The following is a 144,179-nucleotide window of genomic DNA, read 5'->3' on the forward strand; positions in this document are numbered from 1 at the left end:
ACTAGAAATCCATTTAAATGCAAAACAAATGTGGTTCTTAGATAAGAACATTATGGAAAACATTAAGAACTGGTGGCAAGAAGGATAGGTCCAAGGATAGAAAAATGTTGTGTTTTGTTTCCAAACTAAAAATCCTTAAATAAAACATTCTAAAATGGAACAAAACCCAATTCAATAACATATTCAAAGAAAAAATAAAAATTGAAGAAGACATGAATAAGTTAAACCTAGAAGTTATTAAAAAAGAAATGAACAATGAGAAATACATTAAAGAAAAAATAGCTTACAAAACAAGAAGATATCTTAGCTAAGGAGGAAATATTCTAGAAACAAAAATCAAGGGAGAGATGACTAGAAAAAGTAGATCAAAATAAAAATAAAAAAATTGACAGTAGTACTTTACATAATAAATAATTAAACAAAATCACAAAAGTTAAAAATAAAGAAGGTAATATGGAAGAAAACCCGACCAAAATAACTGAGATATTTGTAGATTATTTTGAGAAAATCCTTAATTACTTTGAATCCTCAAACTAATTAGCTCAAGATAAGATGCTAAAAGAAATCCCTAGAATTACCACAAAAGAGGATAATAAATCTCAATAAACTCTTCACATTAGTAGAAATTAAAACAACACTTTTTAACATCAATCTAGATAAATCACCAGGATCGGATGGATTCCAAGCTTTCTTTCTCAAAAATATTGGGAAATTTTAGGGGAACACTTATGAAAGGCAATAAAAGCATCTAGAAATGGAGGTTCACTATTAAAAAAAATTAATCATACCTTCTTTACTCTAATTCAAAAAAATTGTGTCACTAAGGAACTTGAAGACTTTAGACTGATAGCACTTTGTAATAGAATTTATAAAATATTATCAAAAGCTATAGCAATCCAACTTAAAGTTTTTCTTCCCAAATTGATTTTGGAAGAACAAACAAGGTTTGTGCCAAGTAGATCCATTCTAGATGGCATATTGATCATCCAAGAAATTAAAGTATTTCTTTCAGCTATACCCACATACCAAATGTCATGCCTCCCACTAACAAAAAATATCAACAAAAAAGTAGAAACAAAACTCAAGAGCTTCTTTTGGAAAGAAATAGAAGACAAGAAGAAATTAGCCTTAATCAGATGGGAAAAGATTTGCAAGCCAGAAGAAGTAGATAAATTAGGAATCAAAAACCTCAATTCGCAAAATGAAGCCTTGGGAGCTAAACAAGTCGGGTGAATGTATCAAGAAAGAGATAGAAAGTGGGCCAAAATTCCATTTAGTAAATACTTGAATGCAGCTAACCCCACGTCACTCCTAAGAATAAAGAAACCACTTAAAAGGATTAGAGGCTTGGAACTCCATGCAAACAATTTACCCAATGATTCTTAATTACGTCACTTGGGACCTAGCAAAAGTAGACAAAGCATTATTCTAGGAAGATTCATAGAATAGATACTACCCACTTCCAAAATAGACTGAACTTGTAAGCAAATACCAAAAATATAAGAACCTATGAATGGGGGATAAAGGTAGCAGATTACATCCAAAGCACAAAAATCAATGGATGAGAAATTTGGAATTGGTAATCCCTAGACAATACAGGACTTGGGAAAAAAGAATTGATTTGGGTAGCTTCAAAAGATGGAATATACAATATAAAGAAAGGATACAATCTAATAATCAATTCCAAAATATGGGAAAATATAAACATGCCTTTAAATCTCTGCTAGGATCCAGCTTGTTTACCAAAGGCAAGTATCTTTGTATGGAAAGCAATACAGAATAGAATCCTAATAGCTAATAGATTTAGGAAAATGGGGTTCAAAGGCCCTTCAAGATGTAACCTATGCAAAGAAAATTCTAAAATAGTAGAGCACTTATTTTACCAATGCACCTATGCTAAGAAATGTTAGGAATGCCTTCAAAAAAAACTAAATTGGATCGCCCCCTTCCTAGGGATCTGAATGGTCGCCTATCTAGATGGCCTAATGGTAGTAAAAATAAAACTTATGACAAGCTTTGGAACATATTTCCAACCATACTGATGTGGGAAATTTGGAAAGAAAGGAAAATATGAATATTTAATGGCATAGAACTAAATCTATCTGCTATCCTCAATAAAATAGAAGCTAGCATCATATAAGTAATGAATAATGAGAACCAAAGAAGAAGGGACCTTCACAGAATGGGATGCATATATGAAAAAGAATTGGCAACACTTAATTAACCTGCCATTAGTCTATATTAAAAAAATCCAAAATGCAAGAAACAAATGTAAATAGGAATGATGGAAGAAACTAAATTTTGATGGAGCCTCCAGAGGAAATCTAGGAAAGGTGGATATTGATTGTATAATTAGATCTAACTCTGGAGATTGGATCATTAAAAAGAGCTAAGCCCTTGGGAATAGAAACAAACAACATAGTAGAACTAGAAGCTCTTCATGAAGGGCTATTACAGAGCCTAAGATTGAGGATCAAGAGAATCATCGTCGAAGGGGATTCTCAAATATTTTTAAATGCACTAAGAAAATAAAAAAATCCTAACTAGATCATAAATTCAAAACTAGATAGTATTCTTATCCTTATGGATAAGTTTGAAGAAGTAAGGATAAAACATATTTACCGAGAAGGAAACTCAGAAGTAGACTAGTTAACTAATAGAGGAGTGGATGGAGAGGATATATTCCAACTAGCACTTGAACCTCTAGTTCATATCGAAATATCATAGATTAAAGAGGAAACTTGTAACCCCACACCTAACCTAAAACCACACCTAGAATTTTATTTTTTAAATTTAAACACAATGTTAGAGTCATTTTAACTATATCAAATTGCTAAACTTAGAAACATTAAAGAAATGAATAAATTAGGCCAACTCTTGTAATCATGTTTCATACACCTATTAATGCTCATGTTTCATAATGATTAGAAGATGATGTATTGTCCCCTTCCTTTCTAGATCTTTCCAGGGCCCCGAGATGAGTATTTAATACTTGACTCTAGGTCTTTCTTTGACACTTTCGACAGACGGTTCCTAGGTGTTTAGTTTCTTAGGATTAGCATGGATTTGTCCATCTATCTATATCATTCTCTTGAGGTGTGCACGATATCTTTTAGGGGTAATGTCAAGCATAAGAGATGGAATAGGGTACTGAATCCTGTAGATGACATGTCTAGGGTTGCCATGAGTCAGGTGCTAGGTAAAAGGGTCTTCAATTATGATTACACTTGGAGAACCAATACTAATGTCTTAGGTTTTTTTTTTAAAAATCTAGCAAGGACCAAGATAGGGGAATGGGATGTTATTTTTCTTTTTCTAAATATTTTTAATCTGGTATGGCTAGAGGGTTTAGAACATGCAGTCCTCAATCTTGATGAAAAATTAATGGTTCCCCTTCCTGAAATCTATATGTATCATCCACCCAAGAGTCTGGTATTAGCTATTTTCCTTAAAAATCCCTCCCTGGTCATTCAGTAAAACATCCATTTCTTCTAGGAATGGCCTAAGATCGGAGCCTCCATTAACTTTTTGCTTCAATGGAGAGGAATTATGAAAGACCCAAAAAAGAATTGTCTCCTACATTATCTATGAATATTTGATGCCTACATCCTTCCTGGGGTATTATTTGATGATACAGACAAATTAGACTTTTGCTTGCCAAATTTGTACAAATCCAGCAAGGAGAAGGCAACCTTCATATTTTCACCAGGCTCTAGGAAAAAAGATTTGGATGAAGCTACCAAAATAATCATGGTTTCTTGGAAATCTGAGGGGGAAATCTTATAACTATGGCTCTCTTCTGGGGAGATTTTTTTGGGGTATCTAGCCCTAGTCTCTATTTTTTTTCCTCCCCACATTTATTCCCCTTGATAGTCCTATTTCTGGTAGGCGGGCTCTGCTTCTTTGGTCTCTTCATCCACGTAGTGTTTTGGTTTTCTTTATTGGCACCCTATCTTGGTTGAGCCCCTATCAAGTATTGTATATATAATGAATATTAATAGAATATATTTTCATAGATCAAGATACCAATGTCTCTTTGTGATATCTCAAAATTTGATCTCTATCAAATATTAGTGCAGTAATGTATTCCATGTTAGTTTTAGATCCTAGCTTTCTGAATTTTAGGTTGTTTTGATAGTAGTAAAGTTTAATATTCATTAAACATTTAATTAGATTATGAATTTTTTTCTAAATCAGTAAACCTTTAGGATCTTGGTTGTGTACATCAGTCCTAGATAAGATTGGGTTAGACTATTAAAACTTTCATTGTCATTCACGCTTTTTTCCTATTTTGTTCATTCTGAATAGTTTGTCACCTTAGATCTTTTAATTTGTCTCATCTTTCTTGTCTCTATCTAGTTCTTCATAACCCACCCTTGCCAGCTCAGATCTTCCTCTTAAGATGATGGAATTATGTTTGTTGCCTTTCCTTTCCTGCTTAAACCTTAGTTCTTATCTATACTCAAATGAATATGGAGCATTTGAACTGTGGCAATCTCCTTTTATTTCCTTATAGCTTAGAACTAATCACATGGGTACTATTTAAAAGTCAAGCATCTATTTCATTATGGTCACTCCAATATCTAAGAATTCAAAAATAAGATTTTAATATATAGTGGATTTTGAGAACTAACCTTCAAAGATGAGTTTGATGTGGTTTTGGACTGCAAAAAATTATAAAGGTATATCACTCCAAGATTGTCAAATAAGTGCAAGAAGCTTTCAAATGAACACTTTCTTATAGATCCCAATTGCATTGGAGCTCCAAGCATTTAATCGCACACAAAAAGAGGAAAGCATAGAAAAAATGATGTATAGAATTAGAATGAAAAAACTAATAAGTTGAAACTGGCATATTCCCCTTTTACATATGTATTGTGTATAGGACCTTGGTCTTGGGCAAGATTAGAGGTTTTCTTTCTCCATTCTTTCCTACCAGTGCCCATTTGAATGGAGATATTTGTAATTTTTAATTCCTTTTATCAATATAATACATAATGCTTTGGTATTTTATCAATCAAATAAAAATTAAAATAATATTATATATATAGAAACTAGTCTTAACTAAATATTTTATTTAATATACATGGATATTCTTTAATATTTTTCTCTTAATTATATATATATAGTTCAAAATATTTATTAAAATTGTACAATATGCATTGGTGGAACTATTGATAGGTTTTGTTTGTATTTTATAAAGTTTGAATAATTTATATTATTTAACAATTTGAATATTTAATCTACATACTTTTTTACATAGTAATAATGATTGACTAGTAAAGTTCGATAACTAGTAGTTATTTGGAAAGGATTAATAAACCATACATCTATATGTATAGATATATATGTATTTATGCACACATACATATATAAACATTTACATATATGTTTATTATTATTATTATATATATTCCTACTCTTAATAAATATATCCTTTAATAGACATAAATGTTTCTTTAATCTTCTTCTCTTGATTATATATAAATTGTTCAAAATACTTATTAAAGGTGTATAATGCGCATGACATGTAATGCCCCACTCGGGAACCCAAGAGAAATAAACCTTACATGTTACAATATTTATTGATTTTTTTTTAAGTTTAAACAAGATCAAAGTAACAATAATATGGAAGTAATATATACATACACATCAACTACACATAAGAAAATTACAAATACAATTTTCCATTCCTCGAGGGTTCCTTCACATTGAGTCACATTTAAGAAGTTCATAATAACTAGTTTAAGTCTCAAGCACAAAGTCTCTTGTTCATAAAGAAATAAGAGATACATTATCACATTAAAAAATGTATAAGTACAACTTATAATATGAAAGCACATCTCATGAATAACAGCCACTGCACATGTCACATGGTATGTGAAAATAGATACAGGTACATCAATATACAATACAATATCTCGTGGGATCTGAAAACACATGATACATAGATACATCAAACAAATAGAAGTCTCCAATACATCAAACAAATAGAAGTCTCCAAGATAGAATAAGAATGATAAAGGGTATATTGCAGCAATGAGCATCCAACATCTATCAATCTAGGGGGGGACCCAAATGGTAAGAAGATACTACCGCTTGACCACGTGGTCACCTAATTAGGCTCCCACTCCCACCGTATAGGAGAGATAATGTATGATCCACACCAAATAATCAAATCATAAAAGAATCCTAAGTAAGGAATCCTAATAGCAAAATCTACCTCGAGGGTAATGGTTCAAAAACTACATGAGAAGAAGAGATAATTAAAATCAAAAGAACACTCATTCCAATACCAACACCACATACCAAATCAACATACAAATACCAAGTACAAAAAAAATATCAAAACCAAAAGATACAACCACATCCAATTCAATGTTGGGTGTCACAACCACAATAACCAACAGATAACAATTTTTGTCAATAAAAGTAAACATCCAATCACTAGTTCTCCAACAATAAAAACACCACCAATGAATAAAAGATCATTCATTATAAAATTCAACTATCAACAATAAATGACATCCAATTAATGAGTGACAACTCACAATAAATACACCATCAAAATTAATATCCAACAAGTACATGACTAGAGGCAAATATTTAAAAACTATGAAGGAGACTCATGCTACATGATAAGAGCAATTTATGTGCTAGATTATGCCATATTTTACCTTTCATATAAGCCTTCATGTTCATTTCAATACCTATTTTAATATTCCATTTTATCCTTCTATATTGCATATGATCTAATATTTATGAATAATATTTAATATAGTTATTAGATAGAATATGTGAATAAATAGGTGAAATTCTCTTTATCTAACATGTTGATAATATGTTATGGTTCTTCCTGTCGCCTGCTATGCATCTTCCTGTAGCCCTTTCATCACTATAAAACTCCATAAACTTTGAAATAAGATGCATTTTTTGCACCCTACATAAATATGTGGAAAGGGCATTAAAAACTAGAGGACACATTTTCCAGCTGTAAAAGTATTAATGAATGTATTAACTATAATATTTGTTACAAACTTCATACGTATGACATGAATATGAAGGAGAGTTATGTGCCAAAGGATGGGAATAAAGCTAGGCCAAAGATTAACCATTGCTAAATATTCTTAGGAAATGGATGTATGAATCACGTGAACATCATACCCATCAGCCAGATTTGCTCCATATTTTTACTCTATTACAACTGAACCATTTTTAAAACCATATCTTAGAAAAAATGGATGGAAATAAGATTTGGAATAATATCAACCACTACGTGGGATGTGCATAGGATACATATGTGTTGTAGATGCTAGAATTCACATGCTATTATTTTATTATAATAGAATTGTTTTTATTTACAGGAAGTGATGTATAATATTTATCCTTCTATTTTATTGGTTATGGGCCACTACCAAACCATGCTATTTTAATGCAATATTAAATAGCATTTTTTATGATCTCGAAGCTATATATTAGCTCGAGTATAGAATATGTAATATATGAAAAATATTCTAAACAATAATATAGACCTGGCATGATCAAAATTTATTAAGGAAGAATTGTTTGAATCTCATCACTCAACAAACTAAGGAGGAAGGACCCACTCTGAAGAATGTTGGTGATTTCAGTAGCTTATGTTTAGTTTGTTTGAGTTCTTTAATAGAATAAAGGTGTTCCTTCATTTCAATAGTTAGTTTTCATAAATAGCTTTGCAAACAGATTAATATCATAGTTGGGTAGGAATTATTAGATTAGATTAGTTAGATGTCTAGTGTTGGTATTGTTTTCTATAGATTTAGTTGAATTTGTGAATTGTTACATTTGCTATCATCATAGTTTTTAATGTTTTTTTTTTCTAATGTTCTTACTGCTAGGAAGTGATAGTTCCTGTTGCTAGGATTTCTTTAGTGCCAGATTACTCTCTCTTGGGTTGCCGGATTTCTATGGTTATCCTAATGATTTTGTGCCCTTGTAGCATGAAGTTAATTTGGGGGGAATCCCTCTAATTTTTTGGTTCTTGGATGATTTCCAATCAAGATTCAATGATTGTTTTGTTGATATTTTTAACAAACCCCGACATACAACACCTCAACACTTCAAGATATGTATTCTTATGTTGATTGACATTCATATAATCATTGTAATCACATTATTTTGTTATTATCAAGTGTTTATTTATATTAATGACTCTGATTACCATTTTTATAAAAACATTACTCACTTAATGGTAGGGTTGTTAATTGGATAAAATTGCTTTACTACACTTGATATGCTCAGTTTTGAGAATATGGTTACAAGTCTCCTTTTGTGGTGTGTTGATCTTAGAACTGGAATACCAGTTAATGATGCTTCTATACATAAGAATTGCATAACACACCACGTTGGCTTTTTTCACATTGTGTGGGCTTGCTAGCTATCTAGTACATATCCATTTCACTTGTGCTTCACTATTCAAGATCACATGCAGATTTTGGCAGAGGGTGTTCAGCACCTTGAGATGAGATTTCTTTTCCATGGTGATTAATCACATGGAGGAAAATATGTAGTATGGTCTATGACATCCATGATTATTCAACAGCACATCTAATGAGACTTTGAATACAGTACCAGCTACTACACTCCTTCCTTGAGTTGTATCTCTCTAGAGTTCTATGAACACATTGGTGACTACTATTAGTTTTCACTCCATACTCATATATTTGGTAATGAAGGTGTGTTACTTGCAACATTAAATTTTCCTACAATGAATATTTGACAAGCTTCATGAGAATAGGGTTTCATATCTTCAAGAGATGTCTTCTTATTTAGTCAGCATAGATAAATATGAGAATCATCATCCTTGTGAGTAATACTCTTACCCAAGTGTCCCAGTATGTTCTAAAGCTCTACAATCAATTTTCAAATTCAGTGGTGAGAGATACATAGATCAAAAATATTTGTAGTATAGTCGTTTGTGGTTCCAACTCTAATGAGGGTATTCTTGGTGATCATTTCAAATTCCTTATGCAATCAAGCTTCAACGGTACCTTCTCTAAGGTCATGAAAAAATAGAGCTTTGGATGGTATCATTTTTCATCATCCATGTTAGGATTTCATTTCTTTGGTCATTCTATGCAATTCTTGAAAAATTGAAAAAAAAAAAAAAAAAAACAACAACTAGAAAAAAAAATTAAAAAGAAATAAAAGATCCAACAATGAAAACCTTCGAGCATTGTTGGCCAGATAATATCTGAAAACTGATTTCCAGTGGATGTTAACTACAAAATAAATTCTTAGTGTTGAAAACTATTTTTACAGTACCATTAAGCGATGAGTGATTGAAAATTGGCTTGCCAATGGTCACTTGTCATTATCAAAATGTGAAAAAAGTATTAAAAAAATGAAAAAAAAAATACTAATAATAAACAAAAAAGAAAAATTTGAAAAATGCAATAATTTGTGTTCTTGGTTTTTCTGCTAATCATTCTTTTCAAGAACACTCATTGGCTTCAGTGGTTCTTTCATTCAAGATTGGCACCTCCTGTTGCTCACTCTTGTAGCTTAGTGTGATCCTAAAATCGTTGATCACCCATAATTTGAGTTGCCTACTCAGTTGAGGCATTTTCAGTGGAATGTGCTACTTCCTATATGATCTATACTAGTTCAGTTGATGATGAAGTCCCTCCAATTACATTCACTCTCCTAGTTTTATGGTTCCTTCTAGTGGTCTTCTCCACGTTGCTTTTAGTCAAATGGTTGTATTTTTTAGTGTTACAATTTTGGATGCCTCTCTTAGTTCATTATTGATGATTCCTCCATTTTGGTGGTCCTGGTTACTGAGTTGCTCTATGTTCTAGCCTTGGTTTCCCTACACATGCATCTTGCTAAAACAATTGATTTTTGTTTTTCCTTATTTTATCTCTTAACTTTATTTGTATTGCTTATTATATTTGATCATTATGCAACACCTTTCCTAGCCTCTCCTTGTTTCTTGTGGATGGTCAACCTTTCAATTGGGAGGCGGAATGTCACCCTATTATCTTCCATCCATAGCCCTTACTAAACCCATCATATTATCATTATATCCATTATATAATAACCTTTGTTTAATCTCTCATCTCTCCTATTTCACCCATTTAAACTCTTCTTGTGCAAATTAAGATAAATTCCTCCCATATGTAACCCTGTGAACCATGATGCTATAAAAAATGAAAAGAAAATAAAAACAAAAAAAGAGAAAAGAGAAACAACTTATGAAAAGTTGAAAGTGATATCCCTATTGAAGAAAAAAAAACAAATAACAATGCTTGTCATATGAAGCAAAGAAATGAATGTGTTTTTATATGAGTCATCATGGTTCAGGGTGGAGACAAAGTCTAAATCCATAAATCCAAGTGCTTTTAATTCAAACCAAAGACCTTCTAATCATAATGATTGCACGAGGACGTAGAATAAGCTAAGTCAGGGGGAATGATGAGAGCAATTTATGTCCTAGATTATGCCACATTTTACTTTTCATATATATAAGCCTTCATGTTCATTTCAATACCTATTTTAATATTTCATTTTATCTTTCTATATTGCATATGATCTAATATTTATGAGTAATAATTAATATAGTTATTAGATAGAATATGTGAATAAATAGGTAAAATTCTCTTTATCTAACATGTTGATAATATGTTATGGTTCTTCCTGTCACCTACTATGCATCTTCCTGTAGCCCTTTCATCAATATAAAACTCCATCAACTTTCAAATAAGATGCATTTGTTGCACCCTACATAAATATGTGGAAAGGGCATTGAAGACTAGAGGAGGACACATTTTCCAACTGTATAAGTTTTAATGAACATATTAACTATATTATTTGTTGCAGACTTCATACATATGACATGAATATGAACGAGAGTTACGTGCCAAAGGATGGGAATAAAGTTGGGCCAAATATTAACCATTGCTAAATATTCTCAAGAAATGGGTGTATGAATCACATGAACATCATACCCATCAGCCAGATTTGGTCCATATTTGTACTCTGTTACAACTGAACCATTTTCAAAACCATAGCTTAGAAACAATGGATGGAAATAATATTTGGATTAATATCAACCACTACGTGGGATATGCATAGGATACATATGTGATGTGGATGTTGGAATTCACATGCTATTATTTTATTATAACAAAATTATTTGTATTTATAGGAGGTGGTGTATAATATTTATCCTTCTATTTTATTGGTTACGGGCCACAACCAAACCATGCTATTTTAATGCAATATTAAATAGCATTTGTAATGATCTCGAAGCTATATATATTAGCTGGAGCAAAGAATACATAATATATGGAAAACATTCTGAACAATAATATAGACCTGGCATCATCAAAATTTATTAAGGAAGAATTGTTTGAATCTCATCACTCAGCAAACTGAGGAGGAAGGTCCCACTCTGAAGAATGATGGTGATTTCAGTAGCTTACATTTAGTTTGTTTGAGTTCTTTAATAGAATAAAGGTTTTTCTTCATTTCAATAATTAGTTTTCATAAATAGCTTTGTAGACATATTAATATCATAGTTGGGTAGGAATTATTATATTAGATTAGTTATATGCCTAGTGTTGGTATTGTTTTTTAGAGATTTAGTTGAATTTGTGAATTGTTACATTTGCTATCATCATAGTTTTTAATTTTATTTTGTTTCTAATGTTCCTACTACTAGAAAGTGATAGTTCCTTTCGTTGGGATTTCTTTAGTTTTTCATATATTCAATTTTGTATGCTGTAGCTGCATTCATAATCCCTCATTTCACAACTATCATCCCTTGATACCATATTGCTCGGACACCTTTCACAAGCTTATGCTCTCGGATTGACACGTATATACTAGCCAAAGTTCATCATAAAATTGTTAATTCTTCTCTTATTATTCACCCCAGTGCTGGCCTATCACTACATACTATGGAGTGTCATCACACGAGCCAACTCTAAGGTTACCCTAGCAGTCTCACAGGACCCTAGGCCCCTAGTGACTCTATGTGAAACTACAATACCCTCTCATGAAGATGAGGAGACTAGTCATACCTCTCAAGGCATCATCTCACTCTCATCCTTAGTCTATACAAGCACTCAAGGCATGGATGAGAAAAATTCTCTAACTTCTCTTTTTAATTTGTCTCAATGCATGGGGAAGGAAAATATATTAATTACTATGTTATCACTTGTTACACAACTTACAATGAGTTACTCTGGTAGCCACTTTGGGCCCCGGCCCCCATTGCAAGTCACTCTCATGGACATGCACCTAGACTACCTTCATAAAACTCACAAACTAGAATTGTGTCTTATATCACAAAAGTAATATTGGTTGACTTCGGTTCCTTAACAGGCAACCCAAAATAACTTTGGTTCTCAAAACCCAAGTTCTCATAAATGCTCAACAGCATAAAGCTCATAAAATATAAATTTTAATTAAAATCATAAAGTTCATCATGACATCTTGTCAAATAATCATAAAAGAATCTCAAAAATGCCCCTAGTTCACATTCATCATGAAAATAAACATCACAAGACTATAAATAGAACATTAGAAAACACATAATTTTCAGCCACATGATTCAATTCCATTAATTTTTCTTGTTTAGTTTAGGTCACAAGGATGTGTTTACAAATAAAGTAAGAATATACATGTCAATATAAATTGTTACACTAATATACTTATTTAAATCAATAAGTGTTTAAAAGTCAAAACTCTTTGTGCATTTAAAATATCATACAACATTATCATATTTTGAATTTAAATAATCTTAAATTGTAAATGATTTATTAATAACATAAGTGTATATTATTAGATTAAATATTAATATCGATTTCATTTCTAATTTAACATTAATTTGACTTATATTTAAGTCCAATATTAATATTTACTTTTCCTTTAGTTCATGATATAACTACAGATAAACTTAAATTTGTAATCTCAATTAAGTTATTTACAATTTCTCTTATAATATTAAATATTCATAACTAGAAGATTATATGGTGAACTTCACTATAACTTCTTTTAAAACATAACTAAATCACAATTATATATTTATTAATTTCCCATTTACATTAATAAATATAAAATCATTTATATGCAACTAATAGTTTAACTAGAATTAAAGATTCTTTAATACCATCCACTTTATCACTAAATAAGTAGTACTAATTTACTTTTCAAAATTAATAAATAATAATTTATATTTTTAATTAATCTTTTTTAAATTTTCTAAATTAATAAATAATTCCAAAAAAGGGTTTTTTTAAAATAGTAAATCTAAATTTTTTAAATTAATAAATAATTATTTTATTTATTTTATTTTTTATTTATTTTCATTTTTAAAATAAATCTAAAAATTGAATTTTCCTAAGAAGAATATAATTATGGAATTTTCTATTTTCACATGACTAAGATCTTCTCAAACATGCAATTATTATTTTCTCATTTCTTTAATATATAAAATCATTCAATCATAATATACTTAGTTTTCTATTTATAGTATATTTGTTTTCACATGCATGTATACGTTTAGTTATAACATGCTTTTCTCTCAATTAATCTTTTAGTTTTTCCAATAAATTTTGCAACCAAATCATTTTAGATATAAGAAGGACATTTATCTATATTTAGAAAATTCATGATAATCACATGGTTCTAATGACAAATTTAAAGTTGAAACCCTAATTGTTCAATTTATTGTTTTCTTTTAATTTTCTATGATCAAATTTTCCTTATATTAGAAAGGGTTTTAAAAAAATAGTACAGTCATACTAATTTTATAGATTTTTCTATAACTTTCCTCAATCAAGTTTTCTTGATCAATGCATTTCTTTTTCAAAATCTACAACATCCAAAAATTAAAACAATAAATTAATAAGCATTATGCAAGCACCCAGGAAGACACAAAGTAGATAGATATTTTAATAAAATTTTACAATAGATTTTCAAACCCTGCCTCAAAACCGTAGCCAAAATCTAAGACAATCTATAAGCAAATGCAAATTCAAACCCTTTAAAATTTTCAACAATTCTTTTGATTCAATTCCAAGTTTTCACTCCCAAAACCTATGTAGAAATGAGCTCGGATCTCTTAATAAAAGAGTTTAACTCTATCTAGGGTTTTAGATTTTCAAACATGTAAAGGCCTATCATTAAAATAAAATAAAATTATTTAATCCTTTTATACACACTTGAATAATTTTTTAATTAAAATATTATTTTATATTTTCTTTTCCTCCACTTTATTAATTAATACAAGCACTATTTTAAGAATAATTTATTATCTAAATTAATAATAAGTAAGGAACATTATTTAAATATAAATCTAATTTAATTATTATTAATTAAATAATTATAATAAAGTAATATTAAAATTTTAATCTTTTAACATATATTTTTATCCAACTTCTTTAATTAGATTTTTAAAATAAATCTTTTAAACTAAAGTACATATTTGATTAATTTCTAATTAATTAACTATCGCCATATTCTAATTTCTCTTTAACCAACTTTCTAAATTTGTACTTTTAAATTAAAGTAGTTTTAATTAATTAAGTATTCTCATATTTAAATATTTTCTTTTTAATCAAATAATATTTATTAATTCTCAATATTATATGATTAACCCAAATATTATAATTAAATCATTTACCAAATAAATCATATAGCCAAATCCACATAAAATCAACATTACCAAAACAAACCAAAAGTCAAAATGAAACAACACATGCAAAGATAAACTCATGTGTTTAAAAGGGATCAAACAACACATCAAACACGTCAGATAGAAAAGTAAAATAGACATGCACACCATACACATGCAAGTATGGGGTAAGTACTATAATAAGTCTTTAGTACAAATCATCACATCTTCAAACATGGAAAAGTCATCATTGTGAATATCTTATACTCATCATTTGATATCATCATGAGAGAAACCACATTTACTAAAGCACCATTAAAGCATCATTAATGTACTAGTAATCATAATCATCAATCATTACATGCAATATAACAACTAAGTGATTCTTTACTAATATATATGTAATCCAAGTCACGAAATAATATCATAATTATAAATCTTATGTCCTTGAAACTAATACATGCATGAAATAGGCATAAAAGAGTTTGGTAAATATAACAAAAAAGAAAACTATGGGTGGGCATTACATGATAGGTTTCGTTTGTAGTATATGATGTTTGTATAACTTATGATATTTAACACTTTCAATATTTTATCTATATTTCTTTTCTTACATATAGTAAGAACGTTTGGCTAGTAAATATGGATTATTAACACATTAGTTATTTAGAAAGGATTAATATCATTTCAAATTTAAAAACATTGTTTCAAAAGAATTAGTAAGTGTATTGTATTGAATATATGAGTGTATGTTATGTGTTTTATTAATAATTATTTTTATGTATATTTAGTCTATGAAGATTAAATTATATTTAAATTGTAAAATTAAAAAATATTAAAACATATCATTTACTAAGTATAATATCAAATATAAATAAAATGAATTGAAATATATAAGAAATTTATAATTGGCATAAATAACTAAAATGAAATTTAAAATGCAATTTATATTTTATTCATGGAATAAATTGAATTGTTAAATATTAAAAAATCAAAATAGCAAGAAGTGATGAAATAAACTTATATTTTTTATGTAAATAACATTGTTAAGATAAAATATGTAATGACCCAAACTATGGATGGTTTTGGATGAGGGGGTCTAGTTCCATTTATGGAAGCCATGACTACCTTTAACCAATGTCATTCTCTCCAATTTGTAATCTAAAATGAGAGGAGGGTCGTAGTTGGTGGTATTATCTTTAAAGTTGACAATGAAATACTTGCCCAAGCTATTGGACTTGCAAAGGAGAAAAATTAGCTAAGATCTATAGTAACGTTGATAGAGAGGAAACCTTAGGCCCCTTAGATAATGTATGTGTAGTTCTTATGAAATACATTACCTTGGAAGGGCTCTTTGGTATCTAATATTACTACAATTTTCCTCTTCTTACTTACTTTAGGTGCCATGATTTGGTTTCATTTGATTTTTATTTACTCAACTCCCTTGAGTATACTTTGAGGAGCGTTAGGAAATGTAGGGAATAAGGGAAGCATTATGTTATCCTAAACCAAGGTCTTATGTTTAGGCTTTACAATTGCCACTTAGCCTTGTGTCCCCTTAGAAATATTTTGGTCCAAGGTACCCCTTCTTCCCTAGCCCCCTTGCTAGTGAGATGTTTGCCTAACCTAGTAAGAAGAAGATTTTGAAGAGGCCTAAGTCCCTGACTCCCATGCCCCAAGATTTCCCTATCTCTGGGTCTAAGCTAAGAAAAAGACCAAAAAAGAAATTATTGGAAAGACTAACTCAAAAATTGTTAGAAATCCTAAAGAGGAGCCCAAATCCACTTAGTATCTATTTGGATGTACAAGCTGAGGAAACCCCCCATAGGTCCACAAAAATTGCTTCTAAACCAAGATGAAGGACAAGGCTACTAGGCCAAAAATTACTATTGAGAAGGATACCAGTGACTCAAATAATAGTATGAAGAATGAGTCTGACAACCCCATCTCTAACAAATATATCTCCAAGAACAATCTTAGATCCATCCTTGTCTTTGATAGTATTAAAATTGAAATTCTGGACCTCACAAAGATTAAGCATGAGGAGAAAAGAAAGCATGGTTCTCTAATGATTGTCACTTCCCTCACTCATACCTCTATGGACAAAGGGAAAAAAAGGTGGACATTGGTGACTACTCGAGTGACCAAGAGGGTTGTAGATTATGTGTAGTGAATGGGATTGAAATCCAAAAACTCAAAAAAAAGGTGAAGATGTTAGACAAGAGTTTCTCATAGGTTTCTCATTTGTGCTAAAGGTTATGCATTCTTCAACAACTACCCTCTGCCTTCTTTAGCAAGACATGTAGAACAACAGGGAGGAGATTGTAAATGATCATAAGGAGTCATTCTAGTTTCTCACTAGCTGGCTAGAAAAAGTTTATGTTGTCCAAGCTAGGGAGGAAAGGGAAGGATAAAGAAACTTGGTATTTTTTAGGAAATCTATGTGTTGTTTGATCTCATTGGCTTTTGGTTAAGTTCTATTTTTTTTCTTCTAGCTGATCCATGTGGATCCTTTTAGTGCTCCTATGTATGGCTTTTAAGACTCTTCTTTACATTTTTGTAAGTAGTCTCATTGCTCAGACTCTTTCAAGTACTAGTGGTATGCATATTAATAGTTGTTCTATTTTTAAAATATATTATAGGATGAGCATTGATAATGTATACATTTGGATGAAAGGTTCATTTTTTATATGCATTGTTTTTCTATCACCTCAGTACTATGTTTTTAATACTAATTTGAGTGGTTGACTATCTCCTACAGATGTGTTGTGAAGGGATTAATGTTGCTTTCTTGTTCTATTTTCAGTCATTTTTAGTGGTTTTATTGTAGTAGCTTGATCATATAAGGGTGTTTACATTGTTTGTTATGGTTGTATAAAGGATCAACTCCCTTGATTTAGGTTGCTTTAATGTCAAAAACATCATTTATATTTTCTCTTAAAATAAATAAAATTTAATTACTAAATTTATGAAATTAATCTATATAATATGGTTGTATGTTTAAAGTTTCTATTAAAAATAGATTTAAAACTATAATTTACATTTGTTTTGTTCTTTACAATATTTTCATCGTAGCAATTGACACATTCCTTACAATATTTGTCACCCTTAACAACATCGAACAATGTATTATTGAAACAAAAGATGTACATTATACATTTAAAAAAATTATATTTTAGAAAGAAGTCATTAAATAATAAACTCCATATTTTATTATTATAATTTCAACAAAATGTTGATGAAATCACACCATGGTGTGAGACCATGGCATGAGACCCACGTCAAATACAACATATAAAATAATTTTATTTAATGATCTCACTCAATTATACATCTTATTTAAATAGCACTATTTTTACTTTTACCTTCGACACACCATGCCTCCGTTGCCATTGTTGCTAGTGCACTCTGCATTGAATGTCTCCACATCATTGATAACAATTCCCTCAGAAGAGGAATATGATGTGGAAGAATACTTGCAATAGTTGCAATTCGTAGAAAGTAAGGAAGATGTAGCATATTTGTCTTCACCCCCCATGATGGGCATAGGGACACCCCTCTTAACTGGGTTTTCAAACCCAGGTCTATAAGTTTGGCCTAGAACGCCTTCCACTTCAGATGAGAGATTAAAGAACTTGAATTGCATTTCCAAGTGGGCAAACACATCATTAGCTGGCAATTGGTAGTTGTGAATAAGATTTTCTTTTTCCAAGATGGGAGCCACTCCCACAATTATATCAACAATCCCAGGAATGACAAGATTGATATTGTTGGTGTTGTCAATGCGTTCAATTGTCATTGTAGATGGGCCCAAATCTAGAGGGGTCCATTGAACTAAAGCTTCCTCTGAATAAAAGAATATAAATTAACATAAGATTAATTAGATTCATAAGACTGCAATATAGTTTATGGAACCAAATATGGTCATAAAGACATTACTTATTAAAACATATTTAGAAATGTTAAGAAAAATGGAAGCAAAAGTGAGAAGAAAGAAACCTGGAATTTTGAATGCCTTGCCATCAAAAGTAAAGATGAAGTGGTCTACATTTTCATCCCATTCAGAGGCTTTTCTTGCTGCAATTGTCAGGGTGTGGGAATCAAACATGAGAGCTAAGGCTTGAACCCAAGTGTAGGGACGATCACGACCTTCAGGCTTTGTGCCAATAAAGTGGGCATTAATATGAACGTGGTGGTCAGAGAGAAGAGCAAAGTCCTTATCTCTAGCACCATGAAAGTAGAACATCACACCATCACCTCCTACAAAGCGAGGGTCATAACATATGGCTCCATAACCTTTACAATTAGGTTTCCTATCTGCATTTGGAAAAAATAAAAGATATTTAATATATAAGCTGTTAGAAAATCTCTAGAACTTTATAACATATCTAAGATACCAGCACATTCTACGTTACAAAATATTCTTAGAAAAGAAAACCACATTGAAGAATTTGCGAGAATCCAAGCTCAAAGCCAATTGGATTTTTCAAGAGAACACTTACATTTGCAAGTGGTCTCACACTTGTTGCTGCAATCAATGAGACATCCCTTGGCCTTAACGTTCTTATAAGTGTAGGGTTTCCTCACCGGGCACTCACGAGGGCACTTCAAGATCTTCAAGAGGCACCTACTATTCCTCGCATAGCAAAGAGCCCTTTCTTGCCCACTTTGAGTGTTTGGCAACATTTGATAGTTTTGCGAAGGATCATTACTGTAACTAGGAGGAGGAGGACTGGGACTTTTGTAAGGAGGACTTGGACTTTTGTAAGGAGGAGGACTGGGAGTTGTGTAACTAGGAGTTTTGCCTGCTCCAGACACCATTATCACACTGCCCAAATAGAGGGCTGAAAAAACTATCCATATCGCTGGACCAAAAGCCATGATACTACTACTTATCAGTAGAAGTTATCAGAGCTTCAAAAGAAAGAAACAATGGTGATGATAAGAATGGGTCACCTCTATGCTTTATATAAGAATGGTATTCTTTTTAGGGCAGATGTGAAAATTTACAACATGTGTTGGAAATTGTGTTTGCCTTTTGAAGTATCTGCACGTCTGACGCACTGTACAAGTCGTTAGAATGATGTATCCTCCTAGGCCACAACCTGATAGACGTGAAGGATTTTTTTACAAGCTACGAAATGTTGCCCACCTATTAAGGCTTTGCCAACGTGGAAGTAGAAGAACCTTTGCAAATATTTCAGTGTATTGACTCGTTCATTGCTAGTTTAATTAACGTGCTGTTATTCGTCTCTCTTTTTAACCTCTCTTTTCATCGTGTAAGGATACCGTTAGCCTCCAGTGTTTGCTTTGCCATTACATAATGTGATGTCATTATGTGTTTGCTTTGTTATTACATAATAAGATATCATTATCGATTGCCTATGTATTTTGAAGAAATTACAGGACAGTTACAAAGAGAGGTAGGGGAAGGAAATCCTTCGTCTTTTTAGGAGCTTCTTTTAAGAGCTTCACTCTCTGTCTTTCTAATTGCTTAGAATTGAGGAACAATTCCTTCTCATGAGTATTGATTAGTATCATGCGGTTTTTACAGTTTATAATGGTAGATTTTTCTAACTAGCACTTGCACCTTTAAATGGTGCAAGGATTAAGCTGACAGTTATACATATATTAGTTGATGCTTTGAAGAACTTGGAAATCTCAATATATAGAAATGAAAAAGACTTAAGTTAGTTGATGCTTTGAAGAACTTGGAAATTTCAATACATAGAAATGAAAAAGACTTAGGTTAATTGAAATTTAGATATGTTACCTCTCAATCACATTGCATATCATTTGAAGTTATTAATCATAGAACTCATCAACATAATCAAATACTTTGAGTTAAAAGTAAGTGTCAACAATTCTAAAATATAAACATTTAGAGACAACAAGTTAACTCAACCATCTATACAATAAATGTTGAAAGAAGCCTACGTATAAAATATCACCCATGTTAAAATCATGCCAAACATTTTGCATTGTCTCCATATGGTTCTCTACTATCTCTAGAAAATGATATTAATGATCAATATCAAATCTAAACCATCCTAGACACTCAAAACAAGTTCCTTAATATAGTCTCCATAACCATACCACCTCAATTAAAGGCATGCATAGCAACCATATATATCATTGTTGTGTATTTAAGATGCATATAAGTTATTTGTTGTGATGGTTTGAATATCATGTGTAAAGAATAATATAGTATTATTTGAATGTAGGAATGGGTATAAGGTTTTCTAGCTATTTAAATATTTGTTATCAATTATATGACTATAATTACTATTCATTATGCAAGTTCTAGGCAATGAATCCATACATTTGAAGATAATCTATTACTTCTAATGATTCCCCAATGGATGTTAGTCAATATATCTTTAACCACTATTACTTCTAATGATTCCTCAATGGATGTCAGTCAATATATCTTTAACTATGGATGACATTTTTTCTACTATAAACTATAGAAAAAAGAGATGACATTTTCAAATGGATAGTAATCTCATAAGAAATGTTATAAAAAATCTAGAGGTCTTGAGAAGGATAAATTTTATCCAATACATATTGATATCCTATAGTCAACTCTATTCATAATAGAAATGGTGATTATCTTATTTAATTTAAATATGGTTTATTTGTATGATAATTCACTTGCAATGTTCATTTAGTTTAGCCCCTAAGACTTTTGCATCAACTTATCTGTGCAAGGCATCTTGAAACAAGATTTGGAAGGAATACATGAAAGGGAAATAAAACACAATCCCAAGGCACATGATCAGTGGAGGAAATCCTATAAAAGAAGATGGAGGGGGATATCCTCCTTATGAGAGATAAATGAACTAGAAGGCTTAAAAATTACCAAGAAAGTGTAGGCCTCCTTCAATCAACATTGAGTGCAATATTATATAGAGGTGCATAAACAATAGTCTATTCATGACCTACATTTATATTAATCCTATTCAAGCTAATTGTATAAGAGATTACTAAAAAATAACTCAAGGGATGACATTTAAAGTATATACAACCAAATATGATATTACAATAAAGAAAGAGTAAGCATTGAGAAGTTCTAATATATCAAATCAACAATCATTGGTGGAACACTTTAGTTTTCTATATACATCATTGTACAAGGATATGTGCAGGATCATAGTGTGTCAAAAAGTGGTGATGTGAAAAATATGTAGTTCTGAAACATCTAAAAGCATTTCAAAATGTGCTTTGACTTTTTCCCCACCCATCTTGATACCAAACCAAAAATGTAATACCCTGTCTTATCGGGTACCCAATTTGAGAACGGGTACTCGATCTATGTGCCCAAATCATGGTGCCAAATTTAAATTTGAAGGGAGTGGGGACCAATCTTTAAGATAAATATTGATTTTTATTTACCAAACTCAAAGGGGGGACCAATTTTTTTATTTATATTGTCTTAGTATAATATAGTTATAACATAATTAGTGTGGGTGGGGGGGGGGGGGGGTGTGGGTGTGAGGGGGGCAATTATTATATATAGTTACTAGAATTTATTATGTTGTATTAAATTATTATTATTATTTACTATATATAATTATTTTATATATACTTAGTACTTATTATATGTTATTATATAATTCTATATCATATATATTATATATATTAGTAACCTAATTAGGTAAAAACAGGTTTGAAGGGGAACCTAAACCCTAAACAAAAAAGAACCAAAGTTAGGAGTTGGTTTTATAGGGACCACTAACCCAAAATAGCACAATAGAATTCAAAGACTAGTTTTACAAAGACCAGCAACCAAGTCAAGCTAGTTTTAAAGAGACCAACAACCAACATAAATCAACAAAACAACTGAGACCAAAAGTCTAGAAAAGACTTGGATAAACTTAGATCAAATCTTTAATAGCACTGGTAATAGAAGTGCCTAAAACAACAACCTCTTTGAGAGAGTCTTGAACATTCATTGTAGGAAGCTGGAGGTCCACTTCCTTAGTGCTTTGTCTAGTTCTTCTACTTAGACCGCCAACCAATAGAGGTGCATGATCGGTCGAGATAGCTTCATCCGGAGAAACTTTTCCAATAGAAGTAGCAGTAGCCAAGATGGATAAGGTAACAACCTACATACCCATCTCACTATCCTTAATCAATTTTTAAAGGAAGCTTCATAATCCTGAAGTTTAGTTGGGATGTTCCCAACTACAGATTCTAGCTCCCTCCACTTCTTACTTTCCTCATCTAGCTTTACCTGTAAAAGAAGGGATTTCTCCTACAAGGAAGAAATAGATAAGTGAAGCTTTTGAATTTCATTATATATCCAGTTGTCGATCGCCAGCCTAATATTAGCTCTGTCTTTGGCTTTATTCAAAATTTCCAAAACATTATCATCACCCTCAAAATCATCATTTTGTAGAAAAGAATTATTTTTCAGCATTTCCTTAAAGTCCTGCTTATGGGAATTGGGCTCATTGTCTGTACCAAGATTAATATCTTCATGACTGCATTTGGCTGGAGAAGCATTATCTAACACAGGATCAAGGGAAAGGGTAGCAATAACAAGGGAGTTCCTAGCACACTCTGTATCTAGAGTATGGGTAATCAGTTCAATTAGTCTGTCTTTGTTGATATTACTATTCTCCTTCCTATCATTTTTATCATGAAAGACCTCCTCATTCACCATCTTTCCATATCCTCTTTAATGATAACACCCTTGATCTCAAGGCTAGTGTTAATCCAATGTTTTTTCTTTTACGCTTCGAGGAAGGGGCATTATCCTTATCTTTACCCTTATTAGAAGAGGACTTACCTCTCTTACTGACAATACTAGGGGAAGAATACAGAGAATCATGGGCCGAGATATCATCTAGGTTGAAAGCGATATGGTCTTAGAAGAACACTTGTCACTCGCAGTATGTGCCAAGTCATCATCTAGGGGTGTAACATCACCCTCCAAATCATCTAAGCTCTAATCAAATTTTGTTTCCATAGCCAAAGCCCACTTGTAGCTATTTTTGTTTTTCATCAAAGAACCACCAACAATCTCATTTTTGTTGGGTGTGCCTTCCCCTTCTCTTTTCTATTTACTACTACAAATAAAGTGAGCAAGGGTGATGTCTCAGCAAAACTCAGTGATAAGCAGGATGCGACCCTCATGGGTGATAGGTCTAAAATCCTTATTCTTATGGGATTTGAGCCCATTGAGGAGAGAATGTGCCAAATATTAAGGAAAGGAGATTCCTTTCTTATAATGGAAGTGATTCAGATTTAAACAAATTAGTATTGATGGACTCTCGAAACCCTACCATCTAGAATGAAATACTTCCCCACATAGGCGAGAACTTCCTGCCAAATGTCCTTAATTTGAGCAAGATCATAGAAGTTACTGGCCTTCACTAGTCTGGCATCCTCCTGGTCATTTTTGGGAAAGCGCTTGACTGCCTCTTTCGAAGCTTTTTTCTTCTTGAAAAATCTCATACCTTCATTTAGTAGCCCGATAACCTTAACAATGAAATCAGCACTAAGGATAAATTGTCTGCCATAGAGCTTAATCATGTCACCATCCCAAGCTTTGTAGAAAATTTCCATCACATGAGGTTTGTAACCATGATTTTTTTCAATATAGTTGGTTGCCTTCCCTTTCTCGAGCTGGTGCCAAACTTCCTTCTTATTTTCCTAGTAGTGGCACTTCTCAGGTTCCAACTTTTGTACTTCCCCTCCCATATTCACAGAAATAAACCCACTCTGTAGAATGTAACTAAGAGAGCTAAGAGAAATACCTAAAGAAATGTTCAGCATATTGCCTCTTGAAAGCCCAAAAGGCACCCACAATCTATGTGAAGTCCTAACAAGCATGTAAGCATGAAAACCATTCCATTTAAAGCAATAAATGAAAATAGTGACAATTTGATAAGTGGAGGTAGCGAGCATATCAAATGTAATTTTTCCCTTCTCGATATATGTTTCTTTCATAATTACACTTACCTTTTAGATCAACATCCATGCTTAGCTGATTAGTCCACATGACAATTTTATTACTTTGGATTGCCAAGTTGGCCATCCAATCAGCCAACATATTCATCTCATGATAGTTATGAGATATGAACACTTTTTTGAAAAAAATTGAGGTCTTCTTTTCTTTCCCAAAGAAGATATTGACAATATTTCTGAAATCCCCTTTTAGCCAAAGGTTCCTACAACTAGTATCCTTAGCTAGCTTGATCATATAATATGCTTCATCCATCTCAGCTTTGTGGCTAGAAGTAATTCCAAGAGGAATAGCCTAAGCCCTAATGATGTTGCAATTGCAGTCCCTAATGACTCCCCCATAGCCATCTTGCTTGGGTTCCCTTTGGAAGCACCATCAAAATTATCCTTTATCCAGTCAATGGGAGGGGATAACCAAGTGGCATTTTGCCTTAAATTATCCTTTTTAACTTTTCTATTTTGACCAAGGTGCTCCAAGTTGAGATTTGTTAAGGGGCCTAAATGTGATATAAAATTCTCCTTTATATTTTTGATAATTCTTTTACCAATGACCCATGAGGGGGTGTTGGTATCTCTAAAGATTTTTTCATTCATGTCTTTGCACAAGCCCTAGCAGATGTAGGGAAAAGAAAATTACTAGAGGATGCAAACATGATCTCCTTTGAAGGGGCTACTCCAACTTAAAAAATTATCAGAAAGATTCTCTTGAAAAGTCCATTGCATATTCCAAAAATTCAAAATTTCCTTCCAAACATCCCTAGCAAAACAGCAATATAGAAAAATATGGTTAACATATGGTTAACAGATTCCATATCATTTTTGCAAAGATAGCACCAATTGGTTGTGATCATCCCTTTTGTTCTAAGATTGTCTATAGTGAAAATTTTGTTTTGTAGAGCAATCCAAAATAAAATCTCAATCTTAGGGGTTAATCCTTTGGTCCAAGCTTTAACCCATGGGAGATCAATTCTCTTTTCTTCAAAAAGGGATGAAACTTTGAAATTACCACCTGGATGAAGAGCCTAGATGGCTATGTCATGGGAGTTGAGATTGATACAAAAGGAAAAAAGAGAGAGTTGAACAAGGCAAAGATTAACATCCAAAGAAGTAAGGTCCACCAATCTTTTGTTATACTAGTATTCATTGACTTTAACACTAAAGGTGGTTTTGCAGTACTCAATGATATGTTCATTACTGTAAAACAAGTTTAGGGGAGAATCCCATAACCAGTTATCCTCCCATAAAAAAATAGTTTTACCATCACCCAGCTTCCATTTGCAACCTTTGGTTAGAGAACTCTTCATATCTTGGACATCTTTCCAAATGGAAGACACATTATCTAAGTTGTCAACATAGAGAAAACCATTCAAAGAGGGAGAGTGTTGAAGATATTTAATCTTCCAAATTTTACTCCATTCCCTATCATCTTCGAAAACTCTCCAACCTTGTTTATCTAGGAGGGCTTTATTCATTTCTTTGATACGTCTAAAACCCAACCCTCCAAGATTCTTGAGCCAAGCAATAAGAGGAAGTCTTTTTTTATTCTTAGTCCTAGACCATAGAAAATTTCATTGAATTCTCGCTATAGCATCAACATACTTAATAGACATTTTGAAAAAAATAAGTGCATATATGGAGAGACTTTGAAGGCAAGATTTGAGAAGAATAATTTTAGCAGCTTGACTTAGCAAAGTGCCCTTCCAGCCCACAATTCTTTTGTTGTGTTTGTTGATGAGCATTTCCTAGAAGGAATTAGGTGGCGTGCAACCAATATGGAGGCCCAGGTGTATTTGGGTTTTGGTATTGCTTACCTGGAAGGAATTAGGTAGCTTGCAACCAAGAGGGAGGCCCAAGTATAAGCTAGGGAGGGAAGCAATACCACAGCCCAAACTCCTAGATATTTTATTCTATCTCTCCAAAGGAGTGTTCACAAAGAAGATTGAGCTCTTCTTCCAATTGATGATTTGATCTAAGGCTTTAATATAGAGATTTAAAGCATTCTTTTAACTCCTAGCTTCCTTCACCATGGAAATCCCCACCAAAACCATATTGTCCACAAACTGCTCATGGGAGCTAGCATTGGAGATAGAAGAGGGAAAGAGGCCATGGATAAAACCTTGAGCATTGAGATGTTTAATGTATCTTCCCAAACATTCTTCCATAATAATAAATAAGATAAGAGAAATGGGATCCCTCTAGAAGGAGAGAAGAATTAAAAGAGGAACAATTGACCAGGATAGTCATAGAATTTGTCAATACAAGCTAAGAAATTAATTGGATGCATCTTTTCCCAAAACCAAAAGACTCCAAGATTTTAGACAAGAAGCTCCAGTCCACTTAGTTATAAGCCTTGGACAAATCCAACTTCACAAGGAAACCTTGATTTTGAGAAGCCACCATATAATGGATGTTTCCATGAACAATAATAATCGAGTCTCAAATTTTATGAATAGGGACAAAGCCACTATGTTCAAGAGAGATGATGTATGGAAGGACAACAAGGATTCTCAAGGTAAGGACCTTGGAAATGATCTTGTAAATAGAGTTGCAAAGATTGATAGGATGGAAATAATCTGGAGTATTAGCCCCCACCTTATTTGGAATGAGAGTCAGAAAGGTAGCATTAAGCTCTTTCAAGAGGCATCTAGCTCCAAAGAACTCTTTGATAGTGGCACACACATCTTTACCAAAAATGTACCACTACATTTGAAAAAAAGTCCATCAAGAAACCATCAAAGTCTAGCACTTTGTCACCTTCAAAAGAGAAAACAACTTTATGGATTTCAAAAGTAGAGAGGATTGCAACTAAAACATGATTCTAATGGTTAGATATGATGGAAGGAATATTCTCCAGCAATTGTCTTTGGCTAGAATCATAGAGATTCTGGTCAAAAGAAAGCAGGGAGGAGAAAAAATTCCTTCATTTTGATAGTAATATCTTCCTCATTAGCTAACCCGTCATGACCAATCTTGAGATTAGAGATTCTATTAGTAGCTCTATGCTTCAAGGTAGTGATATAAAAGTATCTAGAATTACAATCCCCTTCCTTGAGCCAGATATCCCTAGACCTTTGTCTCCAGTAAGACTCTTCAAAGGAGATAGCATTATGGAGTTTAGATAGAGTCTCATTTTCTTCTTTGATAAGCTCCCCTGAATAACCAGCTACTTGATTTTTTTCCTGAGTCACCTGAAGTTCCTTTTGAAAAACATTTTTATTTAAAATATGTCACCAAAGGAAGACTTGTTCCAACCTTTAACTTTGTCTTTGACAATTTAGAGTTTTTTAGCAATTCTAAACATAGCAGTACCTTCAACTTTAGTTTTCCACTAAGTGTTATAGACATCTTTGAAATCCTTGTGTTGCATTCACATTTTCTCAAATATAAAGCAAAAATGTCTCTTCTTACCAATGGGATCAACGAAAAAGGCTAGAGGGAAATGGTTCGAGGCAATTTTGGAAATGGACAAGAGAGAGAAGTTCCAATCTTGAATCTAGTTATGAGAAGCCAACACTCTGTCAAGCCTTGCTTGAATGCAATTTTTCCCAATACTTTTATTTGACCAAGTAAACTCAACCCCTTTCAAATCAAAATAAATAAGACCTTCATGGTTGATAAAGTCCATAAGGTCCATTCTACCATCCAGATGAGAAATAGTACCTCCCATTTTCTCATGGTCATATAAAGGAACATTGAAATCACCCATAAAGAGCTAGTTGGGTTCATCAAAATAGTTCTTCAAATCCTTTAGATTAGACCATAAAGTCTTCCTAGCTCTAGCTAAGTTAGAAGCATAAATTTTGACTAAGATCTAGCCATGGTTAAGGTTAATATGATAAAATTTAACCTAGTAAGAAAATTATTCTCCATGAAAGTCATACCAGAAATAATCACTTCATTCCAAAGAATAAGAATGCCTCCAAATGTTCTTTTAGCACTACCAGCAGCTTAACCATAACTCTTGAAAACTTTAAATTTTTTTGCCTTATCTTTAGACATTTTGATTTCATGGATAACAAGGATGTCAGGTTTGTGATCTCTAGAAAGATTATTGAAAACTTCCATTTTATGAGGACTATTTAGTCCCATTACATTCCAAGTGATGAATACCATATTTTACCTGGGCTAAATTGAAGGATGGTAGTTTGTTTACCATCTGCAATATCATGCAAGCTCTCCTGAGCTTTGTCAAACTTATTGCCTTTCCTTCCTCTTTTCTTGGGAGAGTTGGTAGATACTTTGAAAGATGAAAACCCTACATCTACTATTTTACTTCTAGTACCTCTAGTAGAATTCAATATTGCCACACCAGATTTCTTAGGATTAGTCTTCCTATCAACCTTGATAGGCTTAGACACCTTCAGGATTTCATCAATAGAAATTGGGGATGAAAGAACTAGGATAGGTTGGGTAGAAAGATCCATGGACTTAGAGTCCTGCATAAGGCATTTTATTCTTTATGCATTGGGGAAGATCCTCCATTTTCCATAAATCACTAGGAATAGAGTTGTCAGTAGGCACAAGTGAGAGCTCCAACATGATACCCAACTCTAACTGGTCAAAACTTGCTAAAGGAGACACATCCAAAAATAAGCTTTCTCCACATGGTTCAAATGAGGTCTCATGGTCAGCTTCAAATTCTAACATTTGTATCAAAAAATCCCCACCATGGGGGCTTAGGCACACCCAGCAACATTATGCTCAATCACTTTCTAGGAGTTCAGCTTAAGGGCCATTGAGACCTCCTAATTTTCCATATCATGTGATTCTTCTCCTTCCAAAAAGTTTTTCTTAGGGCTCTTAGGATCCAAGACAGTATTCAACTACTAGTCCTCAATAGCATGTTTGGCTAAAGAGGTATTCTCTGATTTAGAAACCTTAACTGAAGCTTTTTAAGCTTGTTATCTTTTTATGCTTCTTCTGATGGCCTTGATTCTTCTTAAAAGTAATATTTTGAGCTGGCTTAGGGTGATTACTCTTAGATTTATATTTGGTACAAGCCTTTGCCCAATGACCCACTTTTCTACAGTAAAAGCAAGCACCAGGCATGTCTTCAAATTCTGAATCCTGTGACCATTTGCCAAGTTTGGAGACAATGTTTATCTTAGAAACAATATTCTACCAAGATAACTGGGGGGGCGGGGTGGTCATGAATCAGTAATCCAATAATTAAAACATTTATCAACCTTAAACACTCTTATCCATTCAACCAAAGAAAACAACAACCATAATAAAATGTACATAGACAATTACACTAGATATGTTAACTAGGGAATCCCTTGATTAGAGGGAAAACCCTAGTGGGAATGATAGCCACAAGATGATGTAATAATATAAATATTCCTTCTTAAAGGATGGACCCTATTAGGAGTCTATTATAACATTTAGTACATATGAGCCACTGTTAGGAGACTTTGAATCTTTGTTAGAAGATTCCAACCCTGTTAAGAGTAGTGTCAACCCTGTTAGGAGTTGTAGAAGATAGAAGGACCCACTATCCAATAGCTTCTAGGACAAGACCACTAAACTCACTGTCTAACTAATCTCTCAACTATTCCTTGTAGAATAATTGTGTTTATTGTACTTTAACTTCTTTTCTCTATCCTATCAACCAGATCAATCACTTTCAAGCCTTGTAAACTAGGTCATGAACCTCGGATCCAAGTATCAAACTTTTGATCACATAATAAAACTTCGACAATGAAATTTCCTTCACATCCTCTCTGCTCTACTTATCTTTGTGTTCCTCTCTTTGTGTTTTTTTTAATCATTTGCAGTCATCCATACATCATAAAGGAAAATTTTCTTCCTTTATACTGAATGCATAGAACAATTCCCTAAGTCGACTGTTACACCTTAATTAATTATTATAGGACCACATTAAGAACACATTACACTCAGCGATAACATTAATCTTTGATCTTGTAACTTGAATAACTTCCCATACATATAACATAATGATGAGCAAGCTTGTCTATGTCATAATCATCATGCCTTTTTCACATCTTTAACTTCAAGTTATCAAAATAACAAATCTGCTAAGAAATATAACAAGTTTACCAAAACATGCCTCTATAACTCTATTTCAGAACAGTCTTCACCAAAACTTGCATAACTTCTTCCAAACTTAATATCTTATGCTTCCAAGGTTAGTTGCATATACTAGACACATAGTATAATCTCCCTTTTAACCTCACTATTGAAAGTACTCAATGATCTATCCATACCAACTTGATCTTTACCATTGTTCTTATATCAGATACCACAAAAAATTGCTATGTTGACATCAATGACAAACATAGTCATGAATGTAACATATCATCATGATAATCATCTAATCATGTTTCTACAATACTCCCCCATAGGAATATCATCAGCATTCATGCTTCCAACAATGTGGGCATAAACTAACCAAGATTTGGAGGCTACTAGTTTATCAATTTCTAGGAGACTCCCAAAGGACTCTGCCAAACCCCTGAAAATATTCTCATTCTAGAATTCCAATGGGAAACCTAGAAGTCTAACCCACAAAGTGGAAAGGAAAATTTTATTTGAAAGATCCATATTGAGCTCCCACTTCTTTACATTAAGAGTTTTATTACCAAGTTGGCAGAGTCCCCCACATAGGACCAAATCTCTATCCTCATGGCATGTGAAAATAAAGGATAGGAAACCGCTTTGCATGACTGCAATATCCACGTGACCATGAAAGCACCATTTTTTCCTCACCAATAACCTAATGTTGTCAATAGTTGGTCTTGGGCCCATGAACTTCCCTACTAGGGTTAGATTCATCAAGGAAATGGAATGGTCAACAAGGGGGTCAGGGACAAAGATTTGAAAATCCCCTTTTTCCCAACAAGAAGATGTTGTAATATGGGGAAAAGAAGACTTACTAGATGAAATCTTACCAAAAAGTGAAGCCCAATATTTCCTTTGTTTAGGTATTTGATTCTCAACGGTGATATATTTTGCATCGGTAGGTTCCTTGGAGGAAAATTTTGGTGCCCCCCATGGAGAAGGGGGACCCGTAGATCTCTTAAGGAGCTCCTAGATTCCAAGCAAAGATAGTTCTCAAGAACACTGTCATTTCGCAATAACCCAAGCTACTATTTTTCCACCCCTTCCAATTGTTAAGTGATCAAAAAAAAAGCCTTCTCCACCAAAATTTCTATTATCTAACCATTTCTTTGGTCGCAGAGAAAATCCCGATGACCATTGTCTAGAAGCTACTGCTCGCCCAATTCACATAGTTTTCCCAAACCACCCAATCAAAAAATTACACACTAGAAATTCTCCTTATTAGTAACCTAAGTTAATAAAATATATGATGATGTATGTTCCTAGTGGTGCCCCTAGGGACATACATGTGTTCCAATGAGTCCAAAGGGGTCATGGGATATCCTATGACCCATTTTGACTGATTATACAACAACATATGTTCCTAGGGGTTATAGGATGCCAAGGGACATACATCTTGTGTTTCAATGGGTAGAAATGGGTTATAGAGTATCCTATGACCCCTTTCAACCTATTACATGATAACATATATTCTTAGGGGTCCTAGGACCCCTATAGAGATACATGTTTTGTTCCAATGGGTTGAAATGGGTAATAGAGTATCCTATGACCCTTTCAACCCATTACATGACAACATAAATTCTTCATATGTTGTCATGTAATGGGCCAAAAGGGGGCATAGGGTATCTGATGAACCTTTTGACCCATTGGAACACAACATGTATGGCCCTAATGGTCCTAAGATCCCTAGAAATATGTATTATAATGCAATGGGTTGAAAGGGATCATAGGATTTTAACCCATTAGAACACAACACACATGATGATAAGGGTCCTAGGACCCCTAGGAACATATGTTCTCATGTAATGGGTCAAAAGGGGTCATAGGATACCCTATGAACCCTTTCTACCCATTGGAATATAAAACGTATGTCCCTAGGGGTCCTAGGAACCCTAAGAACATATGTTTTCATGTAATGGGTCCAAAGGGGTCATAGGATACCTTATGATGCATTTCTACCCATTGGAACACAATAGGGATGTCCCTAGGGTCCCTAGAACCCATAGGAACATAAGTTGTCATGTAATGGACTGAAAGGGATCATAGAATATCCTTTAACCCCATTGGAACACAACATGCATGTCCCTAGGGGTCCTAGGAACCCTATGAACACATTTTTCATGTAATGGGTCAAAATGTGTCATGGCATGCCCTATGACCCCTTTCTACCAATTCAAACACAACATGTATGTCTCTAGGGGTCCTAAGATCCCTAAGAGAATATGTTGTCATGTAATAGGTTGAGAAGGGTCATAGAGTTTCTTATGATCCCTTTTGAGCCATTACAACACATCATGTATGTCCCTAGGGGTCCTAGGACCCCTAGGGACATAAATATTGTGTTTGAGTGGGTTGAAAGCGGTCATAGGGTTCTAGGACACCTAAGGACATACATCATGTGTTTGAATGGGTTGAAAAGGGTCATAGGGTTCCCTATGACCCCTTTGACCCGTTAAATGATGGCATATGTTCATAGGGGTCCTAGGACCCCTAAGAAAATATATCATGTGTTAAAATGATTTGAAAAGGGTCATTGAGTACCCTATGACCCCTTTCAACACATTATATGATAACATGTGTTCCTAGGGGACATAAATCATGTGTTTAAATAGGTTGAAAGGGGTCATAGGGTAACCTATGACCCCTTTTGACCCATTAAATGGTAGTGTCATCTCTAAAAGTTGCACCCTAACTGAATCAAGTAGAATTCAGTCACTTTGAGTAACATGAAAACACTCCTAGGTAGTGGGTGTACTAGGATTAGGAGTGAATCTTTGGGCTCTAGCCCAATTCTTTATGATGCTTCACCTATTTTCTCTTCAAAAACAAACTTTAAAGCTTAGGAGGGAAAGGGATAGCAGGATTACTTACACAAAATGTAAATGCTTAAAAGGTAAAATTGAATCAACTTAACATGATGCACCAGACATTAAGATGAGAATATTGTTGACCTGATATGATGAAGCTTTTCTAAATGGTTAGAGGAGGGCACAATCTTGACCTCAACAAAATCATATATAAATATTTCACAAGAAGGATAGACTTTAAACAAGATGCTAAGGGGAATAATGACATTCATGATTTACCAACTTGAAGAGGAGTAAAATCTCACGACTTGTAATCTTTATGAATATTCTAGATATTCCAGAACTCACTTGCAGATAAAACTAAGACAAGAACTCAGGGGTTAAAAATAAATAACAAGAGTTATATAAGATTAGTGGCTTACACGGCAATATGAACACAAGAAGGGCTTTTGAATTGTTCCTTCGTTCAAGATTCTAAGGTAGTTCAACAAAATTCCTCAAAGTGGTTACAAAGTAATTTGTAAAAAAGATATTATGAAGGATTCCTGAGAGATCATAGCAAAATGACTTTTTTGCAAAAAGATGGAACCTCCACTCCACATCTTGGAAATCCTTAAATATAGAAGGATTGCAACCAGCTTCACATGGGCAAACACATGTCAAAGTATAATTGAAAGAATGGATACAAAGATATCGATGATGTTGCATTTAAACATTCTCTATATTTAGATGAAGATGGGACAGTGACCACAAAATTAGCATGGTGACACTTGTTGTAGGATTCTTTCATTTAATTCTTCTTTTCCTCTATTTCCTTGTTTGTCATGATCTTCAACTTCTTCTGCCGTTAGGACCTTCATTTCTCTTATCAGTCTCCAAGAAATTTACTTTCCTCTTGATGGGCCATTCAACATATCTAATTTCATCTATATTTCCTATTGTCATACTCCATCTGAAGATCATATCTCCATCATGTTATGTAGCCCAAGCACCAATTCTAATCTTTCATGGTTTTTTAGTGCTAACTTGTCCCCTGTAGTTTGAATCCTAGATAGTATATCTGCCACATTAATAGAAATGTCAATAACTTATTCAACTTTTCATGCTTGATACCTTTCTTGAATATAATTGGTTGAGGGAATTATGTCGCTTCATATCCTTTTGTAACTTTTTGATGATAACCTATCGCAAGATTGGGGCACTAAATGTCATATCATCCTTATAGCTACGACACTGTGAGACGGGTCATTTTAGCTATTTTGTAGTTTTATGAAAAAAATTTATCATTGTTTGCTTGACCTTACAAAACTATGACATCTTCCTTTTATGCTCTATTGCTACTTCACAACCTAATGTCTCTTGAGTTTGCTAACTATCATGACCTTGCAATGACCATGAAACTGACTACTCTACACCCTTGCAACTACCAAGGCTTTACAATTTCTTAACCATGCAACGTTATGATACTTCTATCTTTAACCGAATTACCCCATTAGAACTGCCAGACATGAAGACTATCTAGAATGTGTGATGTTGCGCTAGTAGCTAATTTAAATGCTTCATGTTCATATTGTAGCTTCATGACTTAAACCTTTAACTCACCCTTTAACCTTGCGAGAGTATAATAAAGTAAATCGCCACTTTGTACCTTAAACCTTAGGTTAACATAGACTACATGTGATGGTGCGACAAAAGAAATTCATGAAATAGGGTCCATTGGGACACATGTCCATTGCTCATATTCCTACATTGGCTAAACTTCATGGAATTTAGAAAGCAGGAATACGTTAGTCATTGATAAATTGGGATCTGATAGTCGTGAAAACAACTTTTAATGCCTTTGACTCTCGTAGGATCCTGACCAAAACTCAAAACTGTGGAGGAAACCTTGCAAAGCTACACCTAACCATAAATTGCTTCAAAGCCTTGCAACCCTATCTCTTAGTTGACCCTATTGACCTACAATGCTGCGAACACATCTTAACTATTGGTCATTCCACCACAACCATAACTCTTAACCAAGAATTTAACCCTGGGAGGGCTTGATCAAAGCATTTCACATCATAGCTACATTAACCCAGGGTAAGTCTTAACCATGCAGAATAGTGTAAAAGCTAGAATTAAATGAGGGTGTTGACTATTGCATCATCGAGACTTGAAACATAGAAGCTTATCAATGGAGTGATATCGATTGAATCTATCTACTTTTATTCGATGAAAAACTCCTTAAATTTTTGAATTGAACTAACTATCAACTGACCCTTGCGACAATGCAATGAAGAGACTACATGTGACTAATCAAGAAGATTATGGATCCTTGAAACATTATTTAAGCCCAAAAAGGTCTATGACTGTTTTGCACCTTCACGACCCATCTCGTGGTTAAGGAATAAACTAGAGTGACAAAGCAATGGAAGGCAGTCGCATGATCGTGACTTGAAATATTCATAAGAACATAACATGCAATATGAGGAATTTTAAAACATAGGGATATAAAAGAAAGGAATAAGGTTTTCACGTATCCCTATCATGCTTGAATGGCAATTATGAACAATTCAAGAACGTAGGCATGGTTACCACCCATTTTTTCATAAGATTGGCAATATTTGGAAAACAAGGGGGGGCAAGAATGGCTAACATTTTAGGTGACTCAAAGGGGATGCTTGCCTATTAGGCATAGACCAATGGCCTTAAGTAATTAATTAGGCTATAGAGTCACAAAAAAATGCACCCCTACCCTGCAATCATCTAGAAAAATTGCAACCTCTGCAACTTAAAAAATTCAAAACTCTATTATCTCATAGAGAAATAGCTTGTGCCCATGCACTTCTTGAAAAATTGGAAAACACCTACCCTAATATGTACAGAAAATTACAAAAATGGAAGGTCAAAGAAACCCATTAACTGATTTGTTGAAGTAGTTACCCCTCTTCACCAGATAATTTCTTCTTTCATGCACATGGGCAGTTGAAAAGATTAGCAGACATGACAAGCACATTGTTGCATGAAACACATTTTCCCCAATGCTAAAAATAATGGAACTCTCTAGCACTGGGACATTGTCTTGTGGAGAAAAACATACCTGCTCCTCTTTGTATAATTCTCCCTCATGCTCTTGAATAAGCATGACTAGGGGAAACTTGCATTACAGAAAAGCTATATACCTAATGTGTCATCCTCTTGATGGCTTTAGGTTTGGGTAATCAACCTTGATTGTGTTGTGCTTTGCATTGGCAAGATCCCACTAGTTTGGAAGTGGCTCCTCTTCTCGCGGAGAAACAATCTCCATCTCTTCATGATACTCATGAGCCACCTCTTTGGGAGTTACTGGTATAGTGTGGCTCTCCACTCATTGTTGCTGAAGAACATGCTCTTCATGTATAAGAGGTGATAATTAAACATCTATGGAAAATAAAATAGCATCAAACTCATCCAAAAGATTATCCTCATCATTGATCTCCTCCGTTATAGTTGCAATAACATGTGTAGGTTGAGGGGAAACCTCATGCATGTCAGCATGTTCCCCCTCAAGGATAGAGGTATCCTTGTAATCCTCCTTTTCATCCTTCATATCATCTTCATATCACGAAGTGTTAACTGCAACATACGCTCCTCATATGGGGAAGATGACTTGTTAGATAGATATTAATGAGCGGTGCTCCCCTTAATACCATAAACCCATAACAAAAACAAAGAAACAATAGAAAATGTGAGAACAAAACATGGACCTCTTATTATCACCGCAAATGGAAAATTACAAAATTCACAAGTACAATATGCTAACCCACATAGGTACCTTCATTATAGTAATCTGCAAGACTAAGCTGCAAACTACCACCCAGAGTTGTTTTAGACAATGTTTGGGCCTTTCTTAAATAGGCAATTTTATGCTGCCCAAGAAGGTTATAGACATTTGAAACTTAATAGCTAGGGTCGATAGACTCTAACAATACATACAAAGTCGGCCAAATACATCTGTGACAATTATTTTAAAAAATTTAGGTAGCCCAACTTCGAAAGTCCATAACTCTCGAACCATTGCTGTGATTGGCTACTATAACCACTTTTCAAAAATGTCAACTAATAATTTATAGGCTTGAAACTACATAAGTGCCCTTTTGTCAAGTTTTTGGACCTCATCCGGGAACTCTAAGGCCTCCAATGATGAGCCTAAAAATTTTTGTCCAAATTTTTCCACCAAAAATTTGTAATGACTTCTCCAATACTTAAGCTACAGAAATGAGATATTTATGGTAGGCTTATAATTCTGAAATGGACATGTTAGAGTAAAGCATTAATTTAATTTCATTTATTAAATTCACTTTATTCCCTTCTTAAGATTTTTCTTTATGCATCCTTTTTGTATTTCTATTTAATAATTAATTAGTAATTATTAAATAGCTTTTCTTTTTAGGTTACCCTTTTGGGTTTTGATCTCCTTTTATAAGGATCAATCTCTTTTGTATTTGGTTATCTCTTCCATTTCTAAAAAATACATTAGCATATTTTTAGAGCAAAACCCTTGCCTCCTCTCATCTTTTTCTTTTGTGACAGGTTTTTGCATGCAGGTATTCGAAGGCTTTGTGGATTTGTTTTGATCAAATCCTTCATGGTATCAAAACTACATCTGCTGCAGCTTGTTCGTTATTTGGAGAAAAAGGAGAACGAGGGTTTGATAGAATAGATTTGGATTTTTTTTAGGTATTTTTTGTGAAAAGAGGGGTCATTGATTTTTGGAGCAGGTTGAGGCCAAACAGACATCACAGATGGATCCAAAAGGTGTCAAAACCCCTGTTTCCATATAAAGTTTGTCCAATTTGGACAACATTGATTTGGGAGGCAAAAAAAATTTTCCCAACAGGGTGGTATGGCCTCTGCACGCATTCTGAGGCGACATTTTTATCAAAAAACCAAAAAAAAAATTTAAAAAGTGCAAAAAAAAAAATTTGGCCTGCAGGCCCTTTCTGGTGCCAAAAAATCTTTATTCAGCACTGCTCTGGCAATAGCACCGGTGCAAGCATCAACATTCAGTTTTTCAAGTCGGCGCTTGCCTATGGCCACCATGTCACCTCTGCCTCACCTCCGCCTGGGCTGCACTCCATCACCACTCTGCCTCTACCTGAGTTGCATTCCACTCCATTGCCGCATCGAGCCACCCGTGCTCCGCTCTGCCGCCACTCATGGTGGTTATTTTTTTTTTTTTTTTTTATTAAAAAAATAATTTGTATTGCTTTTGGGGGACCTATCACTTTTTTATAATAACTCTCACATATGGGGGTCTTTTTCCAATTCAAAAGGAGTGTCAAAAAGTTGGTTCCAAGATGGAGATGATGGAAAAGGAATTTTTGGGATTTTTTTCCAGATTGATACCTGTTTTGGCACTTGAAGTCTATTGATGACTTATATCTTCCAGGGGGCATAACTTCTTCGTTATAGCTCCATTTTGTGTTTTGAAAAAAGCATCAGAAAGATCTTCTCGAGCACTTTTTGCATTATCTATTTTTTCATTAGTATTTGGTACCAAGTATTTTTGATTCGTATCTAAAGCTTTTTTTCTCTTATCTCATTTATGCAATCTATTTGTAAGTTGGGGTTCAATTTATTGCATTATAGGGGGCATTTTTTAATCTTATTTTCCTGTTATTATATTAGTATATTAGAAAGCAAAAAAACCCTTTCTAAAACAATGGCTGAGATCACTTGTTCTCTAGAACTTCTGAACCCTCACAATTATCACACTTGGAAGACCTCAATGACTTGGCTTCTCTAGTCAAAAGGGTTGTGGTCATGTTTAGATGCAGTTCAGCCTATTTTTCAAAGGTCTTTTGAGATCATGCAGCATCGAAACAAAATGGATGAGGCAATCAGATTGATTGCAATACAGGTATCAAATAGTTTACAGTTTCATCTAGATGGGTGTAATACTCCTCTGGATATGTGGACCAACCTTTAGGGCTTATTTGGCACTGTGAATGAGTTTAGGGCACTTCAAATAGAGATAGAGCTTACATCAGTTGCACCAGATTCCTTTTTGACTATTGATGACTTCTTGATGAAGTTTACTCAATAGAGATCCTTGTTGTAGAGTTGTGGAAAGATGAAGACTGATACTGAGTGCATCTATTTGCTTCTCTCAAAACTTTGAGGGAATTTTCAGATATTTGCTTTCACATTCTATTCCACCAAAGATGCTTTGGGGAATCGATTTTTTATGTCTTCTTTTGAGGTCTTTTATGATCGCTTGACTAGAGAGCAGTTAAAACTCACATAGTTCGATACTATGACTGATTTTAAGACAAAGGCATTGGTAGCTTAGACATCTACAGAAAACTCGAAGAAAAAATTGAAGCATAAGATAGATTCAATAGGTAGTGAGAGTTCCTCCAAGCCTCCTCCAAAATCAGATGCTCAGAAACCCTCTCAGAAAGGTAATACTTCTAAGTCTAGTGAGTCTTCCTCCAAGACTAAGAAGTATATAGGTGTACCTTGCAGTTTTTGTGGCAAGGAAGGACATCCAGTTTCCAAGTGTTGCAGACATCTTGAGGCATTAGAGTAGGCCATGCAACAGTCTAGTATTGCTTCTTTGAAGCCTCCACCTCCACCTACAAGGAAAGGACATGCTCTTTCTACACGCACATTGTCTTCTCCGGCTCCTTGGATTCTTGATTCTGGAGCTTCCCATCATATGACACACTCACCTGATTTGATTATCTCACTGGCTCAGAGTGTTACTACACATATTGTAGTTGGTGATTCTTCTCAGCTTTCAGTCATAGGTTCGGGAACTGTCTCTTTAGAGGGTGGTTCACTATAGGATGTTCTCTTGGTTCCAACTATTTCTACCAACCTCATGTTTGTCTTTCAGATTTGTCATCCAAGTTTTGGAAAGACAATTAAGTTCTCACCACATGATGTGGTTATTTGAAACCTCCATGATCCTAATTTAGTTATTGCTACAGGGAGTGTTGATATTCAGTCTCACTTATATCAGTTTGATGGTTTTGAGAGCTCCAATTCTATAGGTGTTTCTCTCATTACTCATACAGACATAGTGAGCAAACTTTAGCATGAGCATTTTGGCCATGTCAACTACAGATATTTATAGCAGATGAGTACATGGGAGGTAGTGATTTGATTACCTCTGATCTCTTGTAATGACAGTGTGTGTCAAGGTTGTGCACTTGGCAAACATCATAGAGATCCTTTTCTAATAGGTCGATCTGCACGTGCTAAGGCACCATTAGAGTTGATACACAATGATCTTATGTAATTTCACACTCCATCTTTTTCAGGTGCCCAATATGTGCTCACCTTCATTGATGACTTCTCCAGATGCATATAGGTGTACTTTTTGATGTACAAGTCTAATGTCTTTGATTCATTTCGAAGCTTTAAGACTTTCGTGGAGAAGCAGTCTAGTCTTTTAGTCAGGCGTATCTACATTGACAATGGGGGGGAATATGTGAATCAATATTTTAGAGATTTTTGCATTGAGCATGGTTTACAACATCAATTCTATATTCCCTATACACCTCAGCAAAATGGGTTATCCGAGAGAAAGAACAGGACATTATGGGAGATGGCCAATTGTATGATACAGTCTCGTGCTATGAGTTATTCATTTTGGATTGAGGCTGTCAATTGTGCCAACTATATTCAAAATTAGATGCCTCATAAGGCATTGTGACACATGACTCCTAAGGAGGCTTGGACTCATGACAAGCCTGATGTTTCTACTTTTTGCATTTTTTGTAGTGAGGCTTGGGCATTCATTCCAGATGCTCAGCAGAAAGCCATGGAGAAGAAGATCCATCCACTCATTTTTGTTGGCTACTGTGAGGATGTGAAGGCTTACAGGTTGTTTGATCCTAATTTCAGAGATGTCTTGTTTCAATGGGATGTTCAATTTGATGAGTGTTATCCTTCTATGGATCCTCCATCTTCACCTTCTTCTTCACTACACAGTACTTCATCTACTCCTCTACAGGATTATGCCTCCTCTGAGGAAGATCTTGAGATTGATCCCACTTTTCCTCCTCCACCAGATGTTCCACAAGTGCTCAAGTGGGCTTGTGATACTATTGATGCATTGATGCAGTTGGACCTCTAGCAAGTGATCCTACAAATGTTTTTCATACTAGTTCTTAGACTGCAAGTAGTGGCCTTTTGAGTCATGCCATTTTTTATGATCCTCAAAATTTTTCACAAGTGATAGGACACTCAGAGTGGGATAGGGCTATGTATGAGGAGTATTCTTCTTTGATGAAGAATCACACATGGGACCTATGTACTCTTTTGAAAGGAAGAAAGTTTGTTTAGTGTCATTGGGTGTACCGTACCGAGTATGCTACAGATGGTTCTTTTGATAGGTACAAGGCACGTCTTATTGCAAAAGGTTTCACATAGGTTGAAGGTATTTATTACTCTAAGACCTTTGCCCCTGTTGCCAAGATGAACTCTATTCGCCTTATACTCTCTCTAGCATCTTTATAGGTATGGACAGTTTTTCAAATGGATGTGAAGAGTGCCTTTTTGCATGGAGACCTTCATGAGGAATCTATATGGAGTAGCCTCATGGTTTTGTGCAAGACTCTCCATTGGTATGCCAGCTTCAGAGGTCTTTATATGGTCTCAAGCAGGCCCCTAGGGCTTGGTATGAGAAGATGGACCTTCTTGCTTGCTTCCCAGTTCACACAGCGTCATTTCGATCCTACAGTTTACATTTAGCATCATAGGGTTGACTTATTGATACTTGTGCTTTATGTTGATGACCTCATCATCACAAGAAGCTCAGTCTCCATGATACAGGGTGTTTAACAAGCATTGAGAGAGTAGTTTGAGATGACAAATCTTGGACTTCTGCACTATTTTTTTGGCCCACAGGTTGTTCAATCTTCAGATGGGATAGCCATACTCCAACAAAAGTATGCTCTTGATATGCTTCACATATTCAACATGCTTGATTGCAAGCCTGCCCCCACACTGTTCAGTTAGGTGTTGTTTTATCTACCACTTGCTCTACTCCTACAGTGGATACCACTCTATATAGATATCTTGTGGGTAGTTTGTTGTACTTGACACATACACGTCCTAATATTTCCTTTGCGGTTGGGCTTGTCTCTTGATTCTCCCATGATCCTCATGAGATTAATTGGCAAGCATCCAAATGTATCTTGAGGTATATTAGTTGTACAACATGTTATGGCATTCACTACACATTAGGAGATCCTCACATTGTTGGTTTCATAGATTCAAATTGGGCTAGTGATATTGATGATCGCAAATCCACTTCTGGTTTTGTATTTTGTCTTGGTTCTGGTCCTATCACATGGTCTTGCAAGAAGTAGCATGCTCATGCATTATCATCTATTGAGGCAGAATATAGGGCAGTTGTATTGGCTAGTTAGGAGGTTTTGTGGCTTCAACAGTTGATGATAGAGTTTGGATTTCTCCTGATAGTCCCACTTTTCTGTGGTGTGACAATGAGAGTTCTATACACATTTCACACAACCCAATTGAGCATCAGTAGACGAAGCACATTGAGCTTCACATACACTTCATTCAGCATCTCATTTAAGATGTTGCCTTGAGCTTGGAGTACATTCCTACTATTGAGTAGGTTGCAGACATCTTCACTAAACCTTTTGCATCCCCACGGTATCTTCAGTTGTGTTCTATGCTTGGGGTGAAGGAAGTTCTCCTTGGGGGGTCTCAGTGATGAGTCCTTCCTTCTTCTATGCTATCTCTTTTTCAAGTAGAGTTTTTTCCACTGGGTTTCTCTATTTCTTCGCTTCATAGAGATTTTGTTGTGATTGGGTACCTCATCAGGCCGTGTTGTTGGGACCCAAGTTTGCTTTCAGCATTGCATTTTAGTTTCCTTGCTCTTTCTACATTGTTGCTCATCTTAAGGGGGGGTGTTAGAGTAAAGCGGTAATTTAATTTCATTTATTAAATTTTATTTATTCCCTTCTTAAGATTTCTCTTTATGCATCTTTTTTGCATTTCTATTTAATAATTAATTAGTAATTATTAAATAGCTTTTCTTTTTAGGTTACCCTTTCGGGTTTTGATCTCCTTTTATAAGGATTGATCTCCTTTGTATTTGGTTATCTCTTCCATTTTTGAAAATACATTAGCATATTTTTCAGAGCAAAACCCTTGCCTCCTCTCATCTTGTTCTTTTGTGATAGGTTTTTGCATGCAAGTATTTGAAGGCTTTGTGGATTTGTTTTGATCAAATCCTTCAGAACCTTCATGTAGAAAATGAGAACTTTTTTTAGCTCATATGCAAAACTTACTAAAGATAGAAAGTTCCCATAAATAGTAACCACCCTGACTACTAGTCCTTATTAAAATAGAAGAGACTAAAAATAAAATATTTTTGGGTGATGCAAGATTGCTCTTACACCTAGGATGCTCTTGCATCATATACGAGGCCTCAATCTCATAGAAATCAATCTCCCCCATCCATTGTGATGTCCCCATGTCACAACAATCCCTATGATGGCTTGAAGAAGAAAGAAACTCTTCTTCCTAGATTGTCTTTTCTATTGTGACATTGCATGCAGGCTAAGGAGCAACCTCGTGCATGTTTATGTGTCCCTCCTTGAGGATAAGGATTTCCTTTTGATGTTCATCTTCCTCAACCTCCTGCAATAGCACATGTTATTCAATGAGTGGCTTCTCTTTTGTTGTTTCTGATGTGGGAAAATATATATCCACTTCTTCATTAACAACAAAGAAGAGACAATAATCATTTTGGGGCTCACCATCATTGATATGTGGAGGTGTCTAAACTATAGGTTGAGGTTTAGGGTAGCTTAAAATAGAAATTTGGGGAGGGTTTCTTTTTCTAAAGCTAGAAAACTTCCTCCTTGGAGGCTCTTACACTTCAGCTCTCTAAATTTGGGCAAGCTTGAGTCTTGCCTCCTCATTTTTTTTTGTTTGAGTTCTTCCTCCTAGTGCAAACTAAGGAGGGTTTGGTAAGCCTCGTTAAAAATATCAAGGGCCTTAGATACCATGCTACAAACATGAGGATCATTCTTCCACATCTCCTTCTCACCATGCAAATCATCAAGCCAAGAAGTCATAATGAGCATAACATAAGGAAAAACCCTATAGTTCATGCCCTCTTAAGGCTTATGGATGAATTCAAAAATCTTGTCTATGCCATCAAATCCAAGGCCCAAAAAAATTATACAATCCAAAAGAACCCCTACCTTTGACCTAGGGTCATAATAGTGTTCTAAGGAAGACTGGGCAAGCTAATCATTTGGTGTTGCAAGGGAGATTAGACCTAGGGAGGAATCAACATATGGGGCTTGATTTTTTCTTCCTCTCTTGTTGCTTCTAAAAATCTTGGACTAAAATGCACTTGGAAGGGGAAATTTAAACACATTCATTGCCAAAAATAATATGAAGATTCAAGGTAAAACTGGCCTCTTCATCATTTAGGGGAAAATAGGAGGAATCTCTATGAAGTGGGTCCATGATAAGGCATCTAAGAAAAACAACTTTATAGAAATCTTAAGGAAACATAAAACTAAAAATCATACTAGCACTTGGTCTATTGAAACCAAAAGATTCATAGAGTTTCCATGGTGTTAGATGAATGCCTCCAAAGGCTAATGCCACTAAGAAAAATACCCAATTTCTCAACAAATAAAGATCAACTGGCTAACCAGTGGACTTATGAATCTGAATCTATCCCACCAGGCATGCCAAATTTTTTATCTCTAAAAGTTGCACCTTGCCTAAATCCTAGAATTCAATCGCTTCATGGAAATACTCCTGTGTAGTGGGTGTACCAAGATTAGGAGTGAATCTCTAAGTTCTAGAATAGTTCCTTATGATGCTTCACCTATTTTCTCTTCAAACATGAACTTTAAAGCTTAGGAGGGAAAAGGATAGAAGGATTACTTGCCTGAAATGTAAATGCTTAAAAGGTGAAATTGACTAAACTTAAGGTGATGCACCAAACATTAAGATGGGAAGATTGTTGACCTAACATGATGAAACTTTTCTAAATGATTAGTGGTGGACACAATGTTGACCTCGAAAAATTCATATATAACTATTTCACAAGAAGGATAGACTTTAAACAAGATGTTAAGGGGAATAATGACATTCATAATTTAACAACTTGAAAAGAAGCACAATCTCATGACTTGTAACCTTATAAGAATATTCCAAAACTCACTTGCAGATAAAGTTGAAACAAGAACTCAAGGGTTAAAAATAAATCACAAGAGTTATATTAGATCAGTGGCTTACACAGCAAAATGAACACAAGAAGGGCTTTTGAATTGTTCCTTCATTCAATCTTCTAAGGTGGTTCAACAACATTCCTCAAAGTGGTTACAAAGTAATCTGCAGAAAAAATATCTATATTATGAAGGACTCCAGAGAGATCATGACAAAAGGAAGAGCATTCGAATGTGATGTAGAGGATGAGCTCAAATATTTAGTAATGGTGGAGAACCATAGCCAAGGTGTAAGTATGAGCATCAAATGGTCAAAGGGCTCGATGAATCATTTTGGACCATCGGATAGAGTCAAATCAACAACAGTGATTTAACATTCGTGTTTACATGGTCTCTAAAGTTGAATAATCAAAACACAATCATAAGCTTCCACGTGGTGAGGGTCCCACAATGCACTAAGAAATAACAAGTTAAAGGTTGAATGATCCTAACTGTCAGATGGAGATTAGATCAACGACTCTGTTTGAATTTTGGGTCTAAATGTTGAACGATAAATTTTTTTGGAGAAAATCTCTAGAATAATGACACTTGTCACACTCAAATCCATTTCGGGCCAAAATTAAATGGTGTACAAAATGTGCAGCCCACGTGATCTCAAGGCAACACTTCAAATGAATCTCCAGTAGTTTATGAAGTTTAATCTATGGTCCAGTTTAGGGTTTTAGAAAAGCATTTAAGATCTTTGTCAAGGTAAAAGATTTAATCGCAACCATCTGTTGCAAGATCAACGACTCATATTTAAAGTCAAGGGTTAGTTGAAGGAAAAAGAAGTTTTCAAAGGTAGAGCCAATGTTTCATCAACGAGTTCAAATCTTTTCGATTGCAGAGTGAACTAAAGCATTGATTGGAGCGTTAATAAAGAATGGACACATGTGTAGAAGAATCCATCAATGCTAGAAGGAAGAATCTTAGGGTTTTTTGGATGTTTCTCGATGATAATGTAATGATTGACCTTCTCTATTCTTAACCTCTCTATTGTATCTCTTCTTCTCCTCAGATATGTAACTGATAACTATTGATATTCTAGTGCTATGGTAATGCAATAATTGAATGTAACTGAAGAATGTTAGTCTTCCATGTAACAACGTTTTTAAATGGCCAAGAACCCAAGGAAAGGGGCCTATATATGTAATTTCATTTCAATCAATAAAGGATCAGCAAGTTTCATGCAACTTCTCCCCATGTGTTTCCATATACTGAGTGAGAATCGAGAGCGTGTATGAAATGGAGGATATGTATGATGCCTAAAACTAGGATCTTGTTGGTCTTGATTACATTCAGGATCAACACTTTTGACATTAAGGGCATTGTCTCCTCTAGTCAAGATAGTTATGCATGTAGGTTAGTTTCTTATGGAGTTGAAGGACATTTGTGTATGAAGCTAATAACTTCTCTCTAGATTCCACTTCAGAAGATGGTTAGCTATATAGGTAGATTCCACTTTACCTTTCACATGCAAATCTACTTCCTTTCCATTGCCCAAGTTTCATTATGATAGCTTAGTTGCATTTTGCATTTAGGAGTAGTATTGTTAGTAGCTAGCCCTAAACCTTGCGTAGGTTGCTTATGTCTATGAGCAATCTAGTTAGCCTCTTCTGCTCTTAGGTTAAGAGCATACCTCATAGTCACTCTTTGATCAAGTAAAAACATCATTCATTGAATATCATATTCACATAGGGGAGTTGTACCCTTCAATTCAGGGATTAGTGACATAGGAGTGCACTAATCCAATATGTTATAGATAGCTTGTTTCTCACAATCTTGGGCATAAGGAGTCAAGGTAAAGCCAATTCAAGGTGAGGGAAAAATTGTTTACCAACAAAGAGGTAAGGTCAAAAAAGAGCATCCTTTCCTTTTCTGTCAAGAGTAGACATTATTGGGAGGCTAAATGATAAACCCAAGAACCAAGCACAAACATGCATAGACTAATTTTGCTTGACTTATGGTTTATGTCACCTGAGATTAGGACTAAGAATAATTAGCTGAAGGCCCTGGTGTGAAAAATTGGCTCTGATACCACACATAAAGGTTGTCCCTACAAAATAGGTGTCGCATCAATATTGTCCTTAAATGGAGGACAAGACTACAAGATTTGAAGTCAATATGCACATTGACTGGTCAACAATAATATTAAACCCATCAAATAAAAGAATGTATGCAATTCCAACATGACCAAAGTATATAAACCAGCATTTTCTAAATTTATAATTAACAATTTTAACAAGATCAATCAAATAACTAACTAGTATATCCAAGAGATAGTATATTGGTACCAGGTTTCCAAAGCGTCCTACACATGATGATCTTTTGGTAGGAGCTCTTGAACCTGTTCAAGGTACACAAAGGGTGAGAATATTGTAGGAGTGCTTTACCACTCTACCACAAAGTTGTTAAGCCCAAAATCTTTCCTGACGTAAAAGACACCCATCCCAGCAACGAGGAAGTCTAACCAAGGAAAACTAAGGAAGTAATGAATAGTGTAGCAAACAATAATTCTACTCTCAATAAATATAACAATATCATTTATTAAACTTAACTTTCTCGAAAGTATTCCAAAGAAAAGCATATCATGATCTGTCCTAGAAGATACACAATATCCATTTAATGATAATAGAGGGATCCTTCTTGCACAATTCAAGGAGAACGAATCAAGAATCTAATTCTATTCTAACATATGAGTAAAAAATATTTTAATACAAACCACGTGTATCATAAAATAACTTTATCTATGTTTACGAATATTCCTTAATAAATTCACCTCACACTTAATATCTAGTACATCACAATTTCACAACAATTCATGAATCCTCAAAGAACAAAATATCGCTAAAGCATTCACTTCTATTAAAATATAGAAGTCCTCATTTCAACCTACATCAAATAAATAAATAATAAGGCATACAAATAAAAATTAGTTGTTACTTCATTCCAAGGCAAAGGAGACATCATTAAGAATAACATACAGCATTGAAGCTAATATAAGTCCACAATATCTAAATGTCTTATAGACACTTCCAAATAAGAATTCATCACTTGTGTGTGATGTTAAGTCACCTAGAAAATAAACAAATTTATGACATCAGGATGATAGATGATTTTAATTGGATGAAGAAAAATGGGCAAGTACATTGTTTGATATAATAACACCAGTTGATCAACCCAACAATAGCTTAATTTTACTAATCATAAAGGATTTAATCATTTATCTTTTCTATCTAATTTAACTATAATTTTCATTCTACCCCTCCTCATTATTCCACGCTCTACACACCAACACTCCACCTAAGATGAGACAGTTTTGGTGTCCATCTCAATATGTTTTGATATTAAGTCCTAAATCGCATAGTCTTGTACTCATTTGCAATCAACCAATTAGTCTGAAATAATTGATCAAGAGTTGCAATCACTCACAAGATCGTCTTCGTCATTTAAATAAACATTATAAGAGTTATATTTATTTTGCAACGAGGTGTATCTTCAATTCTTATCGATATTTAAGCTTCACCTTGTATTTATTAAGGGGGAAAAAACTAATAGATCATTTGTTTATATAACAATAATTTAATTCAACTAGTCGGTTGAAAATGATTAATTTTTTTAATCTTTACTAACTAAATGCATACAAAAAGAAATAATTCTAATTGGACCGTTTAGTAGCACAATAAAATAAAATTCCTCATTCATTCATATAACATGAATTAAAAGTTCATTGCCTATCCTATTAATTAAATGGAATGGGTCTAGTCTTGGCACTTGTTTGCATAGTAAAAATATACCAACTAATTAAATGAGTGGCCCAAATGAAAAATGATCACCCAAAGACCAAGTCCCAAAAGTTTGAGGTTGGCCATTTGAAATGTCCACATTGCACACTAACTGGGGTCAGTTCCATTAAAATCAATCCTCACTTCAATTCACTTTGTTGCTACATGAGAATGATTGTGCATGCAGCCCCAAGCAGTGACACAAGGGTTAGGTGCCCGCCACAATAGGAAAAGGTTAGATGCCTCAAGCCATCCAAAATAGGGGTGATTGTGATGCAGGGGCATGCTTGGTTTCTTAACTTTCCTACTCTTTTCAGCCCATGGTTGTCGAGTAACCATGTTTATCGAGTTGTTATAGTTACCAAATGGCTATGTTGGCCGAGTGAGAGTGCTATATATCAATTGAGTTGCATTATTTCAATGTTGGACTGAGTCGCAGATGATGTCAAGTTCCTTTGTCGATTGAGTTAGAATTCCTATTGGTGCTTGGTTCCAGTGTCAACCGAGTTCTATATTAACCTTCTTGTGCTAAGTAGTCTGGTGATCCTTCTCATGGTCAATCATGTCTTGGCTCCTTCATTGATCGAGTTGTCTATGTTTGGTTTCTAGTTTGAACCAACCTTTGCATTTAATTGTGTGATAAGTATTTAATATTTGTTGTGAGTCGACTTGTGGCTTGAATATACATTTAATGTGGGGGTTTATTTAGCTGGTGATTTGTAACATGCAGACTTGTGGTCATGCAAGTATTTAAGGGGATCTTGGGTAGAGTCTTAGGATCAATATTGGATCATGGTGTCATGAAGAAGTCATTAATGTGAGGAGTCTTAGCGTGGAGTAGCTTGAAGTTAGAAGTTCGCATTTGAGTCTAGAGATCTGTTCTTCTTTAGATGTATTCTTCTTTGTAATGGTCGTAATCTGGAAGGTCATACAGTCAGGCATGTTGGATGTAAACTTTTTAATTCAAATATATGAAATATTGTCTCTCTACATTTGAATCTCGTTCCTCTTGTTTATTTTCCACCATGTGTTTTTATTTGTTGGGACCCGGATTACCTCGATAGGAGTACCATCAGATTCTCGCTGCATCAAATTGACCTACTAGAGGGGGATCGATTCTAATAGAAAAATCTCCGCTCAAAGTATCAAAAAGAGGTTTTCAAAAGGGTATCCATGATGATGCATGGTGTAAGAAGGGGTGGTGAAAAAAAAAGATGGATCGTGATGGAAGAAATATGCCTAACATTGTCCTAGCGGAGATCCATTGACAGGCTAGGCTTAACGAATGAAAGAGAGCGAGAGCTGGCACATAAGTAAGAGGGGAGTGATAGTAGGTTGGCATAAAGTTCATGCTGCAAGTCAAAGTGGGAAGGATTTGGAATTCTAACGATGCCCAATTCTGCCCCAGACAAACAAAAGCAAAATCTTTCCAAGACAAATACCTTCTACTCAGCCAACAATACTTAAATCGAGCCCACCACAACAAAAATAAATTATATATAAAAACACAAAAAATAAAGCTAGGGGAGAACGTTCAGAATGAGGAATGGCCTAGTAGCTTCAATACTAATCTAAGTCCAATTTTTATTTATCAAAAATTAACTTGCAGAAAAACTGAGTTCTCTTGGCTATATGAAGCAACAAAGAGTCGTTTAGTATAAACAAAAGAGGAACCTGGACAAGAAGTTGCTTTACCATTTCCTAAGTTTTCTTTCTTCCCATTCCCTGTCTAGCCATGTGTTCATTTCTAGTAAAGTTTACTGCTCTCTTCTACAATTTGGATATTCCCTCTGTGATCATTCCATTCGATTCACCATCCATGCCAAACACTTCTTCCGTTTGAAATCTTATTCCAGAGTATCCCCTAAAATCTCTTCTTCCATCCCTATTTTTTTGATAGAATTATTCCATCCTAGATTGTTGTTTCTAAATCCATCTCCTTAACAAAAAGCATGATCTCCGGTCCATAATAGAATTTAAGTTTTGAAACCCTCTAGCCTTAATCTACGTGGCAGTAAAAAAATTTATTTACCATATACTAAAAATGGTTTGTGACAAGATATGCATTGTCGACTAAGAGAATGTTATGAGTCCTACCATGAGATGTGAAATTTTGCATTAAGTTATGTGCATAGGAGGATGTATTGGGGCCTACTAGTTAAAGTGATTTATTGTTCTCCTACATGTGGTTGATGCCAACTTTGGAGGAAGTTGTGTTGTTTACAATTTGTTGAAATTGAAATTGAATTGGGAAGATGTGATGAATATAGGGGTCCTTTATCTTTTGGTGTAGACCATATTAAGAGTAGTTGTTCTAGGTAGCAGACTTTGTGTAAATTATGTGCATTTAATATGTGGTCAACATAGTTGAGAGTTTTAAGATGAATAAGTGATACATATATATGTGAGGATATTTGATTTGAAGTTTGGGTTGAGAGTAAATAATGTAGAAGCGAGAGTGGTAGAGTATAATTCTAAATGTTAGTTTTTGATACATGTTGATTATCATATATTTTGGGTGTGTGTTGTGTTTGCCATGATATTGGTTGATGACAAATAGGTTGAAGAAAATTTCATGATAAGGACATCTTATACATTTCAATTCATCATACATGTGTGTCTTCTAAAAGATAGTGAGTCATTTTGGCATCTTATGTGGATTTGTGTCTTGTCTTCGAGAAATGGTTTTAGTTTGCAAGTCCCTTTGTATCTTGCCCTGACGTTGTGTATCTCATTATAACAAATCTTGCCCTATGGTTGAGGGTCTTAGCCTACAAATCCAAATCAAGAGCAATGAAATACTTTAGTCTTTGGCCTAATAAGTTGCGAGTTCAATTAGTTTCATATAATGAATGTTATTTTTCCTATGGTCTTTCCCACATTGGGTTTTCCATGTAAAATATTGTTCTGTGTGACCTTGGTGATAATCGTGTTATATTTCATATGGTTAGTTAGCTAAATAGAAGAAAGAAATATTTCTCATTGAAAAAATTAGGATTTTCTCAAGACTGATGCATCTTGCCTCTTGCCTTGTGGCTCTACAAGTGGGTATTTAAAAATATACGTGGTGTTGATTGTAAAAATAATTATTTTGTAATAAAAAAGCTAAAGTCAAACTAATGGCAAAAGCTTATTTTTATAGGCACAAAGTTGATATCTATAAAATTTTCTCTCTTGTTGCTATTTTTTATTAATTTCCTGCCATCTTTTGTTATCACTCATGATTTTTAAAATTAAGAAAATAGGTGTCAAGATTGCTTTCTTGTGCGGGGACATTATGAAAGGAAAAGAACACTTTGCTTTGTTGCATAAGGAAAAGAATACTTGATTTTCAGAATTGGATGTAATGTATGGTCTAAAATGGTCATCTAGGATGTGACACAAAAAGTTTGGTGCCTTAACACTCAAGTTTAACTTTATTAGGAGGGAAAAGATGATCCTTGTATAAGGTTATTGGCGATCTAATGTTTATTCTTATCTAGTATTATGGGTGACAAGGCAAACATAAGGAACCTCAAGACTCGAATTTTAGCACACTGATATGAAGTACTTGGGAACTACTAGGGATGAGGATTGACTTTGGTTAAGTAAAAATAAGTATGTTGATGTCACTTAGGAAAAGCTTATTATGTTTGACTGTGAACTAGTGGATCTTTCATTTTCAATTTTATCAAGTTAAATTTAGACATGTTTTAGTTTTAATGATGATTTTGAAAATACTTATATATATATTTTAATCTCAATGTTGTTGGTAGTTTAATGTTTGCAATGTTATACACTTGAACAAATATTAGCCCAAGTAGTGAGAATTCTAAGCAAGTTTATGTCTAGCCTTGATAGACAACATTGAACTTTTGCTAAGAGGGCATTTAGATATTTGCGATTAGCTTCTATTTTTTATTTGATAAGAGATGGCACTAATGATATGGTTAAGTCATTGGACATACAAGGTTTGATTGATGTAGATTGGACAAGTGACTTGAATAGTTTAGGGTTCACTACTAGCTATGTTGTTACTACTTTTTGAAGATGTAGTAAATTGGATTAGTTTAGGATAACATATAGTTGCATTGTCCAACATAAGTATACAATGCTACACATTTCTAGAGATGTGCTTTGGATGTAGAGGTTTAGCACAAATATTGGTTTTGATTACAAGATTGTCAAGAACAAATATGACAGTGTCATATATTGGAGAAAAAATCTATTTCACATTTGAAATATTAATATTTAGCATTACTTTATACAAAAGATGGTAGAAAATGATACAATCTTGATTGCAAAAGTTTGGCAACCAAATTCTCTTACAAAGTTGGTGACTATGGATAAGTTATCTTGGAGCAGAAAAGCCATGGACTTTGAACGTCATACTCAATTACTCAATTACTAATTTGAATCTTATGGACGTAATTGCAATGTATAACATCAAATGAGAAAAAGTTAGGATACAGTGCCATAGCTCTTGCACTCTTACGACAGTTGTCATGCATCTCCATTTTCTTTTGGAGTAGATTGGACGCCTCCGGGGCACAAGAGGCTAAAATAGGTAAATATTATTATTTTTTCAAATATTATCATTATATTCGTAAAGTTGGACATACGTCCCATGACAATTACAAAGCATATCAAGAGAATGGTCACTTGCATAGCTATATCCATGTTGACATATTTCATTCGCATGCTATTCAAAGTCGGACGCCCATGTTTTACATTCGGGTTTTAGGCCCTCAAATCCATTGATGTAATGGGCACTCAAGATTTACCAATTTTCAATGGTTATGGCTTAAAACTCAGTTAAGTTTAATTGTTTACGGATTGTCCACTGCGAGACGCGTGGGTTTTTCTAGGTAGTCTACTGTAGGTTAATCAATAGTCTTGTTTGTAAACGTGTCTTCTGTAGTTGGAATTTTTGTGTTACCACCCAAATTTTGAATCAATCTCATCCTTTTGATTGTAGCATGGCTTTTTATTTCAACCTACTAATTAAAAACATGCACATATCTTCCAGCTACCTGCTTTTTTAATTGTGAAAAAAAACCCTTAATATATTGAGATTTTGTAAAAGACCCAAGAACATATTTTGCATCTTTATTATGCAATAAGATATAACAAAAAAAAAGTTTTTCCATTCAGCAGGTGGAATTTATTGTCATTGACATCCATGGTAACAAATTACGAAGGGAAACAGTCCTTCAAAAAGCAAGCAAGGATAAGGTCATTATGACCAACTTGTAACAGACTTTTTACAACAATATATCACTGGCTCAAATGACAACAAATTTATCCATGAGATGTTTTAACAGTACCGTCTTGTCTTAATGACAAGATGATCCTAGTATAGCTACACAATCTATCCAAGTGATTTCAATAAGATTTGACTAAAGCATAATACAGTCCATTGAATCATTGCGATGCCAGTGTGTATCATTCAGACTCGCTGATAAAAACAAAATGGAAGAGGAAACCCAAACAAAAAAATTAGGCTCCACCAGAACATGAAGGGTCGAGCCTACAATTACAATGATATAAAATACAACAATTGCTACGGTCCATTATATTTACACAACCTTTCTGAATTATAGAGAAACATGTTTAAAGTTCATATTTCCAATGTTTGCATCCTACTAACAATGTCGGTAATAAAGCCTAAACCTCTCCCTCGCATATCCTAGATAGTCAAAATCAATTTCTGCCACATTTGCCTGCAATTTCATCATTCCACATACATTTTATGTCAATATTTTTCTCTGCATTAGAAACAAGCAAGACAAACTAAATGGAGCAAAAATGTTTAAAAATTCAGTTCACACTTCAAAGTTCAAATGAAGCAAAATACTCAAGCCTCGTGCTAATTCAACTTCATAAAAAGATCAAGCATATTACTGCTAATAGCAAAAGTTCAGGTCACGACAAGTTTGATTTGTCTTATAAAGAGTATTTAAGAGAATAGTATTTGAGACTCAAAAGAACCTACATATAAGATTCCCCAAAGTCCCCAGTGAATATGGCTTGCCAACACATAATGGTCGATGTCCTCCATTAGCTTCTCAACATTGCACTTGTCATCGTCTGCTTTAATCAGTAATGGCACTTTAACGAAAATTTTAAATGTAAAGCTTGCATAAACGTTTAGGAAAATAAAGCAAGCTAAATGTTTATTTTTTGCAGTAACACGCATTGAAGATAATAGGATTTCCATCCTTCCAAATTTCATCACAAGAACCCTAAAGTTGTTGCTTATGATAGCAGTATCGTGAATGATGATAATAGTTGTTAAAAACAGATATTGTCTGCTTCTTAGTGGACGTCAAGCACTGAAAATACAACTTTCGGTTCCTGTGTGGCAAAACAAATCTACTAATTTTGTTTACAATAAGATAATTACATAAACAACAGTTCTTAGAAAATCCATATTGAAAAAACTTAATATCAAACTCATGTCTTATAATGAAAAGAATATCTTCATTATGAACTTCAAAGAATAAATATTGTAACTTGGTTCCCATTGATGAAAACAAATTAGTCCACAAAACAATAAACATGCAAATACATCGGTGATAGTAAAAAAGACAGGCTTCTGCTATTTCAGATAGGTGAAAAATACTTGCTGAGCTTAAGGCGCTTTCTAATGAATGGTGCAGGCACAATACTTGCTGAAGGCTATGCAAATGGGGTTGCAAGAAGAGTGGGTTTAACCATGGAGGAAACTCCGTACCTAAGCATGGTCAAGCTGGAGTACTACTGGGATGGGTGACCTCTTGGGAAGTCTCGATGCTTCACCTCTTTGACTCTTGAGCATCACCTAGATGCAAAGAGTGCTTAGTGTTCCACTAATTCTCATGGGAGATGGGTTTGTGTGAACCACTACTCATGAAGCATGGATCAATGAGTTGGATGGTAAAAAAAAACTTAAATCCTAATAGCAATATCACAATTTGACTTGGAGTGGAAAATATCTCCTACTTATCAATTTATTTGTTGATAGTTATTTTTGAGTTTTGACAAAATGGGTCTTTTTATTCTAAGAAGGATTTTCTCTTTTATATTCCCTCGTCTAGGTTGTATTGAAGTCATAGATGATTCAAAAGGACTTTGCTTCATTAAGCCTTGCTTTTCCTTTTCATGTTATGTGACTAGAACTAAAATGTACTAACAAGAAAAAGTTATATATATTCAATTTGTAGATTTACAACACCCCTAAATTTTCAATAGCCATGTGATTTATCTTTCTTGTTGACCTATAGAGTTATTTAAATTAGGATTTTTCAGGGTCCTCGACAGTCGAATTATAAGCAGAACTAGGCTAAATAACCACTGACCTACCCAGATTAATAATGGTAAGTGCACAAACTACTATAATAATGGCATACTTGTTTACCGTACAGGTAAAATAAATGAATGCATATAGACAGCAGAACTCTTTAGATTATTATTCGCATATGCCAGAACATTACAAGATCAGATATGAAGATAAAGCATGCTTTACAATGATCCCCGACGAGATATAAATACTATTGCCGAACCTTCCCGAAGGAGTCCGTCGGCCACAACATTACATCCGCTACAAACTATTTACCCGTCAGCTACAGGATACAGAAACACTAACGACAATCATCCCGTCAGCTGCAGAAACACTGACGACAATCCAGTCGACTGACACCCCCGCGGAGCATCTCCCGCGGACAGGTGCCCGCGAAGCACCTCCCGCAGGCACCTTTTCCATTTGATTTTATTTTTTCAATTTTTTTTTCAATTTTTTTTTTTTCTTTTTGACAAAAATAAAAATACAGAGGTACCTCAATTTTGCCTCCAGGCATCGCCATTCTGCAACGACGACGACAAAGGATCCCTCAAAGCATTTGGCGACGACTTTTTCAGCGATGGCGACAGCGTCAGATCATTCTGCAACGATTTCTTCGACAACGACAACGACGGTGATGAAATCTTCTGGGCGCAGTATGTTTTCAATTTGGACCCCTTGACCGCCTGAGGGATCTCTTCCCCGTCCAAGGTTGACAATTTAATTGCTCCATTGTCGCCGACTTCTCGGATCTGGTATGGTCCGACCCATCTGACTTTGAACTCCTCCAGCTTGATTTCATTGCGCCCGTCATACTTGAGTACTAACTGCCCCGGCTGAACCAAGGTACGATGCATTCTTGTCTTCCTGTGCGGTCCGTTCACCGTGTACCAAATAGTGGGATCTTTCTTTTTTTTGGACTGTATGTTTTTCCCCGCCTTTCCTTCTTCCTCTGCTTTGTATTCCTTCAGACACTCATTTTCCTCTTTTCTATCACCTACGTCGACCCTTAGCATACTACAACTTGGAAAGAGTTCATAGTCTTCTAGCTGCCAGTGGAAAAGGCCATTCACCGAGTCCAGGTTGTCGTCATTCGATCCTCCGTCAAGTCTCAATACTCCTCCTTTGTCTGGTTCCATTCTCCTCTTTCCTTCGTCATCACTCTCGCCTTCACTTTCAGAATCTGACGATGCTGCCTCCTCGCCGAACATTTGCATGTGAAGGTCAATTGTGAATCTTTTGCCTCCGCCCTCCATTGATAGGGTATTTTGTTTCCAATCATGTTTTACTTTTGCTTGCACCAACCAATCCCATCCCAGAATAGCATCATATCCTTTTCTTTTCAATGGAATAACCACAAAATCCAATAAAAATGGTTGCATTCCAATAGTTACCCATTGCGCTTTCAAGATTCCCAACGATTTGATTCCATGTTGGTCTACCGTGAGCAACTGGAATGCGAGTGGCCACAATGTCGGCTTTCCCAACTTCTTCCAGGTCTCCTCCGATAACACATTCACGTCGGACCCTCCGTCGACAATTGTGTCTGTCAGGACCTTTCCCAAAATTCCCATCTCGATGACCGCCGGATGTCTTCCCGTCATGAGAGCCAGAAGCATTGGGTTTGTTGTCGCCGTTCCACTACTGTCCCTTCCTGTGTCCTTCATTGCTTTCGGAAATGGTGCATGATTTAGAATGCTCGTCCGTAATTGGGGCATTGTGAGGTCACTTATCTTGACCGGTACCTCCGTTTGTAAGATCTGTCGTACAATGTTTTGTTCTGCGAAGTTCCTTGCCAAGGTGCCGGTGATGTCCTTCAATTGAGATGTCCCCGCCGATGATGCCTTTACAATTTCTGCCTGTGCTTCCCCCAATTTTCTCTTTTCCTCCCCTTGCCTCCGTGTAATTGCCAAAACCTTCTCTACATCCGTGCCGACAGTGATCAAGTTTACTCCAGACTTTGGACACTTGGAATCTTTGTGATCGTCGGGTCCGCACCATCTGCACAGTAGTTTGGATGTGTTTGTTGTTGTACAATCCCACGCAAAATGACCCCACAAATTACATGCTCGGCATTGAACGATCGGCTGTCCGTTTGCATCATACTAGGTTCGACCTCAGCTCCCATTATTATTGTTATTGTTTGCATTGTTGTTATTTTGCCCTCTGCTATTATTCCTATATCCTCCGGATGTGTCACCTGCGCTATTTGTATTTCCACTACTGCCCGACGGGGAAGCCTCTTGTGTAAGAAACACCTGCGGAGATCCTCTTGTCTTCATGTTAAAGGGGAACTCTTTTGTCGAATGGCCCATGATCTGACAAATGTCACAAAATTGGTTCTTTGGACATGATCTTTTAGTATGACCATCGGTCTTACACACCGTGCACCATAGCTCACTACCTTTTGGCTCCTTCTGCATGTTTTTAAACTCCATCATGTGGATCATATCCTTTTGTAGGGCACGAACTTTCTTACTGCTGCCTTCATCGTCGCTGCTATCGTCTTCGGCAGGCTCATCGTCATCAGAATCAAATGAGCCAGTCTTCGTCTTCTTTGTCTTCTGCTCACTTTCGAGGTCCAATGCTCTATTATAAGCGTCCGCGTATGATGACGATGGCACAATTTTCATTTTCCTCCGCAACTTTGAGCCGAGGCCTTCCACGAACCATCTTTTCTGAAGTCCGTCTGCCAGCTTGCTTTCCATTTTGTTTATTAAGTCTTTTAATCTCCTGACGTAGACACGAACAGTCTCATTCTTCCCTTGCTTGGTATTGAAAATCTCTACTACGATTTCATTATCATCCCGCAACAGTTTGAATTCTGCCAGGAACTCCTTTTTAATGTTATCCCAACTATTTAGCTTTTGTGGATCCATATCCGAAAACCAATCAATCGCTACCCCTCGTAGGGTTGCCGGAAATTGCCTCATCCAGTCGTCTTCATCAGTTATCACATTTGCCTTCCAGATTGTTTCACATGTTTTGCAATGTCGAATGGGATCGATCGTACCATTACCATTGAACTTCGGCAGTTTTTCTTTGGGTCCTGCCATCACAACTGAATTTGGTAGAGGCGTTACTGGGTCCTGCAACACTGGCGCTATTTACTCCAACACCGGAGGTCTGCACTCCTACACCGGAGGTCTGCACTCCACACCGGCAGTCTAAACTCCCACACCGGCGGTCTGCACTCCCACACCGGAGGTCTGCACTCCCACACCGGCGGTCTGCTCTGCTACTCCGAGGATCTACTCTTTGACACCGTCGATCTCAACAGCTACAAACCTTGGTGAAGAAGAAGGATCTTATGAAGTTGTTTCCCGCGGAAGTCTATCCCGGACGAAGAGGTCACTCCACGCTCGTGCTCCCTCGACACTGCAAGCCGTGCGAGTTGATGCTCTTCCATCTGAATTTTATTCCCTCGGTGAACACAAATTCAAGAACTCCTCCCGTGCTTCTTCCACCAACTCCACCCGCTGTTGAGTCTCCTCCAACAATTCCTCCGCGCTCCTGTTTCCGTCGGCAATCTTCTGAAATCTCCTCCGGCGCTCTACCTGCTATGCCAGAATTAAATTAGCTTAAGCTGTGCAAATCTCATCTTTATCCTTCACCATGTTCTTATTTTTATTCAACAGATTCGGCATTTAATTTCCATCCGCCTGCCTGCGTACCAGGTCCATCGAGCAACGATGCCAAATGTTTACCGTACAGGTAAAATAAATGAACGCATATAGATAGCAGAACTCTTTAGATTATTATTCGCATATGCCACAAAATTACAAGATCAAATATGAAGATAGAGCATGCTTTACAACGATCCCCGACGGGATATAAATACTACTGCCAAACCTTCCCGAAGGAGTTCGTCGGCCACAACATTACATCCGCTACAAACTATTTACCCGTCGGCTACAGGATACAGAAACACCGACGACAATCATCCCGTCGGCTACAGAAACACTGACAACAATCCAGTCGGCTGACAATACTAACCTACCAATCCGAAATATAAATGCAGCACAGCAAGCTGATGACAGAAATATTTTTAAAAATGTTTTAACCTTTCCAAACCCAACACATCAAACTGCTATCAAGCACATAATGTAATCAGATCCTCCTACAGAAGTTTTCTTCGAGACAATTTGCTTGGGTCTTGACCATCATGTGGATTGGCACCATCCAAGTTGCTTGTCCCCTCAATGGTTGCACTAGCAATCACCGTGCAAAGAATTTTCAGAAGCCTCTCCCTCACTAAAGTTCTAAACAATAGTCTTTGCCCTTGAATCATCGCTGACCTCTCTCCCAACACACGGGCCCCTAGAAAAGGTGTCTCCCCACTAAAGGCACATTCAGGCACATAGGTTGGGCCATTGGGCACAAAATTTATAAATTTAGCTCCAAAGGTCAGCCTTAGATAGTCCACCTTCAAACAACCATCTCACCCAACTCAGAATTATTTGGATGAATTTGGAAGACTAAAGACGGAAGTTTACAGTTGGAACCCACCTCTATGGCTACTAGCTTGCATTGTTTATCAGAGAATTTTCCCTTGCTTTCATCCCTCTCATAGAAGTAGGAAATACGAAATAGAAATAGAGAAGAGATGTGAGAATGGTGACATAGATGCCACCCTCTCTTCACTTGCCCATTTTCCAAGTAGTGGCTCCCAAGATTTAGAAAAGTAATTCACGACTGTCAAGAATGGAAACCTCCAGTTTGTTTTGACTATAATTTGCAAAGTCCCCGAGTTACCAAGTGCTCTCTATTTTTGTTCTAGGCCAGTACTCATAAATTCAACTCACAATTTTATAGACACAAAAGGCAATGGGTAAAACTGTGTTTTCCACATGCTCTTTTTGCTATAAAACCATGCATTGTCTCTTTCAAGATGTCAATTTTTAATTTAATTCATTTTGTAATTGAATTTTACAAACCAAATATGTTTCTTTAGGAGATTTTTAGTTTTAGTTCTTTCTAAGTTGCCAAGTTTTTGCAGAGTTTTCCCCGAGTTGGTTTTTGGGCTTGCAAAGCACGCTCTGAAACTATGGTTTTGAGTCTTAAAAATAAGACAAAGAACTTTCCACCATGGCCAGCATTGCCCTCAGACATGGGGTCCAGGCATGCCTAAGCAACACAACACTCAAAACTGGTTTCATCTTATGAATAAAGAAATATAAGAAAAATAAAATCCAAATATTATTGAGTGATATGAAAAAGGATCTGAAGATAAGTTACACACTATTGATCCATGAAAAGGTTGAGGACAGCTTGCAGAACACTAGGAAGCAGGTGTTTGGGGGCAGAAAACAGAGGAATTTTTGGCTGTTGTGCAAAAACACTGCTTTCAATAGAGAGCAATTACATCAATTTTCAATCAAGTCTCAAGAGTTTGTTATCTTTATAGAATTGGGAGTATTGGCAAAGCAATCCAACCCTCAACTACTTGTCTCCATCTTTGTAAATATAGATAAATATTAAACAATTTAAAATGATGCATCCCAGACTTTCTATTCCCACAATTTGTGCTTTTGCGCATCTATTGATATTCCAAATGTGCACAGATCCTCACAGCCAAATTTATTCGTACTGAAATGATAAATGGTTCATATTCTCTTCATACCTGTGTGTTATGAATCATGGTGTATTCCAAAGTTTTATAGTTTTAGGTTTGTTGCTTTTTTTTTCCTAATACTTTTGCCATCCTTCGTGATTAACGCTTACCTTAAATTTGAATGTCAAGAGAAGTGTTTGAATGGAAAAAATTATTCGGCAAGACATTAGTAAGTAATAATTTAATAAAGATTAGTAAATCTATTGTAAGGTGATGCCTCCTTAATAACAGAGAACCAACCATTCGAGAGATATACAAGCACTTCTTAAATCAATTCTTTATGTAAACTTAAGGAGTAGTTTAGCAAGTTGTGATTCATGTGTGCACTCATGGATAAATTATCTCATCATTATTACCAAGAATATTTTCACAAGAAGAAACAACAATTATGTCAAGATAGGGTAAGCCTTGTCTACTTACCTGATCCTTTCAAATAACACTCAACAAATCTCCAGCGTTCTGTAAAATCTGCCACCACAAAAGCAACGAAATAACTGATGCACAGAAAATAAATTATGCTGCAGTTTCTTACAATTACACACACCTCATGCAAAAAATTACCAAAAGAAATTTGTACCAAGTAAAATGCCTTCAAGTAAAAATAAGACCTAGAACCTATTTGGCATGAGAGGCTACTAGGACTATGACGTCAAATTTCAAGTTCTTTCCTCGGGACCCTAAAAAATACATCAATACTCAGTTTCATAAACTCAATATGCTGGTAATCTTCCTCATCACATAATTCTGGTATATGAAATGCTTGATAGCATGTATGAGATAAAAAGAAAAAAATTCATATCAATTAAAATGAAATATGCGTAGGTAAATACAAAGAAAGATATCCCCACACAAAATGAGAATATGGACCCAAAGCAGGTAAACAAAGAACAAGCATCAATTAAAAACCTGGATACTTCTTTTCATCTAGTAAATGGGGAGTTCCTGTATGGTAGTCTGCCATCATCTCACAGAAATGATTTGCAATGTCAAATGCCACAGGATTGTAAGTTGCATACTCATAATCCTGTAGAATCAACCGATCCAGTTAATTCTTAGATTTCTTGCAGAAAAATTGAACTTCTTTCTACGTTTCTGTTGTATCTCTAGTATATCCTATAAAAGGACTGAACAGAAAATATAAATCAAAAAACATTCCATAAGCACACAGTAAAGGCATAAAAATGATCACAAGTCCAAATTTCTGAAATGTTATATGATTACAATGTGTGCCACATCAAGACTCAAGATAGTTTGCTATTCATATAGAAAAATCAAATCTCAGAAAATTCATTATTTCAGCACTAAGCAATGGAAATATTTGAAGTCCACAGATAGCAATGCAAATATTTGAAGTTAATGTATATTCTTTGGCAGCCATTTTTCTCAGTCCATGGAGAGAATAATATTTTTTCTAAATAGTAAATGTGTATAAAAAGAGGAAAAGAATGAGTATTGCTGCCTAGCGATTAGAAATTATATTAGACTATTAGTTATACACAAGTATATCTGGCACACACAAGTGAAACATAGTCAGAAGGGAAGTATGGAATGACTGAGGTGGTCACCTCGAAAGAATGATCATGGCACAAAATATTATTTGGATACAATCACTGCCTTTCACATATTTAATACTCATTTACAATCAAGAAAATTGCTAACAAACTCTAGTGCTGCATATGCCCAACAGTGCAGAATTTCAGGACATGGTATACTCCATTTTCTAGTAAAGGAATGGAATAAGAAAGGTGGGGTTCCTATAAAAAACATTAAAGATAGGCAAGCTCCTTCCTTCAATTAGTGTGCGTGTATCTAATACTGAACATGTTACTATTTAATTTGCACTAATCAGGATAACAAAAAAACAGTTTCTACCACCCTTGGGGATTGGGGGACAAAGGGCCTAAGTTTGGGGCCAGCGGGGGGACGGTGGAGCAGGGGTGGCAAGGGGTAGTGTTGACTAACATACAGTACTTGGAATACTAGACACTAAAAGATATATAAAATGAAACTCTGGCATATTATAAAATTGCAAATAATAAATACTAAGATATGAATTGTATGTGTCAAATATGTTAAATGCGACTGTTGATTAGTTGTTGGTTTGATATTCAGCACTGCATAAAGTTCGATGATTTAATTAATTAAAGTCTGATCTAGCATTGGCTCAATTGGGCTATAAGCAGTCAAGTATGAATTTAATATATTAATACCATTTGGATAGAGATCCGGTCCCGTAGACCAAAGAAGGATAGATCATAACTCTTCGGAGGGAAAAAACTTAGGCCTGTGGCTAGGTTCCTAAAAATAACGGAAGAAGGCGTCCAAATCAATCTAATGCCTTCAGCTCCCTTCAGAAGATTGATTCAACAGAATTTGATTCTCATCCAATCCAATCTTATAGATCAGACAGAAGGAAGGACTCCCCAACTCAGGGACCTCCGAAAACTTTGAATCGTATTAAGGAAGCAACGAAAATGGACCACAAAATGATCTACCTATTAGAACATGAGATTAATTATGTTCAAGGACTTTTTGCCTGATGGACAGGACCCAATATGGAGGTGTGTTCTATTGCTAACTGGCTTTAAAATCTTCTAGGAAAACAGGCCAACCTAACAATTATGGAAAATGATTTTATATATTTGGCTTGTGATAGTTTAGATCTAAGAAATAAGCTCCTATACAAGGAAACCCCAGTTCTGAATGATTATCCTATAAAATTTCTAGAATGGAACCCATTCTTTGATCCAAAAAAATCGGCAAAATTTGAAGTAGAAAAAGCAATTCTTCTTCCTAATCTCCTGCTAGAACTTATGGTTAAAGATACACTCAAAATAATAGGCCGTAAATTAGGATCATATGTAGGGTGGGTAGAAGCTGATATTGCTTGCTCTAGTCCAATCATTATTGTTAGAGTAGATGTTAATGTAGTTGAATTCAAAACCCTAGATATTTATGCAAATGGTAAAATTATCTCTATCGATCCAAGACTTGCTAAGGGTCTTTTTAGAGTAGAACCAGTTTTTGTTGTTTCTCCGCCTCAAGATGTCTGTCATCAAGATCTTTTGGTAGATTATCTAAACATTTAAATCTCCTTAATGAGAAAGGCTGAGATTTTTCGATCCATTCAAGGAAGGAGATGGAGGAAGGAGAGATTAGGGACTGCCCTCCCTGCCTCAAATCAGTAATCATAAGTCCAGGTAATGTTGAAGAAGAGTTCCCCTCGTAGAAGACCACTCTGCAAGTCACTCCTTCCAAGGAAGTAGTCCAATCTGATTAGGAAGAAGAGGAAGAGAAGTTTGTTTCCATAAATCCAACCCAATCAAAGGAAGATACAAGTGAAACCCCAGAACGAAAAGAAGCAGAAGTCAATATGTTAATCGAGGCTCTAAATAGCATGGTAGTGGATGATCTAATGAATCAGTTTTTGGATGAGATTTGCAATGAGGAGGTGAAGTTGCAGAAATCTATTTTAAATTATGGAATTTGACCTCGGGGAAGAAAAAATAGCCTCTCTTATTGATAAGGAAATAAGGGATTTTGAGATCAATGAGGAAATAGAGGAGGATAACTTTGGACCTTTAGGTTTACGAATTTCCCTCCCTAGCAAAGGAGCTCCAGATTGTGCAAAAGTGTTGAAAAAGCGCAGTAGGAAATCCTTGCAAGAGTTGAGATCTAGAGATGGGGTAGCTAAAGGTCAGGTTAAACTTACAGATATTCTTTACGCAGGAAAGCGGAAGATCCTTTCCATAGCACCATGAATATCGTTACAAGGAATGTTAGGGGCCTCAACACCCCTAACAAGCAGCGACTCCTAAGGCGCTGCGTCTCTAACACTAAGTCTGACATAATTCTTCTTAAAGAAACTAAACTAAATAGTGAAGAAATCAGTAAATTTATGAGATCTCTAGGTTGGAGGGAGGTAAGAGACTCCCAGCAGAAGGAGCTTCAAGTGGGCTTGCTTTGATATGGGATACAAGGAATGTCTCTATCTCGTCCTTGGAATTTCATAGAAATTGGATATGCGGGTCAGTAAAAGCTATAAGACCTAATTTTGGGTATAAGCTTTTTAATATCTATGGTCCAATCAACAACAGAGATAAGTAAAGACTATGGATGGAACTGGAAGAAAGTCTCAGTGTAGAACAAGATGGTCTATCCATTAGTGGAGGAGATTTTAATGCTATCCTACGTCCCTAGGAGAAACGAGGTGGAAGCAATTCTCTCTTTGGCATCAAAGAAGATTTTTCATTGGGTTAATAGGCTAGGTTTGGTGGAAATAATATGTTCAAATAATACCTTTGCCTGCAATAATAAAAGGAAAGGCTTTAGCAATATTGCAGAAAGATTAGATAGGTTTCTTATTTATGGGGACTTATCTTTTGTCCCTATTTCATTCCTCTTTGAAGTTAAACCAATATCAGGATCAGACCACTACCCTATCGAGCTTAAGGTTATAGAGGATAAATGCCCTAGTAATTGCCCTTTCAAATTTGAGCAATGTGGCTTAAAGATGAAAATTGTCTTAAACAAATTAAATAATGGTAGGAAGAAACAGTGGTCTCAAGCTCCAAACTATTCCAAGTAGTTGGTAAGCTGAAAGTAATCAAGCAAAAACTGAAGGAGTAGAACTCAGAATTCTTTGGGAACATCTTTGAGGACAAGTTAACTTTGGAGGAAAAATTGGCATCCCTTAATAATGAAGTTATGGAGCATGGAATGGGGGGAAATTAAGTACCTGGAAGAAAAAAAGCTTATGCGGCAATATGAAGAAGTTTTTGCCAAAGAAGAGCTTTTTCAAAGGCTGAAATCGAGAGAGTTGCGGTTGGAGGCAGGGGATAACAATACTAATTTTTTTCATAATAGTTCCAAACAAAGAAGGATAATAAATCGAATTACATCTATCAAAGGGAGAGATGGAAACATTAAGAATTATCTCAAGGAGATAAGCTTGGAGGCAGTCTCTTACTTCGAAGATATCTACAATGGTGAGCTTACTTCTAATCTATTTGCCCAATAAAATGTTCTTTCCAACATCCCAAAACTAGTATCCAGAGAAGCAAACAGGTTTTGTCCTCTAGACTTCAAAAGATTCTATCCAATCTCATTAGCGAGGAGCAAACAAGTTTTGTCTATAGAAGATCTATTTATGATGGTATCATTATAGCTCAGGAAGCGATTCATTCTACTCAGAACAATAGATCCCCTAGTATGCTCATTAAGTTAGATATTAGTAAGGTATATGATAGGGTAGATTGGCGTTTCTTATGTAAATGTCTAGAAGCATATGGCTTCTCAAAATAGTGGATAAAATTAGTCTTCGAATGTATCTCAATCCTGAAGATGTCTATTCTAGTAAATACCACCCTGATAGGTTTTTTCAGTATTTCCAGGGTCTCAGACAAGGGGACCCAATCTCTCCATTCCTCTTCATTCTAATGGTAGATGCGTTAGGAAGGTCAATTTCTCTCGGGGAAATTAAAGGGATTCCAATAACTAGTGACCAGGATCCTACTACTCATTAGCATTTTGTAGATGATACCATGTTATATGAGGAAAGCTCAATAAAGGAGTCTTTAGCTCTTAAAAGTATCTTGAATAAATATACTAAGGCATCAGGGCAAGCGACTAACAAAGACGAATCAGAAATCTTCTTCTTTAATATTGATCCTAACACAGAACAACTAATATGTACTTCCCTTGATTTTTAAAGGGCACTTTGTCCTGTAAATATTTAGGCCTCTCCCTAAACTCTGGCCTTCATATATCAAAGCTTTGGGACCCTCTAATAGAGAAACTAAAAGAGAGAATGGCTGGTTGGAAAGGCAAATGGCTATCCTCGGTAGGGAGGAAGACCGTGGTTTCTTCAGTCATGTCATCTCGACATATTTATCAACTCTCCTGTATGGATCTTACTACTAGTAAACTAAGTGACATTAATGGTTGCCTTAGATCCTTTTTTTGGCAAGGAAGTGCAGAGAAAAGAAAGCTTTCCCTCCTCTCTTGGGACCAAGTCTGTAGATCAAAAGAAGTTTGAGGCGCAAGCATAAAAAATATCAAACTTCAAGGGCAAGCTTTGGGAGCAAGGTTGATTTGGCAAATGATCAGATTCCCCAACCTAAAATGGGTCAAGATGCTGACTCAAAACTACCTTTCATCCCTAGATTCGGTTAATTTTTTCCGAGAGACTCATCCTCCTAAAGGATCAAGGTTCTAAAATTTCTTGTTGAAATGCAAGCATATTATACAAGATAATTTGTCATGGAATCTAGGGGATGGAAGTGATGCTTTGTTCTGGAATCTAGGGGATGGAAGCGATTCTTTGTTCTGGTCAAACTCATGGGGAGGATATAAGGCCCTTGATCTTTATCCTTCCCTCCATCTATCCAAATCCAATTTGGATCAAAAAAGGGGATCTAAGGTTAGGGATTATGTGACTTTGGAGGACAATGGGATAAACAAGATGGAAAGATTTAGATTCTGAGGATATTCCACTAGAAGATAAAAATGTCCTCAAATCAATTCTTCATTCGAGGAAAATTTTCAAAGGAGGGAGGGATTCCCTCATCTGGGCTAGAAGTGAGAATGGAGAGTACTCTTCTAAACTAGGTTATAGGTATTTAGAATCTCTTCAAGGTTTTTCTAAAAGCATTCTTCCCCTTTGATTATGTTAGGATAAGTTTTGTCTCCCTAAGGTAGGATTCTTTTCTTGGATAGTCCTTCACCAGAGGACCCTCACTGCAGAAAGACTGAGGAAGTTTGGATTTCAGGGTCCAACTAGATGTCCATTATGTGAAGCAAACGAAGAAACTACACATCATCTCTTCCTTCATTGCCCTTGTTCAATTTTTTGCTGGCAATGGCTTTGCTCTCAATTAGGCCTGCTTATGGCCTTTCCTAACTCCATACTCTATATGTTGATGTCTTGGCCTCTCTTAAGATCAAATAGTATCTTTCATAGCCTTTGGATCTCCTCCCCTTAGGAGAGGAATAGAAGCATTTTTCAAGATAGCAAGATGTCAATTAATCAACTTATTAAAAAGATAGAAAAATCACTTATTGAGTTAACAAATAATAGGTTGCTTAATTCTAACATCAAACACGCCAAGATGACTTACTGGGATGAAAGATGTGTGGACGATGGATTGGGTTAAAGATTCTGCTCTTTCTAGGTAAAAGAGTAGATGAAGGTAAATCTTCAAGGGTAGAATGTGTATGGAAAATTCCAAAAAAAGGATGGTACAAGCTAAATTTTGATGGAGCATCGAGAGGCAACCCAGGTAAAGCCGACATAGGATGTTGTATTCACAATGACAAAGGAGAGGAAATTGCCAATATAGCAAGATACATTGGAGAAGTTACTAATAACTGGGTAGAGGTTTCTGCTTTAGTAGAAGGCCTCTTGTTATCCAAACATTTGGGAATTAATAAGTTAGAAATCGAAGGAGAATCGGCCATAACTATTAATGCTCTTAGGAAAGGAGCTCTTTCTAAATGGAGGCTTGATGCAAAGCTCTCGATAGCTTTAGAACTATGCAAATCCTTCAACAAGATAATAATAAACCACATTTATCAGGAAGGTAATAAGAGAGCAGATGAGCTAGCTAATATGGGGATTGATAAATCCCTTCCAACTGATTAAATAAAATTTCAATCTTCACTTCAGTCCCCTTCAGTAATTATTATCTAAAATAGATTTAGCAATAACTTGTTATACTTTTAATAGTAATTGGTTCCCTTTGAAAGATCTTAAATCACTTTTTATGTTTATATTGTGTTTCTTTCTAATTTTAATTTTATGTTTGTTGATTCCTTGCTATCTATCATTTTAGGATCTCCATGTGTTTAGCAGATATGTCTTTCTTAGGATTCTCTAAGAAACCTCATAACAAGTAGTATAGAGTTTTTCTAGATGTTTATTTGTGTTATTTCAGGTCACACAAACAGATGGGCTAACTAAGGAATTAAGGAATCTCTCTCAATAGCTTTAAACTCTGTCATCCAAAGGTTTTAATGCGAAAAGGGCAATATTGACGGACATTCACCTAACTTCATCCTCTCAGTGTCCCTTGAGTTGGGTTGTGTAACTATTTCTCTATTGATATATGGCTTCGGCCTCTTGCTTATGAAAAAAAATTATTAAAAAAAAGTTATCAATTATTGTACCAAATGGACCGCCAACATATGGAGATATAAGGATATCAAAGTGACTTTATATTAATGAAGAAAATATATAACAAGACACTTTATTATTATTCCCCTTATGCATGCTAAATATTTAAATAGGGTTTCCAAAAACTTCATTAAAGGATTACAAAAGGAGAATCGAGGAAGTCATTTGATATGTTTGGCTGATTTATTTTCACTCTAAGAGGCTCAAAAGCTTTCAATTTCATTTACAGGAAATTAGAGGACAAAAACCCTCGAAAATCAGTGCACTAAAGGAAAAGCCAACTCCACATCATTGGGGTGAATCAATACAGGGTTCATCAAGCATATTTGTAGGTTTAAATCATTTGGAGTTTCAAACAGCTGGAGTTTCAAAGAAGGAAAATCATATCAGAAAGAGTTTGAAGTTTATTTATAGTTACAAGAAATATTGCTTCAGATTCAGAGGGTTATTGCCATATTTTTCATTATAACATGGATGGCTTGGGTTTGATATGATTTTGTGAAGGATCTTGAAGACTTACTGAATGATGAAGGATTGTTACAGCATCGTGAACAGTGATGCTACAGTGACGTGAACGGTGCTTGCAGCAGGTTTATATTTGTTTGAGAAAAGGCTTGATAGCATTTCATTTAAAGATGTACATAGGGTTTGAGTGCTTACTTCAGAGTCCGAGTACCAACCTTTAAAGATTATGGAGTATTTCAGACATTCGGGACAGAGATCATTGTTCCAGTTCTGCCATTAAATCAGATTTATATTCAGTTTATAATCAGATTGTAATCAGCATCCATACCTTGTCGATTAGTATTTTATGCATCATAATATTGTAGGCAAAACTGGGTATGTCATTGTATTGAAAATCACTGAATTCAGTAACAAAGTATTGCTATTCTGAACTATATCAGACTTCTGATTTTGATTCCAATCCATATTTTGCTGTTATTTCTTATGTTATATGTTTCTATAACTGTTTCACATAATGGCAAAAACAGCAATTCATTAAAAACTCATAAAAACCAAACCGAAACACTCAAATACAAGCTCAAAAGATTCAGATCAAAATCAGAAAAACATGAGAAAACAAATAAAATTCAAAATTCAAAACAGGGTGGGATATTTTATTTCATAGACCCACCAAACTCAAGTATATTGCTTTCTATATCAAAAGCAACTTCGTCTCATATGGAGAGAAATATCCAAAAAATGATGGTTAGAATAGAAAAGAATTAAAAACCTTCAATGCCAACAAGGAATTCACCTAAGCCCATGTAGAGACCTCAATTTAATTAATTTATGCATCATGATGGTTTTTGCTCTTGAATGATCGAGTTATTGTTTTGCTTCTCCCTAATTTTAACTATTGGCCCATGTAGATGTTATGGTAAATTGATGTTGTTGATGTTATTGTTGTCATTAAATAGAGAAGATGAAAGCTCATTAAATAGGTTTACAAAGATGATATTTCTAAAAAACAATCGTGAACTAAAGAGGAAAATAGAAACTATCTAATAAACTAATGCCTCACTAAGATGACCATTAAAGAAACATTATAATATTCTTATACTCTCCCCTAATGGTCATTGTTAATTCTTGTCTTTTGGTCACAAATTCTTCAAAACATTCTACTACTGCTAAGACCTTCCATGGATCTACAAAATGTTTACGACCAAGAAGCCAAACTCCATCCAAAAAAGAATAAAGAAGAAAGCCCCCTTCTTCAAAAAGCTTTTGGAAAAGAGACAAGAATCTGCTACTGATTCTGCCATTGAGACGAGTCTGCCACTAACCTCCCAGAATCAGCAAAACATATAACCAGAAATCATCACAAAAACATCCAACCTAATGTTGGATAACGGAGCTTCTCTTCCCTAGAGACAAAGACAAACACTAAGAACAACTAGCACAATTTTGAGGAAAAATTGACAAACCCTCCAAAATTTACTAATAAGCATCATACTCCAAAATAGACTACAAAAAGTTACAATTTTTAAGAGAAAAATCAAAAAAAAATATTGAGGTGAAAAATCGATCAAAACCAAACAACAAAATCTCAGACATGGTTGTGAGAATAAAAATCTTCGTTTTTGAGGAAAAATGGTAAAATGCAACACATAGTTTTTAAGGAAAAAGTTATTAATGCACCAAATACTTTTTTGGGAAAAAAAAACTAAATCCAACAGATAATTTTCAAGAGAAAATATTATGGAAACTCATCACAAGTTATTTAGGGAAGATTTATGAACCCCAATAAACAAAATTGAAGAGAAAAATTTATGAAAACCCATCAAAAAAACCTTCATGGAGTAAAATAAAAGACTTCACATGGTAAAATAGCACATGCAAAAACATGCAACTCACAAAAAGCACATACAAGTACATGCAACCCACCCACAAGCAAGTACATGCAACCTTCCAAAATCAAAGACTTTTGCTCAAACTAAGAAACCGCACAGTCAAAACCCTTGACTCACAAAGCACAAATTTTCAAAGATGAACCACAATATTTTTTACAAAATACCTCAAAGAAAAACAAATTTCTAGAAAGAAATTTCAGATTAGAAGAGGCTCAATTTTTTCTTAAAAAATTCACCAAATTTTTTGAAATCCCATTGACCTGCTCTAATACCTTGTTATGGTAAATCAATGTTGTTGTTCTAGTTGTCATTCACTAGAGGAGATGAAACCTCCTTATATAAATTTACAAAGATGATATTTCTAAAAGAAACAGTCATGAACTAAAGATGGAAATGGAAATTATCTAATAAACTAATCACTTAACTAAGACGACCCTTACAAAAACATTATAATATTCTAATAAGAGGAAAACTTTGTTTCTTAAAATAAAAATCATTAAAGCTTCTTAAGGAAATATAAATAACCAACTTAGCATGGCATGTTCAACGGTAACATCGACAGTTTTCAACAAAAAATGCAGATTTTCTTTGCTAGTCAAAATATCAATTTAAGTACTCAATGCAAGCAAAAGAAGAAAAACTAGTCTACTAAATGAGAGGCACAAGATGGACAAGCATATTGCTCACAACAACCACCAACAAACTTCAGCTGCACATAACATAATATTTATTCAAGAAACTAATACCATATGTGACTTGACAGTAACCTTACAATGAGTGTAATGTTGCCATCTTTTTTATTGATCATGATATTTCCATACTGCAAATCATTATGACAAAAGCCAACTCTTTCCCCAGGCTTTGAGATGGCATTCCTCAATCTTGTGATCTCAGCTTGCAATCCATTCAATTGGAACTCCTCGAGTATTTCCGGTTTAGATAGTCTTATTGACTTCTCCAACCAGTCCCTACAAAAAGAAGCAATCAAGACTGGATACGTTACCTCATTTTTTAAACAATATTCCCAATTTAATGCTACACTATCCCAACTACTATAAAAATATCAATAGTCAAATCAACTCCAAAATCAAATTGACCACTTGTCCTATTTAGTTTGAAGTTCCATGAAACTGAGCTGACAGTATTATCTAGATTCTAAACAATGAGATGACAATATTATCTAGATTCTAAACAATGTGGATCATTCACTTGAATATACATATCTTAGAAAGCCTAGAACAAAACCTGAGGCGCTCCCATAGTTGTGGATGAGATGATCCTTGTATGTCTAGATTATGAAACTCATGCAATTTGACTGCTATCTTCTGAGAAGTGCTTGGGTCACTCAAATCTGATGCTGAAAGTGTCTACGAATATACAGAAATTTATACATGAGAAAACCGTACGTGTAATATTTTAAACATCTCCAGAGGATGTCTCAACCACATATCTTGTGACAACTAGTTAGTCAATCATGTTATAAAACAAAGTGCTCCTCATGCCAACCTACAAGAAAAAGTATCAATATGCAGATGCATCGAATCATGTTTGCTACACATTTCAAGAGAATAGTAATTTATATACTGCAATCTTTGTGACAACCCTAAACCCACAATGACATGACAATAGAAGACCAAATTCAATGATTAAACATAATAAATAGACTTGTGAAATTGAACCCATGGAAGCATTAGCTGTCAAGTCCCCACTATGAAATACTTAGACAATGTAACTCCCCCATTCAAGACCTAAAGATACACGATTAAATAAGTTTTAATTAAATATTTAAGCATATTCATATCAACCATAAATCATTCAATTAGTATACAACCAGGAGCTAGCTGTCTGACAAAACAATTCAAATTGATTTATAAATATTGGTTGCACTGTCTTTATAATAAATATTCTGGTTCCATATTTGGATACAATAGTGGTACTGCTGACAATAATAATGATTTATGAGGCTCATGAATGATGATGAATAATATGGCTTGGAGTGCATAATGATAAGCCTATACACGCCGTTTCATTCCCTTGGCCTTCTCTGGAGACTATTCCTAAGTCAGCAGCAGAATATCCTTTGATTTAAGTAGTGCCATGGATGTAATCCTGAATTCGTTAAAGAGAATGCACTTACTTAAATCTGTGATTTGAAGCATAAGGAAACAATACTATAGCAGGTCAATTACAGAAATCTGAAGGTCAATATAGCTATTGCAGACTAACATACAATTGGGTACTACTCATTTGATATGATTAAGACTAAAATGGAGCATCATTGATGACAACGATCAATCATGAAGACTACTGAGATACGGAAAGGGCAGTTGAATTGACCATAAGAGAAGTAAGATAATAAGAAAAGGCATTGAAACCTACTCGGCGAAAGTGCCATTAGAAATCAGTGATCAAAGGAATTATATTATTCTTGAACCATATAGTGCGATTACCAAGAACAGTGATTATAGGTGCTAATGCAGCAGTGATTAACAAAAATAACAGATCAATGAAGAGATAGACATGTTTAAGAGACACCACTCTAGGGGAAGGTGTGACCATAGGAAGGACAACGATCTTTGAAAAATATATAGATAGCAAGAATCAACACCCAAAAGTGACATTGGACAGCAAGAAGGAAAAGAAGAAAATAATAAAATAACAAGTAGACTGTACCAATCTGACAAGACTACAGTAGCATCATAAGACGGAGAGTAATCATATTACAGCAATCTGATAAACTACAACTAGCATTGAATAGGGGAAGAAGATCAGACTACAAGAACATGTTATCTTGCAGCAGATTGATTTGTTAGTAACAAGAATACAATAAATTTATCCAGATCTGAGCCTAGAGTATGAATATTGTAATGCAGAAATGGTGATTAATATATATATGTAATTATATAATACATTCTTGATTTATTGTTCATAAATATAAAATATATGAACTAAACCTGGCAGTAGTCTATCACAAGAAATGGGCGAAAGACTGCAATTAAAGGAGAATTGCTAAGGGCACCTTATTGCAGTGGCAAATTAATGGAGAATGGCTATGAGGGCACCTACTCTGCTCTAATTAAGGAAGAACCACTAAAGGCACTCTATTGTAGTCGTGGTTAAGGGAGAACAACTAGGATGGCACCCTACTACACTGCAATTGAGGGAGAACCGCTAAGGACACCCTATTCCAAGTACCTTCTCAACCCATACATCGAGGGACTAGTGGTGAATCATAGTTAACTCCTACTGTAGAAGAATGAAGGGGGCATATGGAGGAAGAGCAGTAATCTTAGTGCACCCTGCTATGTTTCCTTACTCCACATGTATAATTGGAATTCAAACATCATTTTAGTGCTTCATGATTACAAAGATACTCTTCACTCTAATCATTGGTTAATTTGTGAATAATGTTTGCAGTAGCGAATAGACTATATCCTAATTTGTCAAATTGTGAAATTGTGATTTTAGGGAAAATATGGAAGGGGACATTACATTAGCCATGTGGACAGTAAAAAGATTTATCTTAGAAAAATGGTCACATACATCCTTAAAAGAATAAGAAAGTTATTTTACGGTCATCAACTGCTTCTTCATTGAAATTAACCAACATCAACCAAAAAGTAGTTAAAAATCCGCTATATTTCTTTTCTTTACAAAACCTTTTAACAGCACCTCTTATTTGAAATGGCCTTAAGGAACTTCATGTTACTGAGTATTCTCTTAATGTCACGTCAATCTTCATGGCTAAAAATTTATCCTGGTAGTCAAGACAAATAATTAGGTGTAAATAAGTAGGAGTAATCCCTGGAGGCTTCAGAATCCAAATATGAAGTGCTAAGAGATTCATGGAAGCTCCCATTCTTAGGTTCTGCTCTTAACACTTTCTTGTAGCTAATTTGTCTCTAATATAAAATTACAATCTCTGTGATGGTGATCATGTTAAAAAGCAAATTTCACAGTATCTGATAATTCTTTGCTTGCAAGATCAAGGTCACAGTTAGCTCCGTCCAGCAGAAAATTCAAAGAAAATTGATAAGTCTGTATAAAGTTGAATGGAAAAATTTAAAATTAATAAATTAATGTCCTGGTACAGGACATTACAGATAAGCCACGAATTATGGCAGATGAAGTTCAAATTCGGCTTGTAGTTCAGGCTCAGATCAGAACTAAGTAACAAATGTCAATGGTAATGGAAGAGATGAATGTTGGTATAACTAAAGCAGATTGAGTTGTAGAGGTATCATGATATAGGTTTGATGCTGTCAGATTGTGTTGTAATGTGGGTTGACAATTTACGAGGAGCATTGGTCTAATATAAGTAGAGTGGAAATCAGTGTTGGAATGGGAGACTCAGAATTGTCTCTAGATCCAACATCTATGATCGCACAAGCTGGAAACAAATCTGGACAGAGTTATGATCGATTCAAGTGCGATAGAGCAACCAGGAAGACCATTCGGTGACAGATGACTAATGATTTGATCGGTTTATCAAATTTCTTTGGTTTCGAGTGTTGTGGTACAATATGATCTAAACTCAGTTGTGTGATTGAGTTTTGATCGCACAATGTTTGGTTCACTGGAGAACATGGTTTGGATTGATTGAAGATCTTTCTTTGGGAAGTTGACAGAAAACTTAAAAGATAAAACAGTTCATGTTTGATCCTTAACCGGTGATGGTGTGGCCGACTACAGTGAATCTTTCGTGATAAAAGGTGTTGGGATGATGTGGCAATGCTGTGGCAATATTGGGCTATGATGATTTGGCCTTGCATTGATCATTGTGATCAAATTTCTTGAAGTAACGAATAATGTTGGAAAAGGCAAAATAGCCTAGCTGTTCTTGATCAAATTGATAAGTGATTCAAATTGGTGGCCGAATGGATCTGGTAAATGATGGATTAAGCTTCAGTAACACATTTCAGCAGGATAGAGGTGAAATTCAAATGTAATACATTTTGGTCAAGGCGGTGGCCACCCTAACAAGTGAACAATGTGTTTTGTATTTGCAAGTTTGTAGATCATGTATGTTGGGTGTGGTCAAGTAGTTTATTAAATGTCTGCAAAAAGAAGCAGAATTTGAGCTTAATTGGATTTGTACAAGCAAAAGAGAAGTGATATATTCAGATCATCTTCCTTGTTAAATCCTAACAAGTTCTCCAAGCTAAATCCCTTAACCAGGTCACTCCTAACAGAGTGGGCAAGATACTAACAGATCCGGAGATTAATTCGCTTAACTGGGTGGCACATTAACTTGAGTTAGAAATCCTCCAACGAGGTTACTCCTAATAGGGCTAAAGTTAAATGCCTTAACTGGGTGACTCAAACAAGGTATGCAGTTAACTGGGCATTGTTGTAATGCTCCGAATAGGCTAGGCCTTTGACTGGGTGTGCTTCAGATGTGTTAGGCCTAATAACTCACAAATCACCTACCTAAGATTTCTAAAGCAAGAGCATCCTAGGCCTACAAGTAATATCACACTAAAGTATACATTTGCTTCATCTTTGTTTCACAATTCTTTATTCTTTTCAGGAATCACTATTTTCTAGCCACTTTTGAAGTTTCTAGTTGCAATCTTTAGGTAATCAACTCAGGATAGTAGATAAAATACCGTTGTGCAATAACACATATGCATTAGATCACCATGAGACTATACAAAGTATCATTAAGATGTTATGAACATGTGTACGTGTCTAGTTTTGTAAACGTGTTATATTGTAAGTGGTCGCTTGCCAAATCAACTTAAGGAGATCTATAAGGTATGTGGCATGTTATTGAGCTTTATTATTGATATTTTAGTAGCTACGTCAGATCCCTTCATGGGGCAGCCTAACCAAACCATTGATGGTGCGTCAATCAATTAAATACCTCTCAGGTCAGCTCAGAAAGTAAATTCACAGGAGATAAAGAAATTATGCTAGGTCAGCTGCGTTGGTGACAAGTCATGTCTCTTGAATGCATAAACACTCTTATATATAAAAAGCAATATCATTGCATCCAAACTAATCAAGCATTTGACAATTTATCTATCACTGTAGCAGCAAACTATCTATATCAGATACAGAAAGTTTATCTATCTCTGTACCAATGAATATCTTTTTCAGAAGCAGTGAATTATCTATCTCTGCAGCAGCGAACTATCTCAGAAGCAGCAAATCTTATCTGAGAAGACTTGTTGGGGCTCATCATTGCGCACTTGGGTGGAATTGCACTCTGTCGCTTTAGGTGCGCAGGAGGAAAAATCCCCACTTAGACAACAGCAATCTAGGGCTGCGAAATTGTGCTTAGGTATTGTGAAAGGGCAAAGTCACATTCTGGTCGACATTCTGAGTCCTTATATATTAAGATCTGATCCTGAGATATTCAGATATAAATCTCTGTATTGTAATTAGTTATCTCATTCTACAGGAGATAATTGTGCTGGGTTTTTCACCTCCAATCATGAAGGTTTTCCAATGCTATCACTGTGTCATTGTGTTATCTTCTGTTTATTCTATTATTTACCTTCAATCTGATTGCTGAAATTAACATGGTATCATAGCCTGGTTCGAATTAGAAGTAACCAGATTGAGAATAAGTGTTTCTTCCTATTTGCTATTTTTCAACTTCGTTCAAGATGGTGCAGAGTCTCAGAGATGAAGATAGGTTTGAGGGTGCTTCCATCTTCACAGCATGGAGTTTCCGAATTATGATAGAATTTAATGGTCATGAGCTTGCAGATTTTGTGGAAAGAAAATCTCCCAAGCCAGAAGATGAAGATGAAAAGATTCAATGGAAGAAGAAAGACTTTCAAGCTAAGAAGATTTTGGTTGATTCTATGAAGGGTACCTATCATCTCCAAGTTGAAGACTGCAAGCCAAATATCTGAAGCTTTGGAGGAAAAGTATGAGTTTGAGACACCATTGTATGTGCAGATCCCATTTCTTTCTGCATTTGATCAATGATATGTTATTTCCAAATTAAGAAGAAAGTCAATGCCCTTTCTATATAAAAATCACTGCCAATCGTAAGTAGATTTTGTTCTCAAACTGAAGACCAAATTTGTTGCTCCTCCTGAAGTAGTTCACTGATGTACAGAGCAGAAAACTGATTTTATTTGATAATAAATTGAACCTGTTTTACCCTCTTATATAGGCACTTGGAGAGATGAAAGGGCCCATTCCCCTTAGAGACCAACTTGGTTAGGAACATCTAATGATGTTTCATTTTTAAATAACCATTGTAACTGCCTGGCTCGACCTTGTGCGTGCAATGGGGAGGCAGGACCTAGTGTTTTAGAGGATTTTGAGATTGGTGGAGATTCCTCTGACAAAGAAATTTCAGCCCAGCATTTATGCTTCCTGAGCTGACTCACAATTAACCCTGGTCTCCTCTAACAAAGATGAATTGCATTCCAAATTCCATGATGACCATCCAAACTTGTAAAGAATTGCCTAAAGAGGAGGGCAGAGATTTTAATTTTTCAGGGATTATGTAGTGGAATTCTTCTAATTAGAGGAATTCTGCCAACCTCTTGCAGTTCTGCTCTCCCCTCATTACTCAAAACCCGTCACTCTTGATGTTACTTTCATTCATTCCTTATTCACAGCCCTTAATCCTTTAGTTTCAATCTGATTTTGGTCATCACAAAGAGGCGGAAATTCTCATTTTGGAGATTTTGGTAGGTGGATTTCCTCAAATCAGAGAAATTCCGCTACAAGTGGTTTCACTTCATATTACAACTCAAAAAACCTGCCTCCCCACTTCACACTTGGTAGATTTTTTCTCACACAGCCTTAATCATTGACTTTGATCCAATTTTGGCCCCTCTAAAGATGGCAGAAATCTGAGAATCTGAGGAATCCAAAGGCAGAATTCCTGAGATCTCAGGAATTCTGCCATACCTTTATATTGGCCTTTATCTCTCAAGTTTAGGATTCCCAAACCTCACTTTTATTGAAGCATTTTCTATTACGATAATAGATAGTTTCTATTATCTCTGTTTAGTATCTAAAGGCTATCTACTATAATCTTCTGTAAATATTAGAATGTTTCTAATATTTAGTTTTCTGTTTCTAGAATAGAATGTTTCTATTCTTTTGATTGTTTCTTAAGGAAACATCGTTCAGTCTCTTGTAAAAATTATCTCTTGATCACTGTTAATAACAAGCAAATATTTTCCAATTACTTCGTAATATTTTCTTCCTTCTAACTTCATAGCCTTTTGTCATCTTCTTCAAACAGATTTTGGCCATGATGGATGGGGTGGAATTCTGAAGATCGGAGGATTCATGTAACAGAATTCCTCTGATTAGAGGATTTCCACCAACATGACTTTACCTCTTCTTGGCATCCAAAACTCAAACTCAGCCCCTCTAACATGTAGACAACCTCACCCATGCCTTGATCATTGAGTTTGCATCCAGAATGGGGGAAAGAATTTTCAAGATATGAGGAATTTAAGGGCAGAAATGCTCTAGTTAGAGGCTTTCCGCCAGCTTTCGGCTCTCCCTTTTGATACCTTACAACACAAAATAATTGGTTTCTCTACAAAATTGGGCAGATTTCTCCTCATTCACGCATAGCAATCTGATTTTGACCATGTCCTAGGGATGGAAAACTAGGGATAAGAGGATTCCATGGGGCAGAGTTCTTCAAATGAGAGGATTTCCGCCACCATGTAGCAATCCACCTTGTCTTAAAAACACATTTCCCAACTCCCTCTTCATCATTTTAATGCATTTCTTCATTCAATTCTCTCTTAAAACCACTCTGAATTGTCTATAAGGTGAAGTCTCTAGTCTGGCGTATATTAATCTGACAGGAGTTTCCAAGGCAGAAATCCTCTAATTAGAGAAAATCTGTCAAGGACTCCAACTTGTACAAAACCTTTAAACATCCTCACCTAAACTCACCAAATCGCTCAGGAATAAAGACTTGAAAATTACTGTTGGCTAAGACCACCTATTCTCACTATTGGAACAAAAAGAGGCGTCCCCATTTGCAATGGGGGAATGGTATGAAATTCTAACAAGTGTCAAAAGATAGTTTCTCATAATCAAAAGAATTGATTAGGTCTATGAGATAAGGATGTTGAGGTGGCAACCTGCTAGCTAAGACCATCTATTCCCACTATTGGAACGAAACGAAACATCCCCATTTGCAATGGGGGAATGGCATGAAATTCTCACAAGTGTCAAAAGATAGTTTCTCATAATCAAAAGAATTGATTAGGTCTATGAGATAAGGATGTTGAGTTGGCACCCTCTTGTCTTGAACCAATTAGAAGGTCCAACTACAACTGTTCAAGCACACTCAATCATATTATGCCAAGTGCACATGTGGAAGGTGCCTTGATTGTAATTGGATAATAGTGGTGGCAACCCTAAATAGGGTTTGTAATAGATTAATCTTGGTCCTCAATCTTCAATCAATCTTGGCCCTTCATTGTAACTGAACAACTATAAATGGCCAAAGCCATCTCATTTGTATATAATAAATATACAGATTAGAGAGTGGGATAGGAAGGAGACTTTTTGAAACTGTTGTCATAATGCTATCAAAGTAATTTCTAATTCATTGTTGGTCTTCTTGGCGGATTACTTTTGTTTCTTTAAAGTAGCACATGGTTTCTACATTTCCTCACTAGAGTAGATTTTATTTCATATTGTTTACAAGTATTGTTTAGTTGAATGGAAGATAGTTTGGATGCACCTTTGGTGAAGTTGCTTAGACCAAACCACTAACTAGTTGCAATTGTATGTTTACCTTGCATGGTTGAATGGCATATTTATGAACTTAGCTTTGATTATTGCTTGCACATTGATATGCATCGATAGATGGTGTTAACGGGATGATGGTAGTTTGAACATCTTAAATTTACCTTAGGTGATTGCACTAGCTTGGTCAATGGTGATGGCTAAACCAAGTCTAGTAGAGTCACAAAGACATCCACAATTTCTTACATATAAGGAGTAGAATAGCTTTCTAAACCCTTTATCCCTTAGCAATTTGTCATTGGAACAAGTTAATGTCAAGTTGATATCCAGTGAATGAACAACATAAATCCCTTTGTGATAACCAACATATCACATTATAAAACTAAGTGAAAATCAGCAATAAGAAGGAACCTTGGGATTGTCTCATTTGATCACTCAATCCATTAATATTGTTTAGCATATGAGCATCCTTATTCAAGAGAGAGATGGAAATATGGCATTTCATTTTGAATACTGAGTATTCAATTCTATATGTTGTAGTCGAACAAAACTCACATCAACACTACCTTGTAGTGGGTATTTTCTTAAGGGTACATGTTGAGTTAAGACCATCTTGTGTTAGTTCTATGTGATTGTATAAACTATAGGTATTTGTGCATACACCTATATTAGTCAATTGTTTATATTTATCCATTCTTGGAGTACTATAAATCTTGTATGATCCCACAAGTGTAAACCATCAAGATATTTACGAATAGACATGAATTCATTAGACCACGTCATTGACCAATGCTTGGGCTACTACAAGGGATTGTTCTTGGTTCAAAGTTGCCAAGGGCTACACTAGATATGATACAGTAACACTTAAGGGGTTGTCATTGCACTGTGTCAATGGCTAATGCCTAGAGCTATCATTGCATCATTCGAATTAGATAGCATTCACCTAGTTCACAAACATGAAGGAAGGCTAAAGGTTATCCAAGATTTTTTATTGCACTAGTTGCATTGGTAATTACCTTACCATACAAGTAAGAGTACACGGAGTTAACATTGGAAATCACTTATGGCATGGGGGGACAAATGCCAAGTGCTAGTCGAGGCTGAGAAGAAGATAGTTGAAAATATCATTAAGGTCACTAGGTGGTATACGTCAAAAGCTACTCATTACTAGTTGGACAAAAATATTATGCATGGCCTACAGGCAATTGAAATTAGAATCCACCATGCTAGGCTGGATTGTTACTTATGGAAATACTTGGGATTGAGGATAGACCCCTGTTGTAGCACAAATACACTGAATCCTCAACCTAAATCCATTGGTGTAGAAAACCAAGGGAAAAAATTAGACCTACAATGCAGTGCGCAATGAATTGACATTCCTTTTCTATCTATTAATTGGACAATGAATATCAGCTAATCATTATTACCTTTGTGATGCTCTTATTAACCAATCAATATCACCTTTGTGATAACCAATAATTATTATGCTTGTGATGCATATATATAAGCCACTCACTACTATCTTTGTGATGCATATGGGAGTTCATAACCATTTATGTGATGTATGTTGGAGCTATTAAGCTTGGGTATTTGGGATGTGGATAAGCTAGTCCTTGTGTATATGTGACATATGCTAAAATCCTATGTTCCCCGGGGACGCGTCCCCTACCAAAATACCCTTGTTTCCGAGATGAGGACATCCCAAGGACGGGGTCGGGTAGGGGACATCCCCCAACCGTCCCCAAAAAATGCAAATTACCAAGGGACGTCCCCAAAACTCGAGGACAGCTGGGGATAAAAGGGGGACGGCTGGCCAGCCCCAATACAAAAAAGAGGACGCCTAAACATCCCTTGACTGTACCGGGTACAGCCAATCATCCCCAAATTTTTTATTTATTTATTAAAAAAAAAAAATTTAAGGCTCCTAACTAGGTCGCCCAGGTGAGCCCCACCCCTCCAAATGCCCTAAAAGGTTTAAAGACACCACATTTTAGTTGTTTTGTCATTTGTTTTTTTTTCATTTTGTGTTGCAACTGGCTGGAGTTTTCATTTTGCAAGAAGCGGAAGAATAGGAGCAATAGTCTGCTTCATTTTTCTATGTTTTGTTTTTTTTATGTTGAACATGAACATGATTATGATACATTGATACTTATTACTTTATGGCAGCCCTCTAGCTTTGGGCGTATAGCTTTAGGCATATTTCAATTTTGATTTTTAGATTTGCCAAGTTTCTCATTATGCTATTGTTCACTTATATTGATATGCATTTTGACAATTGAGTATTGAAATTAGATATTATTTCCTAAATGGCATTCAAATATTGTATATTATGGTTCTATAATGTTTAAATGACATGCTTTGTGCTTAGTTTTATATGAATGACATGTATATTTGCAAATTTCAATGTATATTTTAAAATTTCCCTATATATATAGCCATCCCCGTTTGTTGTCCCCTCCGTTCCCAAAATCGCCAAAAAAAATTGCCATCCTGGAAACCCGTCCCGCCGTACCCGTACCGAAAACTCAAGGGAACATAGCTAAAGACACTCATTATGTTTGTGACTTGTGATATGAATCCTCCAACTATGTGTATGTATGTACATAAATGATTGATAATGATGGGTGTGTTGTTGTAATTAAACATTACTAATTACACTTACTTAAGTTTACTTAGGATAAAGCATTTTCATATTAGTTGTCATGTAGACACGTAGGAGTTTGTACTTTATTTGAGCACATGTTGTCTCACACCTCTCTTTGTGTGAGGCACCTTTGTGTTCTTATCATCTCATTTTTGCATGTACCTTCATGCACAATGGAGGATAATCCACCTTTGGGTGGACATGTGCTTAGTTGTTGTGCTTATCACTTGCATAGCTCCTAGTTTTCACACATTGCCCCTATATTGAGGCACTTCTACATTCATTGTATCTAAATCTGAATCTGAATACCATTGAGTAATCTACATTGTATTGCTGATCATTATTGACAGAACCAATTGATCATCATTTTGCCTATCTCTCTTGTGCTATCTCTTGAGCTTCTAGATCTTGGCATTTCATTATTGCCTCAGGAAAATCTTACATGGTATCAAAGCTTGAGGCAAATTCGTACAGTGTGGAACCAACACTTGATGGAAATATTTATCTTACTACAAAATGGTACTAAGTTAATGGATTCCCCTAATTAATGGTCAATGTATAAAGAGAGATCGATCTCATCAAGAGAAGCAAGTGAACTCCCTTTGAATGCAAACTATTAAACCTCTAAATTCTCGTGAGGATACATAAGTAGGGTTATAAGGAATTAACTCATGAGGCTTAGGTTTGGGTTTAGAGATGACCCTAATTATTGAAGATTAACACTTCCAATTGTTAAGTGTATGTGTGAGTTGTGGCATTGAGTTGTTGTCCCCATGGTCATTGGAAGAGTTTTAAAATCATCAATTGTAATTTAGATGGAAGATGCTTGATCAATGAAGTTGATAATTGATGGTATTAACTTGTGGTGACCAAGATCAAATTTTACACAAATCATCATTTTATACTTCCAAACTCACAACTTTTCACCAATATCTCTAATTTCTGAAATTACTGCAACATTAGAAAGGTATTCCAAAGCACTTTAGTTCTATCGATGCACTTTTTCCAAAAAGTCCATAAAAGCATTTATTTCAATTTTTTATGTTTTAACATTTTTGTCAACTACTTGGACATTATGGCATATAGAAAAGAATTTGTTTTCTTGAGGTGACATCATTTGATTTTTATTACAAGCATTAGGTGGCTTAATCTTTTTCCCTATCTATATAGACTCATACCTAAACCAGCTTAGAGAAATATCATTGACCATTTTGTAGGATTGATTTGTTCTAGTGTTCATTCTACTATTATGTAGTGTATTGAACATTATTTGTCCCCAAGCACCTTGAATTAGACTTCAGGAAATCCATGGAGACCCTCATATCTCTTCATTCCTAAAGGATCCAGCTGCAAATTGTCTCATTCCCCTTATAGATGAAGATGGCATACCATTTGATAGTGATACTTTAGATGAGCTTGAATATATCATTAATCTCACATATTATAATGAATGAAAGACATATATCATAAGTCTTGCATGTTCTAATGAATCAAAGACTTGTCTTTGTGTTCCTACTCCTCGCATTGAGACACAATCTACATCTATGAGTCTCAGATGTTTGATGAATCAAAGACTTGTCTAAAAGTTCATACTCCTCAAATTCAAACCCCATCTGCATCTTATGTTGTTCCTTATTAGCTTGGCATTGCCATATCTATGGCTTCTATTGATTTCATGTAGCAAGACATCCATCATCTTCCAAGAATAGCTAGCTACCTAGGACTCATATCTTGCATACATATAATCCTTGTTTGTAGATCCTAAACTTGCAAATTTCAAGGATTATCTTGAGCACATTGATATCCTCTCTGTTGACAGCCGCATTATCACCATTAGCCCAACATAATCTTAGTTTTGTAGCTTATTAGTCCCTGCCTTGCATAAGGCAGGGTACTAATGTTTTTACTGATGGCACACTATTAGTACAAATTACATCAAGGTTTATAATCTAATGTTTCAAAATGCAAATATTAATAATTATTTTCTCTCTTCAAAATCCTAATTTCCTATTGGTCGGATGCATTTTCGATAGGGGTAATTTTCAAAAAAAATTGTGAAAAAGCAGACGAAATTTAGAAGCCGATAAGCATTGCTTTATTTGCATTTATTATGCAGCAGAACTGTCAGAGGGCGAGAATGTTGAATTTATTGCTGTGGAATACGGTTGAATTATTGTGATTATTGCGTGAGACAAAAGGTTTTGAAACATTGGTAACGAGGGTTTCACAGTGATTTCCAGCGAAAGGGACGACTGCAGAAATCACGCTTGGAGATGAAGACAGAGACATATCATACTTGCAAACTCTTCCAGTTTTTCCTCTCTGGCATATTTAACTGCACTTGATACTTTTAGCAACATCTTGAGGTGAGTCATTTAGACCGGTTTCAGTGAGACGTTTTTCCTTTCTAAGAATTTGTATAAGGCAGGATCTTTTGTTGTGTTTACTTCATTCGAAAAGAATGCTATTGCTATTTGGTACTAAATTTGCCAATGACCCTGCTCCCTTTATCTACGTGCAGACTAAACCTTACCCGCCAATAAATTCGTCAGTCATTCTTGGAAAATCTTGCATCTAATTTTGCGAAGGACACTTTTATACGCTTTCTTTTATAAACTGGTTCTCGGTTTAGTTTGCATCATCTTGAACGTTTGGGTACATTTTAACCAATGTACGCTGACTTAAAAAATATATTCAGTTTATAATTCAGGAACGTAGTTATTAGTAGATTAATTTTTATATACTCTGTCACACTTTAATATATTCTGTGACTGTGACTGATTATGTTTGAGATTATATTCTATCATCAATTATATTCCAGATTTTTATCAAGTTATCGTTTGATTCGAATAGACTTCTTCTTGGAGGTGGTCGTTAACATTGCAAATTTAATTAACATAAATGCGGACATAAACTAATTCCCACATATAGCTGCAAAACCACAAACCTCACTCTACGGTAGGACCTCCTTTGCTCTCTCCACAGAAGGCAGGGACTAAAGCTCAATCAGAGCTCTTGTTTTACATCAGTCTTCACAGGTTTCTAGATTGACATCATCTAATTCCAAAATGTGGGCATTTGAGTAGTGTTTAGAGGCACACATCATTTGGATTGGGATTCCCCATTCATTCAATTTATGGGAATGGCTTCTCCAATTATTAGTATATTTGTTTTTTCAAGAGGAGAAATTTTGTTTGCAGGTAGTGGATCAAGTTATATATTCACATATCTATTATTGGCACATCATGTTATATCCTCATTTTCTCTCTCCCATCGGGGGGACATTCATTGTACTTATGTGATAGAAGCAATCCTTGGGGGATCATATTGTGTCTTCCTTTTAAAATTCTTTCACTAGTGGATTTATTGCACTATCTCTTTGAAAGAGGATTTTTTTTCCCATGTGGTTTTCTCCCTTTTTTCCAATTATGAAGTATTCATTGTTTGTACATGGGTACCTATAGCCAAGACCCATCCATGTATCCATCCATACATTCATCATTACATTTTTAACTTCTCTCTAAGTTGGTCTTAAAGAAGGGTGTTGGAGTAAATAAGTTAATCACCTAAATAATTAATTAATCATCAATTCATTACTTAGGTCCCCTATTACTTTATTGCACTTATGCCAACCTTTGGAGTGTTTCTCTCCATTTAGATTGAGCTAATTTTAGGCCACATTGTCTTATAGCTTAGGATGAGGAAAATTGATGTGATCTGATTTAATCCTCACCTAGGGTTTCATAGAGCATTTTTGTTTTATAAGCATTCATTTGTACATTATAACCATCTAGTTTTTTATTCAATCAATTTATAAAGGCATACCATCACTTTTTTAATCAATCTCTCTCAAGGCTGCATAGCACAATCAATGGCTTTTTCTCTTAAGGCGTGATAGGTGTTTTGATTGCAAATGATTTTGGAGAGCTACAAGTCCCCCTATCAACTCTGGTAGATAAGTATGAGGCAACAAATATTCTAGTTTTGTATAAATATGGAATCTTATAGTTCTTAAACATAAAATAGAAGAAAATACTTTGAAAGTGTTGCATGTGCATCCATGACTAGTCACCCTAGCTTCTAGAAGACATACAAGTAAATTAGAGAAAGGTTCTCTTCAAAGGATGATGTACATCAATGCACAAACCATGAACAAAACAAGGTAGAATATGTCTTTCGTGAAAGGTTACAACACCATTACATACTTCCAATTACAAGTGCAAGCTCCTTCCCATAGACTTCATCACAAGCCTTCCAAAGGTATATGACATGGACCATATTTATGTGATTATGGACAAATTAAACAAGTAGACACTTTTTTGTCATTCTTGTAGAGTTAAAGCACACCAAGTAGCTTTTTTAAGCGTTTAGGTCACATGACTTGCCCAAAAAGATTACCACTGGCGAGGATTATAGATTCCTCAACTCCTTTTAGTAAAAAATGATTAATTTTATTGATTTCAAGCTCGCTCCCAAAACCAGCTACCACCCACAAGTTTAAATATTTGAGAAAATATATCCCAAATCAACAAGCAACATGAGCCAAATGGTTGCACCTTATAGAGTATTGTTGCAACATCATTGATAAGATGTCCATCAATGTGACTCCATATGCTAAGAGATCACTCAAAATTGGAGATATTGTTTTAGTAAGATTTGGCTATGAAGGTAGCCACCCTAGATCTAGAGGCCTAATGGAAAGAAAATAACAAGAGAGAAATAATATGACAAGGATTTACTTTATTTTGGCCAAGAATGCAATAGAATTGATCAACTAGATTGAATCAACTAGAATGACATTACAAAGGAGACCCCTTGGTTAAATAGACCAAGTTGACAACACAGGAGTGCATAAGATAATGACTAGTGTCTTAAGCTTATGACATGATACATAAGGAAACAACATATCAGCCACAAAAGGCGAAAAAGTGAAAGTGTCACATGTCCACTAATGGTGGATCATTCTCCAAGGTGGTAAGGAGTTTCCGCAACACATTACTAAAGATGGACCATCCTCCAAATGTGGAGAAGTGATAAAATGATAAATCCACCAAGGCTAGAAGTCTCATTCAAGGTGGCAAAGTGATAATGTGATAACACTATCAAAATTGAAAATATTCATATGTAGTCCCTAAGTATATCTTAGTAACGTGTGTATAGAACCTAGGAGAATGACTTACTATGTTCAATGATTAAACACACCAACATGTTTTTTACACCTATAGCCTTACAAGTAGACCCCTATTAAATGGTAAGGGGCCAAAAATTTCAAACCTACTTCTATGGATTATACAGAGCTTTGACAAGAATGTATGAAATTGTATGTTGACTAAAGTTGTTAATAGGTAGACAAATTAACAATGTTTTCCATGTATCTTACCTCAATAGAATTAGAATGTTATAATGTTTCTTTAATGGTCATCTTAGTTAGTCTTTAGTTTATTAGGCAGTTTCTATTCTCGTCTTTAGTTCATGATTGTTTCTATTGGTTTTGCAGGTTCACTGCAAATGTACTAAGTACTGCCTGATTTTTTATATACATTTTCCAAATGGCAGGGACCTCTTATATTTATATTAAGCATAAGCTATGAAGAGACATGTCCCTTAATGGAACATTTCTATTCATTAATTTGATAATAAGTATAATAACAAATATAACAATATATATATATATATATATATATATATATCATTATTATATTAATTTCTCTCATTTAATAATAAACTTATATCTCAAATATAATGAACACATATATAGATTATATCTCATATAATTATATCTACTCATAGGTTTATCCAACTGAAGCTACCAAACATCAACACTCCCTCTTAACTAGGGAGAATAAACACAAGACAAATATTACACCATTGGTAATATTAGTAATGGCAAATTTTAAGGATATCTTTGATCAGAAGATATCCACCATTTTGATATCATGAGTATTCGCCTCCAAAATATCAACCTATGATATTCACCAAATACTCTAAGTAATATTTTAATATCATGTGTATTGGCCACCAGAATATCAACATATGATATTCACCAAATACTCTGAGTAATGGCCTACAGAACATTCACATATGACATTCACCAATTACTCAATAAGGTAATCACCTGCAGAATATCAACACCTAATATTCACCAAACATCTATCAACCAACTCAAACCATCAAGTGAATGACATTTAACACTTAGTTGTTGATTTACAAGATATAATCCATCATGATCTATTTCAAAATTTACATAAAATGTATATCATAACTTAAGTTATTGTAAGATCATCACCCTCCAATAACTTCTGCAAATACAAGTGATGATCATTTGAAAGTCATCACTTCCTCATGATGTACATAGAGGGTTGGCCCATTAAATCATGCAGTCACACACATGCTACCAAAAATTTACATTAAGTCAAAACTCTCTCTGATTCTTATATGATCAAGGTCTTCGAAGTGTTGTGATGTAGAGCCTAATCAGACTTGGAGGTTAATTTTTCCCCACTTTATTTGGCGTGTTCTCCCAACAAATATTACTACAAGGGTTTATGGGCGGCGCCCTCATGCTCTTGGGGTCAAGGGGCAACAGCATTTGCGAGTTCTTAGGGCAGTGCCCTAGGCGGGGTCAACTCCCCTTGTGGGGTCTTAGGATCCGCGGAAAGGTGTTGAAAGTTATATTTTGCTGTTGATCGGCTTATTCTAGCCCTAATTTTGTAAGCGAAAAAAAGCTTATATAAAATGGCTTAAGGTTAGGGATTTCATAATGTATGATGAGACTGTAGCTTCTTGTAGCGGTATTGAGTTGTAAGGGATTATAGATTGTAATTGTAATCAGGTTGTAATCACTAGATAATAAGAATATTAGACTCACTGTTTGGTGGACATAGCCCGGGGATCGGGTGAACCACGCTAAATCTTTGTATCTTGTGTTTTCTTCTGTGCAATTTTTTTTATTGGTTATATTTGCATGTAATTGTTATTCATGTCTCGTTAATCCTAACACAAAGATCAACTAAAACATATCCTCTATCCATTCCTTTAGATGGATGTGTCATACTCCCTCTGAACAACAATCTTCTGAGCTCCTTTACCTTTGAAGAAGTGTAGGGCTCCTCCTAAATCTGATATCAATCCTCATTTTTCTGCAAGAACATTCTCGGAGGAAAATATTAAGGCACATAGCTTTTATAGTACATATAGGAAAAATAAGAGAGAGACTATAGTGAGTAGATAAATAAAATATTCAAAGATAATGAATACTTATCTGTGCATCCTTGATACGTATTGCTCCAATGAAGATCCATATGCAACAAAACAAAGGAGATCAAAGCAAATAGCAATCTTTCTTCCTTATGTAATCTTTTATACTTCTTGGTTTGTCCTCTTGATGTTAATATCAATATTCCCTTTGAAACTCAACTTCTTGTATCCACATAATCTTCAACAAGGACTCTTTCTCAAACTCTTTCAAACATGAAGCTCTCATTACCTTTTATTGAACACTTCGCACACATCTCGTGTTGTATTATCAAAATGTCTATACAAACACAAATAGCTATTAATAGTGTTAATTTTCTCTACAACTCTAAGTCGTGACCCTCTAGTTCATGGGTTGAGTATTCCTGTCTTGAGTAACCATGCCCCCAAAGCAAATGAATAGATTATTCTCTAGATTTTTTTTGTCATGTCCAAATCAAATTTTGTTGTTGACTCTTCAAATCAAAGTTTTTTCCTTATTTCACATACTATATATAGACAGGTTGGATATCCACGCACACAATCAACTCAATTTTGAGAATGTAAGGGATCTCACACTTTGTATTCTTCATTGCTATGACTATTGTGACCCACTTAATAGTGGTTTGGTCTCCTTTGTATCATCATCCATGTATCCTCTAGACAAAAGAGATTTCTTCCAGTTATATCCAAATACAACAATCAAATAGTTCTCGTCATTCCTTTACCAACATTCTTGTCTCCTCACAATTATCCTTCAACACGTTGCAAATATCCTCCTTTAAACAAAGTGTGTTTTCCATGCCACTAATATTTGATATTCCCTACAAATTGTGAATTGTAACCTTTGAATATTTGTCTTTAATCATATTGTTATTCAATTGGTAGCATATATTTAACCACGAAACACTAATATGAGTAAGGAATACATATGCCAAGGATATAAATCACTCAATTATCTCCAATGATGAACATGTTAGCTTCAATAATATTAATTCAATGCATTGTGTTTTTTCTTGTCAAGGCCTCGTGATCTCCAAGGATAATTTAGTGTCCTAGTTTCACGATGGAATATTTTCCTTTATTTCTAGAATTGGAAACCATTACTCTAGAAAATAAGTGTTTGCCTTCTTATTATCGAAATCGGTACTTGAAATCCTTCTCTATGCACAAGTTTTATTTGAGCACACTCACTTTGACATTGTCCCCACTGCACACAAGCGACATATCCACCACTCTTGTCATTGAAGGCTGCCTGATGGTGTTACATCCCAAATTTTGACCTATTTAAAAATAATCTTATAATTTTTGCAATGGTTAGTTAAAACTTTTGAATGTCATGATCTTGTGAAATGGAAGTTATGGCTAACCATTTATTTCATGTGAAAAGAACATGTTAGTTTGATTCATGGAAATATGATAAATTGTTATTTCATGTGAAAATGATTTGTCAACTGATTCATTATGTATACTTATTTACTTGTTAATGGTAGTTAGCCATTGTTACAGTTATTATGTTCTTGATATTTCGATTTAAATAGAGGAATATGTTATTATTGTGGAAATGTTGCAATTGTGGTTGCAGGAGCAAACGAAGGGGAGAAAGCATTACCAAACGGGATTCAAGGAATAGGGCACTACTTTAGTCCATCGTCAGACCATCAGGTATGGACTCTAACTACCTTGATGAAGGATTTAACAGCTAGGCAACAGAGTACACCTTGGACAGTCATGAGCTACTTGGTCAATTTTTTATAACATTCTTACACTCTCTCATCCTGATGATGGATCATGAAGTATGGTCCGAAACGTTGATGGTTAACAATTTATACACAATCTTGGCCCAGAAAGACAACTGCATACTTCATGGATTGTGGAAATCTCCTATCTTCAATCGTTTATAACGTTAAACATTTAATAATCATGATAAGAACAATTACCTGTCTCTTGTTTTGAGACCTCGGAAGTGATTAACATTATGAATTTTCACACACACATATTATATATATATATATATATATGATGTCACCATGATACTCTAATGATATCTATGAATTACAGTTATACGTGTGTGTGTGTGTGTGTGTATGCATGTGCGTATATAAAGAGAATATGATGTTAGGAATAAATTATATGTACTCTCTAAATCGCACACGTATATAGATATATGTATACATATAGGTACAATTATTGATATAACAAAATAGCATGATCATATAATACATTTAATTATATATAAATGTTTCTTTTTAAGCCATGGAAATGTAATCTTTTTAACTCCACATCGATGAGCGGTGGCCACCTCAATAACAGCATCATCTTTTAAAAACTCTTGAATCTACGAAGCCACCTTGTAACTACACGTGGGAGACCATATAATCTCCTGTGGCCGCAGGAGGGCATTCATATCAAAGCACAATCACCCTGTTATGAGCATAATTCCTAAACCGCAAGCTTAGCAGTTTTTCTTCCTTTTTCTATCGGCATCTCGGTTTGTCTATTTTGTCACATGGGTGGAGCCTTATGGTTGAATCGATTGCCACCAATTGATTGATATCATTACTAGTCATGGATCTTCACAATCAATTCTTCTTTCTATTCTATGTTCTTATCAATGTCATTAAGCATCTATTCTATCGGGTATGAAGATAGTCATGTTGAAGTTGCAGATACCAATGAAAACGCAAACATATTTCAGTATAGAAACAATTCAAATATGTTTCAAGCTCTATTATTTTATTTATATTTGAATCTCAGTTCTCTATATGCTTATCGCATAACCATAGGGATGGCTTATAGTTCCCTTAACACATATTCTTGGTTATATTTTGCATAAGTATTCTTGTTTAGAATTTGAATCCGAAATTATGACATTCTGACTTACACACTAGTATTTGTTGTATACCAGCTATGGTAAGAATGACAAAGATCTCATTATTAATAGCTGTCTCCTGGGATGCACCCAAGGCTAGTGAAGCCAGTGTGAATGGGTGAAGAGGAGAGGAATCCTACAAGGGAAAAACAACTATGATCAGAATTCAAATGCATCAACATCTTAAAAAGAAGTTGCTAATTCCAAGTCAGCTAATGATTTTCCAAATTATACTTTTTTGTCAAGTCGAGCAGTAATGATCAAGTTGTTCATTTGCCCATCTAAATCCTTGGCCAAGGTAGATTAGAGACCTGCTTGCCTAAATGGATCACAAAGAGGTCGGTGGTGCCAGCTGACAGAGAGAAGGTTGGTGAAGGTATATCCTCAACCTTGTCTGAGGTTAAGCAGACACTCTAACACCAATATGCTCAGATGGCTGGACTATAGTGCCCCAAGCCTAACCCAAGGTAGGGAGGGTCTTTCTTGTAAGAGATTGTGTAGGGATAAGATAAGGTCCGCGATTGGGAGGTTAAGCCTATATCAATGCTTCTTCTCTTCTCCGAATGTCGAGGCTTGCACAAAACGTCGACAGTTAGTCCAGAAACATGTATGAATTCTAAGTTCTTATTTTACCTTTACGATATATGAGATGTATACTTGTCAATGTAGATTTCATTACCAGTTCTTATCTAAGTGTATGATAAAAGTTAGTTATGAACGTTAATCTGATATCTTTCATATGAATTAGAAATAGCCATTGTTTTAATTATCAATACTTGCATATCTAAGTTGCTCATTTCAAAAGGTTGTTACTTTATGTCATTTCATTATGAATATTTGGTTATAACCCTAGGGCATGTTATCTATTTTTAGATTGGTAAAAATGATATGTTACCTAACCCTAGGGCATGTTATCTATTTTTAGATTGGTAAAAATGATATGTTACCTAACCCTAGGGCATGTTATCTATTTTCAGCTTGGTAAAATTGGTATGTTACAGATGGGCTACCAGTGAGTGCAAAACAAGCCCACACTTTAGACATGCATCATTTGCTCTATGCAATTATCATTCACTGCACGTTGTTCCAGCATTTTGAGCTCTTCTTTGCATGTATTGTATTTACGATGTCCTCGTCGACTCCATACATGGCCTCACCTGTAACTCACCAGCTCTAGTACCTAACCAAATACATTTTGATTATATGATTACTTACTTTAGGCACACAATATTTTGGCTTTGATACTTCACAGCCTAGGAGTAGAACCTACTATGATACCATGTTGGTTTTGGAGGATCACTGCAAATGTACTAAGTACTGCCTGATTTTTGGTATATGTTTTCCAAATGGCAGCGACCTCTTATATGTATAATAAGCATAAGCTATGAAGAGACATGTCCCTTCATGGAACATGTTTATTCATTAATTTGATAATTAATATAATAACAAATATAATTATAGTTATGTATATATATAAATATAGATAGACATATATATATAAATATAGATAGACATATATATATATATATATAATAAACTTATATCTCAACTATAATGAACACATATATATAAATTATATCTCCTATATAATTATATATATTCATAGGTTTATCTAACTAAAGCTACTAAACATCAACAAATTCTTTTGGAAACATTGACTTGTAAATCTACATAAGGAACTTTCATCTCCTTTGTTTAATACGACTACAACAAACATTGATTTACAATAACATTGTATCAGAGCAAGTTAGTGGGATTTCATCAAATTGGACGGATTTTTAAAAAAAACAAAATTGGGCCTCTTGATCTAGAAGTTTTTCTAGAAATATGTTTTTCAATTTTTAGAAATAAAATCATTAGAGGTATTTTATTAAACTTTTGTAGTTCGTCTTTGTGATTTTTTGCCAAAAGCTGCAAGCCTAAGGGTTTTGGTCCCGCAATTTCTTGGTTGCAACAAAAGTCTCTAATATTTTAGGGTTGCATGTACTTGCATGTGTTGGTTTATCATGCGAAGTCTTGTGTTTTGCCACCCTTATAATTTCTGTGAGGTTCTGATAAGTTTTTCCCTTAAAAAAATTTCTTATGGGTTTTTATAGGTTTTCCCTTAAAAAAATTCTTATGGGTTTCTATAATTTTTCCCTTAAAAATTTTTGGCTTTTTATTTCAAAAAGTTGTGTGGGATTCCTTTGTGGATTTATAATTTTTTCCTCAGATATTATCTGGAGGGTTTTAGTTTTTTCCTAAATAAATGAAGTTTTATATTGTCTAGATTTTATTGATTTTTCACCTCAAAAATCATGTTGGTTTTGATCAATTTTTCACCTCAAAAATTGTGTCTAGTTTTTTTGAATTTCTTCTTAAAAATCGTGGCTTTTTTAGGTCTATTTTGGAGCATCGTGCTCATTTGCAAAGTTCGGAGGGTTTTTTTTCTCAAAATCATGCTAGCTTTTCTCAATATTTGTCTTTGTCTCTATGGAAAAGCAGGTTCGTTATCCAACATAAGTTGGATATTTTATGATGATTTGTAGTCAAATGTTTTGCTTATTCTGGGAGGGTTAGTGGTAGACTCATCTCAGTAGCAGGGCAAGCTCTTGTCCCTTGTTGTAGAGCATTTTGAAGAAGGGAGCAACCTTTTCCATTTCAATTTTTTGGATGGATTTTGGCTTCTTGTTCATTAACATTTTGCAGATCCAGGGAGGGTCTGAGCAGCAGCAAAATGTTTTGAAGAATTTGTGACCAAAAGTCATCAGTTAGACAATGACCATTAAGTGAGAGTGTTATAATGTTATAATGTTTCTTTAATGATCATCTTAGTTAGTCTTTAGTTTATTTGGTAATTTCGATTTCCGTCTTTAGTTCATGATTGTTTCTTTTAGAAACATTGTCTTTGAAAATCTCCTTTGTTTAATACAACTACAACTACATCGATTTACCATAACAAATAGGGCAATGGTTCAAAATATTGCACCATCAATTGATTTATTATTCTCGCACGATGGGGGAAAATTATATTGGTATCAGATGTTTGTTGGTTTTGGCATGTCTGTCATTGACGTCAAAAGGTGTTGTCTTAGAGTTGATTTTGAGCTGCTCAGCATGTCTTCACTAGTTATACTACCTTATCAGGATGATAAGTTTTGAGCACTGTTTATATGTTCCAAAGGTATTCATAGCAACATGGTGACAAGATGAAAAGTGTTCCAATACTCATGGTAACATGGTGATTGAAAGACAGGATCATTAGATATTGCTCAATTAATGAAGTCTGAGGAATTTGATATCGACATGTTTGTGATAGAAAGTCAAGATCATTAGATGGTTGTCGATGGTGTTGTAAACAAAATGTGTTTTCCATTGTAAACACAATGTGTTTTTCATTGAAGTCAAAACCAGCAGTTCTTTACAGAAGACGAATGGACAGCTGATGATTAATTTCAAATTCCAATGATTAGTAGTTGAAAAGTCCTATGGTCACGTAAGTTTCAACAGCAGCTCTATTAATTGTTTTTGACAGAAGTCGAATGGATATTTGTTGATTATTTTCAGATTCTAAAGGTTAACTGCTTTTGACAAAAGTTGAAATGTCAGTTGTTGGTTCAATTTTAAGGATATAATAGTTTGTTCCAACTATTTTGAAATGGATGGAAAAAGATGAAGGTCTGAGTGTCTGCGAGAGAGAGTGCATCAAATAAAAAACAAGTCTATGGATAAAATAAAAAGATATATTAATTTGTTCAAATGTTTACATCTGAGAATATGATGCACTGAATGCTGTTACAGAAAAAAGAAGTTTGTGAGGGCTATAGTGAAATTGTGTTGAGTGATTGTGTAAGAGTGTTGAATTACAGAGTTTGATTCTTTGCAATCTTTAAATACACATAAGAAAACTAAGCAGACTGTTACAAACATGAGGCAGTACGTTTTTTGTTTTTTAAGTGAAACAAAGCAATCCTCTGTGTTTTAATCACTTCTTTCAGTATAGTATGCAGGGTTTGGTGCTCCTACAGTGGTGCCCTGAATGTAGTCAGTGAGACTCTTGTACTGCTAGTAAGGCTTGTGATCATTGAGATCTTTAAGTGTAACCAGTGAAGTTTTGGTGAGTAAGCCCAAATAAAAATTATCTTTCATAGTGGTTTTTCACCCTTTAAGGGTTTCCCACTCAAATATTGGTGTCATATTGTGAGCAACTCTAATTCTTGACTTTCATGATTTGGTATATTTTTATGCTATTACTGTAATTCTTAACAAACTAATGACATGTTGATTAAGTCTTTATCTATTAAAAGAATTCAGTTCTATAGACCACTGAATCCCCTCCCCTTGCCTCCCCCTCCCCGCTCCGCTCCCCCACCCCTCTCAGTGATCTGAGGCATTCCAACAATGCCATCAATGACATATAGGAGAAGAAACTAAGGAACAAACCTTGTATAGTGAAGGGACAAGCCTTGTATAGTGCACTTGGTTTGTTGGAAACACATAGCCACAAAGAATGTGACTTAAGAAGGGCTAGGAATAATATTCCAAAATTGCATTGTTTTGTGGGCAAGCGATTCCTGATGGGTACACCTGCAATGCTCCCTTTCCATTTATTCTTCCTACAGTGTCCCGCAACACCATTCTTTTATTTTTCTCAATAGGTAGGAAAATTCTCTTTTTCAAGGGGTTAACGACTTCAAAAAAATGGCAATAATAAATATATAATATTTAATGGCATTTTTCATTTAGTCTCCTCAATTTCTGACACTGCTTTATGGGAGTTAAAAATCCACTTTCCAAAGTGGGCAATTATGATGTCAAAGTGGAAGCCGAAAGTTATATTGGCATTTTAACTTGAATAGAATTTTCCATTCTAGGAATGCAGTTAGTTTATAATAGCATTGAGATTCCTCAATCAGGTGTTTGGCTGTTAGAATTCTCTCCCCTATTTCTGTTATATTTCTGCATAAAACCCATTTGCTTCCATCCGAAGTCTCTAATATGGGCGGGAGCTATGCTGAGATATTTTCTCTCTTCATCTTTGTTGAGTGTTAGTGGTCTAGCAAAGCTGTATACACCACACAGTGAATCAGTTTAGGGGAGCTGCTAACAGGTTATCACATCTTATAAGTTGTACATGGTAATATCTTGTTATCTATCAATGCAATTGAATTTCATGACAGTCAGTAAAATATACTATTTCAGTGTGGTGTGTTGTTTATTAACTTGGAAGTAGCAAGTTAGTTGTATAGCTTTTGTAGAGGCTATCACACCTTACAAGTTCAATCACAATTTACAAGACTTCGGAGAATCCAAATTAACTGACAAACTAGGAAAATGTACTAAGGCACTTCACAGAGCTGTCTCAAAAATCTTAAGTCATTCTGAGCCCTGCACACCAGTGCTAGCGACGGTGCGATTACTAGCACCCCATGAAGACAGCCATGCTACTCCCAGCACCTCTTTTCCAAAAACAATGCATCTGATAAGTCTAAGGGGTTGCGCCTAATTGCCTAATGTTAGTGTTAATAATTACAACCACCAGTTTAGTTCAGTCTTGACAGTGATTTGTTGGTAAAACTTCGATTTTGACAGTGACTTTTTCCAAACTAAGGCTGTTAATTAGATAGTATCTAGTTAACTGCACATGCATGAGTGGTGATAACTGAAACTCATCACTGTAATTTGCTCTTGTTAAAGGTGGTTTCAATTTGAATAAATCATGCATTATATAATCATTATTCATCAATGAGAGAGAACAAAGTAATCAATAGATTTTTTATTCTGAGCAGATCTGTTTCTTCTGTTTATTTTTTTCCTGCAAGTTTTGCTTGTTTTTTCAGCTAGATCTAATTTTTCTATAGCTTACAGCTGTAGAAAATTTTATATGGTATCAGAGCTTAGAGAGCTGGAAGAAGAAGCATTTTTTTTTGCAGGTACAAGAGATTGGAGCTTGAAATAATGGAGTTTTGAACCTTTTCTCTTCCTATGTCATATGGTTATTTCGAACGGAAGCCACCAATTCTACTTAGGCCCACGAGCAGAGGCTTGCATTGAAAAGTTATGGCATTAGAGGTTGGACCTGATTCTACATCAAAGAAAGGTCAAGGTCATGCTCTCTTCGCATGTGTCTTGCCTTTTTTTCCCTCTGGTAATGCATTGTTTTGTGGATCCATCATGCCTCTCTGTGCTAATGCATCTTTGGTACCATAGTTGATCAGATTTTTGTACATTTGACACTTGTATTTTCAATCAGAAATTTATTGTTGCATGGTTGAGTAGTGTCATTAAAGTCACTCGTACAGATTCTTGTGTCATCTGCATCCTTGAATGATAAATGTTTTGCCTCTGTTTGCCATCTATTTTTTGTTTAAGGGAGCTATGCAAATTATTGTCAATTGGATCTTCAATTTGATTGACAAATGTTTTGCCTTTGTTTGTCATCTGCTCACTGTTCGAGTAGTGCCATTGAGGTCACTCAAGCAAACTGATCTTGATCATCATCTTGGTTTCAAAGAAGGTTCTTCATTCAACACTATGGCGGTTATCATTTGATAAATGTCTACAATTTTCTTGTCACAAAAGAACTTTTCTCTTTCCTTGCATTGTTTTTAGTCTCCTTAGTTGGAATTAAGGGAGGGTGTTACTATTAATAATTCCAACCATTAGTTCAATCTTGACAGTGATTTGTTGGTAAAACTTCGATTTTGACAGTGACTTTTCCCAAATTAAGTTTGTTAATTAGATTGTCTCCTGTTAACTGCTCATGCATGATCGGTGATAACTCAAACTCTTCACCGTAATTTGTTCCTGTGAAAAGTGGCTTCAATTTGTATAAATCATGCATAATGTAATCATTATTCATCAATGGGAGAGAACAATGTAATCAATAGATTTTTTATTCTGAGCAGCTCTGTTTCTTCTGTTTATTTTTTCCTGCAAGTTTTGCTTGTTTTTTCAGCTAGATTTAATTGATCTATAGCTTACAACTGTAGAAAAATTTACAGCGGAATTCTTAAATATGGGTTTTAATGTAAAGATGGTTTCTAAATAAGTGGATTTCTAATAATCACTTGGTTTTATATGGGTGGTTTCTAGAATGGTTGCTTGAAGGAAGCTGATATTAGTCTCATGGTTGTGCTTGCAAGATCTCAAAATAAGTACATTTGCCTTTCATAGGTAATTCTATTATGGTTGCTCTGCAAAGCTGATATTAGTAGCCTGCATTGATCTCATATTGATGAGCAAAATATTTATAAGCGGTTAGTAGCTGATAAATGTGCAGGGCCCTTATTAACATAATTGATAAATATGCAGAAATAAAGGCTACCGGCGCCTAAACAAGGTAGATTTGCACGCCCATCATAACTTAAAGAACAAAAACAGAGAAGTAAAGACTAGCCAAAATAAGAAACACTGGTGCAGCTGAATATATCTTCTTCCATAAAACTAACTCTATAATGACAAGACGGGCTTACCCTGGCGTAGAGAAACTCTTCGAGGCGGCCATTGGGGAATCGACCCAGCAACCTCGGCCCTTGACCTGACTGCGACATGCGCTCAAATACCTTAATCTCTGCCTCTCTGTCAAACAGCAGAGCGGCACCGTTGCCGTAAATTCTCACCAAAACTTTCTTCCCGGAATCATCATCTTCGTCTTCCTCTTCTTCTCCTCCGTTTTCATTTTTCTTCCTCCAGTGGCATTCAAGAACCCTATTCGTCATTGACCCACTCAGAGGCTTTAAAATTATTTGTCTGGCATTTGCTTCGCCATTTGCCCATTCGCTTGCAAGCTTGTGCAACAGAGAGAATGCTTCAGATGGTATGTCATCTTCGTCCTTGCTTCCACTCTTCATTGTTCGTAATTTTCGAGAAACAACTAATGTTTTTCTTTTCAAACTGAAATCAATTGACGTCTGCGAATATAGCTCTGTTATTGATCAAGTTTGCAGCGGTATCAAAAACGAATAGGTGCGGAATGAAGCATACGGGCGTTACATATGGACTTTATATATCCTTTCCAAATTTGGGTGCCTAGGATATAATTTTAAAAATGCCTGTACTCAATAGAGTGGGATTCTATGATGTTTGACCTTTATTCTAAATTTTTATTAAATTAAATTGGGCATAAACTCCTTATGGTGTTGTAATATCTAATAATATTTTGTTAAACCTTCTTTATATAGAGAACTTAGTCTCTACCATTTAATTCTCACAACAAAAATTATACACAATTTAAAGTCGTGAAAATTTTTCTTCTATTTTAAAATTAAATTTTAGTTAACTACACTATTAATTTCTTTTTTTCTTATTTATTTAACTTAAAAATATTTTATAAGATATGTCATACATTATTTAAATGTCTATCTATTTAACTTAATTAGCTATTATATGTGATGAAATAATGGAGATGGAATCGCAAGGTTGCGCATTACGATTTGGGCGAGGCTAGGGTGAGTGTGCTCTAGCTCACGTCCCTCATCAGCTTTCTCTAATGTCGGGTTACAGGGTTGAGTAGGTGCTTTCAGTGGTTGGAGTGTGGGTGAGGGTGGTGTGGAGACTGTGAGGGTTGTTTTGGGGCCATCGATGGGGAGCTTAGGGTTGGGTATCGACTAGTGTTGGGCCTAGGGTTTGTGTTCTTTGGGTGTAGGTTGTGCATGGTGGACAATATTTCAACCTAAGGTTAAGGGCCTCTTCGGGTATTGTTATGGGGCAACAGGGGTTCCCCTCTTCTCAGATTTTATCTACTGATATGGAGATGGTTGATCTTTTTGTGTCGATGCAAATTAGGGCCAAGGGCCAGGCTAATAATCTTCCATTTGGGGTTGATGCTTCTTCTTCAAAGGGGATGATTCAAATCAAAAAGGTGAATGGGTGTCTAGAGAAATCAGAAGATCAGCCAATTTTGGTTATTCAACCTAAGCAGATTTCAGATGACATTGAATACTGGAGCAAGCATGCACTCAATTGTAAGTTTTTGGGCCTCTACCTTTCTCTTCCACTGTTAGAATCATGGGCACATCGAATTTGGAATCCTAAAGGGACATGGAGATTCTCCTAGCTGATAATAACTATTTTTTGGTATTTTTTTTGAATGTGACAAACAAGAATAAGGTGTTTGAAGGTGGTCCATATTTATTTACCCAGGTGGGTCTCTTCATCAAGCTCTGGCACATAGGATTTAATTCTAGAGAGGAGATCCCCTCTCGGGTGCTAGTGTGGGTTAGTCTACCAAGGCTTCATCTGGAATTTTGGAGAGAGGATATTCTTTACTCTATTTTGCTGCAATTTGAGAAACCTGTAGGTTCGGCTACACAGACTCAAGACCGTAAGGTAATCTCTTATGCATATATTTGTGTTGAGGTAGATCTTAATAATCAGCTGCCAGACTCTGTGGAAATTTTCTTGGGCCCTACCTCATGGGTTCAACAGTTAGACTATAAAACTCTACCTTTTAGATTCAGGATATGTCATGAGTATGGGCACTCGCAACACAAATGCCCTTAAAATAATTGTTCTCAATCATTGGGTTTTGTTGCATCTGCTCCTAAGAAAGATAAGGGTAAGGCCTCTTTGCTTGAGGAACCTGTAGACAAGGAGGGCTTTGTCCTAGTAAATCCCTGCAATAAAGGAAAAGGGAAGAAAAGAACTTGGATGCACAAACAGAATGATGACACTTTTAATAGGTCTAATACTCTAGATGAATTGGCACATGAGAAAGGCATTCCAGTTGAATTAGCCTCTAGGGGTGGGGCTCAATAGGGGACCCATGATGAGGAGGTAAGGAATCTAACTCAACTATCAAAAGAGAAACAAGGTAAACAAATTCATATGGATGAGCCACCTCAAGAGAAGAATAGTTGTGTTCTTGGGGTGGACACAACTGAGGGGCAATTTAAACAATTCAGCTTCTACTCTCCTTGCTCGTAAGGAGATAACAAATAGTTCAAAAGGTACCAGAGCTACACACACATTAGAATTACAACAAAAGTCCTTTAAAAAAGGGTCCACGGAGAAGCCATCCAAGAGTGGAAGGAAGATTGATCATGAGAAGGTTAAGATGATAGGGGGCACATTAGTTGAAGCGGGGTTTTGTGAAGCCCATTGATTCCCGCTTCTCTCAACACCCCCCCCCACACCATGATTATTCTCTTAGAATGTGAGGGAATTGAACAACATTCCTAAAAAAATTGGTTGTTTGTAGATTAATTTAGTTTCAATCTCCAAATATTGTTTTCATTGAAGAAACCAAGCTTACAGTTGATGGTTTGGCTAGCTATGCTCCAAAGTTGTGGCCCCATGGTTGCTAGAAGGGAGTGGGTGCTTAAGGTAGCTCTGGTGGAATTGCTTGTCTCTAGAATCCAAGGATGATGCAGGAGCATTGAGCTTGGATTTTGGTGGAGTTATGATTTTCATGGTTATGGATGTGTTGGAGACACATTGGGGAACCTTTCCTCATGAGTGCATAGAGATTGGAGTTATCATGTTAAAGTTAGAGTCGTTTTTACCTTGCTACTGGAGTTGTATTTTTTGTATTTTACATGCCTGTTGCAGGTGATGTAACTAATTTTGTGAAATGATTCAGAGGCTAAAAATTTTTTAGGATTAAAGAGGGCCTAGTGTACTACCTTCTATCAAAGGTGCAAGTCCTAACTCATTATGAGTTGGGAGATATGACCATTCTCTTGGGACATCAATTTTATGTTAGTTTTCGCAACGAGTTTCTATACGTGACTTTTAGGATGGATGTGTAGTTATCCTTGAGGAATTATCCTTTCTGCACTTAAGGAGTTGTAGAGGACCTAAAGTACTACCTTCAATTAAAATCACAAATTCTAATTCAATTTGAGCTAGGAGATATCATGATTTTTCTCAAGTATCAATTTTCAGCCAGTTTCACGTGAAATGTGTGGAGTTCATCTTGTGCAGTTTCGTAGGATGAAATGGGATCTTGTTAATAGAAGGACATGTTATTGGGTCATGTATAGACCTAAATATAATTGTTCATTTAGTTTTGTTCACGTTTGTTATAGTTTTTGTTTACTCTTCCAAGTTGGACCTATATTGTAATTAAATGCTTGACTAGCCGACTTGTGGCTTAGATGGCTATTTAAGGATGACCTAAATATAATTGTTCATTTAGTTTTGTTCATGTTTTATATAGTTTTTGTTTACTCTTCCAAGTTGGACCTATATTGTAATTAAATGCTTGACTAGCCGACTTGTGGCTTAGATGGCTATTTAAGGAGGGCTTGGGTAGTGTATTAAGGAATAATGAGAATAAGAAGGTAATTCAGTTCAATGTGTGAGCTGGAGAGCAAATATTTGAGTTGGAATTTGAGATAGTGAAATTAGAGAAGAGCTAGTGGCTACGATTTAGAAACAAGGAGGTTGTTTGGTGGCTTATGAGCACAAGTTGAGATCTTGGAGGTTTCTACAAGATTGTTGTTGTGTTATAGATATGGGCTAGCTAGGAATTGAGTTGTTGTTTTTATGAATAAAGAGTTGTGAATTGGTATCATATCTTGTCTTATTGTTTATATTTCATTGTGTGGTTATTTATTGGGGGTTAGGACATCTCCTTTGAGGATTCTCCTGCCTTGCACTACATCAGGTGGTATCAGAGAAAAGGTTTGATCTAGTTGGTGGAATATTATCAGAGCAAAGGTTTGATCTCATTTTTTGATCTTATTAGAGTGAAGTTTATTCCTAAGTGTGTAGATAGATCACCAAAGCTAAGGCAGTTTGCATCAGGACCTTGGGTTGAAAGAAGTTGATCTAAGAATATCTTGATCTAGTGATGATTATATTGAGGATTGATTGCTTTGAAGTCCTAATTTGTAATTCTTGGTGTGGGGTGGTAGATTGTGATATGACCTACACTTGCAGAGGACTTGTTGATGGATCGATGGATGCGAAGATGGAAAGTTAATCTTGTTGAGGCATGATCGTAGAGAGTTTGTGGATGCAGATCTATGTTCCTGGACTTGTGATTTAGTTCCTAATTGTTCGTGTGAGGTGGTAGGTTGTGATCTAACCTACAAACAATTTGAGGTTGTCACAAGGAGCATGGGAAGGATTTATCGCGAGGGTTTGTGAAGATCTCAGGAGATGGCTCCGAGAGGATTGGACCTTGAGATGATTGCAAAACTTTGTGATATAGTGGAGAGGAGGATTAATGGGACAATAACTCAGGTGGATGCTATTGTGGATGCTACTTTTTCTAAAAGAATTGAAGAACCTAAGAAGAAGGATATTGTATGCTACTGGATTTGGAGTCTATCGATCTGAAAGAGAGTTGTTTGGTCAGTTAGAAGACTTGTTCAAGAGAGAAGATGGCATAACAAGGTTGAGGTGGAGGTTGGTTTTGTTGATCAGTTTGTAGAGTCTGATGTGAAACCTATAGAGCAACATGAGGTTGTTGTTGAGGACATTCCTAACCTTGTTGGTGTTGAGATAGAGATTTTTTTTCATGATCAGTTGGTTGAGTCTCACATGGAAATTGCAAAGCATTTGGTCATGGATAATCAGGTTGTTGATGAGTTACATGTTGTAGAGCATCTTTTTGTGAGCAATGAGATTGTTGAGATTGTTGATTATGAGGATTTACATATGGATGAAGATTCACATATGGTTTTTGATATGGATCTAAATTCATATGTTGTTTTTGAGATGATTAAGGGTATAAATATTTCTACTAATGTGGATTTTGATGTTTTTGGTGTGGATTCACTAGTTGCTAATTTGGTTTTGGATGTACATGATATTGCAGATTTGTATGTTCTTAATTTGCCTATGGTTGACATGGCTTAGGATTTACATTTTCTTCTTATTGGGGATTTGAACTTACATGTTTCTGACATGGTTTTGGAGTTACATGATGTTTCTAACATGGAGTACATGTTTGAGGATATTGTTGTTATTGGTTGTGATCAGTTGTAGAGATTCTTGGTGAAGCATTATTTTCAGTTTGTTCTTGGAAGTGAGCATGTTGATTGGGAGTGAGCCCTAGGGTTTCTAGAAATGTATGTTCATATGGCGGAGACTCTTCTTAAGGATGTTAATGCCTCTATAGAAATTAATGGGTTCATGTCAAAATGGTTTGGACTCTCAAGGTCTATTGGGCAAGGGTGAACCCTTGCCCCAAAACTGTTTGTGATAGCTACAGAAGCCCTTCATTACTTACTCATATATAATTCATTGTCTCTTAAAGTTTTAGGTCCCCTCCTACCAAATGGGAATGAGATCTCTAATATTCAATTTGTTGATGACACAACAATATTGTTTAAACTTAATAAGAATAACATGGAGCACCTTATGATTAAGTTGGATCTTTTTTGTGTAGCCTCTAGAAGCAAAATCTCTATCTCTAAATCTATCCCTTTGGGATGGAACTCTAATCCTCTCTCCTGGTGCAACAAATATGAAATTAGCTAGGGTGGTCCAAACCAGATAGTTAAATACCTAGGAATTCCTTTTGCTATCAACCTTAACATTAATGACATGTGGATTTGGGTCAAAGATAAAATTAGTGCTAAGCTCAAAAAATGGAATACTATGTTTTTATCCATGACAAGAAGAATTCAGGTCTATTAGAAGATGCTTTCCTCTTATTCTATATACTTTTCGTTAAGTTGGCTCTTCAATGTCAAGCAATTTGAATTTTTACAAAAAGTCATCAAAGATTTTCTTTGGTCTACTCATGTTGTTAGGTGGGATTGGTGTACAAAAAGTAAGGAATTAGGAGGCCTCGATTTGAAAGACCTTAGGGTGCAAGGCATAGTCGTAGTAGTAAAATGGATTACCAAAGAAACACAGGGGGATGAACCTTGGAAATTACTAATTAGAAATAACTTGAGTAGAGGACATCCGTGTAGAGTAAAGTTTTGGAATAACTTGAATGAATCAGGCTTCTTATCATTGGATTATAAGACAATGGTTGGGGGCTCTAATGTGTTTAAATCCATCTAGAAGAGTTGTGATAAAGTGAGGCCACTACTGGGTAGTATTCATAAATTGAAGGATGATAACATATGGTGTAGAAATAGTTCGATGTGGTGGAACCTAAAAAGAAATTTCAAGCCCCTAGCCCTATTGTAAGGTTGTTCAGCAAAACAATGGCTAAAGTTGGTATAAGGAGCTTCAATGACATTTTGTGTAATGGTAATTTAATAGAATAGAAACAAATTAAGTATAAATACTCCTTACAAGATTCCCAAAGGAGAACTTACTCTATGATTAAGAGTAATCTTGATGTTGCAGGAGTCATATTGGAATGTTGTTCTAGTGATTCTTGCTCCTTTCAGTTGAGATGGCCTGACTCCTCTCCATAGCACATTGTTAAGACCAAGTATGTGTACTCCATTATTACCTCCAACAACAACATCCTTGACCATCTTAACTCCCGCTAGAATATTTCCCTTGAGCATAGTGTCTAGAAAAATACTCTTATCCATCTTTCGGTTAGGTCTCCTGAACCTAAAATTGGGTGCTTTCTTTAGAAATTTTTTATGTGTGAATTGTCATTTAGTAAACTAGGTAGTGTCCCTAATAGTTGTGTTGCTTGCTCTTGTCTTGAATCAGTTGTCCATGTGTTCTTTCAATGCCCCTTTGCACAAGATATTAGGCATATGTTTAGTTTTGAGTTTTATATTGGTTTCTTTGTTGAGAATATTATTTATGGAAAAATATGTGGTAGCAAAAATAACCTTAATGTGTTATGGACTATTCTCTCTTCATTAATTCTCCGGTGTTTATGGAAGTTAAGGAATAATAACATTTTTAAGGGTAAAGAAAGAATCCTTATTAAGTCTATGAGGAGACTCATATGTGTTGATATTATTGTGTAGGTAACATCTATATTTAAACTAGAGGAGCAATTTCGGTAGTTCATACAAGAAGGTAAAGGATGGTTGACCAAGAAAGATCTCAAGTATGGATTTACCACCATAAAGGATAAAGAAAGAAACAACCCTATGGATGAATTTAATATTCCCCTTGCTCAGCTTATATATAAGATCTGTACTAAAGGTACCTAGAAGAAGCAGCTAGTGGAAAGGGATGGTCTACCTAGGCCATTCATGCCTTCCCCCATGAGATTCACTACTTCAGAATCAAGTGAAGAAGACGAGGAAGGATCCTTTTAGTTTAATATGTTAACGAGTATTTTATTATGTAAACTCTTTGTGACAACCTAATGACTGAGTTTTGATTCTTTTTTGTATGGTTGGTTAGTACTAGTTATCTCTGACACTAACTGTAAAACTCTTTCATTCTCTTGATATACAATAGTAAAATAAAAATAGTATAAATAAAATAGTTATTAAAAAATAATTATATTTAAAAATAATATAATAATTTACTAATTTTATTTTTGTTAGATAAAAATTCGTAGTCAATATTTAAATCATTCACCTAATTTTACTCCTTTCACATCCTTTTAGTCTTAGTTTATATCAAAGTTAAACAATACAGAACAATAAAAGAAGACTATATGCCATATTTAACTATAAATAAAAGAAAGAGAAGAAATAACTTATTCCACATCCCTCCAATTATAACTCTAAATACTTTTTTCAAATATACCATGTGTAGAACTAAGTTTAATCAAATTAAGGTATATGTAAAAATATGTCAAGCTAAAATATTTTCTTATAACCAATCCATAATAAATAAAATTACAATAAAAAAGTATTACATATGTATATGTATAATTTACAATACCATAAATTAAAATAATTTGTTAATTTAATGTTTATTAATATTTTATAGTATGAATCTGGACGAATCTTTGGGACCTGATGGCTTCCAAGCCTTTTTCTTCCAAAAATGTTGGATGGTTCTAGGTGAGGACCTATGGTAGACCATAGAAACCACCATAAAGTTGGGCTCGCTCCTAGCAGAAATCAATAACACTTTCCTATCTCTAATCCCTAAAAAATTGAACTATGAAAATCTAGGAGACTTTTGTCCAAAAGTACTATGCAACACCATTTACAAAATATTAACAAAAGCTCTATCTAACAAGCACAAAAAAATTCTCCCCAAACTTATCTCAGAAGAATGAACATGACTTTTTCCAAATAAATCAATACTAGATGGAATTATGATCATACAAGAACTGATCCATGTAGTGCCTGCCACTAAGTCGCATTTCAGTTATTCTTGCCAAACTCTTTTAGGCCAGTTTTATGTTTGATAATTAGTAGCATTGTCTTGAGATTATCAGATATTGTTTTACATTCAGCTTATTATATGATGAGATTACTTGGTACTCTATATTTCATGCATGCATGATGATTATTTAGTATTTTCAGTTATCAATGATGATTAGTTAGATGGTTTATTATCACATGTGTTTTCTTATGGATACTTACCCCATACTGCATGTGTATGGTGTGCGTGGCTGTTTTCTTTATGTATGATGTTTCTGATGTGGTAAGGAAGGGAGTCGTAGTCACCTGCTAGTCGGGATCTACACGATGCACCACTTCCTGCCATTGTTTGTTTAGCTTAGAATATTGTGTCTGTACATGCGTGAATTTTATGCAGGTTGCAGGTACTGGGTATCGACTTCCCTGAATTGTCAAGATGAGCGTACCCTATCACATTATCTCAATGGTAAGAGAGGGGAGATAAACTCTTAAGTCCAAATCCTAAACCCTTTAGCCGATTGTCCTAATTGATAATTAGGACAAGTATCTGAGTTAAGTACCCTCCGAATGCATCAAAGGATGTAATTTCATGATTATAACCCTTTTGTTTGATTTAGTATGTGTTTTTCTATGATGGGTTTTAGTATGTTGGTTTATGAGTCCTTGGTGTACTTTCTATTAATTAAGTTTAATTAAAAAGATTAAATTAATGATTTAATTTAATGTGAATTATTATGTCACTTTAATATTTAATGGCATTTAATTAATTGAGAAATTAATTAAATAATAAGGAATTAAATTTGGAGATAAAAGCTTTAAGTCTAAATTTAGAACGTGATAATATTTAGTTAATTTAATAATAATATATTTAGAGATCATTTTTAAATAAATGCTAAATATTATTATTATTTGAGTTAATAAATATTTTATCAATTAAGTTTCTAAAATAATTTAAAAAGTGAAAATATAATTATTTAATAAAAGATTTTAGTTCGCATGACTTGTGCATAAGATTAAATATAAGAAATAAATTAAAAGATAAAATAAGAGAAAATTATAATGTTATTTTAATTTCATAAAGTGCACATGAGATTAAAGTAATTAATTAATTTAAAATAGAAGTCAAGTGGATTATTAAATAAAGTTATTTAATAATTCATTTAATGTGCATTAAAAGATAAAGCAAAGATTAATAAAAGTTAATTTAAGAGTTAACTCAGTTGAGTAAAGAGTCTTCTCGGGTGAACGCACAATTAAGTGCCCCGATTTGAGGGGAAAACTCTTTATCACAACTTGTGGGTTCATTTTAGAGGGACGGTAGATATTGGACACGATTTTGGGGGGGACCGTGTATTTTGGAGACGGAGAATTTTTGGGGAGACAACTTTTGGAAGCGAATTTCAAAAGAAGAATTCTAGGAAAGATTTTCAGAGGAAAATAATTGAAGAGGAGCAAATTCTCTCACAATTTTTCGAGGATTTCATATTAGCATCAGGACCAGGTAGGGTCTTGTGCTTTGATTGTTGATTAAATACACAATTACTCTTTCCTGTCTTCTTCGTGTTTGTGGATTGTGAATCCAAATTCTCTATGATGATAGTTTAAACTTTTCAATACAGTGAATTATTAATTGCTTGTCGATAATTTCTATATACGTGAAGAATAGTAGAGTTATCAGAAACCCTCATTTTCTAGAATAAAGAAAATTAGAATTTAACTTGGGAAGGGTTTGGAATTAAGATTGAAAACTCGGGTGATTAAAAAAATAATACTTTCTCCTTCAAAGTAAAATAAATAAATAAATAAATTAATTAAAAATTTAAAAAAAAACGTATTTAATAAATTTTTTTAAAATGAAGAACATTTATAAAATAATGGATATAACTAAATTTAATTTATTTTAAATAAAATTTTTTAAAAACTGTTTTGGGAGGGGAGGGTTTTACCCCACCCCGTCCCCACCTACCAGCGGCTCTGCTGTCGCTGACCGCAGAGTACTGCGGCAGCGGCAGTACAAAGTACTGCCCGCGACCGCAGGCCTCTGCGGCAGCCGCAGACCTACGGCCTGCCTGCTGCGATTTTAAATCGCAGGCAGCAGGCAATTTAACTATTAAATGTTTTTTTTAATTTTGTATTTTAAATTATTAGATATTTTAATATATATTTTTAATTAAAATTATTAAATATTTTTAAAATTATAAACATGTTAAATTATTAAATATTTTAAATTTATTGTTATATTAAAATTAAATTATTAATATATTTAAGTTATTAAATTTTAATAAGTGTTAATTATCAAATGTTTGTTAATAGTAATAACGTCATAATTTATAATGATTGTCGATAGAGTAAGATTAATTTATTAATTAGTTTAATTAAACGAAATTTAATTAAGTCTAATTAATATATGAGAATATATAGTGGAAATCAGACATATAAATGTGACTTTAATAAAATCAAAATTATTTATATGGAAAGAATAATTATCATTACTTTAATAATTATCTATCCTTTGACTACATCTGGCAAATGTTTTAATGGGGTAATTTTATATTTAAAATTGAAAAGACGAATGGGCTTAACTATAAGGATTAAGATGTAATCTTTTAAACTTAAAAAAAAAATTACACTGGGAATGGAAACTAGAAACCTTACTATAAATTAAAATATATGTGTTTTCAAGACTTGGCCAAACTGAAGAATTATCTTGTTTTTTTCATGTGTTGTCTATGTTTGGGGTTTGGGTGGTCCTAGAGTGTTGACCAGTTTAGGTTGTTACCAGAGGCTCGGGGGTTATGCGAATGTGATGACATGATGATTTGTTCTCGATCTCTTTATACCTGACCTTGGTAATGTGATGCTATGCTCTATGATGGATGTGTTTACTAGTTGTTATTGTGTTCCAGCCTCTTGAGAGGACTAAGGTGTTTTAAGTGATTGTTCTTGATGACGTCATGATTGTGACTTGTTTGACATAACCATTATGAGTCATCGATCAGTATTGTGTTTTAGTATTGGAATACTTTCTGGTTGCTCGTTGAAGAACCATTGGGTATTGTGACTTATCATTGATGCCTTCAGTTGCTGATAGAGAACTGTTGTGATCATTATGATTATTATTTGATGCTTTCCAGTTTCTCGTGGAGAACTGATGTGATTATTGTGGCTTATTTTTTTATGCTTTCCAGTTGCTTGTATAGGACTGAGGTGATTTTGTGTTTTGTGATTTCATAAGCCTAGGGTAGGTTATCTATGTGTAGTATCGGGAAGTGGCTTGCAATGAGGGACAGGAGACCCGAAGTGGCTCTGGGGATGACTCATTGTAAGTTGTTTGTTTTAATAAGTGAAAACATCTCACCTAAGTACTGACTTAAATGAACCTAATAAGATAATTGTATGTTCTCTCCCATGCCTTGAGTGCTAGTACAGGCTAGGATGGGGTAGAGAGAACGCTTGGTTATGACCTTGCATTCCATAGTATGCCTCATCAGTACGAGAGGATACTAGTGGCCGCAGGATCAGTAGGGACCCAGGATTCCTAAGGGATTGCTCGGGTAACTTCTACATGACTTTTGCGATGACACTTTCCCGCTTGCATAGCAGGTTTCCTATGTGTCTTTGTGGTGCCTCTGGGTCCAGATGTCTATCTATGTTGGAACCTTTGAGTTAGTGTACTTTTAGGATTCCCCAGACTTAGAGAGTACTTGTGTTTTGTGTTTTGATATCTTGTTTGGGACTTGAGACTATCTCCTCAGCACGGTGGGAGTGGACCATTTAGGTTCCACGCAGTCGGGTGGTAGTGCTTTTACTCTTACCATTTGAGATCCGTCTGGTGCTACCATGGCTGGATCTTCTTGGGATGCTTGTTCTTAAGGTTTAGGTGATGTGTTCTACTTTGGAGGATCATCTTATGCTTTATTCTAGTATGTTAGATTTTTTTATGCATATGAGGTAGTATGTTTTAGGAGTGATGTCCCTATTACTATACTACCGATGATCTCTTCGGTGACCTGGGATGTTACGCGTGGGGGATGGCTAGGGCCCACGATGGTCTAATGATGTTATTGATGGTTGGGAGGAACCACGCACTTAGATTAGTTGTGTTTTATGATAGATGTTTTATCATTATGGATGTATGGATGTATCAAGTATGTTATTAGTTTCATTTATTTTACTGTACTTTGTATCGTGGATTTGAGGATGATGTATCTTTATCTTTACATATGTATATTCTTTTAAGCCTTTCATACCCTGTGACATGTACAGTGGATGATTGAGCATTCCGAATTAATTTGCCAAGAGGCATTCGGAGAAAATGTATATTATGGACATTGGACTTTCTGATTATTCTTTCATATGTATGTGGTAGTTGTTAGACTTAGAATTAATTAAATTTAAAAGTAACTCAACGTCTTGGGATCCTTAAGGAATGTAACCTGTTATGTATGATTGTTGATGATTACATGTTATTGCTTCCGCTACTATGTGTTTGATGTGTATGTTATACATTCTTACTTTTAAAAAAAACAAAAAAAATGTTTAGCAAACTTAGTAAAACTTTAGGTTTATTCTTTTGGATCCCTTGGCGGGGCGTTACAATCCATTCAACTCAAACTAAAAAGGAGGCATGCATGCTTATGAAACTTGATATACAGAAGGCATATGACAAAGTGGACTGGCAATTTTTGTGTAAATCTCTATAAGATTTTGACTTTTCAGTCAGTAGATTAACCTCATCCATAATTGTCTTTCAACACCCAAATTTTTACTTCTCGTCAATGGGACATTAGAGGATTTCTTCAGTATTACAAGGGGTATTAGACAAGGGGACCCTATCTCTCCATTCTTATTCATAATAATTGTGGAATCATGCAGTAGGGCCATAAAAAGGGCTCAAATAGATAACAAGATCAAAGGACTATTGGTCACTGATAATGTAGATAACATTACACATCAACAGTTTGTGGATGTCACAATGTTACTAGGAGAAAGCACATTAGATGAAGCAAGAAACTATGTACAAACATATTATTAACACTTACATGGAGGCTTCTGGACATGAACCTTAATGTTGAAAAATCCAAAATTTTCTTTTTAAATACCAATTCGAAAATGGAAAGCAACATTTTCCATCTGATGGGATACGAGAAAGGATCCTTCCCCTACAAATACCTTGGCATCTAGTTGGAAAAAGGGGCTAGAGATGGCAAATCATGGGACCCATTTCTTGGAAAATTGGAAAGAAAAATAAAAAACTGGAAAAGTAATTGGCTCACTAAAGTAGGTCGAGTTACAAAAATTAAATCAATATTATAAGTAATACCATCCTACCAAATATCTTGTCTCTCATTACCATAGGGAGTGAAACATAAAATAGACAATAAACTTAGAGATTTCTTTTGAAAATGAATTGAGGAAAAGAAAAAACTAGCTATGATCAAGTGGGAAAACATACGCAACCCCAAAGAACAAGGTGGTTTAGGAATTAAAAACCTAAATTGGCAGAATGAAGCTTTTGGAGCAAAATTAGAATGGAGGATGTATAAGGAGAAGGAAAAGAAATGGGAAAAGATATTGTATCAAAAATATCTTAATTGTAATGACCCCCTATCCCTATTTTCAACTATCAACACCCTCACCCCCCTATTGGATCCAAAACTTGGAATTGTATGATGCAATGTAGACCTATAATTAGTAAAAAATTAACTTGGGATATAGGTCAAGGAGAGGAAGCCTTATTTTTGGAAGATTCTTGGGATGGAGTCCCCCCTCTTGTCTCCTCTTCCCTCCCCTCTTCCATCAAAGAAACTCTAATCAATCTTTTGGGAGTCCACATGAAGAATTACAAACTCATAACTTATGAAAATCAAACAAAGGTTTGGAAATGGAAAACTTTAGATGAAACAAAATTATTTGAACAAGTAAAATATCTTTTTGAGAAATTTATTAAGCAAAGACAAGTCAACCATAGATACAAACAAGATAAATTTATTTGGGGTGCATCAAAAAAGGGATCATATAGTGTTAAAAGAGGATACAAACTTATACTTAATTCATCGTGATGGGAAATGATTGAAATTCCACTAGTTCTTTGTTGATATTCATCTTGCCTACCTAAAGTAGGGATCTTCTTATGGGAAGCTTCACAGAATATAATTCTCACTATAGACAGATTCAATAAAATGGACTTCAAAGGCCCCTCGAGGTGCCCACTGTGTAAGAGCAATTCTAAAAGAATTGACCATCTTCTATTCCAATGTATCTTTGCTAAAGAGTGTTGGCAATGGTTATGCCATAGAATAAATTGGTCATCAACACTCCCCAACACCCTCTCAAATCACATTAAAAGCTGACCAAAAGATAGTCAATCCAAGATTTACAACAACATATGGAAAATACCACCTTCACTTCTATTATATCTGGAAAGAAAGGAATAGAAGAAATGAGTATGCAATCATTTTTAAATGAAGTAGAAGCTAGTATCACCAAAGTTCTCAATAATTATCTCAGAAATACTATCAAAGAGGAAGGGATATTTTCATAATGGGATGCCATAATGAAAAAGAATTGGAGAAAGCTAATCAATCCCCCTATATGCTATCAAAAAACTAATAAAATAGCAAGAGAAACTTGCAAATAGGAACCTCCTCCATAGGGATGGGCTAAATTAAACTTCAATGGAGCATCTAGGGGCAATTCACACATTGTTGGGCTAGAATGCTTAATAACCTCCCCTACCTCCTAGATCATTAAAAGGGCCAAGCCTTTAGGCTCTATTTCTAATAACCTTACAGAACTAGAGGCTTTAATGGAAGGTCTCAATCTTAGCCTAGATGTTGGGATCAGGAAAATTATCATAGAAGGAGATACCCAAATAATCTTGAATGCATTAAGAAAAAGAAACACCCAAAATTGGATACTTAACTCCAAACTAGAATACGCTTTAACCCTAGTAGATAAATTTAAAGAAACTAAGATTCTACACATTTATTAGGAAGGAAATAAGGAGGCAGATATGTTAGCTAATTTGGGAGTAGATGGACAAGATCTCCTTTCAAAGAACAAGGATAGTCTTCCGTCTATATGATAATACCAAATTAATAGTAGAAACTGGGTTTTTTTAATAATAGTTATAGAGTATAAACAAAATTAGGATAAGGAATGAATTCAAGTATAACAATATTGTAATCTAATACAAATGAGAAGACCATCAAATTCTAAAGGAAAGTGATTCCTAATCCAAAAAAGTCTATAAATGATAGCAGTGCTCCAGTCAATGAATACCATATTTTTTTATAGTCACATTGGACTAGACAGATACATGATAAATTTTATATAATAGTATAAAACTAATAGAAGGACTATTTTAAGTAGTCTTGGAGTCATAGACTAAAAATGTGACTCCAATCCCTAAAATAAACTCTGAAAACTTACATGTAATGCATACATATTAATATTTTACAAATTTGGCTTTGACATTAATTCTTGGACATAAATTAATACATTGTCACTAAGGCTAGCATAACAAAGGAAGTAGTTGTAATTACTTTAATTCTATCTATTATGTAGCTAGTTTTAAATTGGGAATTTAAGAAGGGAATCCATAAATGGTCAAATCACAACATGGGTTTAAAGCTACTAATATGGTATGTTTAGGGCTTTTAACTTCAACATGGAGTAAATAGCTTATCACTTAGAATCTTTTGTTTTCTATATAAATGGTGAACATATAAGCCTCCTTCTACTGTAGTGATCTCTTGGATGGGTTCCCTAAACTTTGTTTGCTAACTCTTTCTCTTTGGATTTAGTTTATTGTCCCTTCTCTCAAAGCCCTCTAATCGTCAATATTAAAAATTGATATTCTAGCAATAGAATATTGATATATCTCAACAATGATAAATCAACACACAACTAAACCAATAATTCTGATCAATACTTTATAAATTCACCCAATTTTAAACCCAAATCTAAATGCTTATTTAAAAAGATGACTAAGAAATCTTAAATGTTAACCAATAGATCAATCCATCCAAATTGAAAACAATAAGGGAATGGAGTTTCTATCTCTAATAAATTTTTGAAATTATTTATTATGCATACTAACAGTAATCATGGCCAAACCTAGTCGTTGTTGGAGGAATTCTTCACTGGTCGCCAAGGAACTCAAAAAGAAAGAAATGAGTCAAGCTTGGATGGGGAAACCAATTTATAACTTTAACAGTCCAAATTATGAAGCAAGGAATCAATGTGAGTAGCTAATTTAGAAATCAAAACCTACCACAACGAGTTCACGATACAAGTTATGTTAAAAAATCCATCAAAGGTGGGGCCTTTGTTTTTATAATCAAGATTAAGGATAGAAATGTAAACATAGAATATATTTGCTAAGAAGGTTATCCCTTTCAACTAGACTAGGAAAACTAGGGTATGCTATGTAATTTGCATGGGACCTTAGTCCCAGGCAAGAGTGGAGGTTTTCTTTCTCTGTTCTTTCCTACCAATGTCCGTTTAAACAAAGACATTGTACTTTATTTTAATAATAATATAATCTATAGGGCTTTGGCCTTTTACCAATAAAAAAATATTTTTAAATATTTTTTAAGTAATTAGGCAAGAGCCTACAACACAATGGTAACTTGTGAGCCTCTCATATGGGAGGTCTCGGGTTCAAGTCTACTCAAGCTTAATACACAAAAATATACTAATTACAACAGATAATAATAATTAATCTAGGCTTTAGCTAAAAGAATAGTAAATTGGGTATAATTAATTAATTTGTTTAAATTTAGTTTTTTATTAAAAAAATCTGAAATTAGTTTGTATTCAGTCATTAGAAATATGAAATTCTTATATTCTGATTTTGCATTCTTATACTTTTTTCTAGAATGGGTTTCAAATTACTGTCTCGAGTTTTAATGAAATAGTTCATTCTCCTTATCACAATAGGTAAGGACTCTTGCTCCGATAGAGCTTTTATTTGAGAAAGTGGCAAGAAGTATCATAATTAATAAGGATAAAAGGACTTTCTTCATTAAAAGTGAAACAAATGCGTGATTTGATTTGGAATATTCTTGGAAGATGTATGGAATAAAAAAATTTGTTGTGTTAGGATAATCTATTAGGAGCGAGTGTATAGATTGTACTTTTGGATGTGCTCTTGAATATGATGAATGATATTTTTTTTTATTTTTTTTATTAGATGAAGATAAAGTAGATTTTTAAAAATCAAATTATTTTACATGATGTTTTTGTTTGTACCTTCTATATAAATAATCAACATGATCTTAAACTTGATATAATGGAGTCACCAAGTGCTTGTAGAATACATCTAAAGATTAAAAATGTTGAGCATTATACCAATCCTCTTAGTAAATTGATGTAAATCTCATTAAGTCATTGTCATTAAATGTAGCAAAACATTGTTATCACTCAAAATGCGCCTTATTGAACTTGATCTTGTATTCTAGAAACAAAATGTGAATGATCTCTCAAGTGTAAGATCTTGCTAACTTAGAAGGTCAATTCATTTCTAAGCCTGAGTGTAGATGTTCATCTAACTCAAAATACATTTAAAACCAAAGAAAATGCTCCTAGTGTAATGCTTCACATAGTAAAGGAAGAGGGGAAATAAATTAAAATAAAATGGTGTTGATACACCATTGACTTGATTTCTCTCCTTACAACACATGAAACCTAAGAAAGGTTGTCAAACTCATATGAATGTTTATCAAGAATTAAGAGGGAGGGAGATAAACATGGTAGACCTCAAAATAAACTTAAAGGATAAAATACATCAATAGTTTCTACAAATAATTTATACACAATTCATGCCTCTTCAAAAGAAATAAAATAGTCATGAAGTGAGCACATAAAGTACATTGTAAGGAAAGAAGAATGTACACAAACCCTAATCTATGCTAAAGAATAAGCAACAAGTAAGAGGAAGCTATCAAAATGTAGTAAATTTAGTGATTTTCCAAAGTACACTTTAGAGAGTCTACACATCACCTCGTTATGACCTCATCAATGTTCTATAGAAATGAATTCCTTTGAAGTCTATTATGTTCATAAAGGAACATTCTTTGTGCCATTTTTATCATGACCCCTTACTGCCTATTAGTAAATTAATAAGCAATAATTATCAATAATAGAGTATTAATATAGAAAATGATTTATATTTTTTTGTATCTATTTTTGTGCTTCATAATATCCTAAAATAGTTTCATAAGTCCAAAAGGTGATAAGGGGAGAGGACCCAATAATTTGTAGGTTTTAATAGTTGGCTATAACACTTGTTTATTTAATCTCCAACAATTTTAACAATATTGCACCTATAATTGTAACTTTAAAGTTGTTGGTATTGATGTCAAGTGCCCATAATTGAATGAAATGTATTCCTTACATCTAAAAAGGAAAAACTCATGTGATACCACATTAGTACACCAATAAAACATGACTTGGGGCACAAGTACTGGTCTCACTTTTTTGGACTTTTTTGGACCTTTTAGGAACCTTGACAAAATTCATGATGGTTTGGCATTATATTTGGCATGTTAAATAGGTTGTTGTGAAAATGTTGGGAGGGATTTCAAGAACCAAAAAGTTTGGTGTTCAATTTGTTGACCCTACTAATCTCATTGACATTACGAATCAAAGTTGGTTTTGCAAAGACTGTATACACCTAAGTGTTGTGATTAATTGGAAACCAATCAAGAGGAGTATACCATCTCATGTACCGATAGAAATCTACATTGGTGTGCATTAGAGATGAAGACAAGATGAAGACTTTTATAGTCAACATGAAGAGTCATCACTATGATATGACATATGTGGACATGACATACATTCAAATGGAAGTAGCATTCTGATAGAATGGGGGAAAATAGAAAGGACAAAGGAGTTGAATCGAGAGATAGTGCAGATTAATAGAGGTATCAACCTAGACCCTATAACTAGGTGTCATGAGTTATTCGTGAACCACTCAATGATGGAATTCAATTTTTGAATTCATTTGTTTGAGTAGGATAATTTTCTAGGGTTTTGTCTCCCAGAAATAAAAGACTTATAAATACATAAATAAAAGATAGTGTGCGTGGAAGTTAGCATGTGCATGTTGATGCATGAGTATGTGTGAAGAGAAATGAGAATTGTAAAGTCATTGAGTTGAACTAGCTTAAAGGTAGAAGAAAATGGAGAATAATATTTGTTGAACATGGGAATGAGATGAAAGGCTACATCAACCCAAATCCAGTGTTGTGTACTGTAGACAGAGACAAATAGATAAAGTGGGGAGTAGTGATATAGAGACTATCATGATGTTAGCCCAAGCGGCTAGAGGAGATCAAGATATCTTCTAAAGGTATACATTGGAGATCTATTAGGCAAGGTATGTTGTATATTCTAGATCACATTTGATTGTTGTCTAACCATTGTAATCATTTTTGTAAGCTCTCAACTGAGTATACTTCAGCAAAAAAACATATGATAAATCCTCTAACAAGGTGCCACTCAGGAGGATTGCTAAAATCCTTTAACAAGGTAGCCTTAACAAGCTTATTGTAATCCTAAAAGGTTGTAGACAATCCTAATAGAATGTGTTATCAAAACAAACAAGTTGTGGCTCTTAACCGTTCAACCTTTTATCTGTAGCAAAAGGCTAGCAGATGTATTATCCCCACCATAGTTTTCATCCTCTCATTCAAGGCTTCCATGTATAATTTTTGTGTTCATTGATGAATGCTTTAGTGTGTAAGTTTACATGATTCTAGTTTATTGTATTTATAGTTGGGTTAGTGTTTAAGTGGTTGTTGTATAGTACATTTGAAACAGTTAAGAAAATAACCAGTTTTGGATATGGTATTGATTCACCCCCTACTTAGTATCGGTTGGGACCGACTATTGGTATCAAAGATCAACTTTGATAGCTATAATCTTCACAACTTGAGGGAAGACCAAGCACTAGCCATGGAGTACAAAAAGTATTACATGAGGAAGCTCTTGACACCATTGATGATCTGAAGGAGAAGTTAAGAGAATCAATGACTAAGAGAACAAAAATCATGAAGAAACTTACTGAAATCCATGAGATCATTGAACAAATGGAAGAGCACAACAACATAGATAGTTCTAAGGAAATAATATGTGACCTTGTGACTGACGATGAGAAGTTATATAATTACATAAAAAAGTTGCATAAATAATTGGAGGAAGCATCATAAAAGTTAAGCTAAGCCAAGCAAAGAAAGAGAAAGGTGACACAACATAGGCACTAGAGAAAGTCAAAAATGTTGAGAAGATACAAAAGATGACTGAGGAACTCAGAAACACCAATGAGAGAAATGAGAAGTTGAAAAGGTTCAACAATAGCTCTGAGAAGATAGATGAGAAAATCAAGGCTAAGAGAAAGATCAAGAGCACAACTCGTCTTGGCTATGAGGGTGACAACAAGACTATAAGAGGTGAGCCACCTAGAAGCAAGAACCAAACCCAAAAAATACAAGGGAAAACATCGTCTAAAGATAACAAGCCTCATAAACTAGCCTATCATTGTTGTGGTAAAATAGGTCACACCTCAAATGTATGTTGGCATAGAAAGGTTGCACCCACTACACATAATACCTTCTATAATAGGTATTGCAACAAATGTCACTGATACGGTGACTCTTCTTAAGAGTGTGGATCTCATTCTCATCAGAGAAAATCTTATGAGCATTGTTACTTCTATGATAAGTACAAACACAAGGATGAAGTATGGAAATCAAGAGAATGATTAATCCAACAGTCTCAAACAACTTCCAATTCTACCCAAAAAAAAAAGTTCAACACACTTGTATGTTCAACCTGTGAGAACATAGGACATACGAAAAAGTACTGCAAGATGAGAATTAGTTAAAGAAACTACTTAGGACCATAGAGAGGAATGAGCATGACTTGTTACTACTATGACAAGAGAGGTCATCTTATTGGAGACTGTAGATCAAGATGAGGAGCCCAAGTGCAAAAAAATTGGCTCGTAGTGTTCATAACCATTTTTTCATAGGCTTCAAGTAGATTGAGCTCCTTCTTTCTTTTTGAGCTTCTTCAAACATGTCTACTTGAATTAGCAATGCCTCTTCTTATTATGATTTCATGGAGATAAAATGATGAATATTGATGTATGACAATCAAGAAAACCAAGTCAAGAAAGGATTTTCATAACTCGGTATAGGTTGGAAAACTAGTCAAGAAATAGACCATTATAGTTGCCAAGACATTTATTTCCTTACATTTATATCTTGGTATAGTTCCATCTAGTTTTATATCAATCCTGCCCCACCTTGACTACAAAATTGGATGATAATGGAGGTCAATGTTGAGAAGTTTCCTACCAGTCAACAATTCTTTAATTCTTTTCTTGGGATACTTTGAGGACACGATTTTGGTTCTATCATTGATTGATGATATTTTTAATATATTCAAATAAAAAATGTATTGATTGACCATTAAAAAAGCACATGACTTTTCTCATTAAATTTTATTAAGATGGTATTGTAAGACACAACAGGTTGATGTATTAATTTCTGGGTCAATAATTTTAAAAGAACAAAAAGATGTGTTATATTCATCCATTAAAATAATCTAAACAAAGTAATGTAATAAATAGTAAGGATTGATTTTTCTCTCTCTCTTCAATCATGTAGAATGAAGTAGCAAGTCATAACTTTAATGTGGGTTAACTTATCTTTTTTGTAGTTTGGTAATAGTTGTGTATGATTTTCATGGATCACATAATATTGCATTTCTCCAATAACTAAGTTATTATGTATGGTAATAATGTTATTGCATTGAACTCTTGACACATTCAATATTTTCTATGATGAATAAAATTTTCTTTGGAATGACATTGAAAATTTTGGAAGTTATTTTTGAGATGCAAATGTAATGAATTTATCGATCTGTATGAGACCTTTTTGTGTGTGTTTTTACATAAGATTTCTTTTGTTTACACAAGCATTCAATTTACAAGAAAGACATAGGGTTTATTATAACATTGATGTAAAAAAGATAATATTTATGGTAAATTATTGATATAGGGTTGATGGCTTTGGTCAATGTGTCAATGTGATGTTGACCTCTACTTGTTGAAGACCTCACACACAACAAATAATCCTAGGTGTCGATTTTGGTGTTATCTAAATAGGAAATTTTTTTGTTAATGCCAATATATTTTATATTTAAAAGTAGTGTAAGAACTAATCATTATAGTAAGAACTAATCAAGATTGGGTATTATAGTCTCGAATGATGGATGAAAATATTTTAGCTAGGTGATGCCTCATCTACATCTATATGTGATGAAGGAAATGAATGCAAATTGTGTAAGACTCGAAAGGTAGCTAGGGCAAAGATTGCTTCAATGGAAAAAAGATGAACTTGTCTTTCTATGATGTCATCTTTCTATTATAATCAAACTTCTTTGTTGAGACCATATGCGTAAAAGTGCTTAAAAGAGAAGGAGCTTTCATATGAATGCTCTTTTCATTTTCTGATTGTCTTCAGAAAGTTTGGACATTGTGACTTGTTTATAATTTTGTACAGATATGTTGGACAAATTTATAGTAATGTCATAACTATTTTGACATTTTAAACTTATTTCGGATTTTATATAGAATAATAATTTTTTTAAAAAAATCTATTAAAAAAATCATAAAAAAACTAAAAATTACAAACAAAGCTTCAATTTCAATTCCAAAAACCAAATGTAGAAAATGCATCTTCTCACTCATTAGTTCATAGCCATTTTCTAGATTTAAAACTTTTTGAACTAGCTAATTCTAGTATTTCAACATTCTCTAGTTTCAACAACAAAACAAACTTTTAGATAATTCCAAAATGTTTATATTGTGCATTTTTCTAGGAATGCTTTCCTAAGTTTCAATCAAGAGACAATCCAATTTAGCTAATTATATTCTAAGAACAAGTAGATTTCCACAAACCATTAGATTTCTACAATATTATTTCTAGATTTGATCGTGTAACTTTTTTTGCATCAATGTTTTGAATCACACTCTATGATCCATCATCAAGATGAGCATACTACAATATTATTTTTGGATTCGATTGTGTAACTCTTTTTGCATCAAAGTTTCCAATCACAATATGTGATCCATAATGAGGATGGGCACAAATAATATTGTGGTAGTAAAATCATCAAGTGAAAAAGATTAATGAATGAGAATATCATAAGTTCTTTCAATTTAGCATTATGATGTAAAAACATGAAAAAGATTAATGAATAAAAATAGCCCAAGTTCTTTCAATGTAGCATAATTATGTTTGTTAGAATATGAACAAACAAAATTTATTCACAATATTATTTGAAAATGTTCTTGTTATGTCAAAGGCCCTTGATTTAGTGGTGATGAGGATGATAGTGTGATATGTACACTAAAGCTGGATTGAGATAACAACTATTAACACCTAGAGTGGAATTCTCTTACACCATGTTCTTAATTGAGGTCAAACTTTAGGTGTCTCAATGAAAATCTACTATGCAATGCATTATCTAGTTTCAACAACCAAACAAACTTTTAGATAATTCCAAAATAATTATATCATGCATTTTTATAGGAATACATTTCTAAGTTCAAGTGAAGAGACGATAAAATTAAGCTAATTATATTCTAAGAGCAAGTAGATTTTCACAATCCATTAAATTACTACAATATTATTTCAAGATTTGATTGTGTAACTTTTTTTGCATCAACATTTCCAACCACACTCTGTGATATATCATAATGATGAGCACAAATATTATTGTGATAATAAAATTGTCGAGTGAAAAAGAATAATGAATGAGAATATCATAAGTTCTTTCAATTTAGCATTATGATATAAAAAATTAAATGAAGAAGATTAATGAATAAAAATAGTCTAAGTGTTTTCAATGTAGCATAATCATGTTTGTTAGAATCAAAGCAGACAAAATTTATTCATATTATAATTTTAAATATTCTCATTATGTTAAAGGCCCTTGATTTATTGGTGAAATTAGGAGGTTTGTAATAAGACTTGCTTCACTTTGTTATAAGCTCATTGTTATTGTTATTGTTGTTGTTGTTATATTTTGCATTCATAGCTTCACCTCTATAATTTATTAGCCTCGACTTATTAAACAAGAGATTTGAAAGAGCTAGAGTCCTTGCCTTTTGTAGAAAAGAGAATATTGATTTTTATTTTGTGGCTAAAGCATAATGATTGAATGCAAAAAAGAGACAAAGGCAACAAGACAATTTTCTATAAAATCAAGTTTTCATTGCTAGATATTGTTGTAGATGATAAAAAATGAATTGTTAGCACAATTATTCATATTCTAATTAAAGAAATGCATTTAGGAACATTGTAACTCTTAATTCTTGAGTATATTGTTTAGTAAAAATATAATTGTTACTATAGTAAAAAATTATTTGTTTGTAAAAGTTTACTACTAATTGACAATTTTATAAAATGAACAAAATTTAGTTCATTTGAAAATTTTGCAATGATTTGTATAGAAAACATGAAAAATAGAACAAATCTCGATCAGATTTATAGGTTAAAAATGAGAATTACATTACATCTAAGTTGGGTCTGCCTAACCCATGTGTGTTTAGACCAAAAGATTCAATAGTTGTTTTGACTTTGATAATTACAAGAGAAATTAATATTATTTCAGTTGTTGACTAAAAAAAAATCCATGATTATGCTCAAACAACCCAAAGAATCTTTACCAAAAAGATTATTTTAACAAGAGTTATTTGTTAATTATATTAGGCTAATTTTAATCATTAACATGAAGTATTTCTGAATGTACAAAATGGGATCATCAAAATCTCAAGTAGAAGATAAACGAAAACTAATATTTATAAAGATGATTATATGTTTCTAAGGTTTAATGTTTCTTCTATATTGAATAAAATAAGTAAAATTATTTTTTCTCTCAGATATTGCATCATTGTTTGTTGCAATGGTTCATATGGTGGAAGCCAAAAAATATGACAAAGAACTCCTTTGCAAAAGACTGATCAAGAACATGTATTTAGGTGATCTAGAGAATTTGATGATAAATATAAACAAAAATTGTATGATTCCTAGGCCTTGCAACTACAACATTAATACAATGGGAATAAATAATATTCCTCTTTTTCCTATTGTATTTACTAAAGATTGGAAGATATTTAATAAATAGAAATCAATCATAAGAAGAAATGTGGACTTATTAATGTATTTTCTTCATGTTAGATATCCTCCTCGATTTGATTGGATTTATTAGTTTATGAAGGAAGATCAAGTTGGATTATGGGAGGACTCATTAAGCCAAATGATCCTTATGATAAAATCAGACTCTGATACTCTATCTCTGTAATTTGATCTCTAGTCTTTTCTTTTACTTGTAAAGAAGAGTTAAAAGGTCAATAAATTTTCTTTTGTATGTCTATGTTCAAGCTATATGATTGTCTAATTTAGCTCGTATCCTTGAAGGTTAATATTAATGTGATATATATTTTTTATTATTCAAATTTTTTTATTATATGTTATTTGATTCTAAAATTATAGTTAATAGGAGATGAGTTTCATTTTTTATTATGTAGCATTATCATTTTTGTTCGAACAACTTGATCGTAGCCAAGTGTAATTTTTAGGAAACATTCACAAGGAATTATCAAGAGCAAAGTTATAAAGTTGAAAATTAAAAAAATAGGCACTAAAATTGGTTAAATTATTTTGAATTATTTATGTAGGGGTTATACCAAGGATACCTATCCATCTCTGATCTTTGGTACCCAATTGAAATATTTTTTTAATCAAAACACAAACTTGGGCCTTGTGACCTTTTATCTATTAAAAAAAAATAAAAAATTAACAATTTCTATTTTTTAATACTACAATGATTAAGAATAATAGAATTTTAATTTATATACATTTTTAATTAAATATGTTACAACAAAAACCAAATTTTAAATTTGGAAACATTTAATATACTTTTTTGAATTTAAAAAAAAATAAAAATTATATAATAATAATAATAAAATCTAAAACAAACAAAAATATGTATTATAAATTTTTAAAAATGAAACAAAAAATCATAAAAATTCTCCCACTTTCTTATCCCTATTCATAAAAATCTCAACTCGCATGTAGAGAGCAAAATTAGGACATGCCACAACATAACTACACACCATAATCAAATAATTTATTGATGTTATGATCAATTTTAAAAGACTATTTAGGTGATACAACCAAAATGCACCTTCATTAGCTATAAATATATCATCAACAACTTTTCTCATATGACCAACGATGCATCTCTCAAATTGTTGAACATGCACTTATATGCATATGTCTTTGGCTTGTACACCAATGAACGAGGATCAAAGAAAAATGTAAGTAACTTTTTGTATTGTTAGATAACAGAAGAAACCAAATTAATGGAGTTGAATTCTTTGGAAATGTGCAACACAGATAATAAATGTTCATCATAAAAAATATGCATTGTTGTACTCACAACATACACCATGTTGATATTGAAAAATATGAACGTCTATCCTCATTTTTGTGTTTGAAAAGGAGAGATATTATAAACAAAAAATTGACACCGACATGTACTCTCCACATACATGGCAACATCTGATAGAATTTTCTGTGGAACCTATTTTTGTCTCAAGAGAAAGTTGTGCTTAGAAAGGGGATAAGATCTCGAGCTGATAGCAGTTGTAATTCTTAGGATTTCAAAATTACAAGAAGCCTTTTTTTCTACTCCACATTTTAGTCGATTAATTTTAGTACCAAAGATTTCCTTGCTAGTGATAGAAATTGTAGAATTTCTGTTGGGAGGTTAGTGAGACTCAAAAATAGTGGTTTGAAATATGGCATGAACAATTATAGGTTTGAAAAAAATGAGATAGTGCAAGCTACTCATTATGATGAAAGAGCTTTTTGTTTTTTCATAAGAGATCTATATCATTGACATAAATAATAAAATGGATAGAAATAATGATAGTCAAGATGTGAAAATGAAAGGAAAATTTGGGAAGTCTTGAGAGCCAACAAGGGAAATTGAAAGTAATGGTTTGAATTTGGGTGAGAACACTTTTAGGTCTGAAAGAGTCCATGCCAATAATAATGTGATTAGATAGCAGCTAGGGTATTTAGGTGCTTTGTGCTTTATTTCCTCGCGATGACTTCTTTTCAATTTTGACCACTCATTTATATGAATATTGTCATTGTAAAGTATGTTTAGAAATGTTTTCTTTTATGATTCTGTTAGAAATGGAAAAAGGAATATGTAAATAAGCAATACTAGGAAAGAATCCAAGTGAGTTAATGCATGAAAAGATATTCCCATAAGATAGGATGTAACTCCTATGTCTATGAATGCCACCATTCATAAGTGTGTGAGGCCAAGTGTGAGATTCCTCTTAAGGAGGAATAATCTAAATTACAAATTACAATAAATATTTGTCCTCACATATTCCACTAGAGGACAAAATAAGATGTAGTGGAAAAAGGACAAAAAAGAAATATATTAGGATACCTTGGCTTATATCCTAATATATTATAACAATAAAGAAAGGAGGTCTAACCTTGGTTTATAAACACACCAAGGAAAGATTACAACTTCTAATACCTCCCTTTAATATTTACTTGGGGTAATTATATCAAGGGGTATTAAACCCATAATTTACAACAATCTACAACTTAATCTTCAATATGAAGTAATTTGATTGTCTTCAAGACATATGGTACATTTGCAGATCCAAAAGAAATACATGAGTCCTTTGAATGTGATAAAGTGGAAGCATAGACACATCTTCATATGTGAAAAACCGAGAAGGTTCCTTGATGGATCACCTGGAAAAAAAGTAGAGAACAAAAAACAAGACAACTATCCACAAGTAGAATTACATTGAATGGAGAAGTTAGTAAAAAAAGAAGTTATAATAATTTAATCAAGGAGGAACTAAGAGAGATGAGGATAAATGAATGTGTTCACCAACAGGAAATTGAGTTAACATGATATCTATAATAAGTCATAAGCTCAAAATGATCATAATAGATGCAATAAATCTCTCATGAAAGGAACATACTAATGCACAAATGACCACAGACAAGGCCAACTAATGAAACCTGCATCAACATTGCATCAATCACATGGATATAGATAGTCCACTAATGAGTCATCCCACTACAAGTGAATGGGTCGCGACTCCATCACCTACATGACCCACGATCTAGGCAATAAAGTATGCATAACATTATCACATTGTATATTTATCAAAGAAATATAAGAGAGACAATAATAAATAAGTAGAACATGTGCCTCAAGCACCAAATAATTCAAGTTACAGTTTTTCCAAGAATTATTGCCGATGTGGACCAAAGGAAGGGTTTATGAGGAGTAACAACATATTGCCTTCAAATAAGAAATCCATCATGGACAAGCAACATCATTGCCACGAGGAAAAAGATCAACATGGGTCAAAACAACTTTCTCAAATAAAGTCTCTAATATTGGAGTGCTCCAAGATATGGTAGCCTCGTCACCTATACACTAAAAAATGAACAAGGTGTAGGAAGTCATACCATGAATAAATCACAACTAGGAGCATACACCAAGGAGACAAGGAGTTTGGAATGGGAAATCCCCATAAAATATCATCCTTGCTTTGAGGAACAAAGAGAGACAAATGGAGGGAAACTCCATTGAAGTAAGTGCACACCAATCATAGGATGGAGAGATACTCCATGGGCCATATAAGGCAACTATGAGTCAGTTTAAAACTGTCGGGTCCACCATAGTTAACCTTGATAAATTGGCTCCTGATGCAACTTACTATATATATATATATATATATATATATATATATATATATATATATATATATATAATAAAAGAATGGTATTAAACCATGAAATGCTACTATGAGCATAAAAAGATGTTATAAAAGCATAAGACTGCAACTGTGTGCATAGATAGATCATATAGGGCAATAGTGTAAGATAACTCATAAACCTGAATAATTGAGATAAATGTAGAGATCTAATAAAGATCAATGAGAAATAAATAGAATATGGATATTAGGTATAAAAATCCATTAAGGGTAACATGGGTACTTAATTCATTTTTAAATTTGAACATGTTCATTTGAGACAAGAATATACAAGAGACTTTAATAATCATTGCAGTCACAATAGTTTGTATATTTATCTAGGTATATATGTGTGGACCCATATATACTTGAAACATCATGGTATGAAATCTCATAATTAAATAATGGAAAATAGGGTCATAGCTAACTTGCATGAAAGCCAAATGGCTGATGGAACATAAATACTTTACATAAAATAAATACATTGGAAGAGTTAGAAAAAATTGTAAAATTTTGAAATAAATAGATCCCCTCTTTAGGCACCAAAGATATATGAAAAGTAACTTTTAATAAAGTGAGACAACTAAAATTGAGTATAAGATAAGATAATTTATCCTAATAGTAATAATTATACTATAGGCTTTAACTCATGTCATACCAATGCAAAAGATCACCTTATCTCACCTTAAAGCATTTTTTAATTTGGAATAGGCTATCTTAGAGAGAACTAAAGCAATTTAGTATCACCATCAATAAGCATGAATTTGATCAAAAAATAAACATATAGTCTTATATGAAAATATAATAAACATTATTACTCAAACAAAGATATATAAAAATGATTACTCTAATATTTTTTTATTGAAATAGTATCCAAATCAAATTATAAATTACAATGTTTTTAAGTAAAAAAATAGTTAATATTTGTTATTCAAATATAATGAAAATCATTACCAACGTAATAAGTCCATTAAAATTATCACATTTATTCGAAGGGAAGGCCAAAGAGCTCCTAAACAGTTATAGTCCAAACATAAAATTTTAGCAAATAAATTAATGTGTGTTGAAAAATGATACGTTTTACACAACAATGAAATTTATGGCCTCCTTTTGGTTCAATCAGAGCGACTGAATAAGAAATGCTTCTTATGGAAACCTAATCATTTGTGGCAATGGTAGCATCTTGCACATTACAGCCACGCTGGTAGTTTGAAGTTTTTATTGCATTCGTGATGTTTCAAAGTCTGATAATTCTGTTAGCAGTGCAGTAAAAGGCTAACATTTATAGCCGCATAGGTTTCTTTGGTTTTTTCAAAAAGTTTATAGGATGTTAGATTCATTCTGTTGGATATAGGATTCAGTTTATGTTCATGGAGTTAGGACTGCTATTGAGCTTTGTGAAGGAACAATGCATTAAAGAACAAGGGCTAGAAGGATCAGGATTTGAACATCCAAACTAGATGTCTAGAATAGAGGACACACAACAAAACAAAAATGTCTGAGAAAGAACCAATTTTTTTGAAATGTTGATGAACAGGCAGAGTTAGCCGAAAAAAGCAGCAATGTAATCTAGTGAGAGACATTTGAGACAACCAGCATAAGGAAATGAAACAAAATGGCAAAGGCGTTACGCAATGATTACCAAGTTGGAATCAAAGTTTGGCAAAGAAAATGATACTAAGCTAATAATAGAATGAGGTGGTAATTACGATAGATGAGAGAGGGTGACAGAAAAGAAAGGGCTGCCACCAATAAAATGAGAGGCATTGCTATTAGTGAAACAGGTTGGCCTACAGCAGGAGATGCAGGTGCAAGTGTTGCCCTAGCAGCCACTAATAATAGAAGGCTAGTCACCCGAATGTTGGTGAATCCACCTTTAGGTACACCTAGAAGGCCTAGAGCATTCATACTCACATATCTCTTTGCCCTTTTTAATGAGGACAACAAGCCTGGTCTAGTCATCGAAAGAAATTGGGGTTTTTTCTACCCAAATGGTTCTGAATTGTATCATATTGACATGACCAGGAAGCTCGACGCTTCAGAATTTGAATCCCACAAGTCTGTTAGGCCATTTCCTGCGCAGCCTATTCCCTTTCCTCGCCCTATCCATTCATCTATAAGTAAAAAAATTTCGAGGACTAGCCAAAGACCATCTCCATATTATTCTATGGCCCCTGTTTCCCAACCTTTTGCTGGTTTCATTTATATGTCTAACCAATTGGGTCCAATATTGCAGATATCTCCTAGACAACCTCACCTTTAAAAATTTGTTAAATAGATAGATACATGAAAAATTCTTTGTTCATTTGTATCAGGAGGTGTTCTATAAGGATGTAAGTAAAACAAATATATTTATTCAAGTACGTGCAGGAAATGTCTATAGAAAAATCAAAAGAGATTTGGTATTTAAAGTATTAAAATATGACTTTACTATAAGGTGAAAGCGAGAGAGAAAAAAATTAAATAGATTTGAATGTTATAAAAAAGTATATATGCACAATGATATGTCTAAATAAAAGAATTTAAACCTGTAAAAAAAAATACGTAGGATATTGATAAAAAAATACAAAAAATAGATTTTAAACCACATAATCAATGAAGTAAATAGTTTGCAAGAAGATAGAATAAGTAACCTGCAATAAAATAGATTAGATCAAGGAAAATATAAGAAAATGAAAGAAAACCTACAAATAAACTTGTTAGATCCAATCTAATCCAAAGAGAAGTAGTAAAAAAAACTTATAGAATGAATAAATCCTGCAACACAAAAAAAATTAGAAAATGACACTTCAAGTTTTACTCTCAACAAAAAGTCTCCAATGCAATAACCTTCACACAAACTCAAAACAAGGATTAGGTGGCTCTGATACCATGTTAGAAATGGAAAAAGAAATATGTAAATAAGCAATACCAGGAAAGAATCTAAGTGAGTTAATGCATGAAAAGATATTACCATAAGATAGGAGAGAGAAAGCTTCAAGATCCAACACCATGAGACAAGATATTTGAAAAGGGGAAAGCAAACAAAACCCCTTGTGACATTATGAATGAGGCATGAAAAGCCTAAGAAGAGAGAGAGAGAGAAAGAGAGAGCAATTGCTCATACAATAATTGAGAAGAGGAAGAAACTTCATAAGAAATGAGAGAGGAGGGTCATCTCTTAAATAGAGATGAGAAAGAGGAGTTAGAATGTAACTCCTGTGTCTATGAATGCCACCATTCATAAGTGTGTGAGGCCAAGTGTGAGATTCCTCTTAAGGAGGAATAATCTAAATTACAAATTATAATAAATATTTGTCCTCACATATTCCACTAGAGGACAAAATAAGATGTAGTGGAAAAAGGACAAAAAAGAAATATATTAGGATACCTTAGCTTATATCCTAATATATTATAACAATAAAGAAAGGAGGTCTAACCTTGGTTTATAAACACACCAAGGAAAGATTACAACTTCTAACAGATTCTTTTGTTTCAAAAAAGTAATGGAAGAGTGCAACCAATTCAAGAATAATAAATTGTTTGTAACAAAACTTATATTAGTCTTCTTTCCTCACCTAATGACGGACAAGAGGGGTGTGCATTGTGGAGATATGCATGATAAAAAGGGTAGAGATACCATTGCAATCAGTACAATGTACATTAGAAATGAAATGATAGATCATAGTCACAAGGTTAGTATTGTAGAGCTTGAACAAGACTGGATGAAGCCTACACCACAAAGCTGCATTGAAAGACTAAAAAGTTTAGAATTTCCTGGATTGGAAAAATGGAAATTCTAGAGTTTTCTCTTAAACTTTTATTCTTCTTCAATTTTTTGTGTCTTAAAATTATTTTTATCCATGAGAAAATTGCCATTAGCCAATGAGAAAATAGGAATCACTGATTCAAAATTACTTAAAGATAAATTATTGTTAGTTTTAGTAGCTTTAAATGGTTATTCATCTATATTTGATTAATTAGAAAATAATTGTTTTACTAACTAACGGGTCAGAGTTGGACAAATATTTGTTAATTAATTGAATCTTTTTAGAAGCAACTAGAAATTGATCTGGTTAGGGTTGTTAAGTTGTTTTTAATCTCGACTGTTGGTTTTTCAATAGGAGTATTATAAAAGGGCTAGGTGGCATTTGGAGAACACAAGCTGGAGAAGAATTTGCAGTGTTAGCAAATGAATTTGCAATGATAGAAAATAGTCTTATAGTATGAGCAAGGGCAGAGTGATAGCGTTGGGGATAGCAGTGGAGGAATATCAACGAGAGAAATTGAGAGGTTGTCAAAGTTCTACCAATAAGAGGCAAGGAATTTTATATCTCTTGATTTGCTAGAGTTAATATAATTCCTCTTCTGTAGAACTGATTTTCTCTTAGGGGCTTTTCCACAGATAATTTGTCCAAAAATATTGTGTTCATTATGTTGCTTATTTCTTTCTATATTTTATTGGTGAAGTTGTAGTTCTATTATTTTCGATATTAGTTATGAATAATTTTTTGGCAATTAAATAATCATTTAAGATAGGAGATTAATAATTAGTGACTGCAATAATAATTTTGACATGGTATCATAGTAGTGTTGAGGGTAGAAAAGTTTTGCCCTAGGAAAGAAATTTAGGGTTTATAAAACCTAGTTTGATCTCTTTAGAATTATTATTACTTTAATCCCTTGAGATGGCTTCAACTGGTTTGAAAGATCAGGACAGATTGGACGATGCCTCAAATTTTGGTGTCTAGAAGGCCATACTTTCTTTAGTGTTGGAAGAGAATGGTATCAAGGATTATGTTTCCAGTGTTGTAGTTGTACCTACAAATGCAACACAACTTGCAACATACAAGAAGGATGATGCCAAAGCGAGGAGGATAATCTTTGATGGTGTCAAGGATCATATTGTTCCACATATCTTGGAGCTAGATACAATGAAGAAGATGTGGGATATCATTTTGAATCTGTACCAAAATTCTACCACCAATATGAAGATGATTCTCAGAGAGAAGTTGAAGAATACCCAATTGAACTAGGGAGAAGATGCCACAAGTTATCTCACCAGGTTTAGACTTGTCAAGGAAGAGTTAACAGATGTTAGAGATACCCCTAGATGAGTTTACTAAGCAATGAAGTATCTTTGTTGAAGTTATCAGTGGATGAGACACTTTACTAAGTTGGGATCGACTTTGGAGTGATTTCACTCAAGAGGAGTTTAGAAAAAATCTTGTCAATGGGGCCAACAAGAGTCAGAAGAGCAAGGTGGAACAAGAAAATGTTGCCCTAGTGGGGAAAGGGAAAGAAAAGAAGGGGTATAGAAAAGGATTGAATTCACAGAGTGAGAAGAAGAAGAAGAAGAACCTTTCTACGGTCAAGTGATGTGGTTGTCAAGAGTATGGTCACTATGTCAATGATTGCTCAAAAAGGAAGAAGGGAAAGAAGCAGGTGGCAACTTCAGCAAGCGCAGAAGAACTCTCTAGTAGAATGGAAGATGAGTTTGCACTCATAGCTTGTATGGTTAGCTCAACCTCATAGTGTTTTTGGTATATAGATAGTGGGGCATCATTTCATATAACAGGAGTTAGAGAGTACTTATCTAGTTATAAGGAGGAGAACACCAACATCCAAATTTTTATGGGAAACTTGTCCAAACTCAACTCAGTTGGGAAAGGGACTATTCAATTTCAAAGGGAGAATGGAAAGATAATTCCACTTCATGATGTTTTGTATGTGTTAGGATTATATATGAATTTGATTTATGTATATATTCTTTAGGATAAGGGGCATAATGTACTCTTTAGAGGGGCACATGTGTTGATCGAGCATAAGGATTGGAAGTCACCCATAACTATTGGAGTTAGGAGTGGTCACTTTTATAGGTTGTAGTTTGATACTCCTAAGGCAGTTATGAGTAGCAGTAATCCTAGAGATCTTGGAGAGCTATGGCACATGAGGATGGGTCATATTCAAAATGGAGCACTTAAATTGCTTCGTGAGATAGTGATAGGTGTTCCAAAGGTGAGTTTTGTCACTTAGGTTTGCACCCTTGTCCAAAGCCTATGCATGAGGACAACCTAGTGAAACATGGAAACAACCTCCAAGCTATGGGACTTGAACTATGAGGTTGAGTCTCCCGAGAAGGCTGGCTTCCTCGTACTATCAGGATGCACCTAACTACTCTTGGAGAGGAAAAGGGAGAAGGAGAGCATGAAAGCAAATCTACCTAATCTAATCTAAAGAGGTGATGCACCAAAATAGAGTGTTCGAACCAAACTCTGCCCATATATGCACTATTGAACTAGAATGAAACTAAGGATATACACCTTCAGACTTGCTTTAATCTAATAATCGCATGCAGATCAGAGAACCAAGATGAATGACACAAGGAAGGAGAGATTCACTTATATTATCATTCATAGGCCAAGGGGATATAGTCATGCAGATCGTAGATCTCTGCAAAACACTAGTAAGAGGCAAAGAAGTTCCTGCACTTTCATACCAATGGCTGAAGGAGATAAGACAGAAAATCATGTAGTTCAGAGGCACAGGGGAATTTACACTGAGAATCTGCAGAGCAGTAATAGAGAAACAGAGAAGGTTCGACCTTTACAAAATTCACAAAAATTGCCTTTATAGTTCAGGCATAATTGAGATGTCCTCTTCCTGCAATTACTTTGCAACTACTGCATTGAAGTCCTTCAAAGAATAATCATGAGGATCCAAAAGAAAATTTGATCTGAATATAGCTTTTTGGTACGATGAAATCTAATTTTTAACTAAATAGAGCCTCAAAAAGATGGAAAATGACGCCATTGATTGTCCTGATCAGGTAGATGGATCAACTAGGGGTGATGGAGTGTTGTTCTTTGTTTTGTATTTACTCCAGGGTGGTTGGAAATGATCATAAGATCAGATTCGCATAAAAATTCTTGACTTTCTTCATTCCTAAGCACTAAAATAGCAAGGTCAACAAGTCAACTAAACTCTAACATCGGAACGAGCCACGTGGACCAATACTTTCTCTCCTTTCCGCCACCTCGCAAGGTCTTCCCAAGCTGACCACCACCTTCGTTACTGACCATGCCAATTCTCAATCCCAACTGTGACAGTCACATTAATTGTCAGCGTCTCTAACCGTTTACTACCTCCACCGGACCCACTGGGACACGTGTCACCAAGACGCTATGTTGCCATGGGTAATTTTTGGGCAACTTCCCATAGTGAGATAGTGTCTTACATCAACCAATGAGAACTGGCCTCGTGCCAACTTGTTTGATAAGTCCTCGTTTGTGGTCCACCAAGTGAAATAGGACCCACACTCCATAGTCATACCTCAGCCAATGGAAAGACGACCAACTACCAATGGGTTTGACAGATTTCACACTAATATCTGATAGGGCATACCTAGGACCCACCATCCTTCCCTGAGATCTGGCGCAATACAGTTTTTGTTTGGGCGCTATGTCACTATCGGCGAGGAACACAGATTTTCCAATAGTGCCATAGCGCCCACTGTGGGTCTAGCGAAATTTGGCACTGGAGAAACAACAAGGGAAAGTAGGACCCACCCGACACGTGGCGAAGGGGCGCTATGTCACTATGGCAAAACAACATGCAACTTTTAATAGTGACATAGCGCTAATCGTTGATCGATCCTGATCCGATGATGGGGACTTGCGGGCTCATGAAAACACTAAAAGCACAGGGAAGAAATATTAATAAGGTTCGATCATTTAATATTTCGTGCCCCCTTTTGAATATTTGAATATTTAAAACCTGTGAACATTACTACATTGAATTCAAATGTGGTGATTTTGGCGAGAAGGCAAAAATGACTAATAGTGAGCACAAAGCATGATGATGTGTGTAAGGGATGTGTATTGGGGAAGTTTGCGAAAGCATCTTTTCCAAGGAGTGACACCATATCTAAGGGTGCTCTTGATCGAGTACATTCAGATGTATACGGACCAATGCTAACAAACTCTCTCAGAGGATATGAGTACTATGTTACTTTTATTCATGATTTATCAAGAAAGACCTAGATATACTTCTTGAAGACCAAGGGTGAGGTTTTCAATCAATTCCAAGAGTTCAAGGCTCTTCTGGAGAACTTAAAAGGATGGAGGATAAGGGTTCTTCGGTTAGACAATGTAGGCGAGTACAAAGGAAATGACTTCTAGGAGTTTTGTACAAGAGAAAGAATCAAGAGAGAGTGGATTGTTCCTTACAATCCACAAAAGAATGGAGTAGCTGAGTGGAAGATCCATTCTATATCGAGGGCAGTAAGGGCTATGCTACATGACTAGGACATGCCCTGTTACTTATGGGTAGAGGCGTGTAGTACATCAATTTATATTTAGAATAGGGTTCCACACAAGGTACTAGGGAGGATGACACCAAAGGAAGCTTTCATAGGTAAGAAGTTTGATGTTAGTCATTTCAGAATATTTGGTAGTTTTGCATATTGTCATATTCCAGGTGATACATGTACCAAGTTAGATCAGACTACAGAGAGGGGGTATGATGCAGTGTAGGGTAGGAGAATCCCCAAAGGAGATGTCCTAGCCCCCAACAAATAACCACACAACGAAAACACAATGCAAGATATAAGATCTGATACCAAACTTAACTCTTTATTTATAAAACAACTAATTACATGCAATGTGTCAGGTTGTAAGGTCTTCCCATTTATGACTGAATACAAAGAAAGTAATAGTTCTCCAAGATCCCTCAAGATCCAATCCCAAACCCTAGCTAGTCTAGATCTATAAAAAAACAACACTTTGGTAGAAACCTCTAGCAAGATCTAAACTTGTGCTTGTAAGACACCAAGCAATCTTCTTGTTTCCCAAGCCGTAGCTACTACGTCTGCTCATACTTCACCTAACGTCTTGGTGTAAACTACCTCACATTCGGTGATCCATCCACACAATCAGGAAAACTTCATTCACTCGACCACTCCATCTTCTCCATGCTATATCCCATGCTAAATAATGACTCACTCCCTTCAATGAATGAATCAAGACTCCCCCTGAACTCCCTACTTATACCCAACTAAGCCATAAGTCGGCCTAACAAATTAAAAATTAAATAAACCCTTCCATTAAATGCATAATTAAGACACAAGTTGGCTCACAACAAACATTAAATACAAAATGTTAACCCTCATGTTATCTTATGATAACCACATGAAAATACTTAGGATAAGGCCCCAATTTTAAAACTCTAATTAAATGCACATAGGAGAGATAACCAAGACCACACATAGGTCCTCATACACCCCCTAGATTAATCCACATCACGATTACATGCTACATGCATTAAATGCACTAAGTTAGCCAACCAAAACCTCAAGAACTCTAGTTGACACCATCACCCTACCAAGTGTCAACAAAACATCCGAGCATGCCTATCGAGCTCCCACAAGCATCATTGAGCAAGCCAAGCATCGCTGAGAATAGGTTTTGTTAAGCACCAGAAACTATGTCAAGTTCCTTCAATAATTGAGCACCACAACGACCAAGTATCTTTGTTAACACTATGCCCAGTAATGAATGAGCATCCACCCTTCTTCTTCGACCGAGAACCAAGCTTGTCCATCAAGCCCATTCAGTCAAGCCTCCAACCGAGAAATACCACAGAGATGGCCGAGCACCTCTAGCCTTCCACTGAAAATGCAAAAATCTTTACGAACCTCATATGCCCTTGCATCAGACTCTCGAGGTACAAATAAAAGTGTGTTCCATACTTTATTTCTCCATGAAAACCATACTTCCACTTCATCTTTTCCCAAGGCTTGCCAATCCATACATACAAAAGAAAAAATCCACAAATCATCCATACCTACGACATCCGTCCAAACACCAAAATCGTTTGTATCACCACTAACCAATCAACATGCAACTCATGGCCACAATCCATAAGAGAATCAAACTCCACACCCACAACACCAACAGGTAGATCCAAAACCAAATCTACATCAACAACAATATGCAATCCATCACTAACACATGTCAAATGCACAACACCAACAATATCATTACTCACAACAAGATGCTCTATAACACATCACCAACAACAACCTGATTATCCATGACCAAGTTGTCTGTAATTTCCATGTCAGACTCAACCATCTGATCATGAAAATCAATATCTCCATCCCAACATCAACAAGGTTAGGAACCTCTTCAACAACAACCACAAGTTTCCTTATAGGTTTCACATTAGACTCCACAAACTGATCAACAAAACCAACCTCCACCTTGATCTTGCCATGCCATCTTCTCTCTCAAACAAATCTCCTAACCGACCGGACAAACCTCTTCCAAATCGGTAGACTCCAGCTCCATAAATCTTTGTGGAACTCAACTATCCCTTCCCTAACTTGATCAGACAAAGCAACATCCATCCGAGAAAATGCCTTTGAAATTTTCTTCTCCATAACATCAAACATCTCTAAAATCTTTGTCTCCACCACATCATGGAGATTTGCAATCATCCTAGGGTCTAATATTCTCAGAAGAATCTTCCAAGATCTTCATAAACCATCTCCAGCAAATCCAACCCAATCACTTTGTGACAAACCTAAGTTTCTTGCAAGTCAGATCGCAACCTGCCACCTCACACAAACAACTAGGAACACAAATCTATAATATAAATCACATAAACTCTCTATGATGATGCTGCAACAAGATCAACCTTCCATCTTTGCAACCATTGCTTCATGTCAAGATCCATCTACAAGTCCTCTATATTATAAGTCAGAACCATGATTTGCCACCTCACAACAAGAATCACCAACTAGGACTCTTGAAGCAAACGATCCTCAACACAATCACCACCAGATCAATATCTTCTCAGATCAACTTTTCCCAAGCCAAGGTCCTAGTCCAAATTGCCTCACATTCGGTGATCTGTCCACATGCTCAAGAATACTGAGCTCTGATATCACCTGACATAGTGCAAGCAAGGAGAGTCCCCAAAGGAGATGTCCCATCCCCCAAAAAATAACCACACAACAAAAACACAACGCAAGATATAAGATCTAATACCAAACTCAACTCTTTATTTATAAAATAATTGATTACATGCAATGTGTCAGGCTGTCAGGCCTTCTCGGTTACAACCAAATACAAAGAAGTAATAGTTTTGCAAGATCCCTCAAGATCTAATCCTAAACCCTAGCTAGTCCAAATCTATAACACAACAATACTTTGATAGAAACCTCCAACAAGATCTAAATGTGTGCTCATAAGCCACCAAGCACTCTTCTGATTTCCCAAGCCACAACTAATAGCTCTGCTCATACTTCACCCAACGTCCTAGTGTAAACTGCCTCACATTAGACAATTTGTCCACATACTCAAGAAAACTTTGCTCACTTAGCTACTCTATCTTCTCCATGTTGGATCCCACACTTAATAATGACTCACTCCATTTAATGAATGAATCAAGACCCCCTTAAAATCCCTACTTATACCCAACTAAGCCACAAGTTGGCCTATCAAAATATGAATTAAATAAACCCTTCCATTAAATGCATAATTAAGCCACAAGTTAGCTCACAACAAAAATTAAATATGAAATGTTAACCCTCGTGTTATCCCACGATAACAACACAAAAATACTTAGGACAAGCCCCCAAGTTTATAATATTGATTAAATGCACATAGGAGAGTTAACCAAGACCACACTAGGTCCTCATACACCCCTAGATCAATCCATGTCACGATCACACACTACATGCAT

General features: G+C 34.6%; 1 protein-coding gene across 1 annotated transcript; it reads right to left on the reverse strand.

Moving 5' to 3' along the window:
• Positions 1 to 17,986: 17,986 nt before the first annotated feature.
• On the reverse strand, positions 17,987 to 103,479 carry LOC149528163 (uncharacterized). Its single transcript, XM_089809216.1, has 7 exons — positions 102,890 to 103,479; positions 74,236 to 74,357; positions 73,763 to 73,958; positions 63,370 to 63,487; positions 62,884 to 62,931; positions 18,662 to 18,979; positions 17,987 to 18,508 (listed from the first exon to the last, which is right to left on the reverse strand). Exons 1-7 carry the CDS (start codon positions 103,265 to 103,267, stop codon positions 18,024 to 18,026), a joined length of 1,665 nt encoding a protein of 554 aa, XP_089665342.1. The 5' UTR covers positions 103,268 to 103,479; the 3' UTR covers positions 17,987 to 18,023.
• Positions 103,480 to 144,179: the final 40,700 nt, after the last annotated feature.

This window comes from Cupressus sempervirens, chromosome 11 (assembly GCF_028749045.1).
Source record: "Cupressus sempervirens isolate cs-2001-9-10 chromosome 11, ASM2874904v1, whole genome shotgun sequence".
Taxonomy (NCBI): Eukaryota; Viridiplantae; Streptophyta; class Pinopsida; order Cupressales; family Cupressaceae; genus Cupressus; species Cupressus sempervirens.

Bases quoted from the DNA above. Each gene is read 5' to 3' on its own strand.
- LOC149528163 (XM_089809216.1), bottom strand. From the start codon at position 103,267: ATGAAGAGTGGAAGCAAGGACGAAGATGACATACCATCTGAAGCATTC. The intron at 63,488-73,762 runs GTAAGGTTACTG...TTGATTCTACAG, and splicing joins ATGGCAACATTACACTCATT to GATTATGAGTATGCAACTTA. The intron at 18,509-18,661 runs GTTTCTTTCTTC...TCTTTTATTCAG, and splicing joins CAAGGCATTCAAAATTCCAG to AGGAAGCTTTAGTTCAATGG.